The sequence below is a fragment of the Dermochelys coriacea genome, chromosome 27 (genome assembly GCF_009764565.3).
Source record: "Dermochelys coriacea isolate rDerCor1 chromosome 27, rDerCor1.pri.v4, whole genome shotgun sequence".
Classification (NCBI taxonomy): Eukaryota; Metazoa; Chordata; order Testudines; family Dermochelyidae; genus Dermochelys; species Dermochelys coriacea.
Window position 1 is genome coordinate 549,395 of NC_050094.1, and position 108,795 is coordinate 658,189.

General features: G+C 51.9%; 2 protein-coding genes across 6 annotated transcripts; both read left to right on the forward strand.

Annotated features, from left to right (window-relative positions):
* The first annotated feature begins 2,042 nt into the window (after positions 1 to 2,042).
* ARHGAP27 (Rho GTPase activating protein 27) lies at positions 2,043 to 79,474 on the forward strand. Of its 3 annotated transcripts, XM_043503235.1 has the most exons (17): positions 2,043 to 2,865; positions 24,104 to 24,994; positions 54,221 to 54,652; positions 54,994 to 55,221; positions 57,070 to 57,183; positions 58,004 to 58,071; positions 62,069 to 62,156; positions 65,429 to 65,533; positions 66,373 to 66,471; positions 67,352 to 67,451; positions 69,486 to 69,611; positions 69,839 to 69,937; positions 70,893 to 70,970; positions 73,783 to 73,917; positions 75,261 to 75,366; positions 77,188 to 78,678; positions 78,751 to 79,474. In XM_043503235.1, exons 2-16 carry the CDS (start codon positions 24,167 to 24,169, stop codon positions 77,363 to 77,365), a joined length of 2,784 nt encoding a protein of 927 aa, XP_043359170.1. In that variant the 5' UTR covers positions 2,043 to 2,865; positions 24,104 to 24,166; the 3' UTR covers positions 77,366 to 78,678; positions 78,751 to 79,474. The 3 variants fall into 3 exon arrangements, with proteins under 3 accessions (XP_043359170.1, XP_043359172.1, XP_043359171.1); XM_043503237.1 differs by lacking the exons at positions 2,043 to 2,865; positions 24,104 to 24,994 and adding an exon at positions 46,367 to 46,519; XM_043503236.1 differs by lacking the exons at positions 2,043 to 2,865; positions 24,104 to 24,994 and adding an exon at positions 50,830 to 51,040.
* Positions 79,475 to 88,941: 9,467 nt separating this feature from the next.
* TMEM98 (transmembrane protein 98) lies at positions 88,942 to 108,260 on the forward strand. Of its 3 annotated transcripts, none has more exons than XM_038385589.2 (7): positions 88,942 to 89,203; positions 96,793 to 96,998; positions 98,637 to 98,768; positions 102,346 to 102,379; positions 103,105 to 103,220; positions 104,210 to 104,269; positions 107,813 to 108,260. In XM_038385589.2, the coding sequence occupies exons 2-7, from the start codon at positions 96,817 to 96,819 to the stop codon at positions 108,021 to 108,023; spliced, it is 735 nt and encodes a 244-aa protein (XP_038241517.1). In that variant the 5' UTR covers positions 88,942 to 89,203; positions 96,793 to 96,816; the 3' UTR covers positions 108,024 to 108,260. The 3 variants fall into 3 exon arrangements, with proteins under 3 accessions (XP_038241517.1, XP_038241518.1, XP_043359380.1); XM_038385590.2 differs by having other exon boundaries at positions 88,942 to 89,134; XM_043503445.1 differs by lacking the exon at positions 88,942 to 89,203 and adding an exon at positions 92,017 to 92,102.
* Positions 108,261 to 108,795: the final 535 nt, after the last annotated feature.

Consider the following 108,795-nt stretch of genomic DNA (forward strand, 5'->3'; position numbering starts at 1 on the left):
GTACTTGTGGCACCTTAGAGACTAACAAATTTATTTGAGCATAAGCTTTCGTGAGCTACAGCTCACTTCATCGGATGCATTCGGTGGAAAATACAGTTAGCTCACGAAAGCTTATGCTCAAATAAAGTTGTTAGTCTCTAAGGCGCCACAAGTACTCCTTTTCTTTTTGCGAATACAGACTAACACGGCTGCTACTCTGAAACCTAGGAAAACTTCCTAACTTCAGATACAACGGTAATACACATAATCCAACAGGGTCGTAAGACTCAACGGATCATGATTTCTCAAATGGTACCTTGCAAGGCATACTTTGTACAAAGCACATCATCATCCTATCACAGTGGTGACTCGGTGGGTCCAAGATGCTATTCGAGCACCATGCCTTCTCCTTGACACCTATAATAACAGATTCCTCCTGCCTGAGATGGTCTCCGGCCAGAGGGCTGTTTTCTTCGGCAGACTTTGAGGTGGCTGGGATTGTTGTTCAGTCCGCTTTAAAAATCACCACAGGAAAAGTCTCCTGCTCTCTGTGCTCCTGCATATCTCTGAGCGCTGCGCTGGCTACATTTGCCCAGAGATCGGCGCACAGGGATGTAATGGGAGACTTTTCAAATCCACATGAGAAAACAAAGGCTGATTAGAGTTGGCCGGACAATGAAAATAACTTCCCAGTCTTTTTTTTTTTAAATCTGGTTTTGGAAAAAAGATCTTGAATCGGGACAAACTTTCTTGCAGGAAGGAATGCCCTGTCCTCAGCCCTTTCTCCCCCTGAATTACTTCCTCATTGCTCGGGTCCTGTCTCCCCAGCTGCCTCTGGGGCTGCCCTGCTAGAACTCTGCACTCTGCTGCCCGGTGGGGCTCGGTGGGGGACCAGGAGCCAGCTCCCGGGGGAGTAGAGAGATGCGGGGGGGAGGGAGGGTCTTGGTTGCCTGCTTAGAAGCCCTAGGAGCCGGAGGCTGGAGGGGGAAACTTGGGGAGCCTGCCCCTACTAATGATCCTGTCAGCGAGCAGGTCAGCGGGGCCAGTGTGGGACTGGTGCCCGGCTGCGTGATGCTGTGTGCGCCCTTGTCCCTGCTGGCTCAGGACCCCCTTGTTCAAATGGCTTTGTTTCCCCCCACCGCCTCGAGTTCAGGTGTGAGGCTGATCTGGCTGGGTTGGTGGGTTACAGCAGCTTGTCCACTGCTGTGACTGTGGAGTGGGTGGCGGGAGCTCCAGTCGGGCAGTGCCCAAGGGTCAGGTCCTCAGTGCAACAGGGCAGCAGCTGGGGGTTGGAGGTGACCATAGAGGCCTCGTGGAACAGGGAAGGGATGGTTCCTGGCTCCTCTCTACCTGCACATGGCTCTGGGGACGCTGCCTCAGGTCACGTGTTCAGTGCTGGGCACCGAGACCGGGACGGAGCAATGCAAGGGAATGCTGAAGCTGGCGGGATGGGCCTGATTGGAGCCTGCTGCTCCGGAGCGAGCCCCCACCTCCCCGCCACAGGCTTCCTGCAGCCGGAACCTCTCTTCCCACTGGAATGAAGGGGCTTCCTCTGCTCCTCCCCACGGGCTGCTTCTTGGTGCCTCTGCTGGGCCGTAAAGGGGCTCAGCTCGGGGCAAAGCAAACTTAACCCCTTGTTTTCAAACACCACTGGAAGTAGCCCAGCCTCCTCGTGCAGCATTTGCAGCCCAGACCCTGCAGCATCCATCCTGCCTGGTGTGAGAGCTGGCCTGGTTCCTTGTTGCTCACATGGAACGGAGGGCAAAGGTGGAGAAACAGCACAAACGGTGCAGAGCGAACTGGACTTTCAGGCAGATCTGAGGTCAGCCAGCGCCAGTGTCTGTGGGAACCAGGGGGTCCTGGAGCAGACAGAGAGGGGCCTGCTGGACTGAATTCTGGCAAGCACCTTACTGGGAAGTTGGGGGCTGAGCCTTGCTGTTTAAATCAAATGACACAAAACAAGGCAATGAAGCATTCTTCTGTCCTTCCCTGGCCCTGCCTCCATCCCATGGGGTGGGGCTTCCTGCAAATTACAGCTCCTGCTCCTGGAGGTGGGAAGAGAGAAAATGGCACCAACTCCCCCCCTCCCAGTTAAGCCCTGCACAAATCCTGGCGATATGGGACACAACTTGCTCCCCTGGGGGAACTCCTTCCCTTCCCGACCTGCTCACCCCGGCCCCTCTCCCAGGAGAAGGGAAAAGCTGCAAGATGCCCACCACATGCCAGGAGGGGAAGCAGGAAGGGAAATTCTGGGAGTGGCTGTCCATTGCTGCAAAGGGCTTTTGTTTTCTCCGAGTTACCAGGAATAAATGTATTGCACACCAGAGGATCAGAGCCATTTTCCCTATAGTCTGGTGCTGTCCTCAGACTGCATTTCTAATATAGTGTGATCACGTCTAGTTGTGTCGAGAACTGGAGAGAAACTTGTACTCCTTAGCAGATGAGGGTCTGATGGGATTCAAAGGAAACCGGCTCTCTTGGGGCTGGCCAATTTCAGTCTCCTAAGGAAGACCCAGTGCTGGGACGGGACAGGCGCGCAGCGTGATTAAAGGAAGAATTTTCTGCACTGCTGTCATCTCCCCCACTCTAACCTACAGATCCTCTTGATGTGAGGAAGTTGGTGAGAATCTCGGTTCTGTGAATTCGCTCTATTGTTCAACAGGAAACGAGGGAGCGAGCAGAAGGCAAGTTGAGACCAGCTTTAGTCACCAACACACGCAGCCAGAAACAGGTTCCCTCTGCCGCTCCTGCCACGGCAGGCATAGGGGTGGCTGTAAGCTGCTCTCAAGCAGTCGGCAAAGCTGGCACCAGAGTGCCGCGGAAATGCAGAAAATTGAAACTGGTACGACGTAGCTGGAGAGGAGCTAGCAAGATGTGAGCCTGCAGGTAAATGCACCAGGCATTTCTGCGCGGGGCTGAGTTATGAACAGCTGGGTTGCTGGATGACTCTCGGAAAGTTCTTGGGGTGGGAAGCTCTTTTCCAGAGCCTTGATTTCCCTCACGCTCTTGAAAGAGAATCCGAAGTCAGGAAGGGAGTGTAATCTCCAAGGCAGCGGGTGAGGATCACTAGCTGTTGGTGGAGTTGAGACCATAAGAGTGTGTGCTTGTCTCAGCTGGAGTTCCTCTCAGACCTGACGATCGGTTTCTCATTCGCCCTGCAGTTCCCATGAAAGAGTTTCAGAGTAGCAGCCGTGTTAGTCTGTATTTGCAAAAAAGAAAAGGAGTACTTGTGGCATCTTAGAGACTAACAAATTTATTGTTAGTCTCTAAGGTGCCACAAGTACTCCTTTTCTTTTTTATGAAAGAATTTGACACATAGGAGCCAAATGAAATCTGATGGTTTTCCAGGTCAGCGGTCATAAGCCACTGTATAATTACAGAATTGCAGAGCAGCTAATGCTAAATGTTTCACTGCAGTTAGCAATTCAGACAGCTTCATGGATAATAGTCTGACTTTACAATGGGGCATGTGCTTGAGTCTATTCAGTGTTGCCATGTTCAGGCATATTTAATCTTGGGCTGTACTTGGAGCTGAGACACGCGAGTGAATGGCAGGTGCTGTAGCAAACTGGTTTGCAGGCTGCTGCGGGCTCTGAATTTGATCCTAGGATTTTTAAAGGTTTGATGCTTGTGCTCAGCTCCCCAGCCGCCAGGGCAATTGTTGAGAAGCCTCCATGTTGGGCTGGCCTGGGGACTTCACGTCAGGCACCAGGAGCGTGGGGCTGACATGGCCCCCCCTTGAGTCATTTCTGAAAATCTCAGACCCATCAGGAGACGTTCCCTGCTTTGGGGAAGGGCTTTTTGAAGGGTGCAGTGAGCCCAGCCTCCTGGACAGTGTCACTGCAGCCAGCAGGCTGGGGGGTGGGGGGAGGGCACGGCTTTGGAGCCTGACCCTGCTTCTGCTGTGGTCCGGACAGAACTCCCTCCCAGTGACGGCAGCAGTGCAGGATTGTGCCTCTGACCAGCAAGTGCGCTGGATCTGAGCTCCTGTGGACAAACATAGGCTCGCTGCCGGGGAGCAGGGGCATGTTCTCTGGCCTAGCTCGTGGCGGAGCTCCAATGAGATGATCTGTGGTCCCTCCTGTCCCACTACTTGGATCCACATTCAGTGGGGCTCCGTTTGGTCCAAGCAGCCCCATGCCTGGAGCACGCCGGGTCACCATCTCCTGCAGTATCTGGTGAAAGGGAGAACGCGGCAGGGGGGAGCAGAGTAAAGGCAGCCCACCTGAAGCATCGCGTCTCTCTTGTGCACGTTTTATTGTTCTCCTTGTCAAAAGGAGGTGCTAGCATGGGCCCTGCTTGCCTGTCTGCCATTCCCGGGCTCCTCAAGGCAGAGAGACAAATAGAGATGGGACTGTCTTGGAAAACCGTCTCACAGACACTGTGTCAGGCATAAACACTGCCAGGTTGGGTCAAACCTGAGGTGCCTCCCGCTCAGTGTCCTGTCTCTGACAGTGGCCAGCACCAGACACTTCATAGGAAGGTGCAAGAACCCTGTAGTAGCAGATGGGGGGATAATCTGCCCTCACATGAGTTCTCCTGGGCTCTGATAGTCAGAGATTGTGTCCGAGTATGAGCCAGGAGATTTAATACACCTCCCCAAATGTTAGTTAGCGTTAACTATTCTAACTCTGCATATTCTTTTTTAATCTTGTTAAGCTTTCGGCCTGAACATCTTCCTGTGGCAGAGAGTTCCACAGTCTAATCACATCTTGTGCATAAAAGATATTTCCTTTGATAGGGTTTGAATTTTAATGGAATTTATTGTCCTCTTGCTCTCGTTCTTATGAGACAGGGAAAACAGATGCTCCAATCTCCCTTCTCTACCAGTCATTATGTACAGACTTTTATCACGTCCCCTCTTATTTGTCTCCTTTCTAACAACCCCAATTGTTTCAGTCTCTCTGCACAGAGACTTTTCCCAGGCGCTCGATCATTCTCTGAGTCCCTCCAGTCCTGCAATACCCCTTGTGAGATGGGCTGACCTGTGCAGCTCACAGCATCCGGGTTCCCCAATGAGCCATATCAAGCCATTAGGCTATTCCTTGTTTTATTCTCCATCTCACGGCTGATTTGGCCGCATTCCTTGCTGGCTTCCCTGGCAGCAGTCGAGAAGAACATGTCGCTTTATTGTGACATGGGAGGGATGAAATGCCATTTTCCCATCATGATGATATTGCCGCAGCACTCCGAGACCTCGGTCAGGGCCTGGGCCTCGCTGTGCTAGGTGCTGGATGAACACAGCAGGAGACTGGGCTCTTTTCTGACCCACATTCAAAGCACTAATCACTGTGTCAGCTCCAGAAAAAACAAGGAGTCCGGTGGCACCTTAAAGACTAACCGATTTCTTTGGGCATAACCTTTCGTGGGTAAAAAACCACTGCTGGTGCCACCGCACTCCTTGTTTTTGTGGATACAGACTAACACTGCTCGCCCTTCATATGTATCAGCTCCACAGCTGTTGCGGCCAATTTGATTCATCATCTTATTTACACTGCTGCCACTCCTCCCTATCCTCCCTAGTGATGCCAGAGGCGCATGCCGACAGTTCTGCAGCACACTGGCACCTTCTGGCACCAACCCAGCCCAGGATGGGGGGCAGGAAAAGGTCACCGAGCTGCATTCCGCCCCCATGCCCAGCTCCAGCTGCACCGAACAGCTGGGCTCAGCAGGGACCGAACCTCTAGGCTCTGAGTACCCACCACACGTAGCTGTAGGAGGTGCAGTGGGGAGCGCTGGCTTAAAGCGAGGGCACTTAGGGATGCTGCCACTGGCACCTAGTTGTAGATGCCTCAGTTTTGGGGGACCCAGCATCAGACACTTCCAGGATGGTGGGAGAGGGGGCCGAGCGCCCCCAGGCCCGGGGCAGTGGGGGGCGGGGTCGAGCACCCCCAGGCCCAGCTGACTGATGGCAGGGGGGCAGTGGGCTGAGTGCCCCCAGGTCGGGCGGTGTTGAGAGCAGCCCAGGGAGTCTCAAGTTGGTCTCCCAGGAAGTGAGGCAACTTCTGGCCACTTTCCCAGGTCCTGTGCCAGGTTTGGGCCCACATGCCCAACTGAGTCACTGTAGCAGTTGAGGCCAGTCCCCAGGCCTGGCCCAGGGAAAAGGTCACGATCTCTGTGCTCCTCCCGTTCCTGGGACCACCAGCCACAGACTGCCCCATTGCGGCTGTGCTCCAACAAAGCTCCCCTTAGGCATGCCCTAGACCCATGCCTTTGCTGGCGCGGGGGAGCAGGAAAGGTTGGTGCAAGGCTGGGTCTGGCCGTTCTTTGCCATCTGGGAATGCACCAAGCCCCGTCCTGCAGCAGGGAGCTGCAGTGATGTGCTTCCCCCAACACCCCTTTCCCTGTGACGGTGACCACACCAGAGTCTGGAGGGCACCTCCCCCCCGCTCTAAACCCCGGCTGCCTCTTCCCGACTGCCCACTGGGGCGCACGCACCTAGCAGCTCCCCTTCTTGTGTGCAACTGCCCAGCCGACCATGCCGGCCCCAGGCATTAGACGCGCTCCAGCTGGAGTAGGCAGGAAGTGGTGGATCTCCTGGGCCTGTGAGGGGAAGAGGCTGGGCAGGCCCAGCTCTGAACCGCTTGCCTGGGGGGCAGGAGAAGGGGTACGGCAGGGACCAGCAGCCATGCCGCGTGGACGTAAAGGAACTTCGCCAGGGAGACCAACGATAGGTCTGGTGGTGCCCCCCAATGCCATATGGGCATTAATAATGCCATGAACAGTGGGGGGGGGGGGTGAGATACAGCGGCGTACTCCAGCCGCCGCAAGCCAGGACCCATTTGAGACTCTGCCACAGTCTTGCCAGTGCCTCCAGGCGAGCATGAAGGAGCCTGATGCTGAGGAAGGGAACTTGGATAAGATTGTGTGTGCATGTCTCCTGACAGTGTTTAAATATAAAGATCACGTCTGGCCCATCCTCACACTCACAAGACACCAGTATCGACTTTTCCTTGTTTACTCGCACGAGAAGAGCTGGAGGCATAACAAACAGAGGTAGCGGGGGCATCTGCTTTTCCACTGTAGGGCCAGGTGGGTGGGGGCATGCGGAGCGGGGGGTTATGGACATGGGGGTGTCCCTTGTATCCTCACTTGGTGATCACCCTGTTCCGTTCATTCCCTCTGGGGCACCTGGCACTGGCCGCTGTCAGAAGACAGGACACTGGGCTAGATGGACCTTTGGTCTGACCCAGTGTGGTCGTTTTTACATTATGTTCTCCTGAGAGATCTCGATGCAACTTCCACGGAGGTTTCTAGGGATGTCAGCCTTATTTCTTCCTCCACAGTAGGACACTTTCCCACATGACTCTGTAGCAAGTTCGGCTGGCACCATTGCAGTGCACAGGCTAATGGCACATGTGCCCGGGACACTTCAGGCTCTGTGCTTTTGTTCCCCTCAGGAGTGAGATCAGCTAAAGCCACCGGCGCCTGAGGAAAATAGCGCCAACTTGCAGTGCCATTGGCCTGCACTCGTACCCGTGCTACAGCCACTGACGCTTTATTGTTTCATGCAACCAAAAATCCTCCCCGCTTTCTCCTAGTGGGCCATCCGCACCATGTCTGGGGCTGGAGAGTGGTGCTGGGCAGATGTGCCGCAAAACTGAAGTGTCAATAAGCGTGTCTGATTAGGGAATAAAGGCAGGGAGTTCTGAAATGCATCTGCCCCTTTCTGTTGTGCCTGTAAATCCAGTGAGGCATCTGTGCGTTTTCTCTGTAACTGCTGCCGCTGTGGCTTGAGCGATCCCCCTCCAGGCCCGCAGAATGCCAGACCCTGAGGAAGAGGAGGAGTAAGACTGGGGAGGACAAAGGGTCTAGAGGACCAATATGTCCATCAGCCTGGAAGAGCAGAGAGGAGAAAGGCCCAGGAGTTCCAGCAGGACAAGGAGAGGGAGATGCGGCAGGACACAATGGGATTCTCAGGGAACAAACCAAGTGCTGCAGACCCTGGTTGACCTACTGGTCCTTGCAGTCCTTGGAGAACTTCATGGTAGCAGCTCCTTACATCCCCCAACATACTGTGTGGTGTCACAGGCTGCAGCAGTACCCTACCACGCCCTGCCGAGGGATAGCAAAGAAAACCAGCCTCATATTCATTCACCTATGAGAACCACGTGTGTGTGTAGCCACAATGGACTACATTCGTGCGCTGAACCACGCAGAACTGTTTGTTGCCTTTCCAATTTTAAAGTCGCGTTCTGTTCATTTATGTTAAAACTTTGTATTGCCTCGTGTTACTCTTCTGCCCTGGGTTTGCCACTCAGTAAATGTATATTTGTGGAGAATAAACTGATCTGTATTACTTCACAGCACATATTGCAGAATGCGCGGCGGTACTGAATGCACTCAGCCCTTGGACAGCAAGCACCACACAATTCATAGCTTCAAGAAAACTCAGTCATATTTACCAATGTAGAACAAGTTCTACACAGTTCCCAGTAGCACCCAAAGCTTCCAGCCCAGAGCACACTACTGTGGCCGACCATTGAAGTGCTCTTCTAAAGCCTCCTTTAACCGCACAGCCAGTCCAGTCCTCCTGTGTCGGAAGAAATATGGCTGCCAGTGCCATCCCTAGAAACCTCCTTGGAAGTTTCATCGAGAATTCTCAGGAGACCATAACATACCAGTCCAGGACCAGCCAGTGCTTGTTTCTCAAGCCCAGAAGTGGCGCTCCGCTGCCAGCAGCTTCTCTGTGAACACCAGCCACAACCTGAAATTGTTTTTCTCTGCGTCCCTCAGCAAACTGTCCTCCAAGCAACTGTCATGTTCCCCATTGTTGCAGTAAGTCCCGTGGGTCTGCAAATATGGGAGAATCATACGGTCTGTGTTTGTGGCGTTCATGAGAATAGTGCCGAGCTCTGTGAGCTCCAGGCCTCTGTCAGAGATGTTGGACACCAAAAAGTGCCACACAAGTTTGTGGTTTCAGAGTAGCAGCCGTGTTAGTCTGTATTCGCAAAAAGAAAAGGAGTACTTGTGGCACCTTAGAGACTAACAAATTTATTTGAGCATAAGCTTTCGTGAGCTACAGCTCACTTCATCGGATGCATTTGGTGGAAAAAACAGAGGAGAGATTTATATACACACACACACACACACAGAGAACATGAAACAATGGGTTTATCATACACACTGTAAGGAGAGTGATCACTTAAGATAAGCCATCACCAGCAGCAGGGGGGGGAAAAGGAGGAAAACCTTTCATGGTGACAAGCAAGGTAGGCTAATTCCAGCAGTTAACAAGAATATCAGAGGAACAGTGGGGGGTGGGGTGGGGGGGAGAAATACCATGGGGAAATAGTTTTACTTTGTGTAATGACTCATCCATTCCCAGTCTCTATTCAAGCCCAAGTTAATTGTATCCAGTTTGCAAATTAATTCCAATTCAGCAGTCTCTCGTTGGAGTCTGTTTTTGAAGCTTTTTTGTTGAAGGATAGCCACTCTTAGGTCTGTGATCGAGTGACCAGAGAGATTGAAGTGTTCTCCAACTGGTTTTTGAATGTTATAATTCTTGACGTCTGATTTGTGTCCATTCATTCTTTTACGTAGAGACTGTCCAGTTTGGCCAATGTACATGGCAGAGGGGCATTGTTGGCACATGATGGCATATATCACATTGGTAGATGCGCAGGTGAACGAGCCTCTGATAGTGTGGCTGATGTGATTAGGCCCTATGATGGTATCCCCTGAATAGATATGTGGACAGAGTTGGCAACGGGCTTTGTTGCAAGGATAGGTTCCTGGGTTAGTGGTTCTGTTGTGTGGTGTGTGGTTGCTGGTGAGTATTTGCTTCAGATTGGGGGGCTGTCTGTAAGCAAGGACTGGTCTGTCTCCCAAGATCTGAGAGAGCGATGGCTCGTCCTTCAGGATAGGTTGTAGATCCTTGATGATGCGTTGGAGGGGTTTTAGTGGACAGTCTCTACGTAAAAGAATGAATGGACACAAATCAGACGTCAAGAATTATAACATTCAAAAACCAGTTGGAGAACACTTCAATCTCTCTGGTCACTCGATCACAGACCTAAGAGTGGCTATCCTTCAACAAAAAAGCTTCAAAAACAGACTCCAACGAGAGACTGCTGAATTGGAATTAATTTGCAAACTGGATACAATTAACTTGGGCTTGAATAGAGACTGGGAATGGATGAGTCATTACACAAAGTAAAACTATTTCCCCATGGTATTTCTCCCCCCCACCCCACCCCCCACTGTTCCTCTGATATTCTTGTTAACAGCTGGAATTAGCCTACCTTGCTTGTCACCATGAAAGGTTTTCCTCCTTTTCCCCCCCCCTGCTGCTGGTGATGGCTTATCTTAAGTGATCACTCTCCTTACAGTGTGTATGATAAACCCATTGTTTCATGTTCTCTGTGTGTGTGTGTGTGTGTATATAAATCTCTCCTCTGTTTTTTCCACCAAATGCATCCGATGAAGTGAGCTGTAGCTCACGAAAGCTTATGCTCTAATAAATTTGTTAGTCTCTAAGGTGCCACAAGTACTCCTTTTCTTTTTACAAGTTTGTGGGATTTTTAAAAAGGCATGATACTTATGTGGTATGGATGGCGTTATGGGATGGAGAAAATTACATGCTGAGAACATGACCCTGAGCTCCCAGAGATCCCTGGGCAAGTTATTTCAACCCTACACCACAGTGCAAAAGTTCCCAAAAGATATCACACTGGACAGCAGTGCATGGCACACTGGGATACCTAGCTGTGGTGCACTACACTTTGCATTGACACCAGCGCTTCTGGTCAGTACATGCAGTGTCGATGCAAGCAGCCAGGCATGCGCACGAGCAATATACAAACTTTGGTTGCTGGAGGCCGACATAACTTGTGTTGATCAAAGTTTGTAGCATAGACACAGCCTAACATGAAGAAAAGGAGTACTTGTGGCACCTTAGAGACAAACAAATTTATTAGAGCATAAGCTTTCGTGAGCTACAGCTCACTTCATCGGATGCATTAAGTGAGCTGTAGCTCACGAAAGCTTATGCTCTAATAAATTTGTTAGTCTCTAAGGTGCCACAAGTACTCCTTTTCTTTTTGCGAATACAGACTAACACGGCTGCTACTCTGAAACAGCCTAACATGGTGCCTTCATAACCAAAGCTCATATGTTCAGGTAACTGAGGGCTCAGTCCTGTGCTCTTTGGTTCCATTGGTCCAGGCTGGGTACCGGCATCGAGCCCTTACATGAAAACAGGAAAGGCAAATGTGGAGACAAAGCAGCTCATTTAATATCAGAGACATGCACAATTGAAATGCATCATCAGCACTGCCAGCCTCAGACACTCACCTGTTATGAATCAGGCCTGCAGACATCATGAGATTGGCTTGAAGATCATGAGTGTTTAAAAAATAATACATTTTGTGTCCTTTTTGTATTTCTTCTGGTCTCTGAGTCTTTACAGGGCTCATGGGCCATGTTTTCAAGCTTTTCTCCACAATTATGAGGACTAAAAAGTCCCTTTTTTAAAAAGCAGAGATTTTCCCATAATCCCAGGACTCCGGGAGGTGAGGCTTTAACACCAAACACCATGATACGCAAGATAAAAGTCACAAGAGCAGGCAACCTCTGGATTTTGGGGGAGGTAGTTACTGGCAAGGGACAGAGTTAAGGGGGTTTGAGCAGCTTGTTGAGAAGTGCAGTGCTCTAAGAGAGGAAGGATGATCCAATGGTCACTAGCTGGACTCGTATTTAGTTTGTGATCCACTATGACCCCCAGTTCCCTTTTCGCAGTACTCCTTCCTAGGCAGTCATTTCCCATTTTGTATGTGTGCAACTGATTGTTCCTTCCTAAGTGAAGTACTTTGCATTTGTCCTTACTGAATTTCATTCTATGTATGTCAGACCATTTCTCCAGTTTGTCCAGATCATTTTGAATTTTAATCCTATCCTCCAAAGCATTTGCAACCCGTTCCAGCTTGGTATCGTCCGCAAACTTTATAAGTGTATTCTGTATGCCATTATCTAAATCATTGATGAAGATATTGACCAGAACCGGATCCAGAACTGATCCCTGCAGGACTTCACTCATTATGCCCTTCCAGCATGACTGTGAACCACTGATAACTATTCTCTGGGAATGGTTTTACAACCAGTTTTGCACCCACCTTATAATAGTTCCATCTAAGTTTTATTTCCCTAGTTTGTTTATGAGAAGGTCACATGAGACAGTATCAAAAGCATTACTAAAGTCAAGATACCACATCTACCACTTCCCCCCATCCACAAAGCTTGTTACCCTGTCAAAGAAACCTATCAGGTTGGTTTGACACAATTTGTTCTTGACAAATCCTTGGTGACTGCTATTTGTCACCTTATTTTCTTCTAGATGTTTGCAAACTGATTGCTTAATTATTTGCTCCATTATCTTTCTGGGTACAGAAGTTAAGCTGATTGGTCTGTAATTCCCTGGGTTGTCCTTATTTCCCATTTTATAGATTGGTACTATATTTGCCCTTTTCCAGTCCTCTGGAATCAATTTCATCTTCCATGATTTTGTGAAGATAACTGCTAATGGCTCAGATATCTCCTCAGTCAGCTACTTGAGTATTCTGGGAAGCATTCCATCAGGCCCTGGTGATTTGAAGACATCTAACTTATCTAAAAAAGAAAAGGAGTACTTGTGGCACCTTAGAGACTAACAAATTTATTAGAGCATAAGCTTTCGTGAGCTACAGCTCACTTCATCGGATGCATCAAATGCATCGAAATGCATCCGATGAAGTGAGCTGTAGCTCACGAAAGCTTATGCTCTAATAAATTTGTTAGTCTCTAAGGTACCACAAGTACTCCTTTTCTTTTTGTGAATACAGACTAACACGGCTGCTACTCTGAAACCTAACTTACCTAAGTAATTTTTAACTTGTGCTTTCCCTATTTTAGCCTCTGATCCTACCTCCTTTTCACTGGCATTCACTATTTTAGATGTCCAATCGCTACTAATCTTTTTGGTGAAAACCAAAACAAAAAAGACATTTAGCACTTCTGCCATTTCCACCTTTTCTGTTGTTATTTTTCCCCCTCATTGAGTAACGGACCTACCCTGTCCTTTGTCTTCCTCTTGCTTCTAATGTATTTGTAGAATGTTTTCTTGTTACCCTTTATGTCTCTAGTTAGTTTAATCTCTAAAGTTTAGGTCCTGGACGATTGGAAAAAGGAAAATATAGTGCCCCTTTAAAAGAGGGAAGAAGGAGAACCCGGGGAACTACAGACCAGTCAGCCTCACTTCAGTCCCTGGCAAAATCATGGAGCAGGTCCTCAAGGAATCCATTTTGAAGAACTTGGAGGAGAGGAAGGTGATCAGGAACAGTCAACATGGATTCACCAAGGGCAAGTCATGCCTGACTAACCTGATTGCCTTCTATGATGAGATAACTGGCTTTGTGGATATGGGGAAAGCGGTGGATGTGATATATCTTGACTTCAGCAAAGCTTTTTGTCTTATGAAAGGAGACTTAAGGAGCTTGGCTTGTTTAGCCTAACTAAAAGAAGGTTGAGGGGAGATATGATTGCTCTCTACAAATATATCAGAGGGATAAATACAGGCGAGGGAGAGGAATTATTTAAGCTCAGCACCAATGTGGACACAAGAACAAATGGGTATAAACTGGCCACCAGGAAGTTTAGACTTGAAATTAAAAGAAGGTTTCTAACCATCAGAGGAGTGAAGTTTTGGACTAGCCTTCCAAGGGAAGCAGTGGGGGCAAAAGATCTATCTGGCTTTAAGATTCTACTTGATAAGTTTATGGAGGAGATGGTATGATGGGATAATGGGATTTTGGTAAGTAATTGATCTTTAAATATTCAGGGTAAATAGGCCAAATCCCCTGAGATGGGATATTAGATGGATGGGATCTGAGTTACTATAGAAAATTCTTTCCTGGGTATCTGGCTGGTGAATCTTGCCCATATGCTCAGGGTTTAGCTGATTGCCATATTTGGGGTCGGAAAGGAATTTTCCTCCAGGGCAGATTGGAGAGGCCCTGGAGGTTTTTCGCCTTCCTCTGTAGCATGGGGCATGGGTCACTTGAGGGAGGCTTCTCTGCTCCTTGAAGTCTTTAAACCATGATTTAAGGACTTCAATAGCTCAGACATAGGTGAGGTTTTTCGTACGAGTGGGTGGGTGAGATTCTGTGGCCTGCGCTGTGCAGGAGGTCGGACTAGATGATCAGAATGGTCCCTTCTGACTTAGAATCTATGAATCTATGATAGGTCTTCTACAATCTTCTTGCCATCAAGTTAAAAAAGTATGGATTGGATGAATGTATTATAAGGTGGATAGAAAGCTGGCTCGATTGTTGGGCTCAATGGGTAGTGATCAACGGCTCAATGTCTAGTTGGCAGCCGGTATCAAGCGGAGTGCCCCAGGGGTCAGTCCTGGGGCCAGTTTTGTTCAACATCTTTATTAATGATCTGGATGATGGGATGGATTGCACCCTCAGCAAGTTTGCAGATGACATTAAGCTGGGGGGGAGAGATAGATACGCTGGAGGATAGGGATAGGGTCTAGAGTGACCTAGACAAATTGGAGGATTGGGCCAAAAGAAATCTGATGAGGTTCAACAAGGACATGTGCAGAGTCCTGCACTTAGGACGGAAGAACCCCATGCACCGCTACAGGCTGGGGACTGACTGCCTAAGCAGCAGTTCTGCAGAAAGGGACCTGGGGATTACAGTGGACGAGAAACTGGATATGAGTCAGCAATGTGCCCTTGTTGCCAAGAAGGCCAACAGTATATTGGGCTGTATTAGTAGGAGCATTGCCAGCAGATCAAGGGAAGTGATTATTCCCCTCTATTTGGCACTGGTGAGGCCACACCTGGAGTATTCAGAGTAGCAGCTGTGTTAGTCTGTATTCGCAAAAAGAAAAGGAGTACTTGTGGCACCTTAGAGACTAACAAATTTATTAGAGCATAAGCTTTCGTGAGCTACAGCTCACTTCATCGGATGCATTTGGTGGAAAATACAGTGGGGAGACTGATATACACACACAGAGAACATGAAACAATGGGTTTATCATACACACTGTAAGGAGAGTGATCACTTAAGATAAGCCATCACCAGCAGCGGGGGGGGGGGGGGGGGGGGAAGGGGGAAAACCTATTCCAGCAGTTAACAAAAATATCTGAGGAACAGTGGGGGGTGGGGTGGGGTGAGAAATAACATGGGGAAATAGTTTTACTTTGTGTAATGACCCATCCACTCCCAGTCTCTATTCAAGCCTCAGTTAATTGTATCCAGTTTGCAAATTAATTCCAATTCAGCAGTCTCTCGTTGGAGTCTGTTTTTGAAGCTTTTTTGTTGAAGGATAGCCACTCTTAGGTCTGTAATCGAGTGACCAGAGAGATTGAAGTGTTCTCCAACTGGTTTTTGAATGTTATAATTCTTGACGTCTGATTTGTGTCCATTCATTCTTTTACATAGAGACTGTCCAGTTTGGCCAATGTACATGGCAGAGGGGCATTGCTGGCACATGATGGCATATATCACATTGGTAGATGCGCAGGTGAACGAGCCTCTGATAGTGTGGCTTATGTGATTAGGCCCTATGATGGTATCCCCTGAATAGATATGTGGACAGAGTTGGCAACGGGCTTTGTTGCAAGGATAGGATCCTGGGTTAGTGGTTCTGTTGTGTAGTGTGTGGTTGCTGGTGAGTATCTGTTTCAGGTTGGGGGGCTGTCTGTAAGCAAGGACTGGCCTGTCTCCCAAGATCTGTGAGAGTGATGGGTCATCCTTCAGGATAGGTTGTAGATCCTTGACGATGCGTTGGAGAGGTTTTAGTTGGGGGCTGAAGGTGATGGCTAGTGGCGTTCTGTTATTTTCTTTGTTGGGCCTGTCCTGTAGTAGGTGACTTCTGGGTACCCTTCTGGCTCTGTCAGTCTGTTTCTTCACTTCAGCAGGTGGGTATTGTAGTTGTAGGAATGCATGATAGAGATCTTGTAGGTGTTTGTCTCTGTCTGAGGGGTTGGAGCAAATGCGGTTATATTGCAGAGCTTGGCTGTAGACAATGGATCGAGTGGTATGATCTGGATGAAAGCTAGAGGCATGTAGGTAGGAATAGCGGTCAGTAAAGAAGGATTCTGGGTGGACTCCTCCTGAAGGTCGAAACAGCAGCCTGGATTTCTACATAGAGTGCTTCCACCGACATGCACGAGCTGAAATTGTGGAAAAGCAGCATCGCTTACCCCATAACCTCAGCCATGCAGAACACAGTGCCATCCACAGCCTCAGAAACAACTCTGACATCATAATCAAAAAGGCTAACAAAGGAGGTGCTGTCGTCATCATGAATAGGTCGGAGTATGAACAAGAGGCTACTAGGCAGCTCTCCAACACCACTTTCTACAAGCCATTACCCTCTGATCCCACTGAGAGTTACCAAAAGAAACTACAGCATTTGCTCAAGAAACTCCCTGAAAAAGCACAAGAACAAATCCGCACAGACACACCCCTAGAACCCCGACCTGGGTTATTCTATCTGCTACCCAAGATCCATAAACCTGGAAATCCTGGACGCCCCATCATCTCAGGCATTGGCACCCTGACAGCAGGATTGTCTGGCTATGTAGACTCCCTCCTCAGGCCCTTCGTTACCAGCACTCCCAGCTATCTTCGAGACACCACTGACTTCCTGAGGAAACTACAGTCCATTGGTGATCTTCCTAAAAACACCATCCTGGCCACTATGGAGGTAGAAGCCCTCTACACCAACATTCCTCACAAAGATGGACTACAAGCCGTCAGGAACAGTATCCCCGATACTGTCACAGCTAACCTGGTGGCTGAACTTTGTGACTTTGTCCTCACCCATAACTATTTCACATTTGGGGACAATGTATACCTTCAAATCAGCGGCACTGCGATGGGTACCCGCATGGCGCCACAGTATGCCAACATTTTTATGGCTGACTTAGAACAATGCTTCCTCAGCTCTCGTCCACTAATGCCCCTACTCTACTTGCGCTACATTGATGACATCTTCATCATCTGGACCCATGGAAAAGAAGCCCTTGAGGAATTCCACCAGGATTTCAACAATTTCCATCCCACCATCAACCTCAGCCTGGACCAGTCCACACAAGAGATCCACTTCCTGGACACTACGGTGCTAATAAGCGATGGTCACATAAACACCACCCTATATCGGAAACCTACTGACCGCTATTCCTACCTACATGCCTCTAGCTTTCATCCAGATCATACCACTCGATCCATTTTCTACAGCCAAGCTCTGCAATATAACCGCATTTGCTCCAACCCCTCAGACAGAGACAAACACCTACAAGATCTCTATCATGCATTCCTACAACTACAATACCCACCTGCTAAAGTGAAGAAACAGATTGACAGAGCCAGAAGAGTACCCAAAAGTCACCTACTCCAGGACAGGCCCAACAAAGAAAATAACAGAACGCCACTAGCCATCACCTTCAGCCCCCAACTAAAACCTCTCCAACGCATCATCAAGGATCTACAACCTATCCTGAAGGACGACCCATCACTCTCACAGATCTTGAGAGACAGGCCAGTCCTTGCTTACAGACAGCCCCCCAATCTGAAGCAAATACTCACCAGCAACCACACACCACACAACAGAACCACTAACCCAGGATCCTATCCTTGCAACAAAGCCCGTTGCCAACTCTGTCCACATATCTATTCAGGGGATACCATCATAGGGCCTAATCACATAAGCCACACTATCAGAGGCTCGTTCACCTGCGCATCTACCAATGTGATATATGCCATCATGTGCCAGCAATGCCCCTCTGCCATGTACATTGGCCAAACTGGACAGTCTCTACGTAAAAGAATGAATGGACACAAATCAGATGTCAAGAATTATAACATTCAAAAACCAGTTGGAGAACACTTCAATCTCTCTGGTCACTCGATTACAGACCTAAGAGTGGCTATCCTTCAACAAAAAAGCTTCAAAAACAGACTCCAACGAGAGACTGCTGAATTGGAATTAATTTGCAAACTGGATACAATTAACTTAGGCTTGAATAGAGACTGGGAGTGGATGGGTCATTACACAAAGTAAAACTATTTCCCCATGTTATTTCTCCCCCCCTCCCCAGTTCCTCAGGGATTCTTGTTAACTGCTGGAATTAGCCTACCTTGCTTGTCACCATGAAAGGTTTTCCTCCTTTCCCCCCCCTGCTGCTGGTGATGGCTTATCTTAAGTGATCACTCTCCTTACAGTGTGTATGATAAACCCATTGTTTCATGTTCTCTGTGTGTGTATATAAATCTCCCCTCTGTTTTTTCCACCAAATGCATCCGATGAAGTGAGCTGTAGCTCACGAAAGCTTATGCTCTAATAAATTTGTTAGTCTCTAAGGTGCCACAAGTACTCCTGGAGTATTGTGTCCAGTTTTGGTCCCCCCACAACAGAAAGGATGTGGAAAAATTGGAGAGAGTCCAGTGGAGGGCAATGAAAATGGTTCGGGGGCTGGGGCACATGACTTACAAGGAGAGGCTGAGGGAACTGGGGTTATTTAGTCTGCAGAAGGGAAGAGTGTGGGGGAAGTTGGTAGCAGTCTTCAACTACCTGAAGGGGGAGGTTCTAAAGAGGATGGTGCTCGGCTGTTCTCAGTGGTGGCAGATGACAGAACAAGAACCAATGGTCTCAAGTTGCAGTGGGGGAGGTCTAGGTTGGATATTAGGAAACACTCTTTCACTAGGAGGGTGGTGAAGCACTGGAATGGGTTACCTAGGGAGGTGATGGAACTTCCATCCTTAGACGTTTTTAAGGCCCAACTTGACAAAGCCCTGGCTGGGATGATTTAGTTGGGGATTGGTCCTGCTTTAAGCAGGGGATTGAACTAGATGACCTTCTGAGGTCTTTTCAAACCCTAATATTCTATGATTCTATGATTTTGTGCCTTGGCTTTTCTAATTTTGTCCTTACATATTTATGTTGCTTTTTTATATTCATCCTTTGTAATTTGACCTAGTTTCCACTTTTTGTAACTCTTTTGTTTTTGTTTTTGAGTTTCAGATCATAGAATCATAGAAGATCTCCTGGTGAAGCTAGGGTGATCTCTGGCCATACTTCCTGTCTTTCCTACCCAATGGGATAGTTTGCTCTTGTACCTTTAATAAATGTCCCTTTGAAAAACTTCCAAATCTCTTGAACTATTTTCTCCCTTAGACTTGCTTCCCATGGGATCTTACCTACCGACTCCTTGAGTTTGCTAACATCTGCCTTCTTGAAATCCATTATCTTGATTGTTTTCAGAGTAGCAGCCGTGTTAGTCTGTATTGCAAAAATAAAAGGAGTAGTTGTGGCACCTTAGAGACTAACAAATTTATTTGAGCATAAGCTTTCGTGAGCTACAGCTCACTTCATCGGATGCATTTGCTGGAAAATACAGAGGGGAGATTGATATACACACACAGAGAACATGAAACAATGGGTTTTATCATACGCACTGTAAGGAGAAAGAAAAGGAGTACTTGTGGCACCTTAGAGACTAACAAATTTATTAGAGCATAAGCTTTCGTGAGCTACAGCTCACTTAGCTCACGAAAGCTTATGCTCTAATAAATTTGTTAGTCTCTAAGGTGCCACAAGTACTCCTTTTCTTTTTGCGAATACAGACTAACACGGCTGCTACTCTGAAAACTGTAAGGAGAGTGTCACTTAAGATAAGCCATCACCAGCAGCAGCGGGGGGGAAAGGAGGAAAAGCTTTCATGGTGACAAGCAAGGTAGGCTATTTCCAGCAGTTAACAAGAATATCTGAGGAACAGTGGGGGATGGGGTGGGGGGAGAAATAACATGGGGAAATAGTTTTACTTTGTGTAATGACTCATCCATTCCCAGTCTCTATTCAAGCCTAAGTTAATTGTATCCAGTTTGCAAATTAATTCCAATTCAGCAGTCTCTCGTTGGAGTCTGTTTTTGAAGCTTTTTTGTTGAAGGATAGCCACCCTCAGGTCTGTAATCGAGTGACCAGAGAGATTGAAGTGTTCTCCAACTGGTTTTTGAATGTTATAATTCTTGACGTCTGATTTGTGTCCATTTATTCTTTTACGTAGAGACTGTCCAGTTTGACCAATGTACATGGCAGAGGGGCATTGCTGGCAGTGCTAGTAACAGCACCTTTAGTTAAGGTTGCCTGATACTTCTCATTCTAATACCCTGGTTTGGGTTGCTTATAACTTTGCCAAAATTCAGCCATTCAGACTGAAATCTTCCAGGCTGGGTCTCAGTCTCAGGCTGAATTGTTTTGGAAAGTTTCAGTCATTTCCAAAAATGAGATTAGGGTAAAAATATGTTGTTTGGCCTATGTTCAAAAAAAGTCTTATAACATTTCACTGAGAAGCTTGAGTGCCCTCGTTCTGCGGTGCCAGGATCTATTCTAAATAATGCATATTTGCGAGTGGTTCTGTGCAGCAGCTCCAGAGAGAGCTGGGCAGTGAATCATGGGTCTGGTACAGCAATGCACAAATACAGCAGCTGTAGGAGGTCATGCTGTTTTGAATCATAGACTTTAAGGTCAGAAGGGACCATTATGATCATCTAGTCTGACCTCTGCACAATGCAGGCCACAGAATGTCACCCACCCACTCCTGTAACAAACCACTAACCTATGTCTGAGCTTTTGAAGTCCTCAGATTGTGGTTTAAAGACTTCAAGTGCAGTCCAGCAAGTGACCGGTGCCCCATGCTGCAGAGGAAGGCGAAAAACCCCCAGGGCCTCTGCCAATCTGCCCTGGAGGAAAATTCCTTCCCAACCCCAAATATGGTGATCAGTTAAACCCTGAGCATGTGGGCACGACTCACCAGCCAGACACCCAAGAAAGAATTCTCTATAGTAACTCAGATCCCATCCCATCACAGGCCATTGGGCATATCTACCACTAATATTGACAGGTTTCAGAGTAGCAGCCGCGTTAGTCTGTATTCGCAAAAAGAAAAGGAGTACTTGTGGCACCTTAGAGACTAACAAATTTATTAGAGCATAAGCTTTCGTGAGCTACAGCTCAGTGAGCTGCAGATCCGTCTCAGAACCTCAAAGGGCAACTCAGCTGGAATTGCCGGCTTTTATTACCCAAAATCTCAGGCTGGGCCCAAGTTTGCAAACCCCACTGGGATCATTCCAAAAGCTTTGCACCGCCCTCCAGAATCCAAAGGGACTGAGGAGGTGATGTGCAGTCTGCCATCCAGGCCAGATTTGGAGAAGCTGGTTGTTAAATCTGAGCTGCATGTGTGGGGACAGATTAGGACACTCAGCTCAAGTTAGATGGTGCTCTTCTAGAGCGCTGTTCTTATGACTGTTTGGCCCCATCTGCCCTGAGTAGCAGCAAACAGGCCCTTTCTGGGACAGGCTCTGGCTGACTCAGCTCTGAAACCCCCACCTGAAACTCAAAGGTGAGCTGAAGTTCCACTTTTCACCCAGCTCTGCTGAAAATATGTCCCCCGTCCCTGGTGAGCATCTGATACTGGTGCACCAGGGCTCTGTGCTTCCCTAGGAACAACAGGCAAGTCAGTGGTGCAAGTTCAGCAGCTGGCTCAGGAGGCAGCCAGGTGTGATGGAACAAGTCTGTGCAGCAAAGTGGTCCAGCTCAGCCCACAGGCTCAACCCGACTCCTGGTGACTCAGATAGGAATTGGCGTGGGCCTCAGGAGCTTAGTAGAGCAGTGGGTGGCCCAGAGGTCAGGGCATTAGGCTGGACCTGAGAGAGCTGGGTTCACTTCCCTCTTGTGGACCATTTCAGAGTAGCAGCCGTGTTAGTCTGTATTCGCAAAAAGAAAAGGAGGACATGTGGCACCTTAGATACTAACAAATTTATTAGAGCATAAGCTTTCATGATGCATCCGATGAAGTGAGCTGTAGCTCACGAAAGCTTATGCTCAAATAAATTTGTTAGTCTCTAAGGTGCCACAAGTACTCCTTTTTTTTTTTGCGTGTAGACAGTGCAGCAGCACCGGGAGCTACGCCCCTTGTGGAGGTGGGTTTTTGCAGCTCTGGGAGAGCTCCCTCCCAGCATTGTGCTGCGACTACACAGCCATGTAGTTATGAAGTGAGCTGTAGCTCACGAAAGCTTATGCTCAAATAAATTTGTTAATCTCTAAAGTGCCACAAGTACTCCTTTTCTTTTTGCGAATATAGACTAACACGGCTGCTATTCTGAAAACAGCCATGTAGCAACGCTTTAATGTTGCTAACGAAGACATACCTAAGTTACTACTATCTTCTTTGAGAAGAGAACTGATTTTTTAGACAAAGGAAATGCAGTAGATCTAATCTCCCTGGATGTCAGGAAGGCATTTGATACAAATTTTACATGAGAAATTATTAGTTACATTGGAGAAGATGCAGATTAATATGAGAACTGAAAGATGGATAATGAAGTGGTTAAAGGGGAGACGACAATGGGTCATACTGAAAGGTAAACTGTCAGGCTGGAGGGAGGTTACTAGTAGAGTTCCTCAGGATCAGTCTTGGGACCAACCTTATTTAACATTTTTATTACTGACCTTGGCACAAAAAGTGGGAATGTTCTAATAAAATTTGCAGATGACACAATGTTGGGAGGTATTGCCAATATGGAGGAGGACCAGAATATCATACAAGAAAATCTGGATGACATTGTAAACTGGAGTAATAGAAATGGGATGATATTTAACAGTGCAAAGTGCAAAGTCATGCATTTAGGGACTAACAATAAGAATTTCTGCTATAAGCTGGGGACTCATCAATTGGAAACGAAAGAGGAGGAGAAAGACCTGGGTGTATTGGTTGATCCCAGAATGACTATGAGTCGTCAGTGTGATGCGGCCGTGAAAAGGCTAATGCAGTCTCAGGGTGCATCAGGCGAGGTATTTCCAGTAGAGATAAGGAGGCGTTAGTACCATTATACACGACACTGTTGAGACCTCACCTGGAACACTTCGTGCAGTTCTGGTCTCCCATGTTTAAGAAAGATGAATTCAAACTGGAACAGGTGAAGAGAAGGGCTACAACGATGATCTGAGGAATGGAAAACCTACCTTATCCAATGTTGTGAGCTGTAGTTCATGAAAGCTTATGCTCTAATAAATTTGTTAGTCTCTAAGGTGCCACAAGTACTCCTTTTCTTTCTACTTTATGAGAGGAGACTCAGAGCTTGGCTTGGTTAGCCTAACCAAATGAAGGCTGAGGGGAGATCTGATCACTCTCTATAAATACATCAGAGGGATAAATATCAGGAAGGGAGAGGAGTTCAGTTAAGTGTCAATATGGACACAAGAACAAATGGCTATAAACTGGTTTAGGCTTGAAGATTTCTAACAATCAGAGGAGTGAAGTTCTAGAGCAGCCTCCCAAGGGGAGCAGTGGGGGCAAAAAACCCTAACTGGCTTCAAGACTGAGCTTGATAAGTTTATGGAGGGGATGTTATAACAGGACTGCCTACAATGGCATGTGGCCCATTGGTGATGGCCAGTAGCAAAAATTTCCAATAGCTGGAGATGGGACACTAGATGGGGAGGGCTCTGAGTTACTACAGAGCCCTCCCCAGGCACGGCCCCATTGGCCTGACTGGAGCCTGCCCCCCAAATATAAAAGTCCAACTACACCTATGCTGGTTAATTCCTCTCCCTGTTAACAGGTGATGGTTGGGTTCAGCTGAAATCAGGTCTTTTGAAGTAAAGAGGGTGACTGGAAAGAGACTAACAAATTTATTTGAGCATAAGCTTTCGTGAGCTACAGCTCACTTCATCGGATGCATTTGTCAAAAAGAAAAGGAGTACTTGTGGCACCTTAGAGATGCTCTAACAAATTTGCTAGTCCCCAAGGCGCCACAAGCACTCCCCCTCCCCCCGCGAACACAGACCAACACGGCTGCCACTCCGAAAACTGTAAGGAGAGTTCCAGAGCAGCAGCCGTGCCAGTCTGCACTCGCAAAAAGAAAAGGAGCACCCGCGGCACCCTAGAGACCAACAAATCCACTAGAGCATAAGCTTTCGTGAGCTACAGCTCACTTCATCGGATGCATTTGGTGGAAAAAACAGAGGAGAGATTTATATACACACACACAGACTGCATCAGTGAGCAGGGGGAAGCAGGCTCTGACAGGGCTAGCGGGTTGTAAACTTGTTCCCCTGCTTCTTGTCTTTCAGGCGGAGGAAACAGGAACTGTTCACAGGAAGTAGCTCCAAGGTGCAGGGATTCCTCAGCCAGACATGGAACCGGCCGGCGCTCTGGAGGATGTGTGCGTCCTAGTGGAGTACGAGTTTGAGTACGTGGCTAAGGACGGGACGCTCATTTCTATAAAGCCCAATGAGCGGTACGTCCTGTTGAGAAGAACAAACGATCACTGGTGGCATGTTAAAAAAAGCAAGGACGCCCGGCCATTCTACATCCCGGCAAAGTACGTGAAGGAGCTGCCCCCAGTCACCCGGCCCACCAGTGTGTTTGAGCTTCCTCCAGAGACCCCTGGACAGCTGGTCTCCAAGGATGCCGTGGAGACAATTGTCCTACAGCCAGCCAGGGCTGGCCAGGACCAGCCTTTGGCATACGAGTACAAATTCCTGAGCACTGCTCAGCAGGAAGAGCAGCACAAAGTGGATGCCAATGAATGCGACACTGACTTGGGGGCTAGGTCCATGTGCTCATGGTCTGGAACTTTGGGGCCCACTTGCAAAGACACCAGCTTTGAAGGCAAGACCCTGACTCGAGCTATAGAAGAGGGAAAAGACTCCCCTCCAGTGCTGAGCTCATTTCACAACCCTCACTGCACAAAGAGGACCAGTCACTCTCCGGCACTGCACATCACCCACATGGAGCACATGTGCCCGACACAGTCGCTGGAGGACCTGGCCAGGGTCACCCCCAACCCCCAACTTAGCATTGGTCACACGGAGTCACGCAGGGTGGGGACCGCAGCGGGTTCTTTGCTTTCCCCGCAGCCTCTCAGCAAGAGCCAATCTGAGGACATTTATGAATCCATCAAGGACCTGAAGAGACAGGAGAAGGCAGGTACTTGGGCAGAGTCCAGCCGGCCAGCTCAGGTGAGTAGCACAGCTTCCTTCTGGGCCACAAAATGGAACTCGTGGGTCCCTAGGCTGACTCAGCCACCTTGGGCAAGTGCCCCCCCACCGGGGTTCCCTCATTGCCAGGGTGCGGGGGCAAGGAATATGCTGCTAATTTCAGGACTAGTAAGCACCTGGAGCGCTTCAGAGAAAAGGCGCCGACGATGAGCAAAGTTCTGCCATGATCACACCTGCTTTGTGCTCCTATCTTCAGTGCTTCTGCAGGGCAATGAGGAAACCCTTGGAAGGGCTGGTCTGGGGGGTTTAAGGGGCTTTTCTTGCCTTTCTTTATTTTTTTCAGCCCTGTGTCTGTCTGGTCTGTTTAAGGCCCAGTCCTGTAGCTTGTCCTAAGCAATCAGCTTCCTAACTCCATGCAGCGCCCCAGCTGGCGAGGCTGAATAGCTGAGCTGGAAGGACGCCAGCTCGACATGTTCTGCCTGCAGAGCTTGTACCGGAGGGGGCAGAATATCCTAGTATTTCCCTTCAACATCTCTGAGGAGTGTTCTGCCATTGCGGGGCGCGAGCCAGGCCAGCAAGGGGCTATGGCAGCCCTGCCCTGCAACCTGGGGCGCCTCACAGAGCTTTGCTGCCATAGCTCCCACCCAGGCTGCTCACAAACAGCCAAACAGTGTCACACCCCAAGTGTCAGGTTTCAGAGTAGCAGCCGTGTTAGTCTGTATTCGCAAAAAGAAAAGGAGTACTTGTGGCACCTTAGAGACTAACAAATTTATTAGAGCATAAGCTTTCATGAGCTACAGCTCACTTCATCGGATGCATTTGGTGGAAAAAAAACCCCAAGTGTGTGTCTGTAGCCACAGCCCTGGTCCAGCAGCTCCGGCCTCAGCAGACTGTCAGCAAACACTAGCCACAGTCTGGCTCCCAGCAGCCTTTGGTTACTACTTTCAGGGTGACCCCAACACACTCCTGGTCCTGAATTCCCCTCCCAAGTGTTTTCTGCACTGGCCAGCCCTCTCCTGGGTAGTCCAGATACCCTAGGTCTGTTGCGCCTCTAAGGAGATCAGTGCACTTGTCTGCCACCCAAAACGGAGTTACCCCCACAATTCCATCACTGGCTTCGTTTTAATTAAAGACTAAAACAAGTTGTGTGACTTAGACAGAGAGAGACTTGAAGTGAGTGCTGGTCAGAAATAGTCACAAGAAAAACAAAGATAACCGCTTCTGAAACTGAACAAACTCGGCCTGATTCGAGCTGATTCCCTTGCCGCATGTGTCTCGTAGCGCTGCTGACCCAGCTTTCAGGCCGAGATCTGCTCCCAAAGACCATGGCTGCTTGTTGTGTTGGTTGAGGTGAAAAGAGAGAGATGGGTGGGCTGCAGCTGCCCCTCACTTTTACAGTCACCCTGGGATATGGCTTTTCCCGAGAGTGACCCCTGGATAAAGTTCTTTGCAGCTGAGAGCAAGGAGGCATGGAGCTGGGGGGCGAGAGAGTCCATGCTGCTGGTTGCTAAGATGCAGAGCTGTTGTCCCTGCCCCTCTCCTTGCCAAAGAATGGCCACTTGGCAGGTGATGGCCCATCAGCTCTGATGGCACCTGGCTAGAGGCGTCAGCTTGTGCTTTGTCTTTGAGAAACAGGTTCACCCCTCCCCAGACTTGTCTGGCAAACGCCCCTCAGTCCTGATTTCATCACATGTTCCGAACTTTGCATATAATATTGCTGCACACATTGCACCATGGTGTTACTGACCAGCAAGTTCTTAATTTTCAAATGATACCTCCCAACAGCGGCGTAGCTAGGAGTGGAAATTGGGGTGGATGGGCAATGACAGACTGTGCTAACTCACTTTCTCCCCCAATGCCCTCTTCCTAGCCCTGACAGGGCTTCACCTGCTGAGCTGGGCAGGTGCATGGGGCGGCTCAGACAACGGCAGGGCAGAGCGGCTAGAGCGTAGCTTTCTGATGGGCAGGCGCAGAGCTCCATCCTGGTGCCCGAGTGACGCTCCAGAAGCTCTGGCAGCACCACGCCCCTGCTCAGATTTGGGTGGGCCTGGATGCTAAGTGGGTGGGCTGTAGACCACCCAGGCCCACCCGTGGCTATGCCCCTGCCTCACTAGGTGTGTTTTGTACAAAGATCATCACAACAGTGTAGAGCAGTGGTCCACAAACTTTTTACCTCGCGCCCCCCCTTACCCTTGTCTGTGCCCTCCCACCCCCCAGAGCCAGGGCTGCGGCTCCAGGAGGAGGGGACACAGATGGGTAAGGGGGCTGAGGCTGGTGCCACAGCTGGGGGCAGGCACGGAGCCCTGGGCACAGGGCCAGCAGCCAGGGTCGGGAGCAAAGCCCTGAGCGCGTGGCTAGCAACAAAGCCCCGGGTATGGGGCTGGCAGCCAGGACCCCAGGTGCAGGGCCAGGAGCAGACCTAGGTGGTGCTCCTTTGCCGCCCCCCATGGGGGCTGGCCCAGGCCCCAGTCATGCCCCCATGAATAGTCCTCGTACAACAGCTCCGCAGCCTGGGGCATTCCCAGAGGTTGCTCTGATTTCACAGTCCCAAAACCAAGCAAAGTTGGATAGAAAATAACTTGAGTTCAGAGTTTTCCTACCCTTTTCACAGCAGCATTTCTATTGCCAGCGCCTCACATGCACTAATGCTGCGTGAATGTTGTGGGGAAACCTGAATTTCAGGCCCTGCCTGCCTTTCCAGCGCTGGAATTCTCTGACAACTGTGCTGTGACATTAATACTCGGGCTTTTGCATTATTGTTTGGGAAGTTAGAGACAGCCCTGATCGTCTGTGACCTTTGGACACATCACTTCCTTCCCCCGTGGCTCAGTTTCCCCATCGGTAAAGGGAGATTAATGATACTTTCTGGTGCCTTTGCAAAGTGCTTGGTGATCTCTGGGTGGAAGCCTGGTGTCAGAGCTAGAACCCTCATGCTACCTTGTTTAGTTATCAAATTCTCTCCGCCTGTCTGTGGTCACAGAGCGGCAAGGGACCAGCAGGGGCCACTGTGACTCTGAGCATTCTGCAGCGGGGTCCCTTGGGTTACTGCTCCCCCTCTCCTGCCCCGGGAGCCTGGGTGCCTTTTCAGCTGCAGCTTGTGGCTCAGCAAATCAGCAAACATGTTCAATTCCAGATGCGGGGCAGTTTGAAGCTGCCGTATTTTCTTCTCAATACTCTTCCTCTCCTCTTAGTTCTTGAGGAAGTGGCTAGTAGCAGCTCCCAGGTCAGCTTTAGAAACTATCCCTCAGCATTTCCCATGCCAAGCATTAAGAGAGCAACAGCCAGGCTCCAAGCCACGGGTGAGGGCCATGAAAGCTGTCCGGTTTGGGTTCCATTCCTTTGTCTCCTGCTTTCTGAGCTCACAAGCGGCTCAGTGTCCCACTTTTCCCAACAAGGCTAAGAGCTAGGTGCTCACTGTCTGTCTAATGCTTTGATTCTGCAGAATCATCAGGCTCCAGGAGCTGATGATTTAGTAAAAGATACTAAATATTGTGAGACTGATAAAATCACCAGCAATGGGGGGACACTGGAGAACGAGGGTGACCACCTTTTAAAAAGGCAAAGTGGAACACGTGCAGGAGCCTGCCCCACTCAGTGGCCACCCCGCCCTGCTCCTCTTCCCCCTGAGGCCCTGCCCCCTGGCCAAGGCAAAAACCAGTGCTGGGCCATGGTAAGAGCCGCCCAGGGAGCCCGTGCTGCTGTGGGGAACCCCAGATGCTCCACTTGCCCTGGGCGGGGGGCTGAGGTGCCTGAAAGCAAGCCCCAGCCTGTGTCCCTGTCCCCCAGGGCGCGCTATCCAGGACACTTGGTGGCACAGACAGCGACTCCATCAGCCACCCCCCAATCAGCTGTTCGGCAGTGGGTGGGAGGGGGCACAGCAGGAGCAGGAAGACGTGGAGTGGGGTGGGGCACTGGAGGGAGGGGGCGGAGCAGGGGTGGGAAGAGGTGGAGCGGGGGTGGGGCACTGGAGGGAGGGGGCGGAGCAGGGGTGGGAAGAGGTGGGGCGGGGGTGGGGCACTGGAGGGAGGGGGCGGAGCAGAGGTGGGAAGAGGTGGAGCCAGGGCAGAGTGCTCTTGGGGAGGGGTGGAGTGGGAAGAGAGTCGGGGTGATAGGAGTACCTGGGGGGAAGGGGCGGAGATGGGGCAGGGTGGGGGGTGTGGAGCACTCACCCAGAAAAATGGAAGCTGGCGCCTGTGGGTGGAGGGTCTGGACTCCCCACAATGGCCCAGGCTCCCTGGGTGGCTCTTATCATGGCCCGGCTCCAGCTTTCAGCCTGGCCAGGGGAAGGGCCTCAGTGGAAGAGGAGGAGAAGGGGCAGGGCCTCATGGTGAGCGGGGCTAAGGCCCACCTGGAAGAGGCTGGTCCCACCCCGGGGCCTCCGGCAGGCACCAAGCGGCGCCCCAAGGAATCCGGGACAAATGCTACCCTGGAATCATTCCGCCAGGGACCAGGACTTGAACTCCACATTTTGGGAACTGTTCCACCCAATGAGGGGCAGATGGTCAGCCAGGGAGACTCCCATTTTCCAGCCAGCTCTGCCACTTCCCATCATAGTTATGGTGGTGTAACGCTTCCCTTATAACCCTGTGCAGTGCAGCTCTGCAGCCCCTTTGCATCAGCTAGCCTGGCGTGAAAGGCTGTGGGGTGGGGGGACCCACCCGGAATGCTCCCAGCACAGAGACCCTCTAGGCCCAGGCCTGGAACCAGTGCTGGGCTCCCTCCACAACTGACCAAGGTGCAGGGGGCGTTGCAGGGACGGGCGGGGATGCCGGGGCAGGGAGGGAGCTGCACCTTCAGTGTCATTGCAGCAGCTGCCGAATAGGGGACCAGCCTCCCCTTAGTCCCAGCACCAGCCAGCGGATGGATCCAGATTGGTTTCCAGGGGATTGTACAGGATAAGGATGCAGCCAGGCTTGGCTTAGGCCACAGAATCTGCTGGGGATCAACTGGCCTATCTATTGTCAGCTGCCCTGTCCTGGCGCTCACCTGCCCCATCTGCTGCCCAAACGCCCAATTCCCAGCCAGTGCCTCCTGACGGGGAGCCAGCCAGGGCCTCACCGGCTCCCAGGGAAAGGGGGGGCACCCTGCAGTGGCTGGGCGGGGGTGGTTGGGTTGTTGGACCCCACTGCCTGGGCACGCTGGCCCTCTGGGCTGCCAGCTACAGCATATCAGCCCTTGGTGGGACTTTTGCCCCTGCTTCTCTGCTCCTGCTAGAAGGCAGCCCCATAGCGATGGGAGGACCTTGCCTGGGGTACGGGTAGACTCTTAGCGTCTAAGGGTACGTCTTCACTGGCAACAATAAAGTGCTTTAATGAGGGGCACTTTAATGTGCCTTGTGTAGTTGTGGCAAACCGCTGGGAGAGCTCTCTAAAAAACCACCTCCACAAGGGGAATAGCTACCAGTGCTGGGAGCGCGGCTCCCAGCGCTGGTGCACAGTCTATACTGACACGTTACAGCGCTTGCTGCACTCAGCGGGTGTCTTTTCACACCCCTGAGCGAGAAAGTTGCAGCACTGTAAAGTGCCCGTGCAGACAAGCCCTAAGGCTCGAAGGCACCGTTAGATCATCTCGTCTGACCTCCTGGAGAGCAAAGGCCTTCGCCCCCTTACTCCTGTGCTTGTATTTGGTTAAAGCAGCTTCCAGAAAGGCTTCTAGCCTGGCTTTGGAGACATCAAGAGATGAGGAATCCACTTCCCCCCCTCCCCTCCTGCCCCCCACAGCCCCAGGAGTTTGTTCCAGGGTTTTAATTCTCCTCCCTGGTACACACTTGTGCCAGATTTCTAACGTGACTTTTTCTGGCTTCAGCTTCCACCTCAGGGTCTTATTCTGCCTTTCCCTGCTTGGATAACGGGCCCTTTACCCACCTCTTCACTCTGTGGAGGCATTTACACATGGCACCTCGCAATCTGCTTTGCAATGAGCTAAACAGACGGAGCTCCTTATGGCTCTTCTGTGAGGCGTCTTCTCCTGCCCTCCAGTCGTCCTGGTGCCTTCTCTCTGCACCTGGGGCGCCAAACGAGGCGGGCCAGCAGGCCATAGCCCCCTCACTTTTAAAAGCCCAGAGGTGCCAGGGCTCTGAGCTGCCAGGCCCAGAGGTGCTGGGGCCCCGCCCTGGCACAAATTAAGCCCTGGGTAAAAGACTGATATCAGTTAGGTGCCTGCTGGGCACTTGGCTGGGAGACCTGGACTTTGCAGGCACTGACACGGTTTCAGTGGCCAAGTTTGGGAGCCACGAGAGTTTGAGTTGCTGGGATCCCTGTGGAGGATTCCGGCTTGGAAAGGTCGTGAGGCCCAGAGGAGGGAGCTGTTTGCTGTGATTCAGGGTGCAGGGCGAGGCGGCTCTCCTTCCCTTTGCTTGCTGCTTGCTGCTCCCGGGTGCAGTTTGGGCGGGGTGGGTGGGTGCAGCCTGCCAGACGTCAGGCCATGGTGCTTTTCACATTCAGCCCCTCCCCAAGGTGCTCCGAGACTCTCTTCCTGGCACTGACGCTGCTGGTGGCTGGAGAGACAGGGAGAAATTCCAGCTGCCGGTAATGAGGGTTTGGCATTGCCTGCTTCACTCGGCCTGCTCGAAAGGGCCATGTCTTCTTCTTGGCCCGAGAGCAAGTCTCCCCCTCGTCCTGTGCAGGGGGTCATGCCATAATGGTCCCTTCTGACCTGCAAATCAATGAGCTGCGAAGGGTCAGGCCATCATTTCCACCTTTCCATCCCGGGGGCGTTGAACTAAACACCACTAACTTGTGCAGCAGCCTCCAGTTCGTCCCTCGCAGCCGCTGACGCAGGTTTCGAACTGGTTCTGTGGCTTGCCGTTAAGCCGTCGTGCGTAAGTCAATAAAGACAAAGCCGGGGACAAGCTGTCCTGCTCTGGAGTAGCGCAGCCGGTGTGGGGAGTGTTATACAAAAGCTGACTAAGCTGGGAGCCAGACCGGCTTGCCGGACCGTTCTCATTCAAACCCTGTTGTCAGCCACATGGTACTTTCTGACAGTTGCTCCGTTCGTTCAGGCCTGGCTGCTCCCACAGGGGAATGTTCACTCCTGAATGTTTCTAGCCGATGGGATTTTTTTTCTTGGTTCCGTGTTTTTTGAGCAGGAGAATGAGGAGGAGATTCTCTCTGTCTCTCCCATAAACAATCAATTCTCGCAGTGCTCGTTCAAACACCTCTAGCACTGGAGGGCTCGAGGCATGATTGCAGTGCAAATAAACGACTAAACGTATTAAATAATAAAAACGGTACTTCTAAGGGCCTCCTCACTAGAGTTTCTGCGCCCCTCACAGTCTTTAATGTGTTTATTAGAAGGTATTTATTTGGGCTTCAAAGAAAGAGTTCCAGAATGCTGTTTCATCAAAGCCACATTGTTTAGTGGAAATGTATCAAGCTTGACAGTTTTCAGGGGAAGCCGTCTGGTCAGAGACAGAGAGAGAGACCTGCAGTGCAACCTTGACCCTTTGGATCTGAAAACTCATGTTCTGATACGTGTCCAAGGTTTGGTTCCAAGGCCAAACAAAAACAGATTTTGAACTCTTGAAAACTGTCGTGAAAGGGATTTGTCGGTCTCTGGCCAGCTTTGAGGATTTGTCTTCACACTCCCATGCAGGATGGGACAGGGCTGTTATCGCCATTGTACAGATGGTAAACTGAGGCACAGAGCGACCAAATACCTGGCCCAGGGTCACACAGGAAGTCTGTGGGGAGCAGGGATATAAACTCAGCTCTCCCAAGCCTTTGGCTAGTGCTCTGACCACTGGGCCATCCTTCCCCTCTCGCAGTTTAATAATAATATTAAAAATACTAATAACACTCCACCAGTGTCTGGATGGAAGTCAGTCAGTTTGGCCAACCCTAAGCATTCAGAAATCCCAGGTCAGGACCTCACAAATCATGAGGTTGGCTGAAAAGTCATGAGATTTTTTAAAAAAATACAATCAAGTTCAGGTTCTTGTTTCTGAACCGTCAGGGTCACACTCAGATCACGTTCCCAAGTTGTCCTCCGCATGCAGGAGGATTAAAAACTTACTTAAAAAAAAGAAAAGAAAGAAAGCTGGGAGTCTAACAAGTTAACATGACTCCAGGAGCTGGGGCTTTAAGAGCAACACCAAACATTGTGAGGCTCATGGTACACTGCACGAGCTGGTGATGGTGTGGGGGCTACTTTCTGCTTGCAGGCTGGTTTTGCTCCTCTCTGAAGCCGCACATGAAGGGAGGCTGAGCTCTCCCGGAGCCCAGTTCCATTGAGTGGTCACTGGCTCGAGCTGCCGAAAACGATGCACCTGGAGCACAGGACAGGAAAACTCCCAGGAAGAATGGATGTGCTATCGGGGCAGATAACAGAGCCAGGATTCCTACCCCCCAGTCAAGGCAGGGTGGAGAGAGACACAGGGTGACATCAGGCACAGCACTCAGCTGCCAGTCCGAGGGGAGGGGACAGGGTCTCACTGATGGGCTGCCAGGACAGCGGTGGATTAGCCACTGGGCCAGCGGGGCCCATGCTCAGGGCCAGGGTTTCCTTAGCAGAAAGGGCTGGGAGCAGGGAGAAGCAGCCTGGGTCTGATCTGAGGCCAGGGGAGCAGGTGGCAGCGGGCAGTGACTAGGGCTTTTCTGCTACAGTCAATAGAAACGTCAGAGTAAAACCTACCAGCTTTTCCCTGGGCACCACCGCTACAGAGCACGACTCCTGCTGGGCCCTGCTGCCTCCTCTCCAGCCCACCCTCAGTTACGGAGACCTGCCCCATGCCGGGGATCTCCTGCAATCAGTTTGCTGCAGCATCGGCACAAATATTCCCCAGTCCCAGAAGAACCAGGCCTCAAAATTAAGGGGTGCATTGCACAAGGCTGCCGCAGCACCAAGCTCTTCCTGCTTCCCCAGCATTTGGGTCAGGGGGCTCTGAACCCCCCGAAGGGCGCAGTCAGCGGAAGGCCTACTGTGTGGTAGAGACCCTAGCTCACCCTAAAGGCTTAGGAAGTAAGTTACACCAGAGCTCCGGCTCCCTCGTAAGCCCTGCAAGAGTTTGAGAAGTTGGGTTTGACCCAGAAAGCCTGGCACCGACTCATCTGAAAGAGACCTCTCTCTCCGCAGCTCCAAGCAGAGCAGGGGCAGCCGAGTGGAGCCGTAAGGTTTGGCACTCACTGCAGAGCCCTTGGTTAGAAAGAGCTGCCACACTGCAAGGCCATGGGGAACCTGAAAGAGGGCCTTGGCTTCTTCTGAGATATTGTTGCTTGTGGCAGACGTGTCGATTCATGGTAGAGCGAGGTTTCAAGAGCAGTGTTGTTTCATGGGTGTGGATTACAGGCTATGTCTACACAGCAGCTGGAGGTAGTTGTGCATGCACTAGCTCAATCAGAACTTAAAATAGCAGTGTGTCGTGGCAGCATGCATGGTCAGCAACTCAGGCTAGTCACCCGACTGCACCACCAGCTGAGAGCCTAGGTACATACTCAATTGGCCAGCCCATGCTGCGGCAGCCATGAGGCTATTTTTAGCACATTAGCGAAGTCGGAGCTAATGCACGTACATCTACCCAAGTCAGGAATTGTAGATGTGCCCTACGGGTCGTCAGCTGTGTGAACAAACCTGAAGAAGTAACTAGAGCACAAGAGGCCACGCTTGTGTATCTGCCTGCAGAAAAAAGTGTGGTGTGGAATTTCACTGGGAAATAGTTGGTGATTGTGTAACTAGACTATGACCGGTTTCAGAGTAGCAGCCGTGTTAGTCTATATTCGCAAAAAGAAAAGGAGTACTTGTGGCACCTTAGAGACTAACAAATTTATTAGAGCATAAGCTTTAGTGTGAGCTGTAGCTCACGAAAGCTTATGCTCAAATAAATTTGTTAGTCTCTAAGGTGCCACAAGTACTCCTTTTCTTGTAACTAGACTGTCTCTGTATATGCACCAGGGCAGAGTTAATGTGGCACGACTAGACTTCTCTTCGCCATTCCTCTTGATTTCAGCGTCCTTCTTCAGGCAGCCTGGACGTTCCCTGAACCCAGGGTTTTGTTTATAGTGGAAGATGCATAACATGCATGGGACTGTCATGCACTGCCCTTCTTAAGCCAGAACTGCTAGCAGTAGATGGGGAGCTTTTTATTTCTGTGACATTTCAGGCTGAAAGGTGAGTCTGCAAGACATTCAGCAAACATGGATAGAGGCCGAAACTTTGCAGGAAGCTACACGGTGAGGACTAACACCACACACAAAACACATTGACAGGGAGACTGTGAACTTTTTGCCTATGCATGTCTGTTTTCACTACTAGATGTCACGCCAAAGGCATGCCAACCTGTTGTTCACCTGTTTGTACTGCAGATTACCCACTCATGCCAGTTTTATCTCTTGCCTCGCGCTGTTTGTGTTCAGGCTTGTTATTCGGGCTATGTCCCTCTTTCTAAAAGACCTGCTAGGCCCTAATAGATACATGTATGTCGCCACTGAGCTGGAATGGTCGTAATTCCTGTTGGATTGTTTTAGTATTATAATGATTTGTATTGTCATGTTAATCCCTGTGTGATGTGAAGGGCAATAAACTCTACTGATATAAGGCACCCTTTCCCAGTATAACTCTGTCCACACGATGAGTGGTACTGGTATAGCAGCCGTAGTTATACTGGGTCCACATCTGGCCTAAACCCAGTGTTGTAAAATTTCCATGTTGGGATTACCCCTCCAGCTGGTAGTGCCATGTGATGCTCTCCACTTGCCCTCTTGCACTGGTGGTTTTGCATTGCGGTGTATTTACTCTTGGACGTGCCCACCCTGCCAAGCCCGCTGTTCTCATTGGCAGAGGAAAAGGTTTTGCCTAGCACAGGTCAACATTTAACAAAACATTGTCCCTGGAAATGGGGCTGCATGGCAGCCAGTCAGCTTGGACGGCGTCTTTCTGTGGGGCAAGCAGCAGCGCCGCTGAAACGCTTTGACAGTTTTGTGATGGGTTTTCATTTTTTGTTACATTGAAAATTTTCAGTGTTTCTGATTGGTTTGGGGATTTTCAAGGCTTTTTGCCCTACTTTTCCCACTGGAATGAGAATGGGGGTGCGTCAAGGGGAGGTAAATAGGTGTGATAAAATGGGCAAACGCATTTCACACTTTTTAATTGTTTCCAGCTAGAAGGGGCCAACACGTGGGAGAGCGGGAGTTCCCAGTGGAGAAGGGGGAAGAGCCCGGAAAGTCCTCAAAACCCAGTTGGAAAACCGATGGATTTTTGTTGTTGTTTTTGTTTCCAAAAATCCAAACAAAACACAGGTTAGCAGGATGTTTTCTTCTGACTTTTCCCAACTGAAGTGAAGCCAGTGGTGCTGAAAAGTTTTGATAGTTCAATCTTTCATCTAGCATCAGGACAAAAAATGTGGAAATGTTGCAATTTACTGCAGACGAAGATTCCATTTCTCAACTGGCTCTGGTTTATCCCTGTGTCCAGGGAAACCCCAGCTGTTCTTTTGATGGTGGGCTCCAGGTCCAGTGTGGGGTGGTTCAATATGAGACCATACCATGATGGGTTGGATTAGGAAGTAGCACTGGTGGGCCTTGAGGGACTGGGGGACAGGGGCAATCACACCTTCATGCCTCTGGCTGGCTGTGAACTCTCAGGCATGGAGTGAAGCTCGGGCAGTGGGTGAGAAAGCAGAGACTATGGGGGGCAGTAGGACACTAGAAGGGCTGTGCCCTATCCAGCTGCTCCCTGACAGGAGAAGGAGGAACATCCCTCTGGGGTGCTGAGGAAATGAAACTTCTCTCACTGTGGGAAGGAGGCCAGTGGGTCTCTGCCCCAGAACAGCTCCTGAGAAGGCAGGAAGAATCTCCAGGGCAGGGAGGCTGTCATCTGTGATGACAGAGGATTGGAGGCACCTGAGACAGACAGGGGGTCTACACTGCAATTGAACACCGCGGCTGTTCAATTAATAGCGATGTTGACGTTTGGGCTCAGGCTGGAACCGGGGCTCTGGGCCCCTGTGAAAGGGGAGGGTCCCCAAGGACTGGAGAAGGGCAAACATAATGCCTATCTTTACGTGGGGGAACAAAGAGGAACTATAGACCAGTCAGCCTAACTTTTCTGCCTGGAAAGATACTGCAACAAATGATTAAACAATCAGTTTGTGAGCACCTAGCAGCTCATAGGGTGCTAGGGAACAGCCAGCATGGATTTGTCGTGGACAGATCATGCCAGACCAACTTAATTTCCTGCTTTGACAGGGTGACTTGCCTAGTGGATGGGGGGAAGCAGTAGATGTGAGATATCTTGATTTTAGTAAGCCTTTTGACACTGTCCCACATGACTCTCATAAACAAACTAAAGACATGTGGTCTAGATGAAATCACTATAAGGTGGGTGCACAACTGGTTGAAAGACCGTACTCTGAGTAGTTATCAATGGTTTGCTGTCAAACTGGGAGGGCATATCTAGTGGGGTCCCGGGCGAGGGGGGAGGTGTCAGTCCTGGATCCAGTACTATTCAATATATTCATTAATGACTTGGAGAGTATGCTTATACAATCTGCAGGTGACACCAAGCTGGCAGGGGTTGTAAGCACTTTAGAGAACAGGATTAGAATTCAAAATGACCTTGACAAATTGGAGAATTGGTCTGAAATCAACAAGATGAAATTCAGTAAAGACAAGTGCAAAATACTGCATTTAGGAAGGAAAAATCACAGGCACAATTTCAAAATCCAGAATAACTGGCTAGATGGTTGTACTGCTGAAAACAATCTGGGGGTGACAGTGGCTCACAAATTGAAGATGAGTCAGCAATCTGATGCAGCTGCACAGAAGACTAATATCACTCTGAGTTGTATTAAGAGGAATGTTGTGTGTGTAAGACACAGGAGGTAATGGTTCTGCTCTGCTTGGCACTGGTGAGGCCTCAGCTGGTGCATTGTGTCCAGTTCTGGGTGCCACACTAGGAAAAATGTGGACAAAAGTTATCAAAGGCTCAGAAAACCTTTGAGGAAAGGTTAAAACAACTGGGCTTGTTTTGTCCTGACATAAGACAACTGACTTGGGGGGGACGGGGGACACACCTGATAACTATCTTCCAATATGTTCAGGGCTGTTATAAAGAGGATGGTGACCAATTGTTTCCATCTCCACTGAAGGTAGGTCAAGGAGTGATGGGCTTGATCTGCAGCAAGGGAAATTTAGGTGAGATATTAGGAAAATCTTTGTGACTCTCAGAGTGGTTAAGCTCTGGAACAGGCTCTGGAGGTTTGGAGTTCCTGTCACTGGTGGTTTTTAAGAACAGGCTGGGCAAATCCCTGTAAGGGATGGTCGAGGTTTATTTGGTCCTGCCTCAGCACAGGGGGCTGGACTTGATGACCTCTAGAGGTCCCTTCCAGCCTGACACTTCTCTGATTCCCAGGGGAATGGGGTTCCCTACATTTGTCCTAGCTGCAGGAGGGGTATCTAATCCCTCAGCCCCGAACTTAGTTCATCACACTGAAAAGGCCTCCAGGATGCACAGCCAATTCTGCCATGATCCCCAGGGCCCCAGCATGCGGAGAGTAGTGGTCCTGGAAAATACCAGCAAGTGGTAGCATATGTGGGACAGCAGTCAGCCCAGCAATGCTTCAGTTAAGTGCACCACAGGCTCTCCAAATCAGGGCCCCACTGTTCATCTCAGAAAGGAGAAAGGAGAGGGGACACGTTAAAATAATGAGTGGGCTCGAGAAGGGAGCTCTGGAGCCACTCTTCTCCCTCTCTCATAGAACAAGGACAAAGGACTGGTAAATAAAATTAGACAGTGGGAAATTCAAAACTGATACAAGAAAATGCTTTTTCCATACATAGTGTGATTAGACTGTGGAACTCCCTGCCACATGAAATTGCTGACTCCACGGACTTAAGGAGATTCAGAAAGCGATTGGACATTGCTATGGACGAGGCTATCCAGCCTTCTAGCATTATCATAATTAACAATCACAAGTTCTGGGAGGGGTATTAAACTGCCATCTACAGGGCTTCCATCAATCTCTGCCTAGCAGAGAACAGCATGAGACCTGTCGGGGGCAGATTATCCCAAGCTGCTACTGTAGGATTCTTACACCTTCCTAATGATCCCCTCTTAGGCTGGGTGGGGGGGATCTTTTAGCCACTCAGCAACAGGACACTAGCCTGGCTGACCCTTGGCTTTGATCCAGTCTGGCCGGTCCCATGGCACTGGGTGCTGTACATACACTTCTGCAGTGACTGTCCCTGCCCTCAAGAGTTTATAATCTGAGAGCAGACAAGAAAAAGAGCAGGAGCGGAAAGAGGATTTTTGAGGGGTGGGGGGTTGATTTGCCCAAGGTCACCCAGAAGTTGTGGCAGATCTAGGACCAGGAGCCAGCTCTCTTGACTCCCTGGCTGGTGCCCTACCCCTTAGACCACACCTGACACAGCTGGTTAATCCATTAAATCACCCCACTCGTTGTGCTCTGGTGCAAAGGCTGCAGGCGTTCCGTGTGCGCTGCTATAAATAGCACCAGGAGGCGGTGTGTGCCGCATGCCAGAGAGCCTCACCCCTTGTCAGAGCCTCACCCCACCAAGGCGATTGGCTGCCACAGCCCTGCCAGCCACCCAGAGCCAGCGCGCCGGCTTCCTTCCAACACGGACTGTGCGGCATGAAGCAGCATCTGCAGGAGCCAAGCATGCCTCAGCCCCGTTTCGTGCTAGGCAGAGACCCGTTCAGCCATTCCGCTCGCCCCTAGAGCCAGGACATTCCCAACCATAATGACGGGAAACGCGCTGCTTTTCTGGGACAGCTGGGGAAAAGATCCTTCCAAAAACTCAACCGGGAACTGTGTAAATCAGAACTAGAATTCGCACCACTCCCGCAGTATCACCGCTCCCCCAGTGTCAGCGCTCCGCCCCGCACCACTCCCCCAGTGTCACCACTCTCCTTCACACCACTCCCCCAGCGTCACCGCTCCCCCAGTGTCAGCGCTCCTCCCTGCCCGCTCCCCCAGTGTCACCGCTCCACCCTGCACTGCTCCCCCAGTGTCACCACTCTGCCCCGCACTGCTCCCCCAGGGTCAGCGCTCCCCTAGTGTCAGCGCTTCACCCTGCACCACTCTCCCAGTGTCACCGCTCCCCCCCACACCACTCCCCCAGTGTCAGCGCTCCACCCCGCATCCCTCCCTCAGTGTCACCACTCCTCCCCACCCGCTCCCCCAGTGTCACCGCTCCTCCCTGCCCGCTCCCCCAGTGTCACCACTCCTCCCTGCCCGCTCCCCCAGTGTCAGCGCTCCCTTCTGGCCTTAAACTCTATGGCCCAATTCCAGAGAGGTATCTGGGCTCCCAACTTCCCTTGATGTGAGTGGACGTTTGGAGCCTAAATGTCCTTGAGGCTGTGGGCCTGTGCCCCAAAGGCTGTTCCACATCCAGGCCTTACAGCCACAGGGCCCAGATAAGGCCCCAGCAGAGCTACCAGAAGCAGAATGCTCTGTGTGCACAAGGGGCAGGGGTTCAGCAGCTCAGGCTGGGCTTTCGAGGGACCCCAGGTTGTGCCTGCTTTTGCAAATCTGGCCTTTGGGATTGGAATCTGCACCATTGATGTCAGCAGCAGCTTTACCTCTGGGGCTAAACCCTGGAAGGAAACATAGTACTCAGCTCATCCTACATCCCCAGCCATGACTAGGAGGAGAAAACACTCCTTGGAACTCCAACTGCCTTCCGCATGGATCTTCACTCACTGCGTGGCTCCTGTGCACCATCGGGGTAATGTGTTCCCCGTGAACCTCACACACGTATTGACAAGGCCAGCTGAACAGCAGGAGAGTGTTAATTAAACAAACCCAAGCTCCAGAGCAGCTCAGAAAACAGGAGCATTTTTCACAAACAAATAAAATATCTAAAATGGGATCGTTTTTCACCCAGTGCTTAAAAAACACTCAAGCCATGCTGGTGGTGTCTGGCTCTCTGCCCTTCCCACAGTGCAGCAAGAGAGGAGCCTTTAGCACGAGCGTGGAACACCCTGCTTTTAGAACCAAAGGTTGCAGGTTCAATCTCTGCCAACAACCAAGTCAGTGGCCTTATTATATTCGTCCAGAAATGGATTGGAGGGGCAGAGGTGGTTAGTCAAGCCCCTGCAATTCAGCCAAATTAAAATAGATGCTCAGTAGGGCAGCGTGGGGCACATCTTTGATTTAGGAACCATCCTGCTGCCGCATTTTGATTTAACCCCAAAGCCCTGGTGTGCTCATACTGCTCACAAAAGCTCACACACTTAAACAGTGGCAAGAAGCATATTCCTTCCCTGCCCCGCTTACGCGCCCTCCCCCCCATCTTCAATATAGATAATATAGTCTCATTTCTTTAAACAAAAATTCATCCCCAGGAGAAGCCAGAAGTGGATACTGTTGTCCAAAAGGTGAACAACTGGGAAAGATTTAAGCACCCACCGAATGAATTCCCTTTAGGCTGGGCCGGTTTAACAGCTCTATCACCTAGGTGAGCCATGTGCTGCGTCGCTGGCTGCGTGACCCATCGGAGGCAGCGTTTTGAACTTTCATAGCTGACAGACCAAGGATAGAAAACACCTCGCGTGGCAGCGGCAGGAAGTGGCCGCTCATTGCAGGCCCATAAAGGGATTTCAGGACCCACCAAGCACCTTTGCAATGGTGCAGATCTTTGGATGCCACCTGAGGATTAGCTAATACCCCCGGCCCTCGGGGAGTTGTGCAGCAGTCTGCCGAGGGTGGGGAGTCAGTTCCTAGCTGCTAGGAGCTGGGGCAAAGTCCTGCCCCTCCCTGGCTGGGAACTCCTTCCCCCACCCTCTCCCACTCCACCCCAGTTCCCAGGCAGCAGGGTGCAGTGGGAGGGCAAGCCAGGGTGCAGGGGTGGGGGAATGTAGCATAGAGCCCAGAGGATCTCTGGAGGCAAGGCTGACTGCACTGTGCCCTGGGTCGGGAGGGTGTATTGGGTTTATCTTGGAACCGATCTGATGGTCAGTGAGATGCTGCATGTGTGAGGGCTGGGAATGCCCCATCACTTAGTGGAGGGGGGCAGGGCTGAGACTGAGTTTGGTCACTATCAGCGTTCCCCATGAGGAGCCCCATAACCCTTCCCCCTGGCGCTGGGGTCCCCCCGTGCTCTGGAGGAGGTCCAGTCATGGCTTAACACGTTAACAACCAGCACTTCTTGGCATCACTAGCAAAAAGATATTTTCACCCCACGCTGACCCGTGCTGCAGCTCCAGCAGCATTAGCATTAACCTGCATTAGCTGGTTCAGGTAACCCCTCCCCAACTGCTTGGGTTTCCCTGCTGCACCTACCTTGTGCGCACTAGGACTGTCACATCACTTGCGTTAGCATGCGCCTGGCACAGAGATGCCTTTTTCTCCCGGGCAGACAAGCCTGCTCCCAACTGTGGTTAGGCATCGTGTTAGGAAACATGAAAACAGGATTCAAAGTCCCACGGCCGAGATCCTCACGGCCTCAGGTTTGGGGTTTGTAACCTGACACCCCGAGAGGGGCCCTGTTAGCAGACAGGGGCCAGGCCCGGCCTTTGAAAATCAGGACCCTTTAATGTGCCTCACATTGGGAGCCTCAATTCACTAGTCACTTCTGCAAATGTCGGCCCTTGTGCTGCTGAGCCCCTGCAGGCCAGGCTGTGTCCTCAAGGGGGCGGGGAATGGGGAAATTGAATTGAGGAGAAAGGTTCTGCTTGCTAATGCTTTGGACCCAAACTCCCCAAGCAGGTGGGGCCGTACTGAGAGACTCCCCGCCCGCAGAGACAGAGATGCAGCAGGCTCTGCACACTAATGGCATAAGACAGACCTGATTTCCCCACCTTTCTGGATTTTGCTGAACTGCTCTGGCTAGAACGGCCTCCCCGCCCTACAAACAGATGGCCACAGACTCCAGAGTAGACATAGCCTCTTGCATTACCAGGAATGTTACCTAGGGAAGGGTCCTGCAGACTCCCTCAAGGGCTTGGTCTCTTTACAGGCTGAAAGAAAAGGAGGACTTGTGGCACCTTAGAGACTAACAAATTTATTTGAGCATAAGCTTTCATGAGCTACAGCTCACTTCATCAGATGCAGCTCACGAAAGCTTATGCTCAAATAAATTTGTTAGTCTCTAAGGTGCCATAAGTACTCCTTTTGTTTTTGCGGATACAGACTAACAGGGCTGCTACTCTGAAACCTGCGCAGATTTAGTTTGTTTAAGCCAGTCCTTTGTGATTAGTCAGAACACTCCCCACCAGCTGGGATGGGGCAACAGAAGGGTTAAACCCAAGGATAATTAGCCCCTCCCTATGCAAATCAGGGTATGTGTCTTACCTGATCCAGACCAGGATGTGTGAGCAAATGGGAAGAAACTGTAAGCAGGGCAGAGAGGTGGCTGTTGAATGTATTCATTCTAGTGCCATGCAGGTGGGGATCAGAGCCCAGAGCAGCCAGGAGTCTCAGCCAGCCCCACTTGCCTCACTGTGAGTATGTAGCAACCAGTCTTTTCTTACTGTTGCGCTATATAGGGTGGTGTGCAGAGATTTACGGGAGCGGGGCACAAGAGCAGGGTGGCTGGCTCTGAACTAGCGATGTGGTTGGGTCTTCCAAGAGGTAAGTGGGGTGGCACCCATCTGTATGGGCCAGGCAGGGCGGGTGCTGCTGGCTCATGACTTATTTGCCCACTTGTCACAGGCCAGGGCTGTTAAAGGCAGAGTGTAAACAGCTTTTCTGCAGCTGTGGCTGTATGAAATGCCTGCCCAGCCCTTCTCCTGTCCGCCAGGCATGTCCAGGTACCAGCCCCTCGACTAGGGATGGACTCTGTCTCCACCAGCTCAGAGGTCATTCAGCGTGCTTAGAGGTGAATTGGTTGGGAAGGTAATGGGTGAGTCCGTTCCCAGTCTTCCCTGACAGGGCAGCTGCAGACATACACTGTACAGTGAGCACAGGAACATGCATGTGGAAAGGAGAGATGCGTTCCTAACATCCATGCATGTTGCATTGTGGTCCCAGAGTCCCCAGCTAAACCTGATTTTATAATCCCAGTCCCTGTGACCTCGCAAAATCAAACCTATCGCCTGGGAACATCACGTACCACAGCTCATCCCGAGGTGGAATCCCAGAAAGCTTGGACCAGTTGCAGAGCAGTGAGGGTCAAAATATTCCCTTCACTCACCTAGGGTGTGATTTTCCCACTGCTTTTATTGCCAAAATAGTAACTCTGCTGCTGAATGCCTGAACCAACCTCTGGAAAAGTCTCTAGCTAAGAAGCAGCCCCTTCGCAGGACACATGCAGGAATTCAGCATTCAAAGGGTCTTCTCAAGAATACAGGGACATGGGAATCTATTCACTTAAATGTATAGTTTGAGGTGTAAGAACATCTCTCTTGTGCTTGTCATTGTACGTGCCCCAGTTCCCATGCGTAGCACAGATTTAACATTTCCGTGCATAGAACTCAGTCTGATTCTCTCCACTCGCACCCCATGCTTGGATGCAGTCGCAGCAAAACACCGTCAGGAGAATGTTGTTATTTCCTTAAAAAAAGAAAGCCAAACCCAAACCCTTGGTATTTGAAATACCAAGCTCCGTTTTCACAGGTGAGGGTCACTTCACCAGCAGTAGCTAGGCACGGAAATGGGCTTCTCCTGCCTTCGTGCCGGCTCAGTAGCATTAAGAGAAGAAGTATCCAGGTCACTAAAAAGAGGATCCCATGTGGTGACTGGAGAAGGATCTCAGGTGTCTAATGGAGCTCAGGCTGCTGCTATGGGTCAGAGTTAAGGGCATGTCAGGGACCCTCACCAGGCAGATGGATACTTCGGAGTGCATTGTTTGTGTCAAGTAGGTTCATGCGGTGGGATTGGCCCTCTCCTATTTATTAGGTGTGCCCCCTTAGGAGTTTTACACTAGCCTGAACACCAGGCTTGTTTGGACTATAGCCATGGGATTTCGAGATGGAACAGACCTGTCGGGGGTACCCTGCCCCCGCAGCTGGCACCAGAGTTACTGTGAGGCCAGGGCTGAATGACCTGGTAATTACAATCCCCCATCCCACAGCATCCCTGGCACTGATGCGCCCCTAAAAGGGGGGGGTTGGCGAAAGACCCACTCCCATAGCCCCAGGAACTGGGGGGGGAGGGGCATGCAGCACTTGAGATGGAAGTCACCCTGCCAGGAGAAGCAGCATGGGCTGCAGGGAAGGGGGAGCCCTGTAACCCCACTTTCCCCTGGGCCAGGCGGAGCAGCAACAGCCTGGGTGGGAAGAGACCCGCAGACTCCCCTGGCCTGGAGGAGCAGTGACGGGGGCGTGGGGGGAGGAAGGGGAGCCCCTTTTCCTTGGTCCTGCTCAGTGGTGACAGTTGTGAAAGGGCCAGTGGCTCCGCAGCAGGATTTATGCCAGCCTGGGGCAGGGGCGCTTGCCTGAGGCCTGTGGTCTCACCCCGAGACCGCTCAGGCTCCCTCCTGCAAAGCAGGCCAGGTCGCTTCGCTGAGCTGAGGGGAAGCCGTCGGGCCGAAGCCTCCCCCCCCGTAGTGCTCAGTCCAGCGTCTCTAGGGCTGGTGCCTCCACTCCTCCTTCGGGCACAGGTCTCACTGCCCGCTGCAGCTGCTCACACCCTAGTACAGTTTGTTCCTTTCCTCCAGGCTCTTTACCTGGCCCCTCTTACTGTAACGTCCGAGCATCTCTGTTCGCACGGCTGTGTCCTCACGCCCCCTCAGCGGCAGGACTGGTAACCCCACTGCTCAGAGGGGCTGAGGCTCCAACACGCCAAGTGACTCACCCAAGGAGTATGGGGCAGAGCAGGGAATTGAATCCGGGTCTCCCCTGTCCTAGGCTAGAGCCCCAACCACTAGGCCATCCTTCCTCCTCCACTGCTCCCCTGTGTCGCCTCACCCACCTCCCAGGAGCCTAGCCAGCTCGCCCGCCGGCCCTTTCCTTGTCTGCTCCTTCCAGACCTCCGCTCTCCGCAGCCTTCGCTCCTCAACAAGGGCAGCCAGGAGCAGCTGCTGGGTCTCTGACGGGGGAGCAGCAGCAGTATCAGCCATCACCACCGACCTCTTCCCCTGTAGCAGCCTTCCCTCCTCCCTGAGGGTATAGCATACCCTGAGCTCTGCCCCTGCCTGTCAGCCAGGGAGCAGCTGCCTTGCCCCCCAACATGGGGCACTTGCTCCCCTCTTTCCCTGGAGCTACAGGTCTTCTTGCTGCCCCCAAGAACCTCTCCATCAGGCTACAAGTGCCTTCACTTTGGGGCGAGCCCCTCAGGCTCCATCCCAGCTGCCGTCTTAGCACTATTCCACCCACTGCTGTCTCCTGCCAGCCCCCTGCCACTGCCTCTCCTCCGCTCTCCTGCCAAGATGAGCTCTGACTCCTGACAGGCCCTGCACCCGCTGGGAGCCACTTATTCCCCTCTCTTCCCTAGCTCTGCTTCTCCATCTGCAGGAAGAGCCCTGTTTATAAAGGGCCCCGGGAGCCATCCTGCTGCAGCCAGAAGGATCAGCCTTCTAAAATGGCCACCTGGCCTGGCCCTGCCTTTCCCAGCCAGCCTGGTGAGAGTGCTGCACCAAGCCCAAGCAGGCTGGGAATAAATGCCCCTTGATGGCTGGCGCTAGGCTCCAGCTGGCAGCTGGTCCACCACAGGTGAGGGGCTATTTGGGGGGTTTGTTCTCTCTCCTTTCCTGGTGGCTCTTTTATAGGAGCAAACACAGGACATATGGAAGCAGAGGGAGGTTTGGCTGGGTGCTAGGGCGCGAAGGAGGGGCATGGGGGGGAGAGTAAAGGGGACCAACTAATTGGTCAGGCAGCTGTTCCCTTCTGGAATGAAAACCTGGGCCATGTTACTTAGGGAGTGGCATGGAGACAACGAGTTATCCTGGGTCTCATAGACTTTAAGATCAGAAGGGACCATTCTGATCATCTAGTCTGGCCTCCTGCACAATGCAGGCCACAGAATCTCACCCACCCACTCCTGCGATAAACCTCTCGCCTATGTCTGCGCTATTGAAGTCCTCAAATCATGGTTTAAAGACTTCAAGGTGCAGAGAATCCTCCAGCAAGTGACCCGTGCCCCACGCTGCAGAGGAAGGCGAGAAAATTCCTTCCCAATCCCAGATATGGCGATCAGCTAAACCCTGAGCATGTGGACAAGACTCACCAGCCAGACACCCAGGAAAGAATTCTCTGTAATAACTCCAATCCCACCCCCATCTAACATCCCATCATAGGCCATTGGGCATCTTTACTGCTAATAGTCAAAGATCAATTAAATCCCAAAATTAGACTATCCCATCATAACATCCCCTCCATAAACTTATCAAGCTTAGTCTTGAAGCCAGATATGTCTTTTGCCCCCACTGCTCCCCTTGGACGGCTGTTCCAGAACGTCACTTCTCTGTTGGTTAGAAACCTTCATCTAATTTCAAGTCCACACTTCCTGATGGCCAGTTTATATCCATTTGTTCTTGTGTCCACACTGGTACTGAGCGAAAATAATTCCTCTACCTCCCTGGTATTTATCCCTCTGATATATTTATAGAGAGCAATCATATCTCCCCTCAGCCTTCTTTTGGTTAGGCTAGACAAGGTCACTTTTCCTGCTTCCCTCAGATCCAGCCCACTGAACCAGGCAGCACTGGATTTCCCTACATGCTAAGTGCCCAGTCTGCCCAGCTCCTTGGGGAACCCACCCTGGTTGCGTGTGCCTCCTACCCAACTGGAGTTAGCTGGGGCCTCATGTGCAGAAGCGCTGAGCACTCCCAGCTGTAGCTGAAGGCAGTGGGAGCTGTGAGTGCTCAGCGCCTCTGGAAAAACAGGCCCTTGGTGGCTGGAGCTGAGCACCCAGGAACAAAGGCCCCTGCAATTCATGGATACTTTTGCAAAAGTAATCTCCTTCTGTCTCAGTATACCCATCTGTAAAATGGGGGTAATGCTATCTCGCCTTGTGTTGCTACAGTGAGTTCAGGACTGGTTGTGCAGTACTTGATTCCTGCAACCATGAGTACTACAGAAAAGCCTAGGAGGAAATGAATAATTCTGAATTCAGTGCAGCGTTTGGAGGACGTGCAGTAAACAAGGCCTGGAGCTGTATATTGAAAGAGACTGCTAAAAAGAAATAATGAACTGCTATCTAATCCACTGGGCACTGAATGAGGCCAGGGTCCTGTGGGGAAAACAATAGTCTGTGATTAAAAACTGCATCCTGATGCATGTGGGCCCAAATTAAGGTTGCATGGGCAACCTTTACTCTGGCATTTCCTGTCTTTTGATCAACTGACTGTGCAACTTTAATATTCTTGTTAATGTAGATTTTTGCTTATAATTAAGGCTACGGTTATGTCATGGAGGTCACGAAAGGACTTCCATTGACCTCTGTGACATTTTCTGTGCAAGGGCTAGAGCTCCCAGCTGCGCCCCCCCGCAGCCCAGCCCCTGCAGACAGGGGAACCCTGGAGTTCCCACTCACCACAGCGGTGGGGAACCCTGGACCCTGAGCAGCAGTGGGTGCTGAGCCCTCCTCCCCATCTTATCAGGGATATTTTTAGTGAAAGTCAGGGACAAGTCACAAGCTTCTGTGAATTTTTGCCTATTACTCATGACCTGTCCCTGACTTCTACTAAAAATATCCATGATAAAAACTTAGCCTTATTGATAATATAATATAACCATGCTTCATTTAACTTCTTTGCCATTTCAGTGCCATGTGTCATCTAGGAATGGAATGATTTTAGATGCCATTCTAGATCCCTCTTTTTAGGGAGTCTGGAGAAACTGCAGAGTCTGAAGCTGTCTTGTTTGCAAGCATAGATCAGCTTTAGCATGCTAATGTCTTGAGAGTTTAGTCCATGAGTCAGCCTGCATTTCTCCTCAGAATATTGTGTTCAAAGGCTCTCCTGCAGTGAGGCCTTTGTTTGGCTTAAATCTGGTTTTCCTGTCTTTGCTGCTTAGATGCTGATGATGCCTTTTACACTAATCCTGGCTCTCAGTGCTGTAATTGTGTGTGTCAGTGAAACAACACAGCAGCTATGAAATCTGCTTTCACAATTATTAACAAAATGACCCCTGCACTTTCAGTATGAAACTCTGGAGTGGCCTATGTAGTTAGCTGGTCTGGCCCCAAGGACCTTGTGTGCTGTATTAGCTCTGTTCTATAAAACAACTGCAAGACCACACAAAACGGTTTAAAAAAAGAGATCTTGGCTGCCAGCCCTTTTTAGGGCAAAAGGATAAATGATACTTGGCGTTTCTAGACCAAGTAGTTTGATGAAGGGACTAATCCAAAAACGATTGTGGCCCTGATTCAGCCTGGCTCTGGAGCACATGCTTAACTTGAAACATGAGTCATTGAATTCAATGAGGCTATTCCCATGCTTAACGTTAGACGTGTGCTTAGGTGCCTTGCTGAGTCAGGGCCAAGGAAAGTTCTGCAAAAGTGAAAATCTCCAGCCACATGGTACTTCTCCTCCCCCGACTTCATTTCCCTGTGCACCCTCCAGTTTGCTGGGTGGAGAAGCTACAGATTTGTGCCTAAATTCTAATCGGAATTTGTCTGCCCCATCTTCAGACTCAGGCAGAGGTTGCTGAACGGGTTGTTGCTCTGCCCATGTTTTACTCCGGAGTAGGTCTCCTCTGGGTCTATTGAGCCACCCCCAGGAGATACTGTTTCTGAAAATCTAAGGGAGAGCTCTTCAGTGGCTTTTGAGGACTTGTTCAGTGTTTTCAGCCAGTCGCGGACCGATAAATCAGAGAGCTGGTGTGAACTCATGCCCTTGTACATGCAGCTCCTCTCAAAGAGGCACGACTGTCAGTTTCTTTTTTTTAACCAAATCACCACATTAGTGCGACACAAGATCGACTAACGCACACGCTGAGTTTCCAATGGGAACTTTAACTCTCCACCGTCACATGGCTGGACTGTTGTAACCCGGCCTCCTGCCAGGCGTGGCTGGGAGTGCGGCAGGTCCAGTTCCCTGGAGAGGTTGGGTAGCGCACTGGGCACACCAGGAACAGAGGCAAGTGCTGCAGGTGCTCGGGGTACTGGGCTTGTTGGTGGATTCCCGTGACCACTCGCACGTTCCAGGTGATGGAGGATTCCTTCAGGAGGGCTGCCAGGAACAAGCGCCATGAGCACTAGGACTGCAACAGCCAACGAATGCCACCCCTGTTCCTAACCCAGCCCCTAAGGGCAGCCCCGTGAAGGGGTCAAGGGTAACTCTGTTCCGTGCAGCTCCCCAGACGTAGTGCTAGGGCCACGCCTCCTCTGGAAGCAATTCCAACACACACAGCCCATGGCCGGCTCTTTGGTCTGCACTCTCGCTGCGGCCCATCCATCCACGTTATCCTGCTGTCACACCTGCAGCTGCCCCCATGCCTCCTGTTCCCTGCCAGCCACAGGCTGCTTCCTTGCCTGCCACTGACTCCCTGCCGCGGCTGATGCCCCTGACTGCCCCATGGTAGCCCCTTTTCGTATAGGGGTTACGGAGTCCTCTGCAGGCTGGATGCTGAGCTGGGTAACGGCACCCTCAGCTGGCTGCATCCTTTCCCTCCAGCTGAGCATGATGGTATTTTTCAATCCTTAATATTTGCTATGTTCTTTGCCAGTCCCCGGATGGTGTTTGTGTCACATTCCTCCCGGGAGGTATGAATTTAACAGTCCTCTCTGTAGACGAGAGACTGTTCTGGCTCTGGACGGAATCTTTAGAAAAGCAAACCTTTGAAGGTGGGTTAAAGGTTGACTCTTTCCTCTCGAGCTGCCCTAGTCCCAGAAGTTACTGCTCAGACTTTCGCCACCAGCGAGCAACTTTTAGAAGAGTGAATGTAGCCGCCGGGTCACCAGAAAATGTAAAATGTCAACAAATAACTAATTATGCATAACTTGAAACTTGTGTAACCACGGCAACCCTTCCGCCCCACAAACCCCAACAGGAAACGTGTGAAAGGCTCAGGCCCATATCAGGGCAGGTTTGGGGAAGTTTCTCTCCTCTCTCGATTGGCCTTTCGCTACAGGCCAGTTCCCTTTGCTTTGCCGCTGTGACGCTCCTGCCCACCAAAGTGCCTGCACTCGCTCCTCTTCGTGGTCCCGGAGGCTGGAAGATGGATACCCATGCCCCTAAAGCGCTGCCCAGATCTCGGAGCAGGACCTTGCGTTTGTTCAGCTCATCCCAGGTGCGGAAGCATAGATCTTATCCAGCAGGGAAGAGGAACTGTCTCTATGAGCTGAGCTGAGGGTGCAGCACCCTCCTGCTCAGCCAGACAAGGTGACTGGAGCACTTGCAATACCCTGGAGCGGGCTTCAGTCGACAGGGGCTCAGGGAATCGCACTCGGATAGTAAATGTGTCTTGGCGTGGCTGGGGGCTTTGTTGTACGACTGTGACAAAGGGTGACGGAGATGGGAATCGTGTTACGTTGCAAAGGGTTCAGATAGTAAACGTGTCTTGGCGTGGCTGGGGGCTCTGCTGTACGTCTGTGACAAAGGGTGACGGAGATGGGAATCGTGTTACATTGTGAAGGGTTCAGTGAATCGCTCCAGAGATTGATGTTGAGTCTGTACGTAGTTTGTCTCCTCACTGGTTTGGAAAGGAAGAGGAAGTAGGTAGCATGTTGGTAAATATAGCCAGCAACACTGACGGGGGGACTGTGGTAAATGGGGCCTGGAGAGAAATATTATCCTGGGCCTAAACTAATTCAATGAGTTTCAAATGGGCAGAATCAACCCAAGATACGGAGCGCCCAAGAGAGGGGAGAGGCTGGGAAAACAGTGATTGCTGTGGGGACCTTGTGGTCAGGGGCTGCTCTACCTCTAGGCAGCTGCCACAGGCAGCAGGTTTCTGGGAGGAGTGGGGTGATTATTTTGAGTGCTTGGCTGGTGAAATTTGCAGTGGCGCCTGAAGGACTGCAACCATGGGGAGGGGGGCAACCAGGCCAACTCAGACTGGTATTGTAACGCGATACATGGGGTCATAGCACTGCTCCAGTTTGGCCCAGCTGCCCTTCCATCATGCGGGAGGGGTGGCTGGGCCAAGGTAAAGGGCAACACCGTTACACCTCCCAGCTTCAGTCAGTGGTCAAAGGGAGCACCTGCCTCCCCCCCGTCACGCCTCTGCTGAGTTCAGGTTCTCATATGTCGGGGACAAAGATTCCGGCACCAAGGAGGGGGCATCACACTGAAGTTCTGCCTAGGGCAGCAGGTTGGCTTGAGCAGCCTCCAAGTTTGGTCTAGCAGATGGGGACAGGGTGCCAGGTGAGAGAGGTGGCTTCTGTTCCTGGCTCTGCCTGTGTGAGTTTGAGCAAGTCACCTCCCTGCTCAGTGTCTGTTTCCTTGCCTGCCTTTTGGCTGGCTTCTCAACTGAGATTGCTCTGTGTGTGTGTGTGTGTGTGTACACCATGGGAGATGCTGCGGGGCAATTGATTCTCTGTGTTTCTGTGTGAAAACTTTGTACCCATTATAGCTCCAATAACATTTACGATCCTAGAACTGCAGAGATCACAAGGAGAAAACAATTGTCTGTATCTTACCAGCTCATTTCCTTTGGGCACGTGACAGCAGTTTACCTGAAGCCAGTTAGTTTCCTGGTTCAGTCAATAAGCCAGTCTTCCCTCTTGCTCAGATGACATTTAGAAATGCCAACAGGGGCGTGAGGGAAAGCTCTCTATGCTTGGAAAATTTAAAATGTCCTCCAATTGAAATGGGATTTATCAGAAAGTTGACAATGTTCTGAGGTTGTGCATTCCCTGACTTTCCAGAGGGAACTGGACATTGTTCATGTTCCATTAAATTGGGCCAAAATGTCCAAATTTGGATGATTAAATCTAGATATCTGAAGAAACAGTCTGATTTTTAGGCTTATTGGCACCAAAAAAGTGACCCTGCTTTAACTACAATTGTGCAGATTGGTTGGTTGGGTTTTTTTAATCCATTTGGTGAAACCTGTACAAACGCAAAAGGATGCTAGCCCTGCCTCAGTCTGCTGCATGGGACCCCTTGCTGGTTTATCTGAGCACCTCACAATGCTCCCCTCTCCCCATAAGGCAAAAAGGCTATTCTCCCCCTGCTGCAGGTGGGAGCTGAGAGAGATTAAGTGACTTGCCCAAGATCACACAGTCTGTGGCAGGGAAGGGAACTGAACTGAGCTCTCTCAAGTGAGGGCTCTAACCCCTGGGCCATCCTTCCTCTTCTTCCCTTCCCTTTCATGCATAGGAACACAGCCCAATTACAGGAGCGGGTGCTGGGTTTTTGTTGTGTGCAATACACTGCTTTTACACAGCCTTACCATGCCACTATTTTTAGACTTCAAGTGCAAGTGTAGCACTGTGTAGTTTTTTGCCCTGTGTACTCACAATAATGGATCTCTATCCAGCTGTATCTCTAGTGACTTTATCGATGTTCCTTCTGTAGAAGGGGTTTTGTAGTGTCATTATTTTGTCCCCAGATATGTACAAAGTATGTTGTCAGTGTTAAGAGGCTAGTGTGGGCTCCTCCACTGGCTGCAATGCCCCCAAGGGCAGTTGTGCTAAGCAGGAGTAGCCAGACTGCAGCACACTCTGGCAATGCCACCTCCATCCTGGGGGGCGGGAGAAGGTGACGTAGAGCTTGTGATGCCCACTGGGGAGGCAGGCAGGTGGAGGGCTGACTGCTTGGCACTAGGGGGTTGAATGAATGGCTTGGCAGTGTGGGGCTGTCAATGAAGGCTCCAAAACTGTGGTGTTGGGACTCTCTTGGAAGAACCTGGTGCAGCAGTGGGGGAGGGAAGCAAAACCTGGCATGCTCCCATGAGGATGTGTTACAGAGGTGAAGACGGGGCTCTTTCCCACGGGTGGAGTTCAGGGTTGGGGAGGTTGAGTTGCCAACAATTCCAATTCCATCATGAGTCTCGTGACAGTGTTTGGTTTTTAAAGCCCCAGCTCCTGGAGTCATGTGAGATCTCAGCTCTCTGACATCAGAGTGAGTTCCTAGACAGAGGAAAGCTGGAAAACGTGACCTCCAAGGGCTCGAAGCCCAGAAGGTCCTCGGGCTGCTGCATTTATTATCTTTTAAACTCATGACTTTTGGGGCCTGGCTCATGGCTTTTGGTCAGGTGGGTTTAGCAGCCCTGGGAGGGAGCCTGGCCTGACAGTGCAGCAAATGTCCCTCTGGCGGCCAAAGCCCTGCCATGAGTTCCCAGAAACCCTGGCTCCATTGGCTGTTCTCCACACCAAGGCCAGCACATTCCTGACAGTCCAACCAGAATTCTCTCGCCATCCCTGCCCAGACCCCACCCACGTCACCTCCCGCCCAGTGCTGCCATCCCAAATCCAGCCTGACGCTGTCAGCTGACTAACAGACTGTAGTCCCAATCTCTCCCCAGGCCTGCCAGGAGGAGGAGAACCCCACCCCGGTGTATGTGAACATACAGGAGCTCCGGCAGCTATCGGCAGTCACTGACCCCTCCCCGCCCCAGCACTGCCCTAGCAGCATCCTCGCGGACTGGGAGACCCATACGGACACGGGCAGCGGGCACTTGTTCTACTACAACTCCGTGACGGGCGAGACCACCTGGGATTCCCCGTTCGGGTGCCCAGAAGATGGAATGAGTCCTGCTCCCTCTCCCTTGCCGTCTCTTGCCCCCAGCCCCGCAGTGGCCGAATGGGGCCAGTACGTGGATGATGCCAGTGGCCAGGTGTTTTTCTATAATTCAGTAACGGGTGAGACATCGTGGGAGCTGCCCCCGGCTGCAGACGAGCCCAGCACTCAGGAGATGCAGCCCGCAATTGCACAGTACAGACCCATGGATCAGAGGGTGAGCCACCAGGAGGAGCAGGAGTGAGAGAAAAGCTGGCTGGTCCAGGAGGGAGGAACAAGGGGGAGCCTGAGCCAGTAGCTCTGGGAAGTGCAGGTGATGGCTGGATTTGGTGAGGTGCAGCATGGAACAGAGCTGACTGGGCTGGGTGGATTCTGGGTGGTGGTCTGGGGAATAAACCAGGGAGGTGTTGGGGATCTCCAGGATCCAGGGAACCGCGGGAGAATCCTGCTGGGTTCTCTCCTCTCTGCGATGGGGTCTGGGGAGCTCACCGAGGTGGGGCACAGGGAGCATGTGGAAGGAGGAGGGGTGCATAGAAGTGATCTCTCTTATGTTCTCAGCCACCGACTCCAGAAACGGACTATCCGGATCTGTCCCCCGAGGAGCTGGACGGTTACCCGGAGGAGGACTATTCCCCGGTGGGGTCCTACGAGCAGAGCACCTACCCTTACCTTCTGCCGGGGAGATCCCCCAGGCACTCAGCAGAGCTGAGTCCCTCTCCGGGCTGGTGCAGCCAGAACAACCCCGAGGGGCAAGCCTTCTACCCTGACCATTTCACCTCGGACACGGTGCGAAGTGTGGCCCTGGCGAGGAGCCGGTGGGGGCGTGGGAGTAATTGGAGGGAGACGAGAGCCAGGCAGGATGTACGGGGTTTGAAAGGAGGAGGAAATGGAGCCTGATGGGTCTTGGGGAGGAGTCGGGGTGGAAGTGGAACGGGGGGGAGTGAAGGGGCATTGGGGCAGCACAAGGAAGGGGAGGATGATGTGTGCTGGAGACTCCACCTGCCCTTTGAATGATCTGGCAAACCCCTGGGCTGCGGAGGTGGTGGAGGGGCACCTGAGGAGAAAGGCCGAGAACAGACTGACCTGGGGTCCCTGTGGGTCACAGAGCTGTTCCCCAAGGAAGATGGGAAGGTGGGCACAGTCCACCTGAGTGCTGGATTTCCCCAGAGGCGCTCAGCAGTGAGGGAGCAGGAGCAAAGGAAGCAGGTGCCGGGGGGAGCCCAGGTGGGCACCAGTGGCAGGGAGGGGAGTGAGAGAGTTCAGCGGGCTCAGTGGGAGTGAAGGGATATCTGTACAGAGTGGGGGGGAGGGGGCTGAGCAGAGTCTGGGGATGACAGCTGGGGAGTTCCCAGCATTAAAGGGCTAATGCTCAGGAGACCCAGAGCTCTGGGGCAGCGGGGCTGGGCAAGGAGAAGGCTGAGCATCTTGCTGCTGCCAAACGTGTGTTCGTGAGTTTCAAGGCCAGAAGGGACTGTGCTGACCCTCCCGTCCATCCTGCATGACCCAGCCCAGAGAACCTTCCCACGGCAAGGCCAGAACCCCTGATGGAGCAAGAGCAGTGGTGGTGACCGAGGTCTTGGGCCCTATGCTGGGTGCTGGACGTGCACGTACCAAACATGGGCCCTGCCCGAGAGACCACCTAGTCTGGGGCTCTGCCTAGCCTTGAGTTCTGAGCTGCCCCAGTGCAAGCCCCGTTTCACCCCAGAGCAGCCAGTCCATGCTCTGGGATTACAGCTGTGCCACCCGCTGTCGGGACCGGGCCTATGACAGAGCTGAAAAGCAAAGTAACTCTGAGTCCCTCAAGGGTGGGGTGGCTTTAAATAGGCTGGCCAGGCAGAAAAGGCAGCTGCGCTTCATGGAAGCTTTGAGGTGGAGCTGGCCCCTGCTCTTGTGGGGGATACAGGGCTCCCTGCAAACACTGGTGTTCTCCAGCCCAGGAAGGGGCTGTGCCGAGGGGAGCCTGCCCCATCCCAGCACTGTTCCGCAGTGTCGGCACGGGGCCTGCTCAGTGGAGCTAGTGGCAGATACTTTTAAAGCAAACCCTCCTTCCCCTGCCAGGCGCCTGGCTCGTGGGGCCATGGGGATGGGCTGGAGAATGGGCTGGCCAGTGATATCAGGGTTTCTGCCTGCTAAGCTCAGGGCAGTCCTATCTCACGCCACAGGCTGTACCCCTGAGCCTCGCAGAAATTCTCACGCTGGCCAGGGACTAGCCTCTGAGCCATCAGGTACTGGCTACAGTGTGAAGATGAAGGCTAGGCATGGTGGGTTTGCTTTGCCTGCTGCCACTTTTGGTCAGGGGTGATTCACTCCAGGCAGCAGAGTGATGCCAGAGGGCACAGAGGAGGTGCCAGGAAAGTGGAGGACAACATGGTCTTGTGGCCAGGGCACTGGCCTGGCGTGTGGCAGACCTGGGTTCTATTCCCAGCATTGCCCTGCTGGGTGACCTTGGGTGAGCCCCTGCTTCTCGGCTGCTTCTGTCCCCTCCCCTCCCCTCCCAACTTTGGTGTGTTCAGAAGAAGTTCTTTGCTGTCCCTTACTCTGCGTGTACAGCTCCCAGCACAATGGGGTTTGCTGGCTGGGGCTCTCAGCGCTAGTGATAAATATGGTTTGTGACTAACTAGTATCCGCTTTCAGGTCTCTGTGCCAGGGAGTCACCGGAGAGCGAGCAGTGGATCCAGTCAGGACAGCAGCCCCTTTGCCAGCTGGCACAACTGCATGCCAGCGATCCTCATCCAGAAAGAGGAGAAGGTGAGGGAGATGGCTGGGCTCATTTTGCTGATGGGGTCCTGGGCAGGGCATGCACCTGTGCTGGCTCCTTTGGATCTGTCAGCAGACCTTACTTTAACTCTGGGCTTTGGTGCCGTTCCCCAACAGTTTCTGTTCACCTGCCTGGGTCCCTGTGGGGGTGGCACCTGCATGGCTGGGGCTGGGCAGCTGTTGTAGTGCCCAGGCTGGCTAACTCAAGGGGTACTATAGCTCTTGAGTGATTGTGACCATAAAGGACATATGCAGGGATCCACAGACCTGAGCTCCACAGCGGCGCCTGAGTCTGAGAGGGGTGTTCGCGGAAGGCAGCTCCTTAGGCCAGGAACTGCTCCGGGATTTGCTCAGTTAATTCAGTCTGTCCCACAACCCTACTGCCATTCAGCATCTCCTCTCCTCTCCTGACCCCACCCCGTCAGCGTGCAGCTGCTGGGCCTCGCATCAGGGAGATGCTGTAGCATGTGCCTGACTTGAAGCGCGTGGGTCACCTCGTGGATTTCAATGGGCGTGCTTGTGTGGGCTTCCAACTAAATGTGTGCTCCGAAAACTACCTGAAATAGGGCCCTGGGGCAAGTTATTTTCCTGGTGAGCTTGTGATCCAGATGCCCAACTGAAAACCCATGGGTGTTTTCCCAGTGCTTACTGGGCAGGAAGGGAGATGGCACTAGGGCAGGCCCTGTCCCCACTAGAATGGCGCATTGTGGCCACTGCAGCAGTGGTACTGATGATCGGCTGTCTGAAAGCCGGTTTCCCTTGGGAAATGCTCGCGGGGCGGATTTAAACCCTGACTTGTCTTTGATTTCAGTTCAAAAGCCTGGACAAGGCTGGAGTTCTTTACCGGACAAAAACAGCTGATAAAGGAAAGCGATTACGGTAAGAGAGTCTCAGTGTGGCAAGAAGCACCAGGGCAGCCCTCCGACACCTGGCCTGCCACAGAGCAAACGCTGCTCTCAGCCTGTTTGGCTCAGTGCTGGGGAACTCGCAGTCCAACTCACTGTGTCATCTCGTAGATCCCAAGGCCAGAAGGGACCATTGTGATCACCCAGTCTGACCCCTGGATAATGGCCAGAGAACTTCCCCACAATAATTCCCAGAGCAGAGCTTTTAGAGAAACATCCAACCTTGATTTAAAAATTGTGTTAGTGATTCTCCATCACTGACTACCCTCAGTAACTTGTTCCGGTGGCTAATGACCCTCCCTGTTAAACATTTACACCTTATTTCCAGTCTGAATCTGTCTAGCTTTAACTTCCAGCCATTGGCTTGTGATAGACCTTACTCTGCTAAACTGAAAGCCCATTATTAATTATTTGTTCCCCATGTAGGTACTTGCAGACTGTGATCAAGTCACCCCTTCACCTTCTCCTTGTTAAGCTACATAGATGGAGCATCTTGAGTCTATAACTAGGCTAAACTCTGAGCTTTCGTTCCCCCCAGCACACAGCCCCAGTGCTGGAAGCAGATTGTAAGTCCCCACTTCTTGTTTTCCTGGGAGTGCATATTGTTCAGCCAGCGATTTCTAAAGCCAGAAGAAACCATTGCGATCACCTAGCCTCACTTCTTGCATAACTCAGGCCAGAACTTTCATCCAGCGACTCGCATGGGCAGCTCCCCGTCTCGTGACATGGCTGCCCATGAATGGTACAACTGCAGCCCACCCATGCAATCCCATTGTGACCCAGGGGGTGAGCTGTGGGGACAAGTGCACATTGGCGTCTTACTAACCAGGAGGCTGTTCCGCTCCAAGTATCTCATAAGCAACTGATTAAATCTGTTCTGGGAGGGTGTGGCTGGTCCATGGCTGGTCCTAATTGAGGTCCAGTTTGCATTCGCAGCTAAGGCTTACAGAGGAAAAGGATAAAGCTGTAAGTGACCGATGCTGAGCATACTCATTGGGCAACCTGCTACCATTCTAACCTCCTGACCAAGCAGGTGACATTGCAGTGGGGCTGAGGGAACAGCACTTTCCCCCTGCACAGCTTCCCCAGGGCTCTGGCAGGACCAGGGCAGGGTGGCTCCCTGGACAATCTGGGGGTAGGAGAGATTGAATTGAACCCCATGGGGAAGCTGACTTAATTGCCTTGCCCCAGCGCAGCCTCAGCTGTGTTAAGGCAGAAGAGCTTTCCAAACACATGGGCTGCATGACAGTCAGATGTGCCGATCTGTTGATACAGGAGCCTCTGAGGTGGCTGTTAAGGTGGAGAGTTGAATGAATCCAGGGGACGTGCTGCTGCGGGGTATGGTTGGAGATAGGAGCAAAAGCCTCTGGGCGCCTGGTAGCGTGTTACTAAGCACTGTAGGCAATATGGAGGTGGCAAGGAATAAAGGAGACTTTTCCCATAACTTCTTATTTCCCTGGTTTTAAGGTTTGGGGGGTCTGGGGGTTGTTTTGCTTGTTCTGTCACTAAAGGGAGACATGTCACTAACGAGTTGTTTGTGTTCACGATATTAACTGCTGGGACGGGAGGAGTCCACTCTGTCACAGATTTCCTGTGTGATCTTGGGTCAGGTCATTCGGTGTCACTGTGTGTAACCGGGGGTGACTGCAGCATGCACAGCCAGACCCAAGCTAGCCTGGATCTCGCTAGCCCAAGTGCCGAGAGCAATGGAGCCGCAGCAGTGTGTTCTCCAGTGCTGTGAGCCACTCAAGTCGGTGCTTGAGCCACTCAAGTCAGGGTATGGGTGGGATCGTACAGCCTGCACGGAAGTCTGTTCTGCCCCGGGCTTCACTGCTGTTGGTACCTGCGCTAGCTAGATTAGAGATAGCTTGGGTCTGTCTACATGTGCGGCAGTCACCCCCGCCTGCAGTGTCAACGTGTTCCCTGTGTTTCCCCGTGTGTGCAATGGGGTGATAGCCGTACGCAGTGGTGAGCTGGAGTCAGTTCGCACCGGTTCATTGGAACCAGTTGTTAAATTTAGAAGCCCTTTTAGAACCGGTTGTCCCAACTCCAGGCTGATTCACGGGAAGCCGGGGGTGGGGGGAGAAGCAGAGCGGGGCGGCGCATTCAGGGGCGGAGGTGGAGGCGGGGCGGAGCTGAGGTGAGCTGGGGCCGGGCGCGGGGCGGGGCGGGGCGCTGCCGGTGGGGGCTCTGCACCCACCAAATTTCCCCCATGGGGGCTCCAGCCCTGGAGCACCCACAGAGTCAGTGCCTAAGGTGCCACTTTTAATGTGATCAGTGGGGGGAGCAGCCGCTCCCCATGCTTCCTCCCTAGCTACGCTCCCCCTGCCCCTAGGTGCCAGAGGGACCTGCCAGACGCTTCCTGGGAGCTGCCCCAGGTTAGCACCCCCGGGACTCCCCACCTCGCCCCCCAGCAGGTCCCTCTGGCTCCTAAGGGCGGGGTGGGCACCCACTATGATGGCCCACATGACCCTCCTGCCTGGTTCTGGGGGCAGTCAGGGAACAGCCAGAGGGGGGATGGATGGGGTAGGGGTCCCGGGCAGGGGGTTGCGTCAAGGAACGTGGGGAGTTGGATGGGTCAGGAGTCCCAGGGGCCCGGGGTGGGCCACAACCCCCTCGTGGGGTGTGGCGGGGAACCGGTTGTTAAGATTTTGGCAGCTCATCACTGGCCGTACTCCACAGGGCTGTTCAGATACTAGGGTGAGGAGGGCCCTGGAAGCACCTGAGCTAGGGAGACTAAACTAGGAAAGTCTCAGCCAGTCCCGCTCTTTGAGGGTGTTGTCACAATTTTTTAGGCATTCTGCAAATTTCTCCAAATTTGGCAAGATCCAGCCTCCATTCTAAGACGAGACTGAGGTGGGATTTGCTCTCCTGCTATGGCCTTTATACAGCACTGCACCATCCTCCAGGGGCCAGGACAGTCACAGAGCTGCCTAGGGGACAATTCCCCCAGTCCAAGCTCTGTGCAGGGGTTTGTCTTCAGTGCAGAGTTATCCTCGGCACTTACCCCTGTCCCATCCCCACACACAACTCCCATGCCCAAGTGGGGTGCAGCTTTCAACTCGGCTTAGCTTGCCCATTGCGGGCCTTGGTTAGATCCCTGGGTCTGCCTTCCCTGGGGTTGGTAACCTGCACACACAGCAGTGAGGACGGAGGCTAAGCCACTGCAGCCCTCCAGCGCCTTCCCACAATTACCTCCTGTGTGCCCACAAGGGCAGAGGATCACAGAGCAGCTCAGCATAGTGCAGCACAAAGAACCAGGGGCTGCCCTACTGAAATCCTAGTGACACGCATGGGGGAGCACAGCACTGGCTGCTCACACCTGGGCTAGGCTGAACCGGTGCCGATCCTTCAGACTAGCTCTGCGGTGAAGACACCCTGGTCAGCCTGAGGGCTACAGTATCCCAGCTCACCAGAAGGGCCCATGGGCAGTCCTGGGGATGCCAGAACCTAGAACAGCTCCTGGCTATTATACAGGAGGTCAGATGAGATTATAACGGTCCCTTCTGGCTTTGAAATCTATGCACCTGCTGTTGCAAACATTCACGTTTTGAGCAAACTTGCCAGGAGCTCCCTGCCCCTAGCCTGAGCAGCCTGCAGTGGGATGCAGGGTTAGGTAGACAATGTTCATTTGGGTCTAACCTCCCCTTCCCCTCCCCAGCTGGCTCCCCTCCCCTTCCAGACAGCAAAGGGCTGCGCCAGCATCTGGCCGCAGACCAGCAAACTCGGCACTTCTCCCTGTGTACAGCTCCAAGTGTGGGGAGGAGGATTTTTACGTAGGACTCCCGGACCAACCGGCACTGAAGGAACCAGTGTCTCCTTAGGAAGTGAGGAGGTCATTGACGGAAGAGGCTGTGCCATGCGTAGGGCTGCCCCCCACCTTCCCTTCCTCAGTTGGCAGGATGGGAACAGGGTCCTGCCAGCATAACCGGCATCTGGGTTTAATGCTTTCCTCACCATTCCTCCCCCAGGAAGAACTGGAGCTCATCCTGGACCGTCCTGGAGGGGGGCATCTTGACCTTTTTTAAGGAGTCGAAACATTTGTCCTCCAGCAGCTTGGTGAGTTGCCAGCCTTTGGCTACTGTCCTTGCGAGGCCCAAGTTGAAAGCTGCTGATGGGCTGCAGGCTGCTCACCAGCACAACAATTTCCTGGCCCTTCCCCATGTTTCCCAGCCCCTGGCTTGTACCCTCCCTCCTTCATCACCCTGCAGGAGCTGCTTCCCAGGTACCAAGCAAGCTTTCTGCAAGGAGCAAAGTGTGCAAGCAGCCTCTGGGCCTGGCTGACTTGTCTCCCAATTGACCCTGAAAATAGTGGGGCCATAGACTCCTAGAATCTCGGGGTTGGAAGGGACCTCAGGAGGAGTCGAGACAAAGCAGGGCTTTGTCAGTCGATTTGACCAGTTGAATCCTGCTCTGGAATCTGAAATTGGGTGACATTCCCTAGAGTATGTGGCTTGCATTCAAAAATTCCCCTGTTCATGTGGCTCCCAGACCCCTTCTAGGCACTGGATGCTAGTGGAGTGACTCGGCAGGGGCAGAGACAGAGCTGCTCAGCAAGGGCTATTTTCCCCCTCCCGGATTAGTGTTTATAATAAGAGACGCAAGTAAGTTACCACCAGCGACAAAGGAAACCCAGAACTCGCGCACTTGGCCTTCAAGCTGTGGTCAGAGCCGCTCGAAATAGGGAAGGCTGCTCACAGCGCTGGTGGGTGTTGTCACACAGCTCAGGGCTGATGTGGGCTTGCAACACTTTTGGCGGCATTTTGCAGCAAGGGGAAGAGAAAGAGGGCAAGAGAAGAAATGTATCTGCAAGGAGCTCCATGCTCCAAGCAGGCCCCTAGCCAGACGCAGCAACGTCAACATCCATGCACAGTGAAGGGCACTCTATAGGGCCCCACTCCTATTTCTGCAAACTCTGTCGCTGAGGGTCAACCAGTGTGGACAGCTGTGCTCATGTGTGGGGGTAAATTAATAAAAATTTTGCATCTGGGGAGCCCTTCAGTCCACTGAAATGCCTGATGCAATTTCCTGACTGGTGGACAATGGGGGCTGGGATTTCAAAGGAACCTCAGGGACTAAGGTGCCAAATCCCCACTGAAATCTATGGGATTTGGGTCCCTAACTGCCTTAGGCAGACAAGCCCTAGGGAAACTGACCAGAAGAGCAATTGTGGAATAGAAATGTAACTCTCTGGAGGTGGATTAAGCTAACCCAGGAAAAGGCACTCTTCTTCTGGAATAAGAGAGTCCATACAGGGAGATAATCAGAAATAAATATTGCTCTTGTAATTCAAACCCTCCCTGATTCTGGATTAGTTCCCGATGTATACTTGCTCTGTGGAAAGTCCCAGCCCACAAGGTTGGAGCAGACAGACTTTTTTGCTATTCCACAGGGGATTAAAGTGCCTGGTTATTTCGCTGACATTTCCCAGTGGAAAGTTGTGTTCTATTAGAAAAACTCAGCAAACCACATGCACACCAGAGCCCTGGCCCCCCGACACAAAACCAGTAACCATGTGCCCAATGCCAGCATGACTGACGTACCAGAGAGAGAATCCAGGAGGGGACGTTCCTCGCCTTTATGGGAGAATTCTGTGCTGGCCCCCTAGCCTGTCACCCTCTTCTCATCCAGATTGCTTCAGATGCGAGTTCTGCTCCCACTAGCATTTAGCTCTAGGCACAGTTATAGTGGAGATGCAGCTTCCATCAACAAAAGTGTGGTTTTGCTGGTATAGTTTATACCAGTTCAGAATGAGCTCTCCCAGCAAAAGGACTTTTGGGCCAGTACAACTGTGTCAACGCTAGGTTTTTTGCCTGGATTAAAATGTCATGAAAATATTGCACCCCTTCCTGCTATTGCTATCCAGGCAAAAGTTTCTAGTATTGCCTTAGTCTTAGAAATACTCGTGGCAATCTCGGTGTCCAATCCAGGGGAGGGTTGCATTACATTTTTAACTATGGCCCATGAGCATCAGTGCACGCAGATCTCCCAGTGACCTCAGTAGGAGGCACAAATTAAATAGTTAATGATAAGTCAGTTATCATCACTGAGCTGTACCCCTAGCCCTTCTCCCTGATGTGGTTACTAGGGGCCGGCAGAGTTCATTCTTCTCTGAGCTATTGTTCCAGGCTTTCTGTAGACATCACTGCAAAGTCACACACTGCTTATGCTGGGGTGGTTCACTCTGCAACCACGAGTGGTAGAACTATGGTGGTTTTGTTTCTAAAGAAAGCTGCAATGCTGCAGATGGTGAGAGAGTTCTGGCACCTCTCATGGCTTTATCCAAGGTCTCCTGATCTTTGATGTTTTTCTTAAAGCCCCAACTCCTGCAAACATGATTAGGGGTAGGGTGACCAGATGTCCCATTTTTAAAGGGACAGTCCCATTTTTTGGGACTTTTTCTTATATAGGTGCCTATTAACCCCCCCCCCCCCGTCCCCTTTTTTCACAGTTGCTGTCTGGTCCCCTAATTAGGTGAGAATTTCAGCTTTCAGTTTTAAAAAAGGAAGTTTCTACTCTTGTGGTTGTGGAGAAAAAGCTGGGAAACACAATCCCAAATGGCTCCAGCACCCAGAGGCAAAGGAAAACACCCCATAGTAGTAGTATTTTAAACTCATGATTTTTAAGCCAATCAGATGGTTTTTTTGGAGCCTGACTCATGATTGTTGCCTGCTTGGGCTCAGTGATGCAGCAGATATGCTGCAGGCCTGATCAGCACTCTGAGCCGCTAGGGTTTGAATCCTTTGGTCTATGCCAATAGAATGAAACCGTATTAACCTCTGATCAGCTTGCTTCAGTGCAGCTGACTCTGGGCGAGGTGTCCTGTGAGAGGCGCTCGGTGGCTGGGAGCCAGAAGGCCTAGATTCTAACCCCTACTCTGTGTTCCCATGGCATGACCTGACTCCTGCTGGACCTGTCTCCATTGGCCCATGGCAATTGGAGTGAGGAGGGGTTGCCCTCTGCCAGTTCAGATGGAACAAGAAGCTGATCAGGGTCCTCTCCTCCAAGGTTCTAGCCACCTTGTGCTGGGTCTGGCACCGGGCTGGGCTTCCCTTCATACCTGCAGCCACGTTGCGTGTAGAGACCTGTCTCCCTAGCAGGAACCACACCGGAGGGGCGATGGCAGAAGGGCAGAACAGCACTGGCTGTATCTGCCTCAGTCCGCCCACGCCCAGCTCTGAGCCCAGTGGAAATGCTGTGGACAGACATGGGAGCCCAGCCCACACGGCTGGTTTTATAGCCCATGTAGAGCAAACATTCTCCACCCTGCGACAGCCTCACTGCTCTGCTCCTATCTCCCTGGGCATGACCCTCCTCTTTCCTTCCCCCAGAAACACCCTGCCATGCTGACTACGCCCGAGCATACTGTGGATCTGCGGGGGGCTGCTGTGTCCTGGGCTCCCAAAGAGAAATCCAGCAAGAAGAACGTTCTGGAGGTGAGTCCGCTCAATGCAGTGTGGCTTTGGTGGTGTCCCCAGAGCCGGAGGGGTGGGTCGGGGAGAGATGTGTTGCCTTGGTAAAGAGGCTAAAATGAGTGGAAACATCAAGGCCTGGTCCGTGTGCAAACTGCATTAGTTAAACCAATGCAGACCATGTGTAGATGCTAACTTTGGTTTAAGGGTGGTTTATTTTGGTTTAGCTGAACCCTGTTCCTGAACAACTTATGATTAGTCTTCATTACAAAATCACACCCCCGCCCCAGCTGACAACTCTGCCAGCAAAGCCCCTGGTGTAGACACAACAATGCTGACAGAAGAGCATTCAGGGTGGTTGTGTAGCCTGGCCAGGTTGCGGGCCGAGCTGGGAGACTCCTGCTGCAGAGATGGCTCAGAGATGCAGCTAAATACAGGCGGAGGCCTCAGTGCAGAGCCAGGGCTTAGGACTGAGGGAGTCTAGTGCAAGGGATCCACCCCTCGAAGCCAGGCATCTTTCCCTCAGGACCTGTGAGCGCCGAAGACAAGGGCTGAGCTTGGGCCTACCTGGTCTGAGTCGATGGGAATTTGGGGTGCCCAAGGAGCAGAGACTTGAGCTGTAAAATTGCACAGAAGTCAAGGCCAACAGCAAGGGCCCTGTCACATGTGCATGTCTCAGCCCAGCCCACTGGTGCCTAATCGCTGTTGTGCCATGGAAAGAAACTGCCCTTCTTCCCGTATGGACCCTCTGAAGGGCTGTCACATTGGGAGCTGGTGTGGGGTCAGTTTCCCCTTTGGCCGCTCGCGCTGGGGGCTGCACGGCACCTGTGTCATGCCAATAACTCCCACCCTGCCTCTTTCAGCTGAAGACTCGCGATAGTTCCGAGTTCTTGATCCAGCACGACTCTGAGCCTATTGTGGCCACGTGGCAGAAGGTGATCGCCGACAGCATCAGCAAGCTGGTGAGAGGGGCTTCTCTGGGCGTGTTTTTTTTTTTTTTTTTTTTTTTTTTTTTTTTTTAAGAGCTTTCCTGAGCCGCTGGCCCTGGGGGGGGCCTGAACTCAGGACCTCTGGGTCAACCAGCAGGAGCTCTGGGCTACAGTTCCAGGATCAGGCCCCTTTGTTCAGAAGACCTTTTACACAGTCCAGCCCCAGATGGGGACAGAGACCCAGATAGGTGGGTTACACACCATGCCCCCATCCTCAGCACTGACACTGGCCCTACCCTGACCCCCTTCTCCTGCCCAGCTCTTTGCTCAGTCTCCTTTCCCTTCCCTGCCCATCTCCTGCTCAGCTCTGTCCCCTCCTGGAGCCCCAACCAGGTTTTGTCTTTAGGATCTGGCATCGCCACCCTGGAACTATCAGTCAGGCAAGGATCGGCTTTCTCACAAGATTTACAGCACTTTGGCTGCTAGAAACACCCTGCCAGCCGCTGTCCCCCTGGGAGATCAGCATGGTGGGATTGGTTTCTTTCTTATCCCAACCTCAAAAAAATTGGAATTTTGAGCAGTTTCAGGTTGGCTCCTGCTGCTGTTGCATTCTCTGCTCTGCAGTAGCCCCTAAGCCCGGGACCCCAGCGTGCCAGGTGCTGTACAAACACAGAACAAAAGCCTGTCCCTGCCCCAAAGAGCTGACAGTCCAAGTATCTGTTGAGTCCAGACTGATTTGTGGCCCACCATTTGTGGGGCGGGGGTGGGGGCGGGATTTTGCATTGTCCACTGTCTCCCTCCCAACCTACCCAGCTATGTCTAGCAGGCTCCGGGAGAGCCCCGCTTCTCCTGCCCTGAGCTACACGCCTCAGAGCTCCTTCGGGGCCTTGATCTGATGCCATGTCTCCCTCAGTCAACAGAATTTCCTACTCATGACGAGAACGGAAATGTTGGGGACTTTGGAGTCAAGGACAGACTAGGAAACAACAAAGATGAAGATAAAAAGAATCCAGGTGAGTGAGTGAAATCTGAGCGGGGAAACCTGCTTGGGAAAAGCCTGGGGGCCCGCTCTGGTGCAGCCTCCAGGCCGAGCCAGCCTGGGAGCTGCTGGTTGTGCTGCCACCGAGCTTGTTGTCTGCTCAGCTCAGTCCAGGCAGACCTGTGTTAACTACCCGATGTCCCTTGGTATGGTGCAGCTGAGCAGCAGTGTAGATACCCTAGTAGCATACAGCGAAGGTGGAGGGCCAGGTTCTGTGCTGGGAGATGGCCCAGAAGGCACGGGAGTGCTCCTGAAGCCACCTGAAGCCTGGGCCAAACAGCTCCTTGGGCAAGTGAGAGCAGCCTCTACATACAGCAGCCTGGGGTGGCTCTGCAGCCCCTGATCTCAGGAACCCCAAGTTCTATGGCTGTTCCCAACCCCCACTTGCCCAGGCCTTGCAGTGGGGCAGTGTAGGGTGGTTGTAACTCGGGGAAATTCTCCCCTTGCCTTGGAGGTTTGCGTACAGCCCATATGTGCTGCCAAAGCAGGCTGCAGCATCAGCCCCATAGCATGCCCCATGCTGCATTGCAGGGCAAGCTGGCTGAAGGGCACAGATGGCAACAATAATGCGAGCTGGGTCCCCACGGCTTGCTCCAGGCACCGGCTTTCCAAGCAGAATGGGGCGGCAGTCCATGTCCCGCAGTGGCAATTCAGCGGCCGCTCCCCCGCTCTTGCGGGGGTGGCGGCGGCAATTCGGCGGCGACTGCTTGGGACAGCAAAATTGGTAGAGCTGCCCCTGTGGGTCCCCCACCTGCCCCTGGCTGGTGTGCTCAAGGCCAGGTCATGTCTGGCCCTTTGGCATGTCCTGTTGTGGGACGGGGACTAGGATGGGGTTCAGTAAGCAGGGATGGTGCTGGAGAAGCTGGGGGACAATGTACAGTGACACTGGGCACCTGGCAGCACCAGTCTTGGGGTGGTAACGTCCCCCCAACAGGACTCTCTCTAGCATGGAGTTTTCTTTCTGTTATAAAGCAAAGAGGGGCAGTGCAGCTGGTCACCCAGGCAGACTGAGACCAGAGTGGGGAGCTGGCAGAGCTGGAGCCAGCTGAGGTGGACTAGACAGAAAACTGGGGGGGCTTCACAGAATTGCAGAAGTAAGGGTGGCAATGCCATACCATGCCACCCTTACTTCTGTGTAATGTTTGGTCTTTGCACTGGGAGGGGGCCTACGGGGAGGGCTAAGGCAAATATTGGGGTGGCTATAGTCGTCCACCCCAGCACTGCCCCGGGAGCTGGTCAGCTGTGGTGGCCGTGGGGTGGCAATGCAGAAGGATGGCGCTAGTGGGGTGGAGGGAGGCCACAAGAAGCAGCAAATGGGGGGTGACGGACGAGTCCATTTGCCAGGAGTTTGTCTGTCCCAGCAGGCAGGTGGGCAGAGAGAGAGAAGCCCATGAGTGGTGCCTGCAGCTGTGCAGGGACACGCTCCTGGGGCACCCACCTCTGTTCATGGGATTCAGATCCCCAAGTGACAAGGGCCAGATTAGCACCCGAGGCAGGAACAAGCTCACATAGCAGGGCCTGGGTGTTTGTCCTGAAGGGCTCTGAGATCCTGCCGCAATCTCCTGCATTCAGAAATGGGGGCGCTTCAGCAGAGAGGTGCTGTGCAGACGCCACAGAGCCGGACTGTGCAGGTGTGAAATCCCCTGCTCCTAGGCCCTTGGTGCAAGGGATCGAGCTTCCCCCAGAGGGGAGCAGGAAATAGGGGACACCCTCTTCTTCCCCTGCTGCTCCACCCGCTGCCCAGAAACTCTCAGCCAGTCCCCAGCTCTCTCTGCCTGGGGAGTTGGCGCGGGGAGCTCCAGGGAAAGGTGGTCCCTAAGCCAGGGTGGCTGGGAGCGGAGGGGAAACGCTCCTTCGTTTAGCTGTGTTGCATCCGGGCATCCTGTCTGCAGCCCGTTTAGGGGTTGCAGGGGAAGGCTCCTTGTCTGTGCCCAGAATGATGCCTGTCTCTTCCCTGCTGGGGCCTCTCCGTGTCTCGCAGTGAAACGTTCTCCCTTGTCTCCCGCAGCCTCCGGACCGGCGGTCAGTAGCCTGGGCTCTGAGAGCGACACCAGCAAAGTTCGGAACAGGTTGCGAAAACTCCTCCAGAAACGGCCCCCTCTGCAGTTCCTGCGGGAGCGAGGGTATATTAAAGGTACAGGCTGGACGGGGCTTTTTGGGGGGCGGGTGCTTGCGAGGAGAACAAACCCTTCTTCCTAGCCAGGAAACCCAAAACTTGCAGCCACAAGCAAAGCTCATCCCCTAGCACGGCTGTTTGGGGGGGTTCCCAAACCAGCGATCCAGGGGGCGAATCATCCTGATCCCCTGGCAGAGCCCCAAGTTAACTGCCTAAATGTCTGGGTTTGTTGGTTTGTTTTTCAGACCAAGTGTTTGGCTGCTCCTTGCAAGCACTGTGCGAGCGGGAGCACAGCACGGTGCCAGGGTTTGTGCAGCAGTGCATCCAGACGGTGGAACACAGAGGTATTTCTCCAAACCCTCCAGTAAAGAGCAGGGGGCCAAGAGAGACCCTAGCCAGCCCCTTCCATGCTCCAGGGCTCCCAGCCCTCGGGGGAGCGCAGCCCCTTCTGTGCTGAGTAACCAGCCCTGACTGCACCATCTCTGGCACTGCAGCCCCTCCCAGCGTTAGCTGGTGTCCCCAGGCCTACATGGGCTATGAGAAGGGGCTGCAGGCTCAGGGGGTTTAGCTTCCCAAGAAGCATCCCACAAACCGACTAATGGAGCAGCTAATTGCTATTAGCATCTAGCTCCTGAATTCTTCATCTTGAGGGTTGGTTCAATCTGGGTTTGTAAAGCAAGCTCTTGGGATGTGTCTGCACGTACCCTCCCACCCTAAAAAGTAGTCCCTAAGAGAAGCAGAACAGAAAGCAGCACAGAAGTTTCTAAACCACTTTTCTTGACTCTTTCGAATCTGCATGGCCCTGCTCCCCTCTCAGTTTCTGCTGCCGCCACTGCAGACCTGTACCTACCCTGCTGCATCCCAATGCATTGCTCCCTCCCCCAAGGCAGGCTGCAAGCGTGAGCCGTGTCTGGGGCATGGAGGGCCCCTGCTGCTCAAGTACCCCACTGCATTCCACTTTGTAAGGAACAGGGCAGAGGTCCAAAAGAGCTTGGGGCCAGACTTCCAAGTGCTTAGCCCCTGCAGCCTGGGCTAGGTTTCCCAAGCAGTTCGGGTGCTAAGCACCCCGGAATGCAGCAGTAGGTATCAGCACCCAGTCCGCTGAGCGCTTGTGCAAATCTGTCACATCCTTTTGAGAATGCTGGCCTCCTAGCACCTCTGGAGCATGAAGCTCTCTTCACACTGGGCTTGCTTTATGTGTGAATCTCTGTTGCAACATCTCTCCAGCTCCTTGTTGCCATGTTCCCGTTGTCCAGCTGCAGGGTGACTAACTGGTAGTTTTGGTCCCTGGTCTAATAGGTTTGGACATTGATGGACTTTATCGAATAAGTGGAAATCTGGCAACTATACAGAAACTGCGCTACAAAGTGGACCACGGTAGGCCTGCTTTCAGTGGGTTAGCTGTAGCTTTTTTATGATCTAATGTCTTTAAATAAAAATGCCTTTGACTTTTTAAAAAAATGTTCAGAGAAAGATGACAAGGTAATGCTTTGAGAGCCTATCAGTCATTTGTCACCCGAATAGTGTGTCCCCATGGTAAAAAGGATGTGGGAAAAATTGGAGAGAGTTCAGAGAAGAGTTACAAGGATCATTCAAGAACAGCCAGTTGGGAGTTTTCCAATGAAACAGGGGAGTCCCTGGAGATCTCTCTTCCAGTTCACTTTTTCCAAAATGAAAATGTTCATTTCCCTTCCATGGAAACTCTGAAAATTCGAGTTTTCTTTCCAGGTTGGAATTAAATTAAAAAGTGTCAGAATTTCCCACAGAACAGAAATTCTGAGTTTAAATGGCTCTAGATTTAAACTCTGGAAAACCTGCCTCCTGGAGAGCAAGCTCCTTTAGCCTTTCTACCTAGCTTATGAAAGAGCAGGCTAAGAGGGTATATTTTATTCCCAGCCTCCAAGGGCCGGCTCCCATTGAGACACCACAAGACGTGGTCCCATTTTAGAAGAGCTCTGCACATTGAGCTTCTCCCGAAAGGACTGAAGGTTTCTGAGAGCCAAGGGCTCTTTAATCCTGCAGACAAAAGTATAGCAAGGTTCAGTGGGTGGAAGCTGAAGCTAGAAAACTGGAAACTGGGTGCCCATTGTTAACGGCAAAGGTAAATAACCATTGGAACAACCGCCCTAAGGGTGTGATAGGTTCCTCCTCGCTTGGAGCATTGGGGGTTGGAGTCTCTCTCTTTCTCTTTCTCAACGAGAAGTTAACAGGCTCAATGCAGGAATCTCTGAGGTTTTCTGATCGTGTTACACAGGAGATCAGACTAAATCTTTATGGTCCCTTCTAGTCTTAAAATCTGTGGCTGAAATCCTGTGTCCATTGAAGCCAAGTCATTGATTTCAGTGGGGGCAGGATTTTGCCCGATGAGTCTCTGTTGGTTGTAAGAAACGCCAAGTAGAATGTGGGATAGATTCTGAGACTCACACCTCTAAGCCTGTGTTTTGTTCGAACATACAAAGTGAGGCCTGAAGTGAGCCAGTCTCCAGTGGGGGCTGTTAGTGATCTCACAGCAGTTCCTGCCAACTGGGTACTAAAGGGTTTGGCCAGACTAATATGGGAGAAGCAGCTTGTTCCTGCTCTGTCCCCTTTTCTCTTCCCTCCGTCTTAGATGCCCAAGGGTTATCATTTGAGGGGAAGGGAAGTGGTCCCTTAGCTGTCTCTTAGCAGAAGCAGATGCACCCCATGAGCACTGTGGAACCAGCGGGACCCTCCTTCAGTTGGGTTTGTAAGAATTGGGGTAAAAATCAATGTCAAGTATTGCAGCAGTGATGGTAACAATAGCATCTCTCTAGCTCTGTTCATCCGGAGGTCGTCAGCCGTGGATTACAGCAGCACCCAGAACATCAGGACCTGACTGCGCTAGGTGCTGTACAAACACAGAATGAGGCACTTTTTAGATAATTTGCCCACAACACTTGCTGGAATCACTTTAGCTATCATTGAATTGCAGACACCTCTGGAGTAGAATTTGGTCACTTGCTTAGTTTTACTATTGCCCAACAGTTTAGGGGCAGGAAGTGAAGAAGAAATTATCCAATGGAAACTCCGGGAGGAATTTAAAGAGACAGTGTGATTACAGGCATTAGCGATCCCTGTTAACCCTCTTCCTCCTACCGAAAAAGCTATGGGGCTAACACGTGGTTGGAAGATGGGTTTTATGTCTCACTTGAAAAGCGTAGCACTCCCACAGCACAGCACCCCTTGCACACACTGATACTAGGACAGTACTGGCTCAGGGTGTGTCCACACTGTAGTCCAAGGTGTGAGTGCAATATTGGTAGACATAACTGCGCTCGCACAGTTAAGTACAGCCATGTAGATATGGTGGCACAGGTTGTCTAAGCAGACAGGGGCCCCTACGTACGGACTCACATTGCTAGTCTCTGCTGAAGCCTGTGTTATCATGGTCACACAGCTATTTTTAGCTGTGCTAGTGCAGGTTAAGTTGGAGTGTGTATGTTTACCCATGCGGCAATAGCACCTCGGATGCAGTGTAGATGTACCCTCTGAGGGAGGTTGATCTTCTACTGGATCACCAACATCCCCTGCAGTTTCTCTAGAGATCTCCTATCCAAGTGCTGAGCAGACCCAGCCTGGCTTCATTTGAGAGCTGACGGGACTGCAGGTAGTAAATTGTACATTTAATCCTCATCTGTTGTTAAACTCTGCGAGGTCTCCAGTGATGCAGAGACAATTTCCAGAAACTGGGCTTCACCAGAGAGGGCCAGCATTCTACTCCTGGTTGGATTCACAGAGTTTAAGGCCAAAAGGGGCCATTTGATCATCCAGGCTGACCCCCTGCCTAGCACAGGCCAGAGATCCATGCCCCGTCACCCCACGTTGAGCCCAGTAACTTGTGTGCGGCTAAAGTGTCTTCCCAAAAGGCTCCAGTCTGGAGCTGCAGACTTCAAGAGCTGGAGACTCTTCCCCCTTCCTTCAGTAGCTTGTTCCAATGACTAATCCCCTCGCTGGTAGAAATGTGTATCTGACACTTCCACCCCCTTTGAACTACCGAAGAGCACGCTCACTTCTGTGCCCTGTGCTTGCACACACGTGTGCACACGCTTCACTTCAACATGATCAGAGCCCAGGACTGCCTGACTTGACACAGATTCATACATGGCATGGAGCAAGCCCCTCCCAGCCCAGTATCAGAGCATTTGCTAATCTACTTTCCTCCTTCCTGCAGATGAACATCTGGACCTGGATGATGGCCGGTGGGAGGATGTCCATGTCATCACAGGAGCTTTGAAGCTCTTCTTTCGGGAGCTGCCAGAGCCACTCTTCCCATTCAGCTACTTTGACAAATTCATCACTGCGATAAGTAAGGGACAAGAGAAGCCACAGCCCTGTCTGACACCTGCAGTGTGGGTGGCGGCCACTCCTCTACCCAGCAGGACCATGCTCATTTGGATTTCCCAAGCCCCTTCACACCGCAATTCAGCCCCAAAGCCTGGCCCCATCTCCCCAGCCAAGACGCAAGAGCAGACTCTGAAGGGATCTCTCCTATTATCATGAAGAGCACAGCTATGCTGTGACTGGGAGGTGTGATACCCAGTGTGGGTAGATAGACATGCACTAGCTCTCTGAGAGCTAGCACCTAAAATAGCAGCATGGACAGAGGCATGAGTGGCAGCTCGGGCTAGCAATCCTCCCTGGGTACATACATGGGCAGCTAGCCTGAGCCACCACCTGTGCCAGCACGGCGAACTGGCTCTTTTTAGCGTGTGTGTGTGTGTGTGTGTGTGTGTGTGTGTGTGTGTGTGTGTGTGTGTGTGTGTGTGTGTACCTGAGCTGGGCAGGGAATTACACCGGCCTCGTGCAGATGCATGCTAAGACATCATGGATTTCGACTGAGAATGCTGGGGCCCGCTCAGCATGGACTGCCGTTCTGGACACTTATTTAGAGTCAGGTGCCATTCTGAAAATGGCTCCGTATTATGGAGCCATCCAACCAGCTCTGCTTTCACAGCCAAGCTGTGATTTGTTGAAGAGGATGCATGAGAAACACATGGAAGGTTAAACCCCTCCGCAGTCTCTGTTTGAGGTACAAGGCCAGAGAGGTAGGCCTGGCTGGTTTGGACGTGGGCCAACAGATCCAGCCTGTGTTCTGTGCCTGGTGCCAGAGCAGTGGGCTGAAAATTCAGGCAAGATTTGAATTGCGGTTCATGGGCGTATTTTGGGAGTACGGTCACAGCCTTTCATCGGCTGCAGGGCAAACCCAGAGCCACACCAGAGATAAATGATTTCTGACCCACAGGCTGTCCTGGACCAGGATGTAGCGCCAGCCAACTTGGGGGAAGATGTGATTTCTGTATCTAGTTACTTGTCAGACTGTCCCACCCCCCTAATATCTGAGCACAGGAAGGGCATGGGTGGATTTATCCTTGTAACTCTGTGAGGTGGTGGTGTCCCTGGGTTACTGCTGGGCAAATCATGTGGGGGCAGGTCCTCACCCAATGGGAATCGCTATAGCTCCAGCAATGTCAATGGAGCTATGACAATTTGCACCAGCCCCACATCTCTCCTGGAGGTCACATGGCCAGCCGGTGGCAGAGCCAGGCGAGAACCCAAATCTCCTGAGTCCTAGTCCAGGGCCTCCCACCCAGGCTCTCTGACACTCAGTCCTGCCAAGGTAGAATGACCTGGTTTTCCATCTGGTTGTAGAAATATATGACCAGGCGAAGCGCAGCAAGTGCATCCGTGACCTGGTGTGTTCCCTACCTGACGCCAACCGCGACACCATGAAGGTTCTCTTCCACCACCTCTGCCAGTGAGTGCTTGCCCCAGGCCTCTCCATGTGCACGGATCTTTGTGTTTTGATCTGCACAGTCCCCAGCCATTCATGTAATTCTCCTCTACGTCTGAGCACGGCCATCAGGAGCAAGGGAGAACAGAGATCACTGCTCCTGCCTGACCACTAATCCTGTAGCTCTGTGCTGCTTTCTTTCTCTTGACTCTCATCAGCAGTGTTATGAGGTGCTCCTTCCAGCCCGTGCCACCCTGTACCATGGTGCTGGACTGGAGTAAGGGAGAGAAGGCTGCACAGTGCTGACGGCCACAGGGGCCTGGTGCTACCCTTGGCAGGTATATAGGGGCAGATCTTCCAGGGCACGGTTCAGTCTGAGGAAACCAAATCTAGTGGCAGGACCTTGGAAGGGGAGAAGGAAATTAAGCTACTGCTGGCTTCCTTTGAATTCACGTGCCTTTCCCTGCTAGTCTCCTCAAGGGGGGGTGTGGGGATTTTCACCCCTGGTCTAAACCTTGGCTTCTGGAAGATCATTCAAAACTCCCCTGGCCATGCCCCTTGCAGGGTTTTTCTCAGCTCAATTGTTGTTTGGAGCACCCATATCCTGCAGGACTCTGCAGACCGCTCCCACCCTGGGGAGTTTTAACAGCTCCTCCCACTGTAGGATGCTCAGCCAGAGTTGGGTGGAAAGCAGGGGCAACTTTACATCAAGCGAAAACAAAAAAACAATTGTTGTCACAAAATGTTCTGTGGAAAATGTTGATATTCTTCTTTTTCAGTGAAAATTTGAATGGCAAAAAATTATGTCCAAAACCCAAAATATTTTGTGCTTCATGGAGTTATAATTTGGGTGTTTCATGTTCCCGTACGGAGAAATCACACATTTTTCGCAGATTTATCATGGCATAAACAGGAAATTTTGCAAATGTGTCACATGTCTGCAAAATTTGCTATGTATGCCGTGACCAACTCAAAAATGTGATTTTCTCTGCAGCATTTCTCAAACTGGGAGTCCCGACCCAAAAGGGGGTTGCAAGCCTATTTTAGGGGGGTCGCGGTATTGCCACCCTTATTTCTGTGCTGCTGGCGGCAACACTGCCTTCAGAGATGGGAGCCCAGCCAGCAGCCAATGCTCTCTGGCCACACAGCTCTTAAGGCAGCGCAGAAGTAAGGGTGACAATAGCCTGCCATGCCACCCTTACTTCTGCCTGCTGCTGGCAGTGGCGCTGCCTATAATATAGGGTAAAAAGCACACAAAAGACCAGATTTCCCAGGGAAGACCAGATTTCACCATTCGTGATGTGATTTTCATGGCTGCAAATTTGGTAGACCCCTATCTATAGGCCAAGCTCCCTGGTTAGACTACATCTCCCACAACGCATCATGGTCTGCCCTCTTGAACAGGAGAGGCAGTACATCATGGGAGTCCCCAGGTATGATGCATCATGGAAGTTGTAGTCTGGCTGAGGCACCCAGCCACTGGAGGAGAATGTGGTCTTGAGGCAATCAAACTTCAACTCCCATGAGACATCGCAGCAGAATTTTTGAATTGAAATATTTCGGTTTTCAGGCATTCAGTTTCCTGTGGAAGCAGACATGTCCTGTGAAAAAATTCATTGAGTCAAAAAACCAACTTCCCACCAGAAAACAGTTTAGATGAAAATCTTTGGATGAGCCCTGGGATCACTGGGTTCCTCCCTTTGCTTGTTGAGCCCTGGTCCCCTGGCACTGCCATGCTTTGCTGGTATCAGCCCATTCCTGTCAGTAACATGTAGGTGCAGCATTTGTCAGCGTGAGAGATTCCCCTGGCAGTTCCCAGTGACTGACTGTCCTTTCTCCCTCCAGCGTGATCGACTACAAGGAGCAGAACCGGATGTCTGTGCAAAGCGTGGCGATTGTGTTTGGGCCCACTCTCCTGAGACCAGAGACCGAGGAAGTAAACATGGCAATGCACATGGTCTTCCAGAACCAGATAGTGGAGCACATCTTAAATCAGTACAGCTACATCTTCCCAGACAGCTAAGCCCGGCGGTGAGCCAGAGCCAACAGAGAAAGCAAGGAGCAGAGTCTCTGGGATGGACCATGACAGCTGCTAGTGTGTGACACTGAATTGTCCCAGCCTGGACTACAGACAATGGTGGCGACAATCCTTAATAAACTGGCAGTGCTGATGCTGGACTGCAGCTACCTGGGATGACTTTGTGCCATTGGCCACTGGAGCCATATGACCAGTGGGCCTCCTTTAGAGATGGGAAAACAGAGTCAGAGAAAATGGTCACCAGACTGGTCGTTCTGCAAAACACTCCTCCCCGCCAGGGTTGGTACCAGGCTGTTCCCCGGGAGAACAGGGCCTCTGAGCTTTCGGCTGTCCAGCTGCTGAGAGGGGAGGGTCCACCGTGGGACTGTGCACGTTCACTTCGCTGCAGGGAAAGCAGCCCAGGCAGGTACTGGAGAAGGGGCTGGACAACCTACCAGACAGCAAAGTGGGGACCATGCTTACCAGCATCGGCTGTCCGCCCCATGTCTGCACCGCTGGAACTGCCAGCAAGAGCTGTGCCAGGGCCCCTCCCTCACACAGCTCATGCCACCCCCTGAGACCTGGTGCTGCAGCATCCACCTCTGTGTGCACATCGGCCCCTCAGGCAAAGCAGCCCCCGGGAGCACCGCCAAATCCCCTCCCGTGACCAGAACAGCATGTTAAGCATGCCGCGCTGCAGCGCCTCCCACTGGACTCCAGCCCAGGTGTCACACAGCTCGCCTCCCTGCAGTGCCTGACCCCTGCAGCCATTGGGGGATGGACCCTGAACACCCCCGAGGTTGTTATAGTGCTGAGAGGCCGAGACAGGTTTTCAAAAGAGCTCAGCTTCCAGGGGGGAGAGCAAGAGCAAGAGCAACCCCCCCCGTGGGAGTGGCCAAGAACTCCGCATAAGCACTTTGCTTCAGGCCCCCCGGCAGCGAGCAGCAGTATAGACCATTGAGCCCAGGTCTCCGCAGTCCCACTCCAGGGCCGTGTCACCCCCAGCCTCGGCTGTGTTACTGAGATGGGAGTGGGCTCTGGTGCTAAGACAGCTTGGAGCCAGCGCATGCCAAGGAGGGGGCTGAAATCAACCACCAACCCCCCTTGAAAACTCCCCTTTTGGAATTAAAAGGAGACCTCCCCCCACCCCTACTAGCTCACTCTCTTCCAGGGAAACGGCTCCAGTTCTGCCTGGTGAGGGGCTTCGTTCAAACTCCTCTGGGCATCTAGCTGTTGGTGGCTGCAGAGGCCTTGGGCTGTGAGTTTAAATGGCTCACAGGCTGTTTTGGTGCATTACCTGAACCTGCCCTGGTCTACCCGCAGCAGGGTGCCCCTGGAAGTGGCAGCAACGCTGCCCTGCAGGGCTGCCAACATTTCAAAACATTGGCCAGGGCAAACCTGTGCATGAGGTAGGGGCCTGGGGCCTCTAAGCCCCACCTGGGCCAGGTTCTGCACAGCTATGGGGCGGGCAAGTATTTCTGAGCTGAATATCCATGAGCCTGGCCTAGGTCTTTGACTCCATTGCCAAAAGCATGGCCCCGATGGAGCAGAGCTCCCCTCAGCTGCTGCCTCAGGACAAGGCCTGGACTTGTCTCCCACTCGTCCTGCCCTCTCAGACCCCCCTCCTCTTCTCCCTCTCCCCACCTGAGTCACGCTAACATCTTCCCCTCTCCCGAGCCACCCTTTAGCACCCATCCCCCACAGGCACCGCTGTCTTCCTCCCCACAAGCTTGCCCCTTCGCCACTGGAGAATCATGGGAGTATGCAAGAGTCACGTTCGTTCCCAGGCAAGTTCTCAAGGCACAAGTCCCGTCAATGCCATGTCTATTATTTGTGTTACAGTCACGTCCTGTTCTACTAGGCCCTATACAAACACAGTGCAGGCAGGGCTAGTGGGGAAATGGCCATTATTTTCTGTGAAACAAGTTCAAAATGTGATGGATTTTTTTTGTCAAAATTTTGTTTGCATTGGAATTAAAACATAATTTGTTTGGTTGGGGGCTTTTTTGCACTCCTGCCCCCCAAAACACAAAGAAGGGGAGAGGAAAGGTGGGGGGGACCCCACAAACACTGACAAGGTGTTGTTTTCATTTGAATTAAACTGAATGAAAGATTTTTTTTGGTTTGAACTGAAGAGTTTTCATTGGCCAGTGTCCGAGGATACCAGCTTTTTGGATGCAAATGTGCAGACTGTTCAATGAGCTGCATTTCACTGAGAAAACACTGTCACAATAATCTTCCACCCAGATGCAATTCTCTGAGCCTGTCCCTGCCCTAAAGTGTTCACAGTGTGAACAGGAAGAGAAACAAAGGGGATTTGCCCAAGGTCATGGCAGGGAGAGAAGCCAGGTCTCCGGAGTAGCTGCCTGCATGGAAGGCGGAGAGAGGAGCCCAGGGTGCAGGAGAGAAGATGGAATGCCAGCTGCAGTTGCAGCAACTAGTTAAGAAAGAGCCAGTTTGATTTTTAGAAACCAGGAGCCCTCTTCTGTTATTACTCAGCATGAGGGACATGAAACAGGATCTAATAAAATGGCATTGAGATGAGGGTCAGGAGCCATGGGTGCCATGCCCAGCACATAGCAAAGTCAGTTGCCCACTCTCTGCCCAAGGTCAAACTAGATGATGATATTGATCCCGTGGGGCCGCACAATGCCTGACTCTCCCTGAAGGAATTGCCCCTGCTGGGCAAAGGCCTTTCTCTAACAGTGGATCTGCTGGTTCTCTTCCAAATGTGTGGTTTTGCATATGAATGAAATCTGGATTGCCCATTAGTTTGTCTGGCTGTTCCTGTGTTTAGCAAAAAAGAAAAAGAGTACCTGTGGCACCTTAGAGACTAACAAATTTATTTGAGCATAAGCTTTCGTGAGCTACAGCTCATTTCATCGGATGCATTAGGGAGAGTGATCACTCCTTACAGTGTGTATGATAAAATCCATTGTTTCATGTTCTCTGTGTGTGTATATAAATCTCCCCTCTGTATTTTCCACCGAATGCATCCGATGAAGTGAGCTGTAGCTCACGAAAGCTTATGCTCTAATAAATTTGTTAGTCTCTAAGGTGCCACAAGTACTCCTTTTCTTTTTGCGAATACAGACTAACACGGCTGCTACTCTGAAAGCTGTGTTTAGCGTGGTTCCTGGTTTTATTGATTAGCCAGCTATGGTTGAAACCCAGCCAAGTACACGGTCTGACAGGGAGGAGAGCCACTAGTTTCTCTGGAGAGAAGGAAGAGAGCATGAGAATACCAGCCAAGGGCAGGGTGACACCCAAGACCTAGTCAAGCAATATGGCACTGCCAAATGACAGCATGCCCCCAACCAGGCCTTCCCACCAACACATGCACAGAAGGAAAAATCTCTGAAGTTTCTGTGATGCACATGGATGGGCCCAAATCTCTCTGTTTCTTTAGATAGAGCCACGGCAGGGCTGTCTGTGTGGAGGGCAGTGTAACTCACTGGATAGAGTGTTGTACTGGGATTTGGGTGACCGGGGTTGCAGCCCAGCTTTGCAATTGGCCTGCTTGCTCACCTTGGGCAAATCACATCACTGCTCTGTGCTTCAGTTTCTCCATTGGGCTAATAATAAGGGGCAAGATTTTTAAAGGTATTTAGGTACTCACATATCTTTAAAAACCTGGCCCAAAGTATTTTGAAAGCTGCAGCTCAGCAGAAGGGAGACAGCAGAATGCTCTCAGGCTCCCAAATCCAGCGCCCCAGGTGAGAGTGAGTCTTGCAGCAGCTGGTCAAAAAGCAAAAGGGAAAAAAATCATGCAGAAAAGGTCAAAATCCGTTTCAGTTTTGGCATTTGATGTGCTTTGTGAAATTTTTTTTTATCGGCAATTTGTATTGAAATATTTCATTGACTGTTGACCAGTTTTGAAATAAGGAAGCGTTTGGTCGGTTCACCCCCAGGGTGGGCTTTCCCTCTCCTTGCCCAAAACAAAGGAAAACATCGGCATTTTTTAAAAAATCGTTTTGGAAATTTTTTCCTTTCAAAACCAGAAAACGAGCAAAGGAAAATTGTTGATTAAAAAAGTGAAAATGTTCACGAAAAACGTCCCTGTAGAACAAAGAGGCTGGTGATGGGAACACCTTTGCCAGCTGCACCCAACAAAAGCCGAGAGGTGGGTGTTTTAAAAATACAATTTGCCAAGGGGAAGTAATACTTTCCAAAGCTATGTCTGGGCGGTGGGAGGGGCAGTGCACATCACATGATCTGCCAGTATTAGCAACCCAAGCGGGAACTCTGGACAGAACACTTTGCGAAAGCTGCCTCTCTTCATCCTGTGTTATTGGCATGAACACGTCTAACCCACTCTTCCTCAGTGTGGTACTCTGCAAGCATTTGCCCAGACAGAGCATACCCCATTCGCTGATATATCAGCCACTTTGAGCGAGCACATGGCCTGGGCTGCATCCTTAACATCAGTGTTATAAACGCTAACTAGCTGAATTCAAGCATGGCTCTGAAACACCTTCGATACAGTGAGGCTGGCTGGCTGACTGCCCCCAGGCGTAAGGGATGGTGCAAGGGGAGAATGGGGCTGAGGGACAGGTGTGAATGCTGTGAATGCTACCTGTGAATGCTGATCCTAATTACCTAGGGTCATTCATAGATATAAAGGCCAGAACAGCTCACTGTGATGGTCTAGTCCAGAGGTGAGCAAACTACAGCCCATGGGACTGGCCACATCCAGCCCGCGGGACCATCCTGCCCGGCCCTTGAGCTCCCGGCCTGGGAGGCTAGTCCCGGCGCCTTTCCTGCTGTTCCCCCTCCCCTGCAGCCTCAGCTTGCCGTGCCGCCAGATCTCTGGCCTGTCGCTCCTGCCGGGCAGCGCGGGCGGCGTGGCTGGCTCCGGCTGGGTGGCGAGGCTGCGAGCTCCTGCTGCTCTGAGCAGCATGGTAAGGGAGCAGGGGGGTTGGATAAGGGACACGGGGTTCCAGGGGGGAGGCAGGGGACAGAGAGCGGGGGGGTTGGATGGGGGTGGGGTCCCGGGGGGCCTGTCAGGGGGTGGGGTGTGGATAGGGGTCGGAGCAGTCAGGGGACAGGGAGCAGGGGGTGTTGGATAAGGGGTGGGGTGCCGAGGGGGTGGTTAGGGGCGAGGGTTGGTCAGGGAACAAGGAGCGGGGGGGTTGGATAAGAGGGGAGTGCTGGGGGGGTGGTTAGGGGTGGGGGTCGGTCAGGAGACAAGGAGAAGGGGGGGTTGGATGGGTCGGGGGTTCTGAGCGGGGCAGTGGGTGGGAAGTGGAAGGGGGCAGATAGGGGGCAGGGGCCAGGCTGTTTGGGGTCACACAGCCTTCCCTACCCAGCCCTCCATATAGTTTCGCAACCTTGATGTGGCCCTCGAGCCAAAAAGTTTGCCCACCCCCGGTCTACTCTGACCCCCTGCATATCACGGGCTGGAAAGCCTCGCCCAGGGCCTGCTGCAGCAAGCCCAGATGTTCAGGTTGCGCTAGAGAGCATTTTGCATCAGCCTCCTCTGAGGGCTCTGGAAATCAGGAGGAGGAGGAGCTGTGGGACAGGGTGTCCCTGGTCCCGGGATCCTCTACCACACCCTGCCCCAGGGAAGGCTCAGCTAAAAGGCGTTGCAGGGCCCTAGGAGGTCCGTTCCTGGCTGGGCCCAGTGAGACAGTGCGCCTCCCTGCTCTGCTCCCTTTGGCCACAGGAGCTTGAGAGATAAGCCGCGCGTGGCTCCGGCTGTATTTGCTGAGGCTGGGGGAGAGGCTGAGAACGTTAGCCCTGAGCTAAGGGGTGATGAGAAAGGAGCCGGGTGGCAGAGGCCCAGGGTTGCAGTGAGTGCTTGGCTGCTGTGGGCAGCATCCCTGGGCTGGAGCCCGGAGCAGTAGCAGGCCTGGGTCCCTGCACCAGCCACTGGTAAAGTGGTGTGAGCCCTGAGAAGGAGACACGGTTCCTTGGAAGCCCGCAAAAAGGGCTGAATTTAAAGAGCAGGAGCAGGGGCTGAAGATGCCAGTGGGGGGCAGCCAAAGAGTTTTGTTGGACTCTTGCTACCCCGGCAGGGGCTGTGTTGGCTGTGTGACCCAGCCGGTAGGCCAAGCCGCTGATAACCTGCCGAGCAAGGGCAGCTCCCCGTCTGGCGCCCGGAGCAGGTGCAGGCCCACATGCAATGTCAGGAGGTGCTCGAGCGGTGAGAGCAGCCCCCCCGACAGGCTGTCAGCTGCAGAGAGGGTTTGTCCCGTGGGCAGTGGGACACGACGGCACCCCACCAAGCAGGGAGAGGCGGGTCACTGCTGGCTGGTGACTGGTTTGTGCAGATGAGGCCCAAATCACTCCATTGCAGCCTGGTATATGACTGACCAGCTGGTATATAGTGAAGAAGCCACAAGCTGCTGTCAGCTCCTCCCACACACACCCCAGCCCCACCCCAGGAAAGGAGGCCATGGGGGCACAGGTCCCATCCCCACCCCCTGCACAATTCCTGCAGTCCGGGCGTCCCTGCAGCCATCCTGCTGTGGCCTCACCAAGCCGTGGTTACTACAGCAATGCCTGGATAAAGGGACTCCCTGGGTAGGCAGTTGCTGTCAAGGCTGAATCCCCAACTCTGTCACTCCGAGTGCAGGAAGTGGTGGCCCGCAAGGATTCTAAAAATTAATACTGGCCAATCCAGGCTTGTATTAAACTCCCAAGGTTACAGCTTCTCTCTGACCTTGGCTTGGTAAACGCTGCCACCACCCAAATGCAAAAAAAACCCTTGGACCCAGGAAGGAGCACTTGGGAATTCGTCCCTGTGCGGTACCCTCAAGTCCTTTCACCGCCCCCCTCCGGGTAAGAGCTAAGAAAGAAAACTAAGGAAATTAGCTGTTGCCCCCAGCTAGTCAAACAGCATATGCACAAATCTCTTAGGACACCAAAAATCCAATCCTGTTCTTAAAAAAAGGTAAATTTTATTAAAAACAAAAAGGGTTTTTTTTGGCTGGGCTGGGCTGCTGGGTGCAGAGCATCACACAGTGACAGCTGGTGGCAGAAATGCAGTGACAACCCAAGGCTACTTAGCTCTGCTAGCATTGCCCTACAATCAGTGTGCGGCTTTCCTCCCGTGCACACCCACTGTGCACAAGAGCTGCCTGAGCACTGATTGTCCTTTGCCTTACAGCATGTGTGTCAGTCGCAGGTGTGCAAAGTCCGACACGGGGTATCTAAACCACAGCTGGCCTGACCCAGGACCGGTTACATGAGCACAACATATGATAATAGCGACCAGAGCGGCATTACAGTCAACATCCTGGAGAGCAGGAAGGTACCAAAAACCAGCAGAGTGACACCAGTGTGGAAATGGAGTGTGTGGGCTGGGGGGGCAGGAGAGGGAGCTTGTAAAAAAGTTGGCAACAGCTTTAAAAAAAAAAAAAGCCTAAATAAAGGAATTAAACTGCTTAGCTTGACAACAATGGGCAATGGCGGTAGCCATCTTTACTAGGGACAGCGTCACTCCCCCGCGGCACATGGCGTGCTCAGGTGTGCTGGAGGGTGGCTGGCTCAGGAGCTCAGCAAGCTGGCGTGGAGCAAGCCCTCCTCCGCCCGCTGCCCTGAGTGCAGAGGAAGGGGTGTTGGGCTTGGAGCATGGGCAGGCAAATTTCAGCTTGTCCATGCAGTGCTGCATGACCTGGATCACGGAGCAACACCGTGCTTCCCTCACTGAGATACAGGCAAGTATCAGCCTAGCCCTGTTTTATAACCACTAAACCAGAGCAGTTGGGGTAGCACCTCTGCAGGTAGCACTGGGTGCAGAACCCTTCCCGCTAGTGAAAAGAGAGCGAATTCCCGCAGCCACTCAGTGACACAGAAAGGCCACCCCCATGTACGTGTATATGTAATCTGTAGCAACGGTTCTAACCATGAGACACCCTCAAAAGCCAGTCCCCCCCCAAGGGCCAGGAATGTAAGCCAGGAATCCTACAGTTTTACAGCAAAGAGTTGTGCAAATCAGTGGCAAAGTTTCCCTGTACTGGCCACACCACAGTGTGGGTAGTGGCCCTTTTGTTCACACGGGAGTGGTCTGTCCTGTGGTACTGAGTGGCCAGGGTTCAAGGCCTGCCAATGAGCCTGTCCTTATGGCTGTACCTATTGGCAGTTTTCTTTTTTAAAAACCTGGATGATTTAATTGCCCCCAGTGAGCAAGTGTCGCTTAAAGCAGCTTAACTATGGCACTAATTAGTGCCTGATGGGCCGCATCCGGCCCATTACCAGTTATGGGATGGGGCAGCCATTTCGAATGGAGGGAACTAGGGAAAAGCAAAGATGAGGGGACCCAGTCTCTAATAACTGTTTTTCATTCATTCTCACTCGTAAACTAACTAACAGATTTACTTTAAAATGGCCAGAAATCCCACAGATTGCGTGCTGGCCGTGTGAGGGCACATTATATTCTGCTTACACAACAAAGAGTTCAAAGCTCTGCTTGGAGTGAAAAACTGGCCCCAACATTACTCCACCTATATATAAAAAGGCACCTGTGTAACAAATGAGCTGGAACAGGATGTGAATTGTGGGTGGCAAAATTTGCAGATGATGCATCATTATTTTGGTTAATCACTACAGCCAGTCTCATGATGCCATTGTGTAAATCAACAGGATGCCCACCCAGGGATACTGTGTGCAGCTCTGATCACTCCTTAAGGGAACATAAGAATGGCCACACTGGGTCAGACCAAAGGTCCATCTCGCCCAGTATCCTGTCTTCCGATAGTGGCCAATGCCAGGTATCCCAGAGAGAATGAACAGAACAGGTAATTATCAAGTGATCCATCTCCTGCCACCATTCCCAGCTTCTGGTAAACAGAGGCTAGGGACACCATCCCTACCCATCCTGGCTAATAGCCATTGATGGACCTATCCTCCATGAATTTATCTAGTTTTTTTTTTAACCCAGTTATAGTCTTGGCCTTCACAACATCCTCTGTCAAGGAGTTCCACAGGTTAACTGTGCATCGTGTGAAGAAATACTTCTTTTTGTTTGTTTTAAATCTGCTGCCTATTCATTTCATTTGGTGACCCCTAGTTCTTGTGCTATGAGGAGAAGTAAATAACACTTTCTTATTTACTTTCTTCACACCAGTCATGACTTTATAGATGTCTATTATATACCCCCCTTAGTGGTCTCTTTTCCAAGCTGAAAAATCCCAGTTTTATTAATCTCTCCTCATATGACAGCTGTTCCATATCCCTAATAATTTTTGTTGTCCTTTTCTGTATCTTTTCCAATACCAATATCTCTTTTTTGAGATGGGGGCAACCAGGTTGCACGCAGTATTCAAGATGTGAGCATACCATGGATTTATATAGAGGCAAAATGATATTTTCTGTCTTATTATGTATTCCTTTCTTAATGATTCCAAACATTTGCTTTTTTGACTGCCGGTGAACACTGAATGGATGTTTTCAGAGAACTAGGTGTCCAAACTAATTAGTAGCATGTCAGTACAGAAGCGGTAGATTGGGAGCATCTGGTCACCATTGTAATAGAAAGCCATATTAAAACACATACTGTTTGTTTGCACCTACTTTACCCAAGCAATCCTGATCGCTCTGAATCAGTGACCTGTCCTCTTCATTATTACCACTCCCCCAACTTCTGTGTCATCTGCAAACTTTATCAGTGATTTTATTTTCTTCCAGATCATTGATAAAATCAGTAAATAGCGTAGGGCCAATACCTGCTCCTTGAAGAACATTCCCCATTTACAGTTACATTTTGGGACCTATCAGTTAGCCAGTTTTTAATCCATTTAATGGGTGCCATGTTAATTTTATATCATTCTAGTTTTTTAATCAAACTATCATGCAGCACCAAGTCTAAGTATATTACATCAACACTATTACCTTTATCAACCAAACTTGTAATCTCATCAAAAAAAGATATTGAGTTAGTTTGACAAGCTGTATTTGACATAAACCCATGTTGATTTGCATTAATTACATTACCCTTCTGAAGTTCTTTATTAATAAATAGCCATTCTATTATCTTGCCCAGGATTGAAGTCAGGCTGACAGGCCTATAATTGCCCAGGTCATCCCATTTACCTTTTTAAAAACTGGGACACCACTAGCTGTCTTCCAGTCTTCTGGAACTTCTCTGGTGCTCCAAGACTTATTGAAAATCAACATTGACAGTCCAGCAAGCTCTTCAGCCAGGTCTTTTAAAACTCTTGGATATAAGGTATCTGGACCCACTGATTTAAAAATGTCTGACTTTAGTAACATCTGTTTAACATGCTCCAGAGCAGTGGTTCTCAATCTATTTACCATTATGGGCCACATATGCAGCTCTCTATGTGGTATGTGGGCTGTATCCACAAAATAGATATAATACCTGTATGGCCTTGAGGATGTCACATGGGCCGCAGCTGTGTGCTGATTGGGCCGCAAGTGGCTCACGGGCCGTGGATTGAGAACCACTGCTCCAGAGATACTAGTGGAATGGAAAGAGGCTAGCCTCACCATATGGCAATTCTGTGTTCTCTTGTCTCTAATGTAGGTGACATACGAGGCAATGGAGACTCGAGCCTGGAGTCTTTGCTGCTGAACAGTCTTTAGGCAGGAAAGGCCCGTAAGATGATGGGATGACACCAAAACGAGCTCACAGTGGTTCTGGAAGGTTTGGGAGCAGTGCGTCAGATTCTTCTCTGGCTTACGGGGTTTTACGTCACTAGAACTCTGACACTGCTACATTTATTCCTGGTTTATGCTGCGATGAGGGAGAAGAGACTCAGGCCCAGAGAGTCACCAATGGCTATCTGGAAATTGACATAAAAATGCCTATATTTTAGCCAAGTTTCACAGCTTTCATATCTTTTCAAACACCAAAACCCAGCTTGGGATAAGCTCCTTTCCCTGCAAACTGGCTTGTGGGTCTGCAGTTATTACGATTATTCCCTGCTTGTCGGAGCTCTGCCTGAAGCATGCCCTAGATTCCTTGGCACCTTAGCCCTCTTAGCTGGGACCCTGCTGCAGCCTTTCACGCGATCTGTGTCACCTGATCCAGAGGGTAAGTTTGAGGTCAAATGCTGGGTTTGCAGCCTTGAGTGTGTCTTGAAGATACCAAGATCCAGGGATCCTTGTTAATTTCCCTCCTAATTTCAATTGTTGGTGAGCCTCTTGCTGTAATCGAGTGAATGTCACGATGGGTGTTAACTGATGCCCGTGCAATGTTTGAAGTTCGTGTGAGCATGCAATGCATGGCTTACAGACTGCTTGCATGCCCTTGGTCTCTCTGGGTTTCAGTTCCCCAGCAGTACAATAGGGAGCACAGCCCTGCCCTACCTCACAGGGGTGTGATGAGAAAAACATGAATGAGGTTCTCAGCTCCCTTGGTAATTGGGGCCAGCCAGACAGATAGATGTGTATGGGGCAGACAGGGAGGTAATTCAATACAGAGATTCGAAGGTGACATTTAGTGTTTGGATTAGGAGTTTCCTGCTATGCTAGCCATGAAGCATCTGCTCAGTTGTTGTGGTTCTTTGTGTCTCCTGAGAGGGGTCCCAGAATGCCTGTGCAGTGTGAGAGCAGCTGACCAGCAGAGAGCTCTCAGCCCCCAGTTGAGTCACTACCCTGTCAGGTTCGAGTCTGTTCAGTTTTACTCCTAGCACACATAAGCACACCAGCCAGGAATGCACCCAAGCCAGAGCACACGGTGCGGATAGGAGTGGGCACTTCTCCACATTTAAGTAGCTGGGAGAGAGTCCATCTTGGTTGAAGGGAAAGCAAATTGTTTAACCAGCGCTGGCAAGTTGGACCCTTTTGTCTGACACAAAATATTTCCAGGTAACTGCACAGTGTTCCAGGAATGAGGGCAGCCGGCAGCCTTGCTTCCAAAGGGGAAGGATCAGTTTGGTATGTGATCTGCATTGTTCTTTCCAGGGCTGTGTTTGAGCTGGGCTTGCTAATGAGAAAACACATTTTAAAGAACTTTAATGCAACTTAGCTTTAGTCCTTTGAAACAAACTATTCAGCAAGTAAATGGCTAACCCTGAGAACTGCTTTGTTTTCACTCTGTGAGCAGTTTGGTAGCAGAAAAGACATTCAAACTGTAGCATTAATCCTATTAAAGAATTCAAACATTCCTGGGGGGAGGCTGCACTTTGTCGATTGCTCTTTTCCCTCCTGGGAGTTGTTAGAGAAGCCATAATGAAATCGAAATTCCTTTTCAATAAGTTATAAATTCACTCGAAAGGCCAGGCTGTTCTTTCCTTTCTCGTCGGGTCTCTAGCATGACTTTATAGGAAGGCTTTTGCTGATGATAGTGACAATCAATTTTTGTTGGGGGGGAGGAGGGTGTTCTCTAAAATAAACTTAAAATGAGCTGAAGGCAGAATATGGAATTAATATGTGAGATATCCCTTTCACAATATACTGAGAGGGAAATGTTTGTGGGCCAGGTTCTCAGTGTAAATCAGGACAGTTGCATTGTGGATGTACATTAGTTTCCACCAGCTGAGGATCTGGTCCAGTATGTTTAGAGCTTGGAGATCAGCTACAGTAAAACACGAAAATGACGGCTGGTCTCTGGGGTTTATTCGCAGTCTGTAGGTAGAATTCTGTTTGGAATTTCTTAGAGGTGGGCCCAATCCTGGAAAAATCAGTAGTAATTTCATTCTCGTGAGTAGCCCCATTGTGTTTGCAGGATGGGGCCTGAAATGTGCCTGAATTACTCTCTGCAGCGATTTATCCGGGCCACCAGACAAGAAACATGGTTCCACCATCTAAATGGGAATATTACAAAAGTGAAACTAGACCACAAAAAACTTGCAACCGTAAGAGGGAGATTGCATTCACCCCAAAGCCAGGAAGTGGGGCGAGGTCCAGCCCCAGGCAGAGGACCCTAACTGTATTCCCTTTTACCACACTGTTGTTATATTTCATGTGAGCGCCCAGTGCTGGGCAGTAGAATATGGCAAATAGCGCAATGTAATGCCAGGCAGAAAATGACATGGTCAAAAGTGACCGTTACATATTTAAGCAGGGAGGACATCAAATGTTAAAGACAGAAATCTCAGCTGAGCCCAGAGCCCCACTGCACTAGGTGCTGAACAAACACATAGCAAGAGACAGTACAGGACAGTATTACAAGCCAAATCGACAAAGCATGGGAGGGGGAAACTGAGGCATAGAAGGGTGAAGTGATTAACCTAAGCAGCCCACTGAAGGAGCCAGGTTAGAACTCAGATTTCTGAAAGCCCTGGACCACACTGCCTGCAAGCGTAGGTAAGTGCCTTTCTGTGCAGACCTTACAATGCAGCTTTAACTGTGAACTCACTGTCTTAACTTTCTGTCCTGAATAGCCCCATTGACTCCCATGCCTTTAACACTGAGCTAGCTTTAAAAAAACAAGGAATCAGGTGTCATTCCATGGCGCTTGTGAGCATAGCAGGAGCCCAGGGGTTCAGTTCAGAATCGGCGCTTGTGCTGAGCTCTGCCTCAGCAGAAAGTTTTCTCCATTGTCTATTTCTTATTTCAGGCTGGCCTGAATGGTTTCACGTTGCCACTATCACCCTGGCTGCCAAAATGGGTAGGGGCGTGCACAGGCATACAAATTTGGCCGCTTTTGGAGGGGCACTTTCTGTGCCCCCCATGGCCGGAGGAGCTGGTTCTCCCCCACTGCCCCGTGGCCCCAGGGCTGGTGGAGCTCACTCTCCCCTAGCAGCTGGAGGAGCTGTCATCTCCCGCCCCAGGGCCCAGGGCCAGAGGATCTCGCTTTCCCCGTCCCGACCCTGGAGGAGTTCCGTGCCCCTGCTGATTGGGTGTGTGTGTGTCCCTGCTTGCTGCCCCATGCACGCCCCTGAACATGGAACCATGCAGAGTGCTTTAAAAGTGAGCTGTAGCTCACGAAAGCTTATGCTCTAATAAATTTGTTAGTCTCTAAGGTGCCACAAGTACTCCTTTTCTTTTTGCGAATACAGACTAACACGGCTGCTACTCTGAAACCTTTGTTAAACAGGCTCTGGATTCATTTGTTGTGGGTTTCTGAATTTCTCACCGGAATCAGTGAAAACAGCAGGTGAGCGTGGAAACCAGGTGTGCAGCCTGAAAGCTAGCAGTGACACCAGCTGCTGCAACGGGGCATTGATCCGCCTGGCACTGCTGGGGAGGAGGAGCTGACTGACTTGGACCCAGAAGGGGCCACAAATTATGAGTTAGGCCCTGACAAATCATGCGATTTTTTTAAAATATCAAGGGTATTGTGGGAGTGGTGGAGATTTGGCTTCTGGTATTGGAGCACAGGAGGTGAGGGGCATGTGTTCAGCTTTGCTCCACAACCAGGAGAGCTAGAAACTTTCTTTCTTTGCAAGGAAAGCGCCTCTTGTGATCACCTGACTCCGGCAGCTGGGGCTTGAGAGAACACCAAATGTTGATGATTTAACCACATAGGGAGGGGAGCAATGCTGGCAGGAGAAAGCAAGTGGTGAGCTCCACAAAGGAAGAACTAGGGTCTGCGGGCCCTGCTAGGGACAGGCCAGAGGGAGCAGGTGGGAGGGCTGATGTAGCAATGGACCTGGGGCTGCTCTCTGAGCAGTCCCTCCCCACCATTTGCTGCAGTGGGGGTGACAGGTTGGCGGAGGCGCACCCCTGCAGCCCCAGCCCTCCCAGCCAGGCAGCACCATCCCCACTGGGTTTGCAGCAGCTGGGATATTAATCACTGGGGTAAAGGTCAGGCCGAGCTGAGAGTGTTTGCTCCATTTCCCGGCCCTGCGGAAGTGCTGGCAGCCGGCTGGCTGTGCTCCTCGGCAGTCAGGTAGGAAAACTTGGAGCTTTACTCCAGTTTATAGGATCGGACCATCCTTCTGAGTTCACCCTATGACCCTCCTTGCTCTCCCCATCCCTGCCTGCCCAGGATCCCCAGGGCAGAGACCCCAAGGGCAGACACTGGCCCTGCGAGAGCAACAATAACCTGCTCTGCTCAAGGGCTCTGGGCTTGCAAACCAGATTGTCCAAGTTCAGCTCGGCAGCTGGCCGAGCTCCCTACCCCTTTCGTGGGTCCCTGTGCCAGCAGGGCTGGGACTTGTCACTCTCTGTGCAGTTTGGAGGAAACCCACGGCACTTGGCACCTGGCGCTCCTGGGCTAGACCTGAGTATCCCACGGTTCCTGGGCCATCTGGGCCGGGCCTGGGTGGGGTCTGGGCTACCAGATCTCTGTGCAGTCTGGGCCTGGAGTGCGTATGGGTGCTCCCGGATCCCTCGGCTGTCTGGGCCCCTGTGTAAATGTTTTTGCTAACACACAACAAGGAACTCTGTTTGAATAGTGAACAGGACTCTTTGCAGTGCTGCACTCCCCCTCCCAGATCCCTGGTGCCCCAACGTCTTTCTATATCTCTCAAAGAACAGTGCACATCCCCTCCCCGCCAGCTGGGGTGCTCAGGGATTCTCATGCAGCATGTGATCATGGGGCCAGGGACCTGTGCTATTTGGGCCCAAGTCAGGTCCAGACACTGATGGGCTCTGTGTACTTGGGGCCTGGCCCCAATACAGGTACTTCCATGGGCCTGTGCTGGGTGGGCCTGTCCCAGGGTCTGGGTGCTCCTGTGTCCCTGTGAAGCAGGCCCAGCGCTGGGCAAACAACAGTGGGAAGGCTGATAGATGCAAGACAGAGACAATAAAAATACAATAATAACACAATCCTCATTTACCTGGGTTAAGGACTCCAAGATCTTCCCCAGGCAAAGACCAGGGGCAATTTTCTGCAGCTTAGCAGATTCTAAACTAAGATTTTTGGAAAAGAAGCTGAAAACAAATCAACCAATAAAAAGAAGCTCTCTTGCAATTGCTCTGGGAGTCTCAACTATCTGGGGCAGGGCCATGGACAGAGCGACATGGAGCCGAAATTGGACTGAGGGCAGAAGCAGACAGAGGAAACAGAGCAGGGTTGAGGGGCCAGCCAGGACCAGTGAGGGAGAGGGACTGGAGTGACGAAGGCAGCCTCCCAAGTGTTCAGAAATCATGAGTCAGGCCCCAAAAGTTATAAGAGTGGCTTAAAAATCATGAGATTTTAAACAGCAACAAGTTTTGGCCAAGTCACCCAACAAACAGAATGGATTGCAGTGCCAGGAGTCTCCTCACAGCGCCAGCGTGACTGCTGTCCACAGCCGGCTGGCAATTCGTTAGGCTGGCATTGACCAAGTAAAAACAACTTCATATGACCTTGGCAGACAGGTGATCATGAGTGAGAGCTGGCCAGGGGTCCAGCAACATCATCACCTCTGGCCTTGTCTCCTGAGCCTTTCTCTCTCCTCTGGCTCGTTCCGTCACAATACAAGCATGCTCTAGTCTCTCCCACCTTCAGAGAACCCACCCTGGACCCCGTTTGCTCTCTACCTACCTTCCATCTCTACGCTCATTGAATCGCTGTCTGGAGTTCCTCCTCCAGTCCCATCAAAGACCCTCTTTAACCTAGGGGCTGCCCTTGCATGCCACTGAAACTGTTATGCCTACATCTTTAATTACCTCTTCCAAGGCAAAGCTCAAAGTCTGTGCTCCATCCTCAACAGCTGCCTTTGACACCATCAACCATGAAATCTTGTCCTCCTTTAGCTGCCAGGGCTCTGTCCTCTCCTGGTTCTCTTCATACCTCTCTAACTGGTCCTTCCATTTTTCCTTCGGTGGATCCTCCTCATCGCCTCTCCAGATTCTGAGGGTTTCCACAGGGCTCCGTCCTTGGTCCCGCACTTTATCTGTGGGCAGTCGCCCCAGCAAACAAACTACCTTGGGGCTGGTGACTGATTCCCAGATCTACCTCTCGGCTCCAGACCTGTCCCCAGCCCAAACGAAGATTTCTTCCTGTCTCTCTGACGGCTTCTAGTGAATGGCTAGACATCAGCCCAAGCTCAACATGGCTAAACTCAGCTCTTAGTCTTCCCCCCCCCCAGTATTTCCACGTTATCTCCTTTCCCCATCACAGAAGACAGCACTATGATCCTGCCCGTCACTCAGGCCTGGAAACTGGGCATCCCTTGAGTCAGCCCTTTCTCTCTCTAGGTCCTCACATCAGTCTGTCTAAATCTTACTGGCTCTTTCTGCAGAACGAAAAGGAGTACTTGTGGCACCTTAGAGACTAACAAATTTATTAGAGCATAAGCTTTCGTGAGCTACAGCTCACTTATTTCTCAGCTCCGGCCTTCCCTATCCCCAGAGCTGGAGCTCTGGTCCAGACTCCCATCCTATGGCGTCCTGCTCACCACAGCATCTTCTTGGCTGGCCTTGGCGCGTGCCGTCCTGCCCCGCTCATGTCCGTTCAGAAAGTTGCTGCAGAGTTCATTTATCCAGCCTATTGCTGTGACCGCATCTCCATCCCCGTTGCATCCAGCATAAGCCGCTTGCCTTCATTCAAGTCCCCAGTCCCCACTATACCTAGCATCTCTCGTTCACTATCACAATGGCAACCCTCGCCTCTGAGCGACCCAGGAGCCTAGCCTCCATCACCCCTGCTGCTCCTTGTGCTAGGGAGGGGCCCCCCCGAACGCCTTCAAAGCCGCCCCGTTGGTCAGGCCCTCTTCAAAACTCTCCTTTGCCATGATGCCTGCAAAAGACTTGACTTGCACTAGGCTGACGGTGCTCTGGGACCACTGCCCGGCCTGCTGACCAGGACTGCCTCATTGTTCCCCTGTGCCCCCTTGTCTGTCTGTCTCCATCTGTTGCTTTGTGTCTCATATTGAGATTGTCAGCCCCGTGGGGCAGAGCCCACCTTGTGTACAGCGCCTGTCAGAGCCAGGCCCTGAGCTGCTCCTGCGTGCTGCCCGAACCATAACAGTCACGCTGGGGAAACGTGTGAGGTGGAGGCCAGGCCTGAGGTGTCCGACTGCACACACAGGGCTGCTTCAGCCGAGCTGGCTCAATGCCAGGGTACAGGGCTTTGGGAACTCTGCCCTGGCACTCTGCTGGCGCCATTACAATTGTGCTGGTTACACTAGGAGCGGGGCGTCTCTGTGACTAGCTGGGGAAGACCTGACCCTGTCCTAACTAAATGGTTTGTAACTAATGCTCCTGCGAGGCAGCGTTTAGCCAGGTCACCGGGAGGTGCCCACAACCTGACCTTCACCTTTACAGACCTTGTGTCTGTGACAGGCAGCGTGGTCTAGAGGGTAGGGCTCTGGCGTGGGAGTCAGGGAACCTGGCTTCTATTTGTGCTCTGCCGGTGACCTCGGGCAAGACCTTGCCCTTTCAATTGTCAGTTCTTTGGGGCAGGGGCTGTCTCAGGGGGTGTTAGCACCTGCACAATGGGGCCCTGCGCTTGGGTGAGGTCTGCAGGTGCCTCCATAGAATAAGTAATAACCATGCTTGTGGGTTACTCGGTTAGCTGCCATGCTCGGTGTCCTGGCGCGAGGGTCGGCGCCAGTCACTCTGGCCCTGATTAGAGCTCACAGGTCACCAGGTCTGACCCAGTTTGTCATAGAGTTTAAGGCCAGAAGGGGCCATCAGAGCCTCCAGTCTGAGCCCCTATGCAGCATCGGTCACCAAACCCCACCCAGTTGCCTCTGCACTGAGTCCAATGATATGGATTGGACGAAAGCATTACAGCCCTCCGGCAAGTGAGCTGCAGTGCGCCACTGGCAGAGAACGGGGACACCGAGGTGCCAGCATGCCAAGGCCTCTGTAGTGGCAGGGAATTGATGAGTAGGATGTGAACAGATGATCCGAGCAGGTGAACCATGCCCCACACTGCAGAGGAAGGTGAATCCCTCCCTTCCCCCAGGTCCTGCCAATCTGATCTGGGGGAAAATTCCTTCCCGAGCCTGAAGAAGATGATCAATTAGACCCTGAGTATGTGAGCAAGACATCTGAGAGAGAGGATTCTCTGCACCATCTCAGAACCCGTCTTCAGCAGCATCCATCTCTGATGCTTCAGAGGAAGGAAGAAAAAATAACCCAGACTGCATCAGGGGAAAAAAATTTCCTTCCTGACCCCAGCAGGCGACAGGCTGAAGCCTTGAAGCATGAAATTGAGAACACAGAACTGGAATGAAACCCCTGGGCCACTGAGCCCAGCCTCACACCACAGGCCACTGTGTCATACAGTCCCACTGGTCAGTTCCTGGCCAGCTGCTCTCCTCTCACTGTGTAGCTTGACCTGACGCATTAGAGCTACCAGAAATGTTTCCAATTTTGACATTTCTACGAAGTTTGGAATTTTGAACAATTGAAAAATAAATGGAAATTTGGGTGAGAATCCCTCTCTCCCCTGCCCCATTCATTCTTTGGCCCGCTATAGACGGATCCTATCAAGTCGTAAGGAGTTTGGAGTGTTCCATTCTGAAATTGGAAACAATGGGGGGAAAGTTTCAAAAATGGTTGTGAAATGTTTCCCCATGTTTCCCTGGCCAGCCGTCTCTCTACGGAGACATTTGCTTCTTTAGAGTTTTCCAGATCATCTGAGCAGTGATGGGTCATGACACTTGCTCTCTGGGCGCTCACTCTGTGCTGCTTTGTTCCAGCTAAAGCATTTCTGGAGGTGCCTTATGGGATGGAACTGCACATCTGACTGCGCCCAGGAGAGCAGCTTGTCAGCAATGGAAACCGTGGTGATAGTTGCCATCAGCGTGCTAGCTACTATCTTCCTGGCGTCCTTTGTGGCGCTTGTGGTGGTTTGCAGGCAGCGCTACTGCCGGCCCAAGGATCTCCTGAACCATTATGATACCAAGTAAGTGTCCAGCCCCCTCCTCCACTCGCACCAAATTAATAAGGAGGAAGCAAAAAGAATGATGGAAAAGCAGAAGGAAGGGCCAAGTGCCTGCAGATTTCAGAGCTGCTGGTACAGACGAGCCAGTGCTCAGTGCACCAGAGATGCCCTGCAGAACCTTCCACTGCCAGGTCAGGCTGTCTGCCCAGCTTGACAGCCACAGCAGTGAGCGCCTCTGCCGGCAGCAATGTGCCGGGGCGGGGGGAGTGATTTGGTGTCTGACGACTGACACAGAAATGGCAAGAGAACTAATGCAGAGAGTGTGACGGCAGAGAAAAGCCTTGTCCTCATTAGAAAACTATATGGCTTTGACTGCACTGCTGGCCTAAGGCAGTGCACCCCAGGGTGCGGATGTGGTTACATGGAGATCAAAGTGCTTTACGAAGTGGGAAGGGGAATAGCTACAAGACACCTTTATCCCAGTGTAACCACATCCATGCCAGTGGGGTGCATTGCCTTGGGCCAGCGATCCGCTCCCCCGAACCATCAGCGTTATATAAACCTGGGGGGTTGGACAGGCCAAAGGAGTTAGAAACTCAGATCCCATTGAAAATCAATCAGAGCAGAGTGCCCATCTCCCTTACGCTCCTTTGAAAACCAGCATAGATGGTTTCTTTTCATTTCCTGTCCCAGCCCCGCAGGCCGAGGAGGAGAGAGAGAACAAAGCACATGAGACAGATGTGCAGTCACGTCACTTTGTGCATGACCGGAAGGTGCTCAGATACTGGGGTGATGAGGAACCTACATAGACTAGACTAGACTAGACTAACATTTGTATGTGACAAGGAGACTGTTCCCCAGTGGACGAGTCTGTGCGTACGATGAGAACAACAAGCTGCCACCAGCATTGAGCAAACGTTCGGGCAGGAATCTGAACTGACCACTGACCCCCTCCCACTCTGTCAGCTCAGCCTGTGCAGACTCAGGGACGCTCAGTCAGTTCTGAGCGTCCCAGGTGGCGGTTTTCCCCGGGGTAACAGAACAGAAAATCCAGGTGGGTCAGTAATAGTGTTTCTAACGTTTCCAAGAGAGAATTTCTCGCAGAACCCGAAGGGCCACACCCGCCAGAGCCCAGCACCTTGGAACATCATTTACACTCAGGCAGCATGCTACGTGCCCACCTTCTGAAAAGCAGGACCCATGGGACAGTCTCAAGTTGGGCTCCCAAAATCACAGGTCACTTTTGAAAATCTTGGCCAGATGCAGCTGAAAGTAGAGGGCTCTAACAGCTTAAACTCTGCCGTTGACAAAGGGAGTTAGGCACCTAAATGTCTTTGAGGCTCTGGGCGTTAGGCACTCTTGGATATTGTCCCCTCAGGCTCTTCGGTCACTTTGGGTCAGACTTAGAAAGATAGTCGGGCACCCAAAGCTGGAACTAGGAGCTGGGCAGGATTTTCAAAAGCACCTAGGCAAGTTAGGTGCTAACTTGTATTGAAATCCATGGGGCTTGGGCACCAACCTGTTTGGAACTGCCCCTAGGTGCCTAAAGTCCTTTGTAAATCTGACCCTTGGGTGCTTAGAAAACGTGTCCCTTAGTTATTGCCATCACGACTGCCCTCCTGTGCCAAGTGCTGAATGACCCATTCCTGTTTGTTCCAGACCGATCGTCGACCTTATTGGGGCGATGGAGACACAGTCGGAGCCCTCGGAGCTGGAGCTGGACGACGTTGTGATAACAAACCCCCACATCGAGGCCATTCTAGAGAATGAGGACTGGATTGAAGATGCTTCGTAAGAATTTCAAAGCTGCCTCTTGGGTGATCTTTAGAACGGGCTCCCAAGCTCTGCCTGGTTACCTGCCTTGGCTCCAGGATGGTTGCTGCTGCTTGGGCCAAAGCCTGCCTTGGGAGCAAGCTTTTATCTAGAGCAAAATCACTTACTGTAGGCAGCAGGATGGTCTAGTGGAGCAGCCTTGGCCTAAGTATCAGGAGACCCAGATTCTAGCTCCAGCTCTCCTGGTGACCCCATCCCCCTCTGGCTGAGTAGACTGTAAACTCCTTGGGGCAAAGCCTGGTCCCCAGGCACTGCTCTAATACAAAGCACAATCATTCAGGGCCCCATTGCCTAAAGGCAGAGCCTGCATATCTGTTGAGCCATGAGTGCAGTTGGTGCCTCATGTGTGTCACCTGACAGTTGTGCAAACCCAGGTGTGTTCAGGGCCCTAATTTGCAACTCCAAATACTTGTGGTTCAAAGCCCTGGCCACAATGTTTGTACCCAGGTGCAAAAATGGAAGCCAGGTCTGGAATCTCTGGCTTGATTTCAAGTGCTCTGAGCCATTCCTTGTCAGGGTGGTTGGTGGGGTTTGGTGTGAGGAATTTTCCTTGGTGTGGGCGTGATTCTTCTTCGAAACACAGACCCTAGAGGGGGGGAGTTAACAAGCTAGTAAAGATTCAGAGACTTGAAGGCCAGAAAGGACCCTCCTCTAGTCCAGCATCCTGCCTAGCACAAAGGATCACAGAGGTTGAGGTTAAGGCCAGAAGGGGCCACCAGACCATCTAACCCAGGGGTTCCTGTGTTAGGTGCGAGACTCACCAAGGGACTTAGGCTTTGATCTGTCTCTTTAAGCATCTACATCCAATATCTGGGCACTGCTGACACTCGGAAACGCTACTCAGCTGCTACCTCGCCCTGGAGGCACCTTGATCCCCCTCAGGTGAGGTCTCCATGATGGGGACTGTAGCAGCAGAGTCCGGTGCCATAGCTCTGCCAGCATAACCATGTAGTGCAGATGCAGCCTGCAGCTCTGGAAGGGGGTTTTCCATCCACCTCCCTGAGCGACAGGAGCTAGGGGGTTAGGTTGGCATAGCCCCAGCTATGCACTAAGCTGCCTGTGTCTGACCTTTGTCCCCCCCGACTGACACGTGCCCCACTTCTAAGCCTCAGCGTGATTCTAAGACCGTGAGAGCTGCCCATGCGGCTCGGAGCATGTGGCTGGTGTGCTCAGAGCACGCCGACCCCATGCAGACTGCTAAGAAGTAATGGAGAGAAGGAGGATGCGTGTGGTGGGAACACACAGCCCCAAGGGTGGGGTGCTCACAGGGGAGTGGGAGACCCATGTTTGCACGCTGGCTCTGCCTGTCATGTAACAGGGATCTGAACCCCGGCACTCGCCCCATCTGTGCCCTCGGACCAGGCTAGAGAGTCGAGGGCGTGCTCCCTCCCTCGTGATACATTGAGTTAGGTGTTCAAAATGGAAGGGCTCCGACAGGAGAGACTGAGAGAACCTCACCCAGCATGTGCAATAGCCTGGTGGTCAGGGCACTCCCCTGAAATGTGGCAAGGCTGAAAGCAAGTCCCTGTCCCCAGACAGAGCAGGGGTTGGAAACGGGTCTGCACACCTCAGGGGAATGCACTGATCCTGGGCTGCTGGTTGTAGCCAGGCAGGGTCTCTCGCTCTCTCTGGTTTAGCATAAGAAAGGGCTGGCCTGGCTCAGGCACCCACTCCAGGACAGCCAGGGTCCGCGCTGTGAATCCCGAGGGAAGGGAGGCATCTCCCTCTGGCCTGTCAGGCAGACACCTACAGCCCAGAACTATAGGGATCAGGGTGCCCAAGTAACCTGGTGGATCTTGGCCCTAAGCCCTGCACCCGTCCTCTGCAGCCACTCCCTGCTCTGCTGGCTGGCCACTGAGAATCCCAGTCTTAGGTGCAGAGCCTTCCCTTTGCATTGTATGAGGCCCATGGGCACCGAGCTTGGGGCTGTGGATTCCGCTGGGTGGCAGGGCACCTCCGGCTGATGCTCCGGTGCTGAGCAGAGCAGCACCCGAAGGTCCCTCGGTGACAGTAGCCCCATGCTCAGAATACCTCTGCTGGAAAGAGAGCTCCAGCCGTGGGTGAAAGAGTCACGTGAGGGAGAACCCACCTCCTCCCTCAGCAGGCGGTGACATGACTTAATCATAGAATCATAGAATATCAGGGTTGGAAGGGACCCCAGAAGGTCATCTAGTCCAACCCCCTGCTCAAAGCAGGACCAAGTCCCAGTTAAATCATCCTAGCCAGGGCTTTGTCAAGCCTGACCTTAAAAACCTCTAAGGAAGGAGATTCTACCACCTCCCTAGGTAACGCATTCCAGTGTTTCACCACCCTCTTAGTGAAAAAGTTTTTCCTAATATCCAATCTAAACCTCCCCCATTGCAACTTGAGACCATTACTCCTCGTTCTGTCATCTGCTACCATTGAGAACAGTCTAGAGCCATCCTCTTTGAAACCCCCTTTCAGGTAGATGAAAGCAGCTATCAAATCCCCCCTCATTCTTCTCTTATGCAGACTAAACAATCCCAGCTCCCTCAGCCTCTCCTCATAAGTCATGTGCTCTAGACCCCTAATCATTTTTGTTGCCCTTCGCTGTACTCTTTCCAATTTATCCACATCCTTCTTGTAGTGTGGGGCCCAAAACTGGACACAGTACTCCAGATGAGGCCTCACCAGTGTCGAATAGAGGGGAACGATCACGTCCCTCGATCTGCTCGCTATGCCCCTACTTATACATCCCAAAATGCCATTGGCCTTCTTGGCAACAAGGGCACACTGCTGACTCATATCCAGCTTCTCGTCCACTGTCACCCCTAGGTCCTTTTCCGCAGAACTGCTGCCGAGCCATTCGGTCCCTAGTCTGTAGCGGTGCATTGGATTCTTCCATCCTAAGTGCAGGACCCTGCACTTATCCTTATTGAACCTCATTAGATTTCTTTTGGCCCAATCTTCCAATTTGTCTAGGTCCTTCTGTATCCTATCCCTCCCCTCCAGCGTATCTACCACTCCTCCCAGTTTAGTATCATCCGCAAATTTGCTGAGAGTGCAATCCACACCATCCTCCAGATCATTTATGAAGATATTGAACAAAACGGGCCCCAGGACTTGCGCTGCAGCGGCAGCTGTGCTGTAGCGTAGACACTCACTACAGTGACAGAAGCAGGTTTTCCACCCCCTCGAGAGGCACTGGCCTGGGAGGTGGAAGAATTCCACTGGCAACTTAGCCGTGTCCACACTGGGCTTAGCGCGGTTTAACTGTGTCTCTCAGGGGGTGAATTTTCACATTGCTCAGCCACGTAGGCAGTTGACCTCAGTTTTAGGTGAGGACCAGGTCTTCCCACCCTGTTAGACAAGTGCACCCTGCTTCCAGCCGGATCGCTAAGGGCTTGGTTGTGAAGTAACATTGTGATGATATCTGAGTGAGGTCTGCAGTGAGTTCTGCTCTGTGGAGCCCATGGTAAATGCTTAGCTGATGAAGTTTCAGCTGGTGGACAGAAGAAGAGCTGGTAACAAGACAGACAGCTTTCCTAACCAAAGGCATTCTCTTTCTTCACAGGGGCCTGGTCTCTCACTGCATCGCCATCCTCAAGGTAAGTCCCCCACAGAACTGCCTCCCCCATGTATTAACCCATGCTGCTGTGCAGGGAATCAGTGCCAGGAAATAAGCAAGGGGTCTGGAGGATTCTCCGAGAGGCTTTGGGCTCGATCCAAACAGGATCCAAACAGATTTACACTCCGGCGTGGCAGCTCTTAAGGAATCCACAGCCCCGGGCCAGGCCCCCAGGCTCCCTGTATGATGCATGGGCAGAGCTGGGCACCTAAGAATGGGCTTCTCGGAAGGCAGAGAGATGATCAGGGAGCCACCTACACTAGCCAGCAGGAAATGCTAAGGGGTGAGGTGGAGCCTAAGCCCTGCCCCCCCAAGGGATTTGGGCAGCCATCTCTCTGCTTGGGATTCTCAGCTGAGAACCCTCTCCTGGGGCCAGCTCAGCCCGGCATAGTCACTGTGCCCTTATGCCAAATACCCGCTGGTTAGCTCCCCTGGGATGTAGGAAACCCAGGTTGCAGTCTCCACTCTGCCTGGCTGGGAGCAGGGACTCAAACCCAAGTCTCCCCTCCCACAAGGAGGTGTTCTGGGGTGGGAGTCCCACCAGCTCTCCTGCTGAAGTTGTTCTACTGCGTATGAAATCCGTAAATAGTCATTGGCCTGAGAAATGTGTCTCCCAGGGAAGCACCCTAACCACTTGGCTGCCAAGTCCTTCCCTCTCGCTGGCCTCTAATGAGCCAACCTGATCACTTCTTGCACTCTCAACAGATTTGTCACACTTTGACAGAGAAGCTCGTTGCAATGACAATGGGCTCTGGGGCCAGAATGAAATCCCCCGCGAGCCTGAGTGACGTTATTGTGGTCGCAAAGCGGATCAGCCCCAGGTAAGTGGAGGGGATTGGCAGCCTGTTTCGGCTGGGAGCGTACAGCTTCAACTTGATCTGCAGTTCCAAAGGGCAGGCAACTCCTGGAAGCATCAGGCATTTGCAATAGCCCCTGAATGACAGCATGGGCAAATTCACAGTCGTGCTGACCCCAAACATTCAAAACTCATGTGAGGTTTCAAATCTCATGAGATCGTAACAATAATAAATAGCTTTTGATTTGCAGTTTGGTCTTTGAGCCATTGGGGTCCCATTCCCAAGCCTTTCTCCACAGCCACAGGGGCTAGAACCTTCCTTGTTTTTTTTTAAATGCAAGCTGAGAGTCTCACCTGATCACAAGACTCCAGGAGCTGAGGCTTTAAGAAAAACACCAATTATCAATGAGACTTGGCAATGCTGTGTGGCTCTTCCTGCCCAGCAGAGAGCTTGTCATTTTAAGGATCAAAACCAACACTTTGCGTTTCAGCCAGAAAGCAAGCTGGAAACCAGTGCCATCTGTGACAGGTCTCAAGAGCCCATTTCCCAGGGCTCAGCACCCACAACTGGGGCCAGATTCTCAAAAGAGCTCCGCTCCAGTTAGGCACCTCAATAAGTGTCTGGTTTGGCTGGGGATTGGCATATGAATCTAAAAGCCAAGCTCCCATTGGCCTCCGGTGGGCCTTGTGCTCCTAAATCACTTAGACACTTTTGAAATGGCCACCCTTTAATCTCAGTGGGGGCCGCAGGGCAAGAGGCACTTTTGCAGATCTGGGCACTACTCCCTTGAGCTGCCAAATGGGAGCTGGACTCTTATGAAAATCAGCCCCCCCCCTTGTGGGAATTCCTGCAATGCTGACTCTAGGCGCCTTCCTGCACTGGAGGGGTTCACAGTCAGCGGGAGAGATGCCAGGCTCTAAAACGTGCTCGCTGAGGGAAAAAGCCAAACCACTACCAGGGCACTTGCAAAATACAGTGAGAAACAAGCAACGCTCGCTCTCTCTTCCCCCTAGGGTGGATGATGTTGTGAGGTCAATGTACCCACCTCTGGATCCCAAGCTTCTGGATGCACGGTAAGCTCTGGGCGAGGTTCCCAAAGACACTAGCTCTTAGGGTGTCATTCTTTAGCCAAAGGAGAACAGCGTCAAGGGACACATCCCCACAGGAATGCCCCATAGCCCAGTGGTGAGGATACTGCCCTGGGGGGTGCTGATTCCTGTTCAAATCCCTTCTCAGCAGGCAGAGCGGGACTTGAACTGGGGTCTTCCCCACACCCCAGGGGAGCAGCCTAATCCCTTGGCTAGAAATGATGAGGGGGGTCTTCCTGCCAGCTCCTCTCCCACTGCCTTTGTACATCAGGTCTTTAGGGTCCCGAGCAAGAAGGCACACTCCGAGCACACCTGCCAACTTGGGTCCCACAGGAAGTTAGGCAGAGGGTCGCCTGCCTTCCCCCAGTTCACACGTCCTGCTGAGACGTCTGGATGCCGAGTGGGGGCTACAGCATGCAGGCAGAAACATGGGCACCCAGACAACTTTTACTGCAAAAATGTGGTGCCCAGAGGGTTTAGGCACTTACAGAGTTTGACAGCTGCTGAGCAGGGGGGCTCGTGAATCCCAGTTAGGCCTGATTCTGGGACTTAGGCACCTACCCTAGCAGTTAGGTGCCCACGTCCTGTTGTGGACAAGCTCCGTATTATTATTTATATTCCTACATTACTGCCCTGGTGGAGTTTGCGCCTTGTTCTGGCACACACATTCCTTCCCAGTGCTCCAGGAGAAACTAATGCTATGGAAACATGCTGTTTGAATCCATCCCGAGGGCCCATCCTTTCCCGGACTTCCCCCAAGAGCGAGGAGCAGCTGGGTCATGGGAGTGAATTAGTGTGTGGGCTGTGGGAAGGTGCTCACGCCCCAGGAGATGAGTAAGGTCTCCCGCACTTGCATGCAAGGCTCTGGCATGTTACCACGAGCCCATGATCAGGGTCAGTGCCCCACTCTGAGAGTCACAGCTTGGCCCTTGCCTCCCCCTTGCTCAAGGGAGATGTTTCCTGGGCTAGCCCCTCCCCTATGGCAGGTGCCGGCTCCTCCAGCACAGCTGAGCCTGGGTTGGGGATGGAGTCCCAGCTCCAGCCACTCCCCACCTGCCTGCCCACTCCTCACCCACATGTGAGGCCCATATTGGCTGCGCTCTGCAGCATGTTGGTGATGCAGGTGGAGCGCTCAGTGGGATACAGGGTCCCTTTCACCTCCATAGACCCCTGCATGGGCACAGGCTGCGGGTCGTGATTTAATGACCTCGAGGTGATCAGCTTGGGCTGGAGAGAAGGGGAAGGATCCAAAGAGACACTTGACATGTACAGAGGGCCGCGGCCGTACAGGCACCACCAGGATGGAAGCAGCGTCCTGGTGTAACACACACTCATCCTGGGTGTGGATTACACTGGCAAACGGGCACATCTCTGCACGGCCATCTGCAGCCAAGAGTCAGCTGCTGTCGTTTGGGCCATTGTCAGGAGCTGGGCCAAGCATGCTGGGTATAGAGGCAGCAGCAGCAGCCATCTTTACTAGTGAGATAGCGGCCATCTTTGCTGAGGGCAGGAGCAGCTTTGTGCCCATGGGGCATCTCCTGGCCCACTGTAACTTGTGGGAAACTGCAACCATTGAGAGGGATGGTTTAATGGCAAAGAGAGACATGAACAGCATTAATGGTCTGTCTTAACTGCAACTAGTGCCCTCCTAGGTGCATTTGTCACTCGTCTGCAGCGAGCTTAACTGCATGGAAAGTGGCAGGACACTGATGGGCCATTTATTAGCAAAAGAGGTGAGAGAAGGCGAGAGTCTGCAGACGTTTCTTTTCTTAGAGTTGATTGAAAATCTCTCCCCACTAATTCCATCTGTACGCACAGATTCTGTGCTGCGCGCTGGGGGGGGGTACGCTAGGTTCTGCTGCCTCTGGAACAAAGGGGTTAAAGAACAATAATCGCGACAGATGTGCTCAGGGGCCGACTGAGAACAGGGCTCGGTTTGCACAGGGCTGGCCAAACAGTCCCAGTATTACGTGAAAACACAAACCCAGCCTTAACGCAGAAACATAAATGTGACAGTTCTTGGGGTACCCAGGACAGTGGGTCATCTTGTTCCTCCCCTGCCTTCAGCGAGAGGAAAAATTACTTGAGCTTAACTGGGTGTCAACTCCCTGACACTTCCAGTCTGTTGGCCCCCCAAACCATCTCCCCAGGGCTGTGCCAGCCCATACTTTGCCTTGCCAGTTAACAAGAGGTGCATCCGGCCCTCTGAGCCCCTTGGAAGTGTCCGCTGTAGTATCCAGTCCCTTATCCACTGAGCTCTCACAGAATAGCAGGTTTGCTGCCTCCCAGGAACAGGGCATGAAAGTGTGTATGACTCAAGTCAGGATCTGCACCCTGTAGAACACCCAGCACTGGGGTATCATTATAGTGAAACCAACAACGTGCTTATTAGCAGAGATGAGAGCTTCAAGCGCAAGTGAGCAAAGGTACTGGAAACCAAAGGCTCCCTCGAAAACCAAATCCGAACGCAACGTCTAAAGTCTAAATTTAGCAGGCTACGCTCTGGCTAAGGCCATTTCTTGCGCCCAAATGTCCATTGTGGCATTGCCCGCCAGGGCAGGCCGGCATACTGTTTTCATGAATGGAATCAGGCTGTCCAGTTCCTGCCTGGGAGTGTCTCTTTGTCTTCTGCTTGTATCCCCAGAGGTCATTGTTTGTCCTCAGAGACAGTAAAACCCCCCATTGCTTGTTTCCTGGAGTGCTCTTCCCTGCTGATGGCCCATTCCTCTGTCCACTTCATCTGTAACTGCAGCTTTCACCGTGCAAGCTCACAATGCTGAATTAGAGAGAGATATGCCTCTGACCTCCTGTCTGGAAAACACCTGCCTTCCTCTTTGGTTGGTGACAGATGTTAAAGCATAGTGTCAGTGCCCACACCTCAGTTCTGAACTGCACCTGTGCAACCATTGTACACCAAGATTAACGCTCACTCTGACCGAGGAACTCCCAGGCTATCACTAATGGAGAAGTGCCAGGAAAGCGGTGCACTAGGGCAGTGAATTTGCTAGGCCTGCCAGGAGCTGCTATTACACCACGGTGAACACCATGGGCCTCTGTGTCCCAACACAGGACTGCTGGGTTTATGCAGTGCCTGGGGCTTGGGCCACTACTGCAATAGTCTTAATACCGCTATATAATAACACCACCGCTTGGCTACTGTGTCACGCTCAGAGTGCATTACAAAGGAAATCCATACAAGTATCCCTAGTGTACAAAGGGGGAAACTGAGGCACAGAGCGGGGCAGTGACTTGGCCATGGTCACCCACAGGCCAGTGGCAGAGTCAGGCCTAGAACCTAGGTCTCGCATCCCAGTCCACTAAGCTGTCCACTAGGCCACACAGCCTCCTGCTGAGAGATTAATAAAGCTACTGGTTGATAAAGCCCCTTTTTGGCATGTCCCGTCCCATCCCTGAGCAGCATCACCAGGGGACGGTGCAGCGGCCAGACCTCCTGTCCAGGCGCCGTGTTTATAGAGGCCTGTGTTGTTGTCCTCAAGCACTTGTAACAGCATCCCGGTTGCCTTGCAGGACAACAGCCCTGCTGCTGTCTGTCAGCCACCTCGTCCTGGTGACCAGGAACGCCTGCCACCTAACCAGTGGCATGGACTGGATCGACCAATCGCTGTCTGCCGCGGAGGAGCACATGACGGTGCTGCGCGAAGCTGCTCTGGCCACCGAACCCGAGAGAAGCATCGCAGGGGGCGCAGAAAGCTTCCTGCAGGAGCAGTCTGCCATCTGACGGAGGTGGCACGGCCTGCCCTGGTGAGGGCTTATGCTCCCGTGTTCTCAGGGCATCCATGCCGCTGCTCGGTGCACTGAGGTGGTCAAATATTTGCATGAGCCATGCAGAGCTATTAGTATATTGACACTGAACTGTTACCAGAGGTAGCTAAGGCAATGCGCTTCTGCCGGTCCCCTGCTGCTTTGTAGTTTGGTTGAAGTGGGGCTCTGATTAATAAAATCCCATGAGAAATCAGACCGTGGGAGGGGTTTATTAAGCTGATACCAGAGGCTGCTCCTGTTTCTAAATACACCCCAGGGTGAAACTCAGTAAACTCTGGCCCCCATCCTGTGGCTGCTGCAGCGCTCTGCAGAGCCTCACCTGCTAGGAATTTGCTGCAAAGCTGATTTAAGGGGTTTCCAAGCAAGATCCCCTGCCTGGCACCAGCGGGTTCCCCAGGAGTAGGGCTGGCACAATAGCCCTGCACCACCTCCTGCAGGCAGTCCCCAGCGTAAGGCCACCAGGGACAGGAGGAGATGTGTTAGCGGAGGGAGCAGACATGCACTGGGCCCCTGCTAGTCTGGGGCAGTGGAGCAGCCCATGGGAGGCTGTTCAATGGCGCCATAGGGTACCCCAGCCAGACTTTGTCCTGGAGGAGCAATGGTGGCATAACGCTGTGCCACCCCCTGCCCATCCCTCTCCCATGCTGCATCTCCTGAGAGGCACAGACTGGCCTTCTCGGTAAGGTGAAGCTTCTTATCAGCCCGGGGCAGCGTTCCCTGGGGACCAA

Bases quoted from the DNA above. Each gene is read 5' to 3' on its own strand.
- ARHGAP27 (XM_043503235.1), top strand. From the start codon at position 24,167: ATGGAACCGGCCGGCGCTCTGGAGGATGTGTGCGTCCTAGTGGAGTAC. The intron at 54,653-54,993 runs GTGAGCCACCAG...TTATGTTCTCAG, and splicing joins ACAGACCCATGGATCAGAGG to CCACCGACTCCAGAAACGGA. The intron at 58,072-62,068 runs GTAAGAGAGTCT...TTCCTCCCCCAG, and splicing joins GATAAAGGAAAGCGATTACG to GAAGAACTGGAGCTCATCCT.
- TMEM98 (XM_038385589.2), top strand. From the start codon at position 96,817: ATGGGATGGAACTGCACATCTGACTGCGCCCAGGAGAGCAGCTTGTCA. The intron at 102,380-103,104 runs GTAAGTCCCCCA...CACTCTCAACAG, and splicing joins ACTGCATCGCCATCCTCAAG to ATTTGTCACACTTTGACAGA. The intron at 104,270-107,812 runs GTAAGCTCTGGG...GTTGCCTTGCAG, and splicing joins CCCAAGCTTCTGGATGCACG to GACAACAGCCCTGCTGCTGT.